At 42.2% G+C, this 139,179-nt stretch overlaps 3 protein-coding genes across 4 annotated transcripts; 2 read left to right on the top strand and 1 right to left on the bottom strand.

Moving 5' to 3' along the window:
- Positions 1-4,722: 4,722 nt before the first annotated feature.
- LOC306993136 (uncharacterized protein) lies at positions 4,723-9,806 on the bottom strand. The gene is made up of 2 exons (XM_079602705.1): positions 9,542-9,806; positions 4,723-6,504 (listed from the first exon to the last, which is right to left on the bottom strand). The coding sequence occupies exons 1-2, from the start codon at positions 9,550-9,552 to the stop codon at positions 4,911-4,913; spliced, it is 1,605 nt and encodes a 534-aa protein (XP_079458831.1). The 5' UTR covers positions 9,553-9,806; the 3' UTR covers positions 4,723-4,910.
- A 15,617-nt stretch (positions 9,807-25,423) lies between these two features.
- Positions 25,424-47,127, top strand: LOC306988095 (putative C-type lectin domain family 20 member A; the record flags this gene model as incomplete). Its single annotated transcript, XM_079592835.1, has 6 exons — positions 25,424-25,502; positions 27,871-27,930; positions 39,886-40,257; positions 43,619-43,957; positions 45,164-45,252; positions 46,775-47,127. The coding sequence occupies 6 exons, from the start codon at positions 25,424-25,426 to the stop codon at positions 46,883-46,885; spliced, it is 1,050 nt and encodes a 349-aa protein (XP_079448961.1). The 3' UTR covers positions 46,886-47,127.
- Positions 47,128-56,854: 9,727 nt separating this feature from the next.
- On the top strand, positions 56,855-121,483 carry LOC306993208 (putative C-type lectin domain family 20 member A). Of its 2 annotated transcripts, XM_079602830.1 has the most exons (7): positions 56,855-56,925; positions 70,384-70,442; positions 75,534-75,905; positions 76,589-76,948; positions 83,364-83,495; positions 96,552-96,640; positions 97,646-98,002. In XM_079602830.1, exons 2-7 carry the CDS (start codon positions 70,403-70,405, stop codon positions 97,754-97,756), a joined length of 1,104 nt encoding a protein of 367 aa, XP_079458956.1. In that variant the 5' UTR covers positions 56,855-56,925; positions 70,384-70,402; the 3' UTR covers positions 97,757-98,002. The 2 variants fall into 2 exon arrangements, with proteins under 2 accessions (XP_079458956.1, XP_079458957.1); XM_079602831.1 differs by lacking the exons at positions 83,364-83,495; positions 97,646-98,002 and adding an exon at positions 120,933-121,483.
- The last annotated feature ends 17,696 nt before the right edge of the window (positions 121,484-139,179 follow it).

Raw genomic sequence — 139,179 nt, forward strand, 5'->3', positions numbered from 1 at the left:
CGCCGCCTCAACGGACGCGGGACCCGAACCGCGGGGAACGCGAGCTGGTGAATTTAACTCACGCTCCTCCGGCCGCCTCGATGCTGAACACATCCACTCCCTCGGAAGCAGATAGTTCAAACATCGAGGTCTCGTCACGGGCAGAAGAAGCCGCAGCGCGGGCTTCTGCACCATGAACGAGAGCCTTAGAACCTTCAGATGAAGAATGAGAAAGTGCCGCAGCAGTCTCATCCTCATCTGCAAGATCCCTTTGCGAACCCCGCGATCTGAGTCACCGCGCCGCCTCAACGGACGCGGGACCTGAACCACGGGGAACGCGAGCGCAGTACTGATAGGGAGTGTTTCACAGAGATCACAGACAGCCCCCTCGAGAGCTGCCCGTGAGTGTGTTACACTCCAAAACAATTCACACACAACTGATGCGTGTCCCCACTCGTAATATATTTTGGGCAGGGGTGCACACATCTAATGAATTGCTCACTCGCCATAATACAGTGACTGGATCAGACAGACAACACCAAATAAGACAGACAAAAACAGAGAGCGCTTGCTGAAGAGCGAAAGCTAATGTGTGTGTGCGCCGGCGACACTTTTATGCATCCGGTTATGCCGTCACATGTTACGTCACGACGCAACACCAATCAGGATTGGATTAGTTTCATTCATACTTCAGAGGCGCACGCTTAGGGAGCGTCCCCAAAGAGTCGTTTTCAACGACGCAGTGCGAGTTCCCTACGAAAGGGAACTGAATTGTGGACTATATTCAACAATTATACTTTTCTTTTTACATGTGAAACCTACTGTACATGTAGTGAAGGGTTTGAAACTGTGTGTCTAAATTCTCCATGGCTTTTTATGACAGCTTTTATTCTTAAACAAGCCTATTTTCGTAGTTTCATCTTCCGCAGTGTGTTCTTGACGTCATTTGCGCTGTTAGCGTTATTGCCCATAGATCAGTCTATTTCAAGGTAATGAAATTCTAAGTATGTTTTCCTTGTTGCTTCTTCATTGTTTCAGACTGCACTGCTTATGCGTTTGGTTTAATCCATTTTGCTATGTGATTCTTATTGGAACTGGAATGAAAATATAAATTTTCCCGATTTTCTCAATGTTGATTCTTAAAGCACCTTCTTAAAATCACAAAATGATTCTTAAAATCAATGTTTTAACCATGAAACGGTGTCAATAAAACAACTTAAAAATGTGAACGCAATGGTATATTTACCACAGGGAAGTTATTCTGTTGATTATCTAGAATAAACATATTTCCCTTTTTTATAAACTTCATTTTTTGATGTGTGTTATTATACCCTAATTATAGAAATATATTGAAGATTTTTTCTCGTTTTGGGTGAAGAGCATTCAGTCCATCAGATGGCACCATAATACATATAGCAGCCAATGAAGTTATGCTCCTTCAGTTGATCAAGTTGTGTCTCGAGATAATGCACCTGATCAGGATCATTATGTGAGTGTTGGGTGGTTATAAAATCAGTTCAAATTTCAGTATCACTTGAGAAGATACACACCATTTTAGCAATGAACTGCAGTTTTATTTATTTTTAAAAATATATAAAAAGTGTAGGTTTATCCTCCTGTAGATCCATGGTGATCGTTGGACTAAATGTGCCCACCTCACTGTCACTCTTCAGTCTGATTACAGCGAAACAATTCAATACTTTCTTGAGAAATATGTTTTGTAAATTAACAGAAAAATATTATATTTAATTACATAATCATCAAAGCCTCTTTTTGCCATTAAAAGTATAAACAACATTTCCTAAACACATCTCTGCATCTGTCAGCTTTGACTGAAATACTGGTTTATTTAACATAGCTGAACTAGCGGAAGTCCGTCCCAACCTAATGTGCCTTCAGTGCAGTCTAGTGTATGCATGGATGTTATGAATATTCCCTGTGAATTATGAATATTGTGTGCATGTTCCCATCTGAAAGGGAATATGCACACAATGCCTTCGCCGAAGCTCACAGGTGCCATCTTGTGCACTTAGCCCATAGGGACACTATACTCTCAATAAGCACATTTAAAATCTCAGGATGTCCTTCGTAAAAGAGTAGGGGTGTAACCCGACATCCTGGCCAAATTTGCCCCTTGGCCTCTGTCAATCATCATGGCCTCCTAATCATCCCCACACTGTAAAATCGAATTATCTAGACTTACTTTTACAAAAGCATGCAAACCGATTGCCTTAAAAAAAAAAAAGTAACGTGAAATAGGAATAGTATTTTGTACTGACAAATGCTTTTTGTGAGTGCTAGGAACTAAATAAGAGCTGTATAGAGTACTTGATAATTCACTTAAGATTTACTCTTGACTTACTATAGCTACTATTGTTGTTACCATTGTTGTGTTTTGTATGCTATATTTTGAAGTCTGTGTGTGACTCAAGCATGGTCAATTACAATATGTCACAAATATAGAGGGATTATATCAACCCATTTAAAGTTTCACAAGGTGTTTAAGACATAAGTGTTAACAACAAAATTGTAAAAAGATAATTATTTGAGATGAAAAATAGGTTAGTTGGAATGATTTAGTTAGAAGTTAGGTCACATTTTAAGGCAACCTGTTTATTACTTCCCTTTCTTTGAAATCAAATAACAGTGATTTCTTGTTGCATCGCTGCATCAATAGCAAGAAAATTACAATAACAGAAATGAAGTTGCAAGTGCCTAACCAAAGATAACACAGATCACCATAATGGTGAGTTTTAGGAAAATCAACATCAGTTTATGAAGTCAGCTTATGTGATGATCTTTTCGATTATTTCAGTTGTATTGACAATTCAACATTTAAGATTACTGGGAAATGAGTGAATACAACTAGATAAAGATAACTGCAGAAATGGAGGGAATTGAGTGAAAAGTCTTTTAAGAATTGAAAAAAAAAATACTTGACAAAATGGCACTCAAACCAATCAATTAAGCTTAACTTAAGTAAACAATGCCTAGTATGTGAATCGTACAGATTACTAGATTTTTACAATTAGGTTAAGATATTAATTCAAGTTAACTAAAAAGTGTTAGTTAGATTCAATGTTGGATTTTACAGTGCATACGGATTGGCTTCATCTCTCCACCAGTAAGCTGGTGTGTGGTGGGCGTTCTGGCGCAGTATGGCTGCCGTCGCATCATCCAGGTGGAGCTGCACACTGGTGGTGGATGAGGAGATTCCCTCCTTTCATGTAAAGCACTTTGAGTGACGAGAAAAGTGCTGTATAAATGTAACGAAAACAACTCTGAGCATATTATTTATTTTTGTTTTACACAACAATGTGTGTCATCCTGATTATGTTTCCTGTCAGCATCTTTCACATTGTTGGTAAGTACTGGAAATATATAATGGTGTTGGCACAGTTGTTTCCTTGTGCATTCAGGTTCTTTGTGTTTCGGGTGTGGTGGAATTTTTCTTCACCAACTGGTTAGTTATAATGTGGAATGTTTGACTGGCATGACTACTATGCTGACTTTGCCCTCTCATATTTTGTTTAGTTTTTTGAGACAATCTTCTCTTATTTTCCTGCATGTTTTTATAAAATAATACAGCAGTACTGTTGGTCTATACCAGGGATAGGCAATGTCGGTCCTGGAGGGCCGCTATCCTGCAGAGTTTAGCTTCAGCCTGATAAAAACTCACCTGCCTGTATCTATAGTAATCCTGCAAACATTGATTGCCTTGTTCAGGTGTGTTTAATTAGGGTTGGAGCTAAACTCTGCAGGACAGTGGCCCTTCCAGGACCGAAGTTGCCTATCCCTGGTCTATACACTGAGAGACTATTCGCTGACTGGTGTTTATCTTCTCTGGAAATGGCAATGTAAGCTTGCTGTGTCGTAGGTTAGCCTACAGTTAAAAAATTTGCATGTAGCTTGTCAAAGAAAGAGAACAAATAGAACAAACGTGTTTTTATCATCAAACATTTTCAATCAAGACTGATATGCTTAATGTACATATATCCATTTTGAATTAATTTTGAACAATAATGTAATTTAGCTTAATGCGATTGTGCCTCACAAAACTTTGCAGTGTTTAAACTGCCATTAATCATCTTCGCAGCATGATGATCAAAACGTTCATCTAAGTTGTGATTGCGAGTTACGAGTTCTCGCTGAAACTGTCCCTCACTTCATCTCATCGAGAGGTCACAGCGTTCTGCATTCTTTTGAAGACTCCTGTTATAATCAATGAAGCTGACTACAGGGCATAATAAATCTCTTATTTACATCATTACATCATTAGAATCCCACTGCGTTATGGTTCTACGTCACTAGATAAGACATTTGCATAATGCCCGCCTATGTTCTACGTTGTCCGTCTGCGAACAATTTGACAATTGAGTTCAACACAGAATTGGCAAAACGCTTGCTCTTGAAAGATGCGTCCGTACCCAGTTAATTTGGACCAACTTGCATCTCAGAATCACAACCTGTAAGTCTGAATAATTATTGATGTGTATATTTTCTACCGGGTGTTCAGAATACATAGTTTTGTGTTTTATATTGTGTATGTATATTAAGAGAAAATGTAAGTGTTTTTTTACCTGTGATGCATGTAAACCTGCTATAGGAGACCTCCAAAACAAAATTAGGAACATTTCAAATAGCATAATAGGGGCACTTTAAGTTTGAATGTTTGGAAAAAGGGTAAAACAAATTATATACGTAAAAAGTAATATATAAACATGAGGAAGGCTAGAAAAAAATTTTCCAAGGCATCTTTAATGTGACTTTCATATTACAAAAACGACATAATTGAAAACTGTTAGTTGTAATAAAAGTCAACTCCTGGTATATACAAGTCCTGTAGAAACAACTGTGTACAGAAAGCATTGATTTCTCATTGTAAGCAGCAGTATTTTACATGTCCGTTGTTTCATTTGTACTAAATCCAATCATTGATGCTCACCAAGGAACAGTTTTGCCAGACCAGCTTTCAGATAACTCAGAGCGTCTTTATTCGCTTCTTCAGCTACAGCGATTCTCCTCATTTCCTCCAGCTCTCTGACCCAGTCTTCTTTCCCAGCCTCCCTCACTCTGGGGATGAAGAAGTCCAGATGCTGAAGAGTGAAGGCCGAGTCTGGCTTTAATGCGATCTGAGACAGATTCTTGATGGTCTGGTAAGCTTCATACAGAAGAATTGACTTTTGGGTTTCAATATCCTTCAGATCGTTGTCAAGATGGTCCATTAAAACCAAATATGTCTTTGTTTGTTCTAGAGCTTTTTCATATTTTTTTTTTATAGAGTCAAATTCCATAATGAAGCTTGAGGTGCTGACGATGTATTTCTTGTCTTCTTTGACGTGTTTGCTGTGGTGGCACTTCCCTGTGCACACGGTACAGTAGCCCTTTTTCATGACTTCACATTTGCTGGGATCAGAAACCCACCAGCAGTCAAACTCATGGCAGTTTTCCTCACAGACGGTGCAGGTCGTCGCCTTCCTGTGCTTCCACGAAGCGCTTTCAATGTGAACCTTCATTTTGACAGTCTTTTTTACTTTAATGTTGAAGTTTTTACGTTCCTCAATCTTTTTCTTGTTTTCCATCACTGCCCGCTGAATCTGAAGTTTTTCAGCCTTTTTCAGCTCTTTCTCTTGAATTCGCAGCTGTAAGTTGCACATGGACGCTTCTAATGTAATGCGCTCTATCAGGACATCTGAAGTCAACTCCAAACTTCTTCTGTTCTTTAGAGTCATAGACTGAAGGAAGTCCTTCATGCCGTCCATGCTGTCCTCCCAGGCGTCTCTCTGAGCACGAACATGACGCTGTCCAGTGTGACGGGCTTCAGCCTGCCGGTTGTTGAATAAGAAATGAACAGGCTGGTTATCGTGGTCTCGTCTGCAGGGGATTCTAGCTTTATTAATGGCACCGAGGACGTTTTTGGGTGGCAGACCATCAGAGTGTGTGATTAGAAACACAATGTTGTTCACAATGTCTTTTCCAAACAAAGACAGAATTGAACTGATAATGTAATGCTGTCTGTCCGAGAGACGGTTCTTAGACCCTTGAGTCACAAAACACACAGCGTCGACTTCACACACTCCATGATTGCTCTGAAAGAGCATAGATAAATTCTCAGCAACTTCCAGATCTTTTTCCAGTCCTCTAGTGTCTCCGTATCCTGGAGTATCAATGATGGTGAGAGATATGGGATTCTTTATAGGACAGACCTCATACATGGTGATTTCAGAGGTTTGTGATTCTGATTGGTCTCTGGCTTCTTCTTCTGTGATTTCATACCACATTTCTTCCTCAAACTTCACTCCCAGTAAGTAGTTGACCATGGTGTTGATGATGGTCGTCTTGCCAGCGCCTGTTTCTCCCACCAGCAGAACAATTTTATTTCGTTTACTGGGGTCTTTTTTCCCATAAGTCCATTTTCTGACTTTCCCATTATCATCAAGCACTTGTCTCTCTGTGTGAAGACGGTATCGTTTCGGAGGACCTCCATGAATAAGAGTTGGTCTGCGTGGTGGAAGTCTCGGCTTTCTGTAAAACAAGGAGGTAAATGTTTCTCAAAATATTTGCACAGCAAGAATCTATAACTAGAAAAGTCAAAAAAAAAAAAAAAAAAAAAGACATCCAAGATTAAGGCAAGTCCATTTATTTGTATAGCGGATATCATAGTTCACAGTTTCATGGTGTTACTAATTTCCTAATTGTCCAAATTTAACATTTTAGAACTTTGGCAACAGTATAGTTTATATTTGACAATGATATAAACAGTCAAGCAGTTTTTTGATTTGAGAGTAGGCTATATGTATGTGTAATGGACGTAGGCCAGTAAGAGCTTTGCGTGTAAACCTTACTCCCCTGGCCTCAAAAGGCGTGCTAGTGACTGATGCTAGCCACTACGGTCTTTAGCGTCCTTGTTAACGCACCCTCCAGAGACCCCGTTTCGAATCCCGATCGAACCGGTTGAATTTGGTGCCGTGACCCGGGTGGGTTTAGGGGGTGAGTGTAACGGATGTAGGCCAGTAAGAGCTGTGTGTGTAAAACCTCACTCCCCTGGCCTCAAGAGGCACCCTAGAGGCTGCGATATTCAGAGTCTTTGTTAGTGCGCATGCCTCCCACGGCAGATACCCCGGTTCAAATCCCGCTCTGAGTATGACCGGCTCCATATGTACACATTTAATTTATATTTTTTTTACCATAATAACCATAATATTAATAATAATGTTCCAATATACATTGTTGTAAACAGGGAAGCCCCTCTAAATACTTTTCAAATCATGCTGTGCAGAATTGAGAGTAGATGCTAGTATATTATTCTGAAATCAGCCTATTCTCATAGTTTACCCAGCCAAGGTGTGGTTTTGACTGTTGACGTCATATGCGGTTCTTGTGTCATTTGCAATAGTATTTCTTGGGTGGTTCTATAGTGGAATTCTGAGTATGTATTCCTTGTTGCTACTCCATTGCTTCAGAATGCACTGCTGATGTGTTTTGATTTATCCAATAGTATTTATTATGGCTTTGTCAAAAATATAGATTTTTCTTTAACAATCTCGATTCTCAAATCTCAAGATTGATCTTTTTATAGTTTAACTTCACTAAACGTTATTTGTAGCACCTCCCATCCAATAATCGCAAAACTCTGGTTATTTTAAATAAGAAACTTAAAGGGACACTTCACCTATTTGCATTAAGCTTTGTTAGTTAGAAATCCAGTCATATTTTTGAATGGTCGTGCATTATTCTCATATTGTCCCCTGAGAAGGGAGAAATAAGGATTTCAGTGTTGCAGTTCATGCTTATAATTATGTAAAAATCGTAATTTTGCATCATTCTAAGCAGGAAGTCCCATATCTTTGTAGAGTGGTTGAGACTACAAACACTCATTCCTCATTATTCAAGTGGGAGGGACCCACTCACGCTACAGACCTATTACAGATCAGTGGGTGGGAGTTCACTTGCAGAAACTAAAAAGCAATATCCGCCATCTTGTTTGGAAGCTAAACTAACAGGCGCTGTTGAGACAGATGTGAAATTATGACAATGGCGGAAGGTACTCAATATGATATGCAAGAAGAGGATTTTGAAAGTCTGGTGCTCGACTCAGATGTGCGTGGCGACTTTTACGAGCCGCAATATAGCGAAGAGCAGCTGAGGCTGATGGAGGAACAGGAGGCGCCGGATTCGGATTCTGTAGCCGATGGTCGAGGACGGGGAGCTCGCGGCTCGAGCTGGGGCAGGGCGACACAGAGATAGAGTCCGTCTGCAGCAAAGAATTTCATCGATGCCAATTTCTCCTGGACGAAATTTCGGATTCAGACGATGACAAGGACGGTTGTGTTGTGAATCATCCTAGTTTTGCACCGCATATGAACAGCGGCGAGTGGGAGTGGCTTGCGGGGCTGTGCAATGTGGTGCATTGTTGGAGTTGTTGTCTTTCATACAAATGCACACTAAAGTTACTTTCTGTGTTTCCTCGGCCCACAAGGCACCAAATTTGACCAACTTTCAATAAAGATTAATATTCCCACGGGTGAAATGCCCCTTTAAGCTTTCATATTCTGTCAGTTATCACGAAATTCAAACAATAAATGTGTTTTGACGCTCTTTAATATGTCGTGACAGATTGCTGTAGAAGCGCCTCAGTTCAAGCGGCACGTGAACCGATCATCTTCCTTTTACTCAGGAAATCCGCAGACATGGCAACACACAAACCAACTAACTGAAACTTATCAGCGTTCATGTAATCGTCCAATCAATGTTTTAACTGCGGAACGGTTGCAACAAAACAGCAAAAAAGTTGGAAGTGAATAAAATGGAGCATTTTTTATACATATTTGCCCTATATTGTAAATTCATTATATATTTACTTAACCTGTCAGTGATGTCTTAATTATTTAATATTGAATAAATCTGTCATAAAGACGTTTTATGAAAAGTACCTTGTGTGCAATTGAAATGTTTTTTCACATAAATTGTATACAATGTTACATATACAGTAAATGTATACCTTTTTTTTTTTTGTATAGCTAGTTTATAGCATTAGTTTGGAAAGTTTTAAATTCCCTTCAGGACCAAACTAATTTTAACAGCCTTTAGTTTCTAAAATAGCATCTTTGTTTTTTTAATAAACTAGATATGACCACTAGATTATTTTAAACACAAATAGTGTAATTTAAAAACATGAAAATACATTATTAATCACAGCCTCATAATTCATAGCATTGACATGTTCACTGCTTTTAATCAATGATCTAAGTTAATTAGTCATAAGAAACTATTTCAAAGCATTATTTTTTTTTTCTGTTTTGGGCAGAGACCATTCCATCCACCAGATGGCGCCATAAAACACATTACAGCCAATGAAATCCTTTAGTTGATCAAGTTCTTTCTTTGTAATGATAGAGCATCTTATCAGACAGGCTCAGTATATGAGTGTTGGGTTGTAATTAAATCAGTTAAAATTTCAGTATCACTAAAGGAGATACACACCATTTTAGCGATTAAGCAACTTAAATTTGATATTATAAAAAGTACATTTATCCTGTATAAAACATGAATTTCATCTCACCCGGGATCCATGGTGATCGCTGGACTAAACGTGTCGACCTCACAGAAGACTGTCGCTCTCCAGTCGGATTCCAGCAAAACTATTCAATCTATTCTTGAAGAATATGTTTTTAATTTTTGTATTATATATTTATTAATAACAATTACAAATCAGTTAAAGCAACTCTTTGAGGAATGTTATTCTCTGTCAAAATATTTTGAGACACAATTTTGTTAATAAGCATAAACAATGACTATCCCTTCACACCAGTCTCTGCTGAATTGTCAGCTTTGACGGAAATACTGGTTTATTTAAAAGCCTAACAAGCTAAAGTCCCTCCCAGCCTAAGGTGTCCTCTAGTGCCTGATTATGAATGAAATGCCAGGAACGACATGTGTATGTGTGCATATGCAGAAATGTTGTTTCACGCTCCAGTCATTTATTCAGTTAATGGACTAGTGTAATTTATTGACCTGTGTACATATTTGAAAAATACTGGTAATATTGTTATTCTCAATTTTCAATAGTTTTCAATATCTTCATGCAGAAATACTATTATTTTAGGCTTGTCTATAAGCTGTACAGATAAGTTGTGATCATTTTCTACTTTTCTCACAAACAAGCATTTGAACAGCAACAGTTAATGACATCTTTCTATGATAGTTACGATAGTTTTTCAATAAAAATTGTAATGCATAGCAACTTAAATTTTAGAATAAAATTAACAATAATTATATCATTAGAAAGCTACTTTAATTTTTGCTTTACTGCATAACACTCATGTGTGTGTGGGTTAAAGTGACTGTTTTAACTGAAAACATGTCAGTGCATTGTTTTGTCTCAAGATGCACACCAGTAATATTTTTGTCTATTGCACGTTTATATGTCTAAATTGAACTAAGGCCTAACCCTGGCTTAATCTAAGCCCTGTCTGTGAAACCAGGACTTATTTTCTTCCTCATTATATGATCAGAATCCAGATAAGATCAGAAAAACTGTGCATTTACTGGAGTTTTGAACAGGTTGAATGATGTTAATCTTGTAGATTATCGTGGTTTGAGCTTCATGCTCAGATAAAGTATTTTAAATGTAGGCTAGAAATGAATGCTGAATATGTGTGGCTGTAGATCTGCCTTTTGTTCATCTTTGTTATCAAATTAGTTTTTTTCCTGTTTTGAAATGGTTGGCATTTTCTATGAACATATTTATAATCGCCATTCATCTGTGATCGTCATGATCATGTAGTTTATTAGTACTGTACGTCATATCTGTGGTTGGATAATTTCCTGCTGGGTTTAGTTTCTGTTTCTCTACAGGAATGTCAAAAATCAGATCAAGGTTGAACGATTAGTTTCACAAAGATGTCAAGACCTTCAGAAAAAAATAAGCATCTTGAGAAACATGCACTGTTTTGGGCAGTTCATCTGTGACTTTCTGACTCTGGGATACAGAAACAACTCATGCAAATCTGTGGAACAACTTCCAGTGTTTTTTACGTGTTGGAACTTGAAAAATGCGACTTGACGAGTGACGTCAGAATATTACAGTAAACACTCAGTGTGCTTATAAGGAAACAAACATCTTCGATCCTAAAGGTGCACATGCATTGTTCCTCTATTTTAAAAAAGCTACAGTATGTGCATATCTTAAGAAATAAATATAATGTGGTTTACCAACTATGACTATGTGTATTTCATAGCATCAGTGTCTTTGTGGGTTAATTGGTGTAACCAATTTAGCTTGATTTACTTTATTTTTGTTCTAAAATCATCTGAATATAAAAAAACTAATAAAAGAGGTAACACTTTACTTGAAGGGGTGTGCATAAGACTGACATGACACCTTCATAATCATGACATAACGCATGTCATTAATATGAAGGAGGTTTTATGCATGTTTATGACAACTGTCATTAAGTGTCATTCGCTCAATTATGACATATTTAATGCAAATATGACATTGTTTGAGATGTCTTTTGTTATGACAACTTGACATAAACCAATACATCATAACCTGTCAGTGTCTTGGTAACACTGACAGGTTATGATGTATTGGTTTATGTCAAGTTGTCATGACAAAGACATCTCAAACAATGTCATATTTGATTTATAAATGTCATAATTGAGCGAATTATGACATTTATAATGTCATAATTATTATAATATCATACCATTATTATGGTAACCCCTTCAAGTAAAGTGTTACCATAAAATATTACAGAAAACAATTAACTTCAAATAATTCTGTGTGTAAATTAAAGCTGATATGGACAACTGATATCTGGCTCAAAATCCAGCTGTTCTTGCTTCATACAGGAGCTCCATCTGCTGAATATGAGTTTTCTTACAGAGATTATCACTGAGACTTTACTTTATAGTCTAAGTTATACTACTTACGATGTTTAATTCCGTTAAAATGCCTCTTAATGTGCAAGTCATTTTAGAAAATCAGTTCAGTTCTTAAAATAACCTTTTTTTTTTATGTGAACAACAATTTTTAAAACTTTTTCCACTATAAAGAAGCCTTTGTGAAATGGAATAATATTGCCTTTGTGAAATAAAGACGCCTTTGTGAAAATAACAGCCGTGTCTGAAAAGTATTGCAGTTTAAATTGTATAGCACTTAAGTGTAGCTGTCCAACAGGCAGTTTCGATTTCTCCCATTTTCGGATTATTTGCTTTTGCTGAGCTAATTGCTGGGCCGAGACAGCAACTGTAAAACAGATATACACAAGGAGAGTTAGGACAAGGCCAGGACGAGCGGTCAGTCTGTGGATACGACAAGAGTGCACAAGTGTTTTTTTTTCTTAATATCCAATTATCTTGTTGTTCATGTCACCATGTCTGGGTGATGTCCCCTGGGTAGCCACTAGAGGTCCTTTTCCCCCACAGGTGTCAGTCACTATTGGACTACAATCCCCATCACCCTTGTCGGACTCATTATTCATTATCACACTCAGCTGTTCCCACTCACCTTGTTAGTGCCTGTCTATTTATACCCTGTCTGTTTAATCACTTGTTCTGGAATCCTTGTATGTTGTCACCCGCTTCCCAGAGTCAGTCTTGGTTTGGTTTAGTGTTTAATGTTACCAGCACTTCGGAGATCTGTTCCTATCTGTTTGTTTCTTGATTTGGACTGCCCTTACATGGATTTTGACCTTTTGCCTGCCTGGATTTACGCTCACGGATTACCCAATAAAACTGCTCTTGGATCTTACCTGTTGGTGCGTGTCGTGACAGTTCAGTGTATTATTTTACAGAAAGTAGGGCTATTTTCGATTCTCTGGTTATTTAAAATTTTTACCTTCAAACAAATCTGTATTTTAATTAGACGCGTTCCTACTTTAAATAACAGCCCCGTCTGAAAAGTATTGCAGTTTAAATTTTATAGCACTTAAGTGTAACGCTGTCCAACAGCCAGTTTTGATTTCTCCCATTTTCGGATTATTTGCTTTGGCTGTGTTAATTCACCTTTGGCTAAGCCCCGCCCCCCTTAGTTACTGTTGCTACCTCCGACAACTTCATCTGGGCTCTGGTTTGGTATAAACATGGCTTATGCTGTGACGGCTCTTCCTGCTGAAATTTTATCAAACTTTTATAAAGCAGCAAATAAAGTGTCCGATAGAAGTAGGCAAAAGGGGCTCAGTGTGCGTTTGAAGGCTTTATTCAAGACAAACGGTGAAACGCAAGCAACAAGGCATCCAAATAGAGGCAAAAGCATAACGGTCACAGTCAAACAATGAACCACAGCATATCCTAATCGAGACGGAGGCTGGGACTCACAATATCAGGAGCAACACTGTCATGTAAAGCTGGGTAGGTCTCTATTCACTTCTATAATCGTTATTATTTACAAAGCAAACGGACTACACGAGTATAAAGTTGTATTTATTAGCAGCGTGTGCTAGCGCACTGGTTCCCAAACCTGTCCTGAAGGACCCACAACACTGCATGTTTTCTTTGTCTCCCTAATCAAACACACCTGATTCAACTCATCAGCTCATTAACCCATGTGATAATGACTTGATGAGTTGAATCGGGTGTGTTTGATTAGAGAGACAAAGAAAACGTGCAGTGTTGTGGGTCCTTCAGGACAGGTTTGGGAACCACTGTGCTAGCGTATCAACAATTAGGGCAGAGAACCGAAATCATAACCTAGACCAGCATAAAACTGTCTAACTAGTATAACTTCACAGTAAGGTTAAAAGCTAAATGTATCTTAGAGCACAAAAGTGTGCTTGTTGATCTTGAGGGGTTTCGCTGACGGTGAGGACGTCCACACAGTTTAATCCAAAGACGACACTTGTCAGTATTTAACTTCGGTTTTGGGAAGGGGAAAAAACGGACACCGCCTCCAACCTCTCTGGGAAACGCGTATCTGTGTTACAAATGCCCCAGGCACAACGTTTAACCATATTTTTTATAAAACGACGACGTAATAGCCTGCCGAGACCAAAAATATGAGCCTCCTGCGTTGAAGTCAATGGAGCATTGTGAAAAAGTGTTGTACCCTCTGTGGGAGCTCGTTCTTGGCTGCGCTGTGATTGGTCAATCTACATTCTAGGGCGTGGCTTAGCCAAAGCCGAATTGCTTGGAGAGACAGCTGTCCTCACTCAGGCGTTTGAAAGCACTATATTTCTGTAGTGTGCGCGCTGTCGCGGAAGCGTCAGCGGAAGCGTTCAGCTCTCCTCGTGTGAAGACCGACTCGGGTAAAGACCATCGACTCTACCTGCGCGACTCCACTGAGCAAGGACACCTGCAAGGCACTTAAGTATCCTCTTCTCCCTCTCCCTTTCACACTGGTATAGTATTTCCCTTACTCAATATGTGCTTTCAATACATTCCTCTCGACGACGCTCTCTCATCACGCACAGAAGGCAGCGCAATACTGCTAATCTGCGTCACATTCTCTCATCCTCACACACACCTCTCTCTCTTTCTGTGGGTCTATGGAATTGTCAGTCAGCAGTCAACAAAGCTGACTTCATTCCAGCCTTTGCATCTCATTCTACTCTTAATATTTTAGGCTTGACTGAGACCTGGATTCGTCCAGAAGACACAGCGACCCCTGCTGCTCTCTCTAACAACTTCTCCTTCTCTCACACTCCTCGCCAGTCTGGGAGGTGTCTCATTTCTCACAGGTCTTCTCATTTCTAACAATTGGAATTACTCAACTCTCTCCTCTCTCTGCAATAACTACTCGTTTGAATATCATGCTATTACACTTACAACTCCCATTAAGATCCATATTGTAGTCATATATCGCCCCCCAGGTCAACTGGAAAGCTTTGTAGAAGAGCTGGATGTGCTGCTGTCTTCTTTCCCTGAGGATGGCACCCCACTTGTAGTCTTTGGTGATTTCAACATTCATCTAGAGAAGCCGCATGCAACAGACTTCATCTCTTTCCTAGCCTCATTCGATCTCAAACGGCTCATCACCACAGGTACTCACAAATCAGGCAACCAACTGGACCTGGTTTACACACGCAACTGCATCACAGACAACATTTTGGTGAAACCTCTCCACGTTTCTGATCATTTCCTCATTACTTTCAATCTACAACTCTCCACCCATGCTCCACCAACCCCCCTACCAGTTACTTTCAGACGAAACCTGCGCTCACTCTCTCCCTCCCATCTCTCCACTGCTGTGTCATCTTCTCTTCCCTCACACTCACACTTCTCATCTCTGGATGTTAATACCGCAACAGATACTTTATGCTCCACTTTAACTTCTTCTTTAGACAATATCTGCCCTATCTCCTCCAGGCCAGCACGTACAACTCCCTCTAACCCCTGTTTATCTGAGGTTCTTCGTGAACACCAGACCAAACTCAGGGCAACAGAGAGGAAATGCGCAAATTAAAAGACACAACTGACCTTAGTATGTATCAATCTCTGCTCTCTTCCTTTTCTGTTGATATTCATGCTGCAAAATCTTCTTATTTCCACAACAAGATCAACAGCTCCGCTAACACACGAACACTTTTCAAGACATTCAACTCTCTCCTCTGTCCACCTCCACCACCACCCACCTCCTCTTTAACTGCTGATGATTTTGCTAACTTCTTCACCAACAAAACAACAACCATCAGCAGTCAGTTCTTAGCTCCACACACACATGAACCCAGTCCAACCCCTCCCACTCCCAAAAACCTTCTCTCCTCCTTCTCTCCACTAACCGAGGAAGAAGTATCTAAACTTCTCCTCTCCAGTCACCCTCCCCTCTAGATCCCATCCCCTCACACCTTCTACAAGCCATCTCTGCCACACTTCTACCAGCACTCACACACATCATCAACTCATCGCTCCACACTGGCACTTTCCCTACATCATTCAAGCAGGCTCGGGTAACTCCACTGCTTAAAAAACAACATTAAACACATCACTCTTTGAGAATTACAGAGCTGTCTCCCTCTTACCATTCATTGCAAAAACACTTGAACGAGTTGCCTTCAACCAAGTATCATCTTTCCTCTCTCTGACCAACCAGCTAGATGTAAACCAATCTGGCTTCAAGAAAGGGCATTCAACCGAAACTGCATTGCTGTCAGTCACAGAAGCCCTACGGATCGCAAAAGCTGCCTCCAAATCATCAGTTCTCATTCTCCTGGATCTGTCTGTGAATCATCAGATCCTCCTGTCCACCCTCTCATCACTGGGCATCACTGGAACCTCCCTCCACTGGTTTGAGTCCTATCTCACAGGTAGGTCCTTCAGGGTCGCATGGAGAGATATCCAAAACGCATCAACTGACCACAGGGGTTCCCCAGGGTTCAGTTCTTGGACCGCTCCTCTTCTCCATTTACACCACATCACTGGGACCCATCATACAGGCACATGGCTTCTCTTACCACTGCTATGCTGATGACACTCAGCTCTACCTCTCATTTCAACCTGATGATCCCACAGTAGCTGCACGTATCTCAGGCTTCCTGGCGGACATCTTGGCATGGATGAAGAAACATCACCTGCAGCTCAACCTGGCAAAGACTGAGCTTCTCGTCCTCCCTGCCAATCCATCTCTACAGCACGACTTCACTATCCAGCTAGATTCAACTTTAATCACCCCATCAAGGTCGGTCAGAAACCTTGGAGTAACATTTGATGAGCATCTGACCTTCACAGACCACATTACAAAGACAGCTCGATCATGCAGGTTTGCACTACACAACATCAGGAAGATCAGGCCTTTCCTAACTGAGCGTGCAACACAACTTCTCGCCCAGGCCTTGGTTATCTCTAGGCTTGATTACTGCAATGCTCTTCTGGCCGGTCTTCCATCATGTGCAACTAAACCTCTACAAATGATCCAGAATGCTGCAGCCCGTCTCGTCTTCAACGAGCCCAAAAGGGCCCACGTCACTCCTCTGTTCATCTCTCTGCACTGGCTACCACTCGCTGCTCGCATCAAGTTCAAGGCATTGACACTTACAGATCGACCACAGGCTCAGCTCTCTCCTACTTTCACTCGCTCCTACGAGTCTATATCCCTACCAGAAGCCTGCAATCGGTCAATGAGCGGTGGCTCGTGGTACCATCACAGAGAGCCACAAAATCACTTTCCAGAACATTCTCATTCACGGTTCCTTGCTGGTGGAATGATCTCCCTACCCTCGTCCGGAATGCAGATTCCCTGACAACATTCAAAAGACAACTGAAAACCAATCTCTTCCGTGAGCAATTAACATATATAAAAAATAAAAATAATTTTCCTTTAATCCTCCCTTGTCTGGCTTATGCTACTCTGAGCAATGCCTGAACTTTGTATTTTGAGCACTTTTTGTGTTGTTTGCCTCTTCATGATGACTCGCTTACTTTAGTCCTCAGTTGTAAGTCGCTTTGGATAAAAGCATCTGCTAAATGACTAAATGGAAATGGAAAGATTCCACTGATGTTAAAGGTTCTCAAGGAACCATCGATTCAAATAAAGAACCTTTATTTTTAACAGCGTAGAATAAACAGCTTGAAAATAAACAAACATATAATTTGTCAGAAAATCGAGGTAAGCGGTCGTTTAAATTGCATGATTGCATGAACTGATTACTCTTGAACTTTCATTTAAAAAGTTCATAAATATATAGCTGCCATTTTACTAATCATAAACCAATAAATAAATATCCATGATTCCTATCTGAACTGTTAAGATTAAAACAACGTTTAAAATAAACAAGAATCCAAAGGTTAATTATTGATAAAATTGACTTCTTATTGCATTTTAAGGTCATATGACGTGGATTACACTTTGCAGACTTTAAAATCATGTCTGCGTAGTTTTACACCTTTTCTGTTGTTTTATTGTTATAATGTAATCATATGTGTTCCAGTGCAGTTCGTTTGGTTGTAAACAATGTTTGTTAGAGGAAGTCATTTATGACATTTCATGCAAAACCTTGTGTTGTTTTAAAGATGCAAAATGTTTCCGTCTGGACACACAGACACTGATTTCCATTCCACTTTGGTTCTTTATTTAAATGGCATCGATGAGCATGAAAATAACCAGTAACTGAGCTCGTCCATTAACTATATTGCATTTCTCTATTGTAACATTTGCTCGGTGTTGCAGCTTTTTTATTAGCTGTTAATGGTTAATGTTTTCTACACTCTGAAGTGACACAATACTTACAAGTACAGAAACATAAAGCAATTCACCTTTATAGAAAGAATGTGACCCAAAAAATGCAACATTTAAAAAAAAGGTTTTGGTGGCATGTCAGCTTCCTTGATCACAGTAGCTTGAAAGTTTGTAGCTTTGAAGTTTGTAATTTCTTAAAAGTCGAGTTATATATATAAACAATACAGAGCATAAAGGACATCTCCAATTCCTCTTTACACTGCAAAAAAAAAAATGTTTCCAGAAAAAATATCTAAATATACTTAAATCAGATCAAAATTATTGGAGAAGTTAAATGACTTTAGATATTAAGTCTTGTTTTCTGAAAAATGTTGCTTGGAAAGGACAACAATTAGTTTTCCTTTTGAATTAAGTTTATCAGCAGATATTTTTTCTTGTTTTGAGCTGAAACTAAGATTCCCTTTTGAAAGGGAACTCGCACTGCGTCCTTAGACACTTTGGGGAACGCCTCAGCGTGACTGATGACTGAAGTACTGCACTTCTTCTCTGGCCATAACCAAACAGCTCTTCCATAGAGCCTTCCATTCCTTCCCGACCTCCACTTTGAGGAAAAACACGTATTCCGCTAGCAGTCACCGCTTTCAAACTACACGAATGTGGAGGGAATGTATGAGCGTGTGTGTCGATGCCCCCCATTGAAGAGACGTTTGCGAGCTATCTCTCATTGGGGGAGACATGGACACTGAGAGTTCCGGCCCTGTCATCTAAACCATTAAAGACCACGTCGGGTGGCAGGGCCGGAGCTGGTGGTCGATTGGTAGATCGATGGCAGCTATGGTGGCCACGGAGAGACATATATGGGTGAACTTGGCGACCATCGGGAAGAAAGAGAAGGCCTTTCTCCTCGATGCCCCAGTTTTGCCTTCTGAACTTTTCGGTACCTTTCAGCCGTAAAAGTTCAGGGAGGCGAAGGCGCACTCAGCCGCCTACAAATCTTGTGTACCGTGCCGGTTCGAGTCCACACACAGAACTTCTGGGTTCTGGTGTCCATGCCTTTGAGCTGACTCTGGGTCAAGTCCTTTGTGTGAATCACAAAGCTGTTTCCTCATTAACCCTCTGGGGTCGGCTATTGCGCCGGCGCGACAGGCTCGCTTTTTTTCTTATCAGTGCAAAAGAGACACAAAATACTCAATACTGCACCGCCTGCGACCAGGGCGGAGCATGCAGTGCAATGGACCAGGGCAAAGCAGGCAGTGCAGGCGACCAGGGCGGAGGTTTAAATAGACTGGTTAACAAGGGGCTGACGAGGGACAGTGTTGGTGATTGATATCATGGGAGCTAATGAGGGTAACTATGGTAACAGACAAGGTATAAGGCAAAACAGGAAGTGAACACAGAAACAATGAGGAACTAAGAATATATTTAAACACAAAAGTCCACAAGACAGTACATGGATCGTGACAGTCATAAGGAGAAATGTTACCTCCCCTTTCTCTGCTTTGCCCGCCCAGAGAATATTGCCCGTCCATGAGAAAATGAGCTAGGAAGTAAGAACGCGTGCGCGCGATTTTAGTTTGTCCACGAGAGATATCATGGCTTTTGAGCAAGCAAAGCATAATAATTGCTCAATAATTGGATGTACAAATGAACACCGAAGTCTTTTTTTAGTTCCTTCATCCAAGCCCCAGAAGAACCAGTGGATTAATAAAATTTTCTCTGGAAATGCGCCGACACACAACTACCCAAAGTTCACCGACGACTGTTTCCTCAACTTGGGCCAATACAGAGCTGGCCTCGATGAACGTCTGAAAATAAATCGATCGAGCTAACGTTACTAAGCAACACTTTCTGATGTGTAATTGTTCAAGTTCAGACAGGTAATCTTTCTCTCAAAATTGTTCAATACTGTTTATGCATCATTAAGTTAAGCCAGTGACTAAAAAAATCGTGAAAATAATCGTATTTAAATTGTGAATAAATTATATACAGAAAGTGATAAAAGAACAATCTTTACACACAGCGTGAGTTTATCTGGACACTTGCCAAACTCGTTATGAAATCAATGACGCACGTTACACAGCACAACGAAGCTCTTACTGTATTTACATCATGGTGTTTGCATTGGTGAAAGCAGAGAGAGTGCAGAAAATGCGTTGCAATGATAAGATCTTCATTCTCGCGATCAACAACAGACTGTCATCTGCTTGCTCAATGCTCATCACGGCAACAATAGTAAAAACGTATAATGGCTGTAGTAAAAGTATTCGAGAGAGTTTCAAATGTAATATAATGTAATTATGTAATAAGTAGTTATGTCATATGCAAGCATGTCAGCCAATCACAGCAGTGAATCTGAATCTCACACAGACACGCCCCTTCAAACAGTTCAAATCAGAGGCTAAAATCAGGCTAGGAAAAATGCCTTTTATTTCTAAATTAGGACTATTTTTTATCTAAAAAATATACTAACAGTATAAGGGCAACCCAGGAAACATTATAAAAAAATAAAATAACCCCATGTCATTGGACCTTTAAGTTTTATGTAAAGTCAGTTGACTTATACTATGTGTAGGTCCATATAGCTTATACAGTTATATGTAGGTTATGTCTATATATAGCCTGTGAAGTTTTTTTTAGGATTCTTTGATGAATACAAATATTTTTTTCATAAAACAAAAAAACAAGTTTGGGGTCATTTCTTCTTTTGAAATGATGTGTTAAGTGATAGTAATGACTTTAAGTCTTTCCATTATTCGGAAATATTTCTATTTTGAATAAATGATGTTCTTTTAAAAATTGTATTAATCAGTGAATCATTCTTTGTTCAGGCTGCCTCACAGCACCTTGATGGGGCATTAGCCAGTGGGGGAGTGTCTATGGTCTCCCCTTGTGTGAATCACATTAATATTCATGGCATCAACACCCCTACGCATACAGCAGTGCTGACACAAAACTGACTTACACAGTTTTAATCGTTATATTGTTGTTTGTGAAAGAGTGGTCAGAATGATTTTCACATCATTTTGTAGTAAAAATTCTAGCCTACAAGAATGGTAACTCAAAAGTCTTGTGGACAACTATTAAGTATGTGTTATATGGCCTTATTGTGGCAAGACAAATTTACCAAAACTTACTATCCCCGCATAAAAAAAAAATTCTATAAAATGCAAAAATGTAACTTCCATTTTGCTCACATATTATTGTAGCAGAGTTTGTGCCGAATACAGCAGAATTATGTGTTGGCCAAAGGTATCTTGTAAGTAGCTGAAAAAAGCACAAATGTCAGGGCATGTCAAAACATCTCAAGGGCCCCAAAAACCCCTCAGACCCCAGAGGGTTAAAGCATGAAGCTCCGGCAGTGGCTGTAGGGTGTAGTGCTACTGACAGCCTGATGCGCACCAGTAGGGGGATTTAACTCTGTGTTGTGCTTGTCACAGCCATTATTGGCAAACATCCCCTTAGCATGGCAGCGTGGGTATTTCATTCCCCAAATTGTTTTAGGACGTTTTGGGAGTTCCCTTTCGAAAGGGAACGCCTCAGGTTACGACTGTAACCTATGTTCCCCCGAGAACCGGGAACGAGACAAAGTAATACAAAAGTAATAACCAAAGTAATACAAAAACTAAAAAATAATGACTTGTTTCAAGGTCATGCAATAATCAGGTCTCTTAACATCACAGACCCTAATGGAAGAAAAGAGCATCGAGATGCTGTTTTTACAAGCATGTAAAAATGATCCATTTCCATAAGGATGATATCAGTTACTGCTTATTTTCATGCTCTGCGATGCCATTTAAATGAGGATCCTTGTGATGCAGCAAAGTCAGAACGGGAACGAGTCTCGGCGTCTCCACACTGAACTCCTGATCCGCAGGAGGTTTTCCATGAAAGGTAATGGATAAACATTTATATTAGGAATAAAGTGAGGATGCTGAACTTAAAAGCTTTGAAAGAGCAGAGAGTCTTAAGAAATCTTCATTCTGTCTGTTAATGCAGAAACATTGAAATCTTCTGGGATATGTATCATATTGTACTCGTTTGTCTCTTCTTAGTTTGTCATTATTCAAGTCAAGGGTTTTTTTTTCATTTAATCTGATCTTTAAGATTGAAATTATTTTTTGGGTTTTTTTTAAAAACAAATTTTTATGATATACTGCAAATTTTGTTACATTATTACATTATGCTATATTAATCTTATAATTGCTAATTGCACAACTTTTTTAACATGGCACTGCATTCCTGATGTCTCTTTTATTATTAGGGTCCAAGCACCAATGGTGTGAGGACCCTCTTGGAATTGCTCCGTTTATTATTATTATTATCATTTCTGTCAGGACCACTATCGTCAAATATGATTGACTATTAGCATACAGTTTGGATTGGCGGTATGCTTCCGTTCTGGACGAGAACTCCCTGCACATCCAGTCAGCCTAGCATGAATAAGACTTCATGTGATGCTGTGAGTGACATAGCATCATCCGCCGGAGACCCAAATGAAACACTGGGTCCCCGAGAGGAACCAGGTTCACGCGGAAGCTCCGCGGCTTGCGATGTGGAGGGGGGCGTGGCCCGAGAAAAACTCGTCGGGTTGTTCCACACCGTAACCCTTAGATTAATAATAATAATGTTTAATTTATATTGCACTTTACACGTGAGCAAACATATCTCAAAGTGCTACAGAGTTTGGACTTGGGGACCTGGAGTTTGTGGTTGTCAGAGGAACGAAGATGTCGGGTTGGGTTGTGTGTATTGATGAGTTCTTTGAGGTACAATGGTGCGCTGCCGTAGACACACTGAAAGGTCAGGAGACAGATCTTATACTCAATCCTGAACCTAACAGGAAGCCATTGAAGTTTATGGAGGATGGGTGTGATGTACTCAAATTTGCGCACCCCCATCAGGACCCTGGCAGCGCAATTCTGAATATACTGCAGTCTCAGATTACCCTGGCCACCAGCCAAAGTTTCCCCTGTCGAGGAGGAGATAGATTGGGGTGAGGCAGAGGGGACTCTACCCCCCACGGAGGTCATTGAGTCTTGAATCTACACACTGCGATGGCCATGTTCCCACAATGAGAACATGATTCATCCACGAGCGTGATAAAAGCCCAAACACGCGAGGCAGTGCTCGTGGCCGTTAGGTGGATAGACCATGCGCACACAACCAGAAACACACGGGCGAGACATCTTTAAAAAGACGTGCCTGTGCAGCTCTTTTAGAAGAAAAGCTCTTTAGTAGTGCTAAAGCCCCCAGGGGAGAAACACGAGCCGTGTGCAAGCCACTGCCCAGACCAGCAGCAGGATCGTGAATCCGCTGAAACGCGCCGTCACACACACACCGACTGAAAAGCACTCATAGCTTGAAGAAGGCGAATGTAGCACGACCGCCGTCCGACTGGCAGTGCTGCAGTAAGTTTTCTGTTTGGTAAAACAATGAGACAGACACAGTTGTGCTGTTATCAGTAACGAGTCGCTCTTGTAATGGCGGCTTCTTCTCCGCGACTCATAGTTACCCTCATAGTCTCCGATCAGCACATTGTCTCCCCCTACGGTCCACTGAGGGTGTTACACATCACAAGTCCATCATATAAACAGTAATTGAAACAATATCATAAACACAATAAAATAAATCAAATACATGAAGAAGAAAATAATAATCCCTGTGACTATGTATACAGGGTGTCACACGAAGGAGAAGCACATACCTTTTATACCCAGTTTGCGATGCAAATTCCACAGACCATTGGATAATTTTCTAATACTCGAAGGTGATAGGGCTCTCTAGCGAAACCCCCATTTCGTCACTCTCTGACGTAACTCGTAGTGACTGAATGAAAGAAATCTTGCTATCGCTACAGGACAGGTGGGCCAAACCTTCATCCGTCAAAACTTAATTCAAAGAGAACGGGTAATTACGCTGTACTTTTAAAAGATGCAAGTTTACACTTTCTCCTCTGATTAATAATGTTAAAAAGACAATTCCATTAACAGATTTGATGGATGTTTTGTTAATATAATTATAGTAAAATAACCCCATGTCATTGGACCTTTAAGTTTTATGTAAAGTCAGTTGACTTATACTATGTGTAGGTCCATATAGCTTATACAGTTATATGTAGGTTATGTCTATATATAGCCTGTGAAGTTTTTTTTAGGATTCTTTGATGAATACAAATATTTTTTTCATAAAACAAAAAAACAAGTTTGGGGTCATTTCTTCTTTTGAAATGATGTGTTAAGTGATAGTAATGACTTTAAGTCTTTCCATTATTCGGAAATATTTCTATTTTGAATAAATGATGTTCTTTTAAAAATTGTATTAATCAGTGAATCATTCTTTGTTCAGGCTGCCTCACAGCACCTTGATGGGGCATTAGCCAGTGGGGGAGTGTCTATGGTCTCCCCTTGTGTGAATCACATTAATATTCATGGCATCAACACCCCTACGCATACAGCAGTGCTGACACAAAACTGACTTACACAGTTTTAATCGTTATATTGTTGTTTGTGAAAGAGTGGTCAGAATGATTTTCACATCATTTTGTAGTAAAAATTCTAGCCTACAAGAATGGTAACTCAAAAGTCTTGTGGACAACTATTAAGTATGTGTTATATGGCCTTATTGTGGCAAGACAAATTTACCAAAACTTACTATCCCCGCATAAAAAAAAAATTCTATAAAATGCAAAAATGTAACTTCCATTTTGCTCACATATTATTGTAGCAGAGTTTGTGCCGAATACAGCAGAATTATGTGTTGGCCAAAGGTATCTTGTAAGTAGCTGAAAAAAGCACAAATGTCAGGGCATGTCAAAACATCTCAAGGGCCCCAAAAACCCCTCAGACCCCAGAGGGTTAAAGCATGAAGCTCCGGCAGTGGCTGTAGGGTGTAGTGCTACTGACAGCCTGATGCGCACCAGTAGGGGGATTTAACTCTGTGTTGTGCTTGTCACAGCCATTATTGGCAAACATCCCCTTAGCATGGCAGCGTGGGTATTTCATTCCCCAAATTGTTTTAGGACGTTTTGGGAGTTCCCTTTCGAAAGGGAACGCCTCAGGTTACGACTGTAACCTATGTTCCCCCGAGAACCGGGAACGAGACAAAGTAATACAAAAGTAATAACCAAAGTAATACAAAAACTAAAAAATAATGACTTGTTTCAAGGTCATGCAATAATCAGGTCTCTTAACATCACAGACCCTAATGGAAGAAAAGAGCATCGAGATGCTGTTTTTACAAGCATGTAAAAATGATCCATTTCCATAAGGATGATATCAGTTACTGCTTATTTTCATGCTCTGCGATGCCATTTAAATGAGGATCCTTGTGATGCAGCAAAGTCAGAACGGGAACGAGTCTCGGCGTCTCCACACTGAACTCCTGATCCGCAGGAGGTTTTCCATGAAAGGTAATGGATAAACATTTATATTAGGAATAAAGTGAGGATGCTGAACTTAAAAGCTTTGAAAGAGCAGAGAGTCTTAAGAAATCTTCATTCTGTCTGTTAATGCAGAAACATTGAAATCTTCTGGGATATGTATCATATTGTACTCGTTTGTCTCTTCTTAGTTTGTCATTATTCAAGTCAAGGGTTTTTTTTTCATTTAATCTGATCTTTAAGATTGAAATTATTTTTTGGGTTTTTTTTAAAAACAAATTTTTATGATATACTGCAAATTTTGTTACATTATTACATTATGCTATATTAATCTTATAATTGCTAATTGCACAACTTTTTTAACATGGCACTGCATTCCTGATGTCTCTTTTATTATTAGGGTCCAAGCACCAATGGTGTGAGGACCCTCTTGGAATTGCTCCGTTTATTATTATTATTATCATTTCTGTCAGGACCACTATCGTCAAATATGATTGACTATTAGCATACAGTTTGGATTGGCGGTATGCTTCCGTTCTGGACGAGAACTCCCTGCACATCCAGTCAGCCTAGCATGAATAAGACTTCATGTGATGCTGTGAGTGACATAGCATCATCCGCCGGAGACCCAAATGAAACACTGGGTCCCCGAGAGGAACCAGGTTCACGCGGAAGCTCCGCGGCTTGCGATGTGGAGGGGGGCGTGGCCCGAGAAAAACTCGTCGGGTTGTTCCACACCGTAACCCTTAGATTAATAATAATAATGTTTAATTTATATTGCACTTTACACGTGAGCAAACATATCTCAAAGTGCTACAGAGTTTGGACTTGGGGACCTGGAGTTTGTGGTTGTCAGAGGAACGAAGATGTCGGGTTGGGTTGTGTGTATTGATGAGTTCTTTGAGGTACAATGGTGCGCTGCCGTAGACACACTGAAAGGTCAGGAGACAGATCTTATACTCAATCCTGAACCTAACAGGAAGCCATTGAAGTTTATGGAGGATGGGTGTGATGTACTCAAATTTGCGCACCCCCATCAGGACCCTGGCAGCGCAATTCTGAATATACTGCAGTCTCAGATTACCCTGGCCACCAGCCAAAGTTTCCCCTGTCGAGGAGGAGATAGATTGGGGTGAGGCAGAGGGGACTCTACCCCCCACGGAGGTCATTGAGTCTTGAATCTACACACTGCGATGGCCATGTTCCCACAATGAGAACATGATTCATCCACGAGCGTGATAAAAGCCCAAACACGCGAGGCAGTGCTCGTGGCCGTTAGGTGGATAGACCATGCGCACACAACCAGAAACACACGGGCGAGACATCTTTAAAAAGACGTGCCTGTGCAGCTCTTTTAGAAGAAAAGCTCTTTAGTAGTGCTAAAGCCCCCAGGGGAGAAACACGAGCCGTGTGCAAGCCACTGCCCAGACCAGCAGCAGGATCGTGAATCCGCTGAAACGCGCCGTCACACACACACCGACTGAAAAGCACTCATAGCTTGAAGAAGGCGAATGTAGCACGACCGCCGTCCGACTGGCAGTGCTGCAGTAAGTTTTCTGTTTGGTAAAACAATGAGACAGACACAGTTGTGCTGTTATCAGTAACGAGTCGCTCTTGTAATGGCGGCTTCTTCTCCGCGACTCATAGTTACCCTCATAGTCTCCGATCAGCACATTGTCTCCCCCTACGGTCCACTGAGGGTGTTACACATCACAAGTCCAGCATATAAACAGTAATTGAAACAATATCATAAACACAATAAAATAAATCAAATACATGAAGAAGAAAATAATAATCCCTGTGACTATGTATACAGGGTGTCACACGAAGGAGAAGCACATACCTTTTATACCCAGTTTGCGATGCAAATTCCACAGACCATTGGATAATTTTCTAATACTCGAAGGTGATAGGGCTCTCTAGCGAAACCCCCATTTCGTCACTCTCTGACGTAACTCGTAGTGACTGAATGAAAGAAATCTTGCTATCGCTACAGGACAGGTGGGCCAAACCTTCATCCGTCAAAACTTAATTCAAAGACAACGGGTAATTACGCTGTACTTTTAAAAGATGCAAGTTTACACTTTCTCCTCTGATTAATAATGTTAAAAAGACAATTCCATTAACAGATTTGATGGATGTTTTGTTAATATTACTCTCTTTTCTGAGCATCACCTCTTCTTGTTGTAGATAGACATGTCATTGTACTATTTTATTTTATTATATTTTCATAATTTGGCAGCACAGCAAAGAACACGTCGATAAAACATGAAATTATGCACTTTCCTTCATTCAAATACATTTAACCTAAGAAAAATCAAGTCAATTTGTAAACTTAAATGCATGATATGTATATTAGAGAACTAATTACATTTTTTGTATTTGTACTTTTTTCCAGTTGACAAAACCTCTGGCAAGATGATGGACCAAATTTGTCTTAATCTGCTTTCTCTTTCAGGTAAAACATTAACATACCATACAAAAAAACAAATAAAAACTCAGAAATTACAACAAATGATTTGCATATTTGTTCCATTTACATGGTAGTGTATTTTACAAAAAACTGTTCTGTGTAATATCCTACAAATCGTTGTAGAGGAAAGTGAGTTATGTCCTGTAACATGGATAATTAATGTCAATGTAATCAAGCCAATAATAATTCAGGTTGTCTACTATCAACTGACAGTTAAAGAAAGCATCTACATAAGAGAGCCAAAGAAAAATTAATTCTCAAAAAAGCTGTCCAGACAAGATCCGTCACTAACGGCCGATTACAATTTGGAAATAATGACTGTATCCAAAAAAGGAACAAAATAAGATATCCATCCATCCATCCATCTTCTTCCGCTTATCCGGGGCCGGGTCGCGGGGGCAGCAGTCTAAGCAGAGATGCCCAGACTTCCCTTTCCCTAGCCACTTCCTCTAGCTCTTCCGGGGGGACACCGAGGCGTTCCCAGGCCAGCCGAGAGACATAGTCTCTCCAGCGTGTCCTAGGTCTTCCCCGGGGTCTCCTCCCGGTGGGACGTGCCTGGAACACCTTCCAGGGAAGGCGTCCAGGAGGCATCCGGAACAGATGCCCGAGCCACCTCAGCTGACCCCTCTCGATGTGGAGGAGCAGCGGCTCTACTCTGAGCTCCTCCCGAGTGACCGAGCTCCTCACCCTATCTCTAAGGGATCGCCCAGCCACTCTGCGGAGAAAGCTCATTTCGGCCGCCTGTATCCGGGATCTTGTCCTTTCGGTCATGACCCAAAGCTCATGACCATAGGTGAGAGTAGGAACGTAGATTGACCGGTAAATCGAGAGCTTCGCCTTGCGGCTCAGCTCCTTCTTCACCACGACAGACCGGTACATCGACCGCATTACTGCTGAAGCTGCACCGATCCGTCTGTCAATCTCCCGTTCCATCCTTCCCTCACTCGTGAACAAGACCCCAAGATACTTAAACTCCTCCACTTGAGGCAGGAACTCTCCACCAACCTGAAGTAGGCAAGCCACCTTTTTCCGACTGAGGACCATGGCCTCGGATTTGGAGGTGCTGATTCTCATCCCAGCCGCTTCACACTCGGCTGCAAACCGTCCCAGTGCATGCTGAAGGTCCTGGTCTGATGGGGCCAACACGACAACATCATCCGCAAAGAGCAGAGACGAAATCGTGTTGTTCCCAAACCAGACACCCTCCGGCCCCTGGCTGCGCCTAGAAATTCTGTCCATAAAAATTATGAACAGAACCGGCGACAAAGGGCAGCCCTGCCGGAGTCCAACATGCACCGGGAAGAAGTCTGACTTACTGCCGGCAATGCGAACCAAGCTCCTGCTTCGATCGTACAGGGACCGGACAGCCCTTAGCAAAGGACCCCGGACCCCATACTCCCGGAGCACCCTCCACAGGCCGCCACGAGGGACACAGTCGAATGCCTTCTCCAAATCCACAAAGCACATGTGGATTGGTTGGGCAAACTCCCATGAACCCTCCAGCACCCTGTAGAGGGTATAGAGCTGGTCCAGTGTTCCACGGCCCGGACGAAAACCGCACTGTTCCTCCTGAATCCGAGGTTCTACTATCGGCCGTATTCTCCTCTCCAGTACCCTGGCATAGACTTTCCCGGGGAGGCTGAGAAGTGTGATCCCCCTGTAGTTGGAACACACCCTCCGGTCCCCCTTCTTAAAAAGAGGGACCACCACCCCGGTCTGCCATCCCAGAGGCACTGTCCCCGACTGCCACGCGATGCTGCAGAGGCGTGTCAGCCAAGACAGCCCCGCAACATCCAGAGACTTGAGGTACTCAGGGCGGATCTCATCCACCCCCGGTGCCTTGCCACCGAGGAGTTTTTTGACTACCCCGGTGACTTCAGCTTGGGTGATGGGCGAGTCCACCTCTGAGACCTCAGCCTCTGCTTCCTCCATGGAAGACGTGACAGCAGGATTGAGGAGATCCTCGAAGTATTCCTTCCACCGTCCGACAACATCCCCAGTTGAGGTCAACAGCTGCCCACCTCCACTGTAAACAGCGTTGGTGGGGCACTGCTTCCCTCTCCTGAGTCGCCGGACGGTTTGCCAGAATCTCTTCGAGGCCAGCCGATAGTCCTTTTCCATGGCCTCACCGAACTCCTCCCAGGCCCGAGTTTTTGCCTCCACAACCACCCGTGCTGCAGTTCGCTTGGCCTGCCGGTACCCGTCAGCTGCCTCAGGAGTCCCACAAGCCAACCAGGCCAGATAGGACTCCTTCTTCAGCTTGACGGCATCCCTTACTTCCGGTGTCCACCACCGGGTTCGGGGATTGCCGCCTCGACAGGCACCGGAGACCTTACGGCCACAGCTCCGAGCGGCCGCTTCGACAATGGAGGTGGAGAACATGGTCCACTCGGACTCAATATCTCCAGCCTCCCTCGGGATCCGGTCGAAGCTCCGCCGGAGGTGGGAGTTGAAGATCTCTCTGACAGGAGACTCGGCCAAACGTTCCCAGCAGACCCTTACAGTACGCTTGGGTCTGCCGAGTCTGTCCAGCTTCCTCTTCCGCCATCGGATCCAACTCACCACCAGGTGGTGATCAGTTGACAGCTCCGCCCCTCTCTTTACCCGAGTGTCCAAGACATACGGCCGTAGGTCAGATGAAACGACCACAAAGTCGATCATCGACCTACGGCCTAGGGTGTCCTGGTGCCACGTGTACTGATGGACACCCTTATGCTTGAACATGGTGTTCGTTATGGACAAACTGTGACTAGCACAGAAGTCCAATAACTGAACACCGCTCGGGTTCAGATCAGGGGGGCCGTTCATCCCAATCACGCCCCTCCAGGTAACACTGTCGTTGCCCACGTGGGCGTTGAAGTCCCCCAGTAGAACGACGGAGTCCCCAGTCGGAGCACTTTCCAGCACCCCTCCCAGAGACTCCAAGAAGGCCGGGTACTCTGCACTGCCGTTTGGCCCGTAGGCACACACGACAGTGAGAGACCTATCCCCAACCCGTAGGCGCAGGGAAACGACCCTCTCGTTCACCGGGGTGAACTCCAACACATGGCGGCTGAGTCGGGGGGCTATGAGCAAACCCACACCAGCCCGCCGCCTCTCACCATGGGCAACTCCAGAGTGGTGAAGAGTCCATCCTCTCTCAAGGAGTGTGGTTCCAGAACCTAAGCCGTGCGTAGAGGTGATTCCAACTATCTCTAGTTGGAACCTCTCAACCTCACGCACGATCTCAGGCTCCTTCCCCACCAGCGAGGTGACGTTCCACGTCCCTAGAGCTAGTTTCCGTGTCCAGGGATCGGGTTGTCGAGGCCCCTGCCTTTGACTGCCGCCCGATCCTCTAAGCACCGGCCCCTTACGGCCCCTCCTGCAGGTGGTGAGCCCACGGGAAGGCGGCCCCACGTCGCTCCTTCGGGCTGAGCCCGGCCGGACCCCGTGGGGGGAGGCCCGGCCACCAGGCGCTCGCATACGAGCCCCAACCCCGGGCCTGGCTCCAGGGTGGGACCCCGGCTGCGCCATACCGGGCGACGTCACGGTCCTCGATGTATTTTTCTTCATAAAGGGTTTTGAACCGCTCTTAGTCTGACCCGTCGCCTAGGACCTGTTTGCCTTGGGAGACCCTACCAGGGGCATATAGCCCCGGACAACATAGCTCCTAGGGTCATTCGGGTACTCAAACCCCTCCACCACGTTAAGGTGGCAGTTCAAGGAGGGGTAATAAGATATAAGGAGATAAGGAGGTAATAAGGAGAAGAAAATAAGATATAATATTTGTTATTTTAAATAATTAATTGTTATGATTTATAATAATAATAATAATGTGGATGAACTTCTTAACCAGAGAACATTAACACACTGCAATTGTTGTTTTACACTTTAAAGTACAATATTAAGGCGAGACACTACAGGTGAATAGGGTAACTAGCTGATATCACCATCAAACTTTCCCAGTTGATTTCCTACATTAAGATGAGAAAAAAAATGATTACAAGTTTTCTGTAATTGAATGTTTAAATACGCAAATTAGGCAATATCTAATTAAATATTTGCTAATTCGCATATATTTAAAAGAACGAAATCTGAGTATTGGATAAAGCCAGGTTAAAAAACATTTTTTCATTGTGTTCCCATATTAGATGGGGGGGGGGGGGGGGGAATTACAGAGGGATATATGGATATCTACTTTTGTTATCCTGTAAATCTGAATATACTGTCAATAGCCTTAAAAATATATATTTTCGACATGTTTTTTGGAATAAAATGTTATATAAATCAGGCTAGGAATAATATATTTTCAAATCCCTCTGTAAATGTCTTCATAATATAACTAGGTACAAGACTGGAACGTTTGGTGTATATCCCTCTGGGGTCTGAGGCGTTGTTGGGGCCCTTGAGAGGTTTTGACATGCCCTGACATTTGTGCTTATCTCAGCTACTTACATCATACCTTTGGCCAACTCATAATTCTGCTGTATTCAGCACAAACTCTGCTACAATAATATGTGAGCAAAATGGAAGTTACATGTTTGCATTTTATAGAAAAAAAAAATTATGCGTGGTTAGTACGTTTTGGGGGAAAAATAGTCACTGCAATGAGCTCATATAACTCATACTGAATAGTTTGGCACAAGACTTTTGAGTTACCATTCTTGTAGGCTAGAATGTTTACTACAAAATGATGTGAAAATCATTCTGATCACTCTTTCACAAAACAACAATATAACGATTTAAACTTTGTAAGTCAGTTTTTGTGCCAGCGCTGCTTTATGCGTAGGGGTGTTGATGCCCATGAATATGAATGAGGGGAGACAATAGACACTCCCCCAATGGCTAATGCCCCATCAATGGCTAATGCCCCATCAATGGCTAATGCCCCATCACGGTGCTGTGAGGCAGAGAGGAGAATCTGAGAATGAGAAGAGATTCAAAGGTTTTGTTTTTCAATCTGTTTTTATTGTAATTCCTCTATGTGGAGGAACTAAATGTTGTGCCTCACAAGACCACAGTGCTACCGTACATATATAAACATATAGTACCAGTCAAACGTTTGGACATTACCATTTTTAATGTTTTTGGAAGAAGGCTGCATTTATTTGATCAAAAATACAGAAACAACAGTAATATTGTGAAATATTATTACAATTTAAAATAATGATTTTCTATTTGAATATACTTTAAAATATAATTTATTTCTTTGATCAAAGCTGAATTTTCAGCATCCTTACTCCAGTCTTCAGTGTCACATGATCCTTCAGAAATCATTCTAATATCATGATCTGATAATCAGGTATTATCAATGTTGGAAACCGTTGTGCTGCTTACTATTTTTTTATAACCTGTGATACTTTTTTCAGGATTCACTGATTAAAAAGAAAAGCTTTTATTCAAAATAGAAATCTTTCCTAACAATATAACTTAACACATTCTTTAAAAAAAAGAAAGAAAGGTAGTGTATACTGTTACAAACAGACTCATGGGCGAATGTGAGTTAACAGAGGTCACTTGCGGTCCAGTTTCCCGGGCAGGAATCACGCAGTCTGTGCAACCATGTCAACATCAGTCTCGGTTTTCCATGACAGGGTGGACTTGGACCTGTTGCTTGTTTGCATTGGCTCTCTTCGGGACCGGTGCTTGGACATGTTCATTGTCACATCTGTTGATAACACAATCAAAGAAACTGTATTATTATCATTATCAATCACTATGGCCATGGGTTAAAAAAAAGACAACAGTTTTTGTAATTTCACACAAGAATAGGTAGGCTCTACTTATATTATGACGATGTAAACACAATTACATTTCATCAGTAAAATATTACGTCTGTGCACTTACTATCATTCTCGATTGAGAACTGAACGACACCTGCGTGTCCCTCTGCTGGAGAAGGAGAGCGTGATGCAAACACATTCCTAAAAAAATAAAAACAACTGTGTTAGCATACATTATCCAAAGATGGGCGATTAATGGGTATGGACGCACAATGCATGTAGTCTATATATCTGTTGATGGGCCATAGGACGGAGAAATATCTATTTATGGGCCATAGATTGCGTCACCGCGAGCTGTTGATGGCCATATAGACCGCACGCATTTAGAGCATTTCAAACATTTACACCTGTATTTACAATCATCTGTGGCAATATTTTAGCAAGATAAGTGTCATAGGCTAACCAAAACCGAACATTTATATATAAAAATATGTGTAGTATTTATAGGTCTATCCAACGCTATCTCACGACCAATTCGGACGAATTTGTACGAGTGATTAAAAGGTGGTTAATTCGTACGAATTTGTACGACCTCACTCGTACGAATTTGTACGATTTGTCTAAACCCACGTGACGGTTGGGTTTAGGGGCGGGGTCAGGGGTAGGTCATTCGTATGAATTCATACGATTTTGGCAACTCGTAAAATATGTACGATTTAGCAAAAAACGTACAAATTCGTACGAGTGAGGTCGTATGAATTGGTACGAATTAGCCTCCTCGTAAAATTCGTACGAATTGCCGTGAGATCGGGCTGGTCTATCACATTTTACCGGAGGCTGAAATATATTTGCACAAAATCATATTTACACCTAAGCAGATATTCGCAAATAAGCTACATTACGCAAAAGTCAGTATTTTTAGCATGATAATCAGTGTCATAAGCTAATCAAAACGGAGTGAAATATAATACAAATATGTTTAGAGAGTAATATCACATTGAAACCGTTTACACGACCATTTAGGGATATTGTAAGGCAATCATTCCTGTAAGATGTCAAAAGCTAACCAAAACTAAGCCAAATATAGTCTGAAAATTCATGAGAGTTCTATATAATCAGAAAAATAATTATATAACACTTAACAACTTACTCGAACTTGTATCCTCTGGGGGATCAATTCGTTCTTGAAAATGCAGCCGTTCTCCGTCTGAGATGCAACCGTTTCTCTGAGGAAAAGGTGAATTCTTCCTCGCTGTCCATAATCATGTGGAGGACGACTTTACCGGAGAAGCGTGCCATCCTCAAAACGCGATGAACTATCTGTGAATCTGACGAAGAAACTGCGTGTTTTATGGCATTGATCGGAGGGCGTGTGCGAGGCATATAGATCACCTAAACTATTACCATGTGAATGTAGATCACCTCAACTATTACCATGTGAATATAGATCACCTCAACTATTACCATGTGAATATAGATCACCTCAACTATTAGCATGTGAATATAGATCACCTAAACTATTACCATGTGAATATAGATCACCTAAACTATTACCATGTGAATATAGATCACCTAAACTATTACCATGTGAATATAGATCACCTAAACTATTACCATGTGAATGTAGATCACCTCAACTATTACCATGTGAATATAGATCACCTAAACTATTACCATGTGAATATAGATCACCTCAACTATTAGCATGTGAATATAGATCACCTAAACTATTACCATGTGAATATAGATCACCTAAACTATTACCATGTGAATATAGATCACCTAAACTATTACCATGTGAATATAGATCACCTCAACTATTACCATGTGAATATAGATCACCTCAACTATTACCATGTGAATATAGATCACCTCAACTATTACCATGTGAATATAGATCACCTCAACTATTACCATGTGAATATAGAACACCTTAACTATTACCATGTGAATATAGATCACCTCAACTATTACCATGTGAATATAGATCACCTAAACTATTACCATGTGAATGTAGATCACCTAAACTATTACCATGTGAATATAGATCACCTCAACTATTACCATGTGAATGTAGATCACCTAAACTATTACCATGTGAATATAGATCACCTAAACTATTACCTATTACCATGTGAATATAGATCACCTCAACTATTACCTATTACCATGTGAATATAGATCACCTCAACTATTACCATGTGAATGTAGATCACCTAAACTATTACCATGTGAATATAGATCACCTAAACTATTACCATGTGAATATAGATCACCTAAACTATTACCATGTGAATATAGATCACCTAAACTATTACCATGTGAATATAGATCACCTCAACTATTACCATGTGAATATAGATCACCTCAACTATTACCATGTGAATATAGATCACCTAAACTATTACCATGTGAATATAGATCACCTCAACTATTACCATGTGAATATAGATCACCTCAACTATTACCATGTGAATATAGATCACCTCAACTATCACCATGTGAATATAGATCACCTCAACTATTACCATGTGAATATAGATCACCTCAACTATTAGCATGTGAATATAGATCACCTCAACTATTAGCATGTGAATATAGATCACCTCAACTATCACCATGTGAATATAGATCACCTCAACTATTAGCATGTGAATATAGATCACCTCAACTATTACCATGTGAATGTAGATCACCTCAACTATTACCATGTGAATATAGATCACCTCAACTATTACCATGTGAATATAGATCACCTCAACTATTACCATGTGAATATAGATCACCTAAACTATTACCATGTGAATATAGATCACCTAAACTATTACCATGTGAATATAGATCACCTAAACTATTACCATGTGAATATAGATCACCTCAACTATTACCATGTGAATATAGATCACCTCAACTATTACCATGTGAATATAGATCACCTCAACTATTACCATGTGAATATAGATCACCTCAACTATTACCTATTACCATGTGAATATAGATCACCTCAACTATTACCATGTGAATATAGATCACCTCAACTATTACCTATTACCATGTGAATATAGATCACCTCAACTATTACCATGTGAATATAGATCACCTCAACTATTACCATGTGAATATAGATCACCTCAACTATTACCATGTGAATATAGATCACCTCAACTATTACCATGTGAATATAGATCACCTCAACTATTACCTATTACCATGTGAATATAGATCACCTCAACTATTACCTATTACCATGTGAATATAGATCACCTAAACTATTACCATGTGAATATAGATCACCTAAACTATTACCATGTGAATATAGATCACCTCAACTATTACCATGTGAATATAGATCACCTAAACTATTACCATGTGAATATAGATCACCTCAACTATTACCATGTGAATATAGATCACCTCAACTATTACCATGTGAATATAGATCACCTCAACTATTACCATGTGAATATAGATCACCTCAACTATTACCATGTGAATATAGATCACCTCAACTATTACCTATTACCATGTGAATATAGATCACCTCAACTATTACCTATTACCATGTGAATATAGATCACCTCAACTATTACCTATTACCATGTGAATATAGATCACCTCAACTATTACCTATTACCATGTGAATATAGATCACCTAAACTATTACCATGTGAATATAGATCACCTAAACTATTACCATGTGAATATAGATCACCTCAACTATTACCATGTGAATATAGATCACCTAAACTATTACCATGTGAATATAGATCACCTAAACTATTACCATGTGAATATAGATCACCTTAACTATTACCATGTGAATATAGATCACCTAAACTATTACCATGTGAATATAGATCACCTAAACTATTACCATGTGAATATAGATCACCTAAACTATTACCATGTGAATATAGATCACCTAAACTATTACCATGTGAATATAGATCACCTCAACTATTACCATGTGAATATAGATCACCTAAACTATTACCATGTGAATGTAGATCACCTCAACTATTACCATGTGAATGTAGATCACCTAAACTATTACCATGTGAATATAGATCACCTCAACTATTACCATGTGAATATAGATCACCTCAACTATCACCATGTGAATGTAGATCACCTAAACTATTACCATGTGAATATAGATCACCTCAACTATTACCATGTGAATAGCGCCAGGGGGCGTGGCGGCATCAGCTCATTAAAAATAATGAGGGGAGAACGAAAAACTGCGCCTCTCCTTGGTTTCAAACGGATTACATAAACTAAGAATATGTGTTTTTTAATATAAATTACTTCATTGAAAAAAAGAGAATTCTAGCTTCATAAAGACAAATCTCTCGTTCCTGAGTGACAAGTATTCGCTGAGTTACAGTTCATTTTCTGACGCGTTTCAGAATGGACTTCCCTGACAGAGAGAAGGCAGAACTCGCATCATGTTTATTTTTCTTTATTTGGCGAAAGACACAACACATTGTTTTTATTGTGAGTATACACAAAAAAAATAGAAACTTAACTAGATCGAATTATGTAAAACACTCAAATGTAAGATCAAAACCAACAGAGTATTTTGAATCTCTTTTGCACTGATAAGAAAAAAAAGCGAGCAGATCACGCCGGCATGATTGCCGACCCCAGAGGGATATCGGTGCGACTGAAGTGGAGATTTCGGACTTGGAGAATGAGAGAAAAGTCATTTTGAGAAAACGGGCTTTAAAGATTTATCATCAGCCAATGAGATTGCGTATTCAGCCCTTTTACTTTCACGATTGGTTGCTGACAAAAAGGAAATGACCATATTTGGATCCGACAGCATTGTACAGGTGAGAGAGAGCTTTCCAGCGGTGTGTGTGATGAGCAGACAGAGATCGCGGAGCAGCGGGATGATTTATAACGGCAACTTTTTTTGAATTTATGAGAAATCTACAGACGCAAACAGACAACGTGTAGTAAAATTAAAGACCTAAATGTGTATTTCGGACTTTTTTTCACCACAAATCTGAAATAAGACATGTTATTGATTTTTATCTAAAAATTGACTAGTAAAAACAAAAAAAACGATGTTTTTGCCTGCTGTGTCTCACCTTAAAATATAGTTTGTTCAAGATTAAATAAGGATTTGAATTTAAGTACGCAACAATTTTCTCTCAATGAGAGCTGCTTTGCTCTGATTGGTCAGATGACCCATTGGTCAGAAACGAACTGCTCATTATCATATCTGAATCTCAGCTCTTGATACACAGTGATACGAACAGGAACGGTCGCTTGGGTTTGACCGTATGGGGGCTCGTCCGGGATAAGTGGACATGCTTTGGCAGTGGCTCCCAGTTAATTTCAGGGTCATGTTTAAGGTTTTACTGTTTGTTTTTAAGATGGCCTAGCTCTTGAATATATTTGAGATCTTCTCCAGGTTTATCAGACGACTAGGCTATTGAGGTCATCTCAAACATCACTTTTAAAGATCCCTAAATCTTGTATATTAGTTGTTGTACTACACTGGGTGTTTTTAAATCACGGTTGAGGGCGCATTTTAAATGTACTTTGGTTTGGTGTGGTGTTTAATGTTTTTTTTTGTATTTTTGGCTATCTATGCTGTTGGAATATTGTTTTAAAGGAAAGCACTTTGGGCAATAAATAAAATACAATAAAATAAACGCGTCTTCTCGACATGAACAACACGAACTAAACTCTTCCAGTCTCAGATAAACTACATTGTTTGAGGGCGGGGCTAAGAGACGCTGTTCAGCCAATCAAGACCAGAGGCGGGCATTATGCAAATTAGTTACAAACCTACACAGATACTACAGAAAGTGAAATTGGAATTACTGACGATTCGTTTCAGTTCAGAATCGACTAAATCGTTTAGTAGTAGACAAAAACTCAATTTATCTTTGATCTTTGCAGAGCTTTTACATTCACAAACAGCTCTATTACACACAGTATAAAGGGGAATATCTGAAAAAAACATAATAAGAAATCAAGATGTCCTATCAATCAATCTCCAATATTTTAGCAGTGCTTTACAACAGAAATACTACATATATACTAATACTGTAATTTCTTAAACGAACATCAAAATCGAAGACAACAAGATCTTGTTCAACAATGATACTAAAATATTTAAAAATCCAGCCAAATAGAAACAAATACATTGAGTGCATCATTTAAGGGGAAACTGGGGAAAATAATATATACACATATGCAAATGAGTGTATTCTGTCGACAGGACTCGTGTCACTAACTCTGTGTAAACCACACGGGTATGTTCTGATCCGAGAGGCAATGCCGTGGGGAAAAGCTCAGAATTACTGCAGGGAAAACCACATCGACCTGGCCACAGTTCAGAGCGTTGAAGACTGGACCACTCTGCAAGAAGTCGCGGATGAAGAAAAGTTTTATTCTTTTTCCTGGATTGGACTCTACAATGACATCAACAGCTGGCGTTGGTCTTATCAAGAGGAGAGTGTAGTGTTTCAGACCTGGTATTCTGGCCAGCCGGATAACTACGGTGCGGGAGAGGAGTGTGTCATGATATCTTACGCTGGATACTGGAATGATTACTACTGCAATGAAACAAGATATTTCGTGTGTAGCGATGGTGAGAAACACTCTTTATTGATGCGCATGATTTCAGTGTATGCATTTATTACATATACATCTCTTTATTAATTTAGCAGACGCTTTTATCCAAAGCAACTTTCAAATGAGGAATACTGTAAGCATGAAGACATTAATATAATGGCATTAGGGGGGTGGTGATAGAAGTAAAAATGTATATTACAATTAGGCAGATTCATTAATTTTTAGCAGATAAATAATAGTGATTAAAGATTTAATTATGTAAAAGTTAAAGCCAACATGTTATTTATTTACTCGGAATCGTATATACAAAATAATAATAAAATCGGCACATACAGGTGAATCTTAAAAAATTTGAATATCGTGCAAAACTTCATTTATTTCAGTAATTCAACTTCAATGGTGAAACTAATATATTATATAGCCTTTGAATGTGGGGTTTTCATAACCTGTAAGCAAAATTATAACAAACAAAGGCTTGAAATATCTCACTTTGCATGTAATGAGTCTATATTAGTTTCACCTTTTAAGTTGAATTACTGAAATAAATGAACTTTTGCACAATATTAAATTTTTCTGAGTTTCACCTTAATGACGTAATTCATTATAACATTATACAATATAATGCAACACAATGTAATATTTAATATAATGCAGTCTTATTAAACCAACAATCTTTGACTATCTTTGTGTGCTTTATAACAGTGTTTTTTTTTTATCATTTGGCCATGTCGGATAACCACGATTGGAATAAATAATAATCACAACAGGCCTAATCATAGAATGATAAAGTTTTTTTTTAAATATAATGATAAAGTTATAAAGTAAAGTTTAACACAATTGTTTTATTTGGAAAGGGTAACTTGCAGTTCTCAAATTAAGTGAACGATTTGTCAGACCGATTCAAATGAATCATTGAATCACTACACACAGCTGCTCAAATGAGTCGTTTGTTTGTGAATCGGACTACACTGCATTTGTGTGTTTGTGTTTATGTGAGCAACAACCCAATAGAAGGATGTGCGCAATCATATTTAGACTGCAATTACATTCACTAATCGAGTAAATATGATTTTTAGAGATTGGAGATTCAGCATTGCAGTTTTACATATTTGTATGGTTTATCGTTTTATCTGGTATTTCACCAACCCCTAAATTACATTGTCTTACGATTTAATTATAATAAATGTACATAATCAGTTAATAACACAATGACCTCAACTGGAACTCTAGTGGCTGCAATGGGATTTCATACCATTTAAGTTGATATCACACTTAAAAAATATTTTAATTGTATTAGGGATGCACGATATATATATCGGCCACCATATCGGTATCGGCTGATATATGTCATTTTTTAATGTTATCATTATTGACCTGATTATAAAATGTTGCCGATATATTAAAGCAGATAAATAATGGATTACTTCCTTCAGCTGAGACACTTCAGATGCGCACTGTTTGAATTGTGTGAAATATGACTGAAATCCCTTTAAAAAATTAAAATACAGTTAAGTGCCACATAGTCATGTCATATCGGTTACATAAAAAATTATCATGAGAACATTATAATTGTGTGTTTGGGACATAGTGAGACTTTTGTTTTTGTAATCAAACTACACTGAGCAAAATTATAAATGCTATTTATAAACTGTAAACTGTCGTATACGCCGATCCAGAGCATCCCAAGCATGCTCAATGGGTGACATGTCCGGTGAGTATGCTGGGCATGCAAGAACTGGGATGTTTTCAGCTTCCAGGAATTGTGTACAGATCCTTGCAACATGGGGCCGTGCATTATCATGTGCAACATGAGGTGATGGTCGTGGATGAACGGCACAACAATGGGCCTCAGGATCTCGTCACGGTATCTCTGTGTATTCAAATTGCCATCAATAAAATGCACCTGTGTTCGTTGTCCATAACATACGCCTGCCCATACCATAACCCCCCCGCCACCATGGGCCACTCGATCCACAGCGTGGCCATCAGCACACCGCTCGCTCACCCACACAACGCCACACATGCCGTCTGCTATCTGCCCTGTACAGTGAAAACCGGATTCATCCGTGAAGAGAACACCTCTCCAAAGTGCTGGACTCCATCGAATGTGAGCATTTGCCCACTCAAGTCGGTTACGGCGACGAACTGCAGTCAGGTCGAGACCCGATGAGGACGACGAGCATCAGATGAGCTTCCCTGAGACGGTTTCTGACAGTGTGTGCTGAGATTCTTTAGTTTGGCAAACCGACTGTTGCAGCCGCTGTCCGGATGGCGGGTCTCAGACGATCTTGGAGGTGAAGATGCTGGATGTGGAGGTCCTGGGCTGGTGTGGTCACACGTGGTCTGTGGTTGTGAGGCCGGTTGGATGTACTGCCAAATTCTCTGAAACGTCTTTGGAGACGGCTTATGGTAGAGAAATGAACATTCAAGTCACAGGCAACAGCTCTGGTGGACATTCCTGCAGTCAGAATGCCAACCGCACACTCCCTCAAAACTTGCGACATCTGTGGCATTGTGCTGTGTGATAAAACTGCACATTTCAGAGTGGCCTTTTATTGTGGACAGCTTAAGGCACACCTGTGCAATAATCCTGCTGTCTAATCCGCATCTTGATATGCCACACCTGTGAGGTGGACGGATTATCTCGGCAAAGGAGAATTGCTCACTAACACAGATTTAGACAGATTTGTGAACAATAATTGAGAGGAATAGGCCTTTTGTGTACATAGAAAAAGTCTTAGCTCTTTGAGTTCAGCTCATGAAAAATAGGGGCAAAAAAAAAGTGTTGCGTTTATAATTTTGTTCAGTATATGTATAAAAATGTGGATTTAGATTTATCAGCCAATATATCGGTTATCGTATCAGCCAAAATGTTCATATCGATGCATCCCTAAATGTTATACTTTAAATATTCTCAAAATAGACATATAGCACTCAAAATGGGAGATTAAAGGGATAGTTCACCCAAAAAAACTAGTGTTTGTCAATAACTGACCATCATGTATTTTCAATCTTGTATTAATGTCTTTCGTGGAACACAAAGGAAAAGATTATACAGGTTTTAACACTGAAAATATTTGGTGTAAGATTTACAACTTCACTCAGAAATTGGTAGTAAATTTCACAAATAATTACAAAGAAATGTCAAGTAAATTAAACCTGATATTTTGAAGTAGAATAACTGAAATGGAGTATAAAGGGATAAAAAAAAATAAAAAATTTATCCATGCTGGGTCCATAAACTATGGAAATATATATATAAAAAAAAGGTTTTTCAGGTTTAAGGTTTTTCAGGTTTAAGAGGCTCTCACTCATTAAAATAGAGAACATGATTTAGTCTTGTCATGCCTTTGATGTCTTGACTCTGTTTTTCACAGAAAGTACCAGCGCAACACAGAAAATGGTTGTAATAAGAATGCCAAAGACGTGGCTTGACGCTCAGACGTATTGCAGAGAGCATTACACAGACCTGGCCACTGTTAGGAGTCGAGACGACAACAACAAGATTGTCAGCTTGATTTATAGGGATGAGTGCTGGATCGGACTGTACAGGGACTCGTGGAAGTGGTCAGATCAGGCCAGCTTGACTTCCTCAACCCAACTCACTGCTCAGAGAATCAACACGAAGGGCAAAAACTGTGCCGGTGCAATTTATAATAGTACTTCTATTAACGCTGACGTTTGCTCTGGACTTCATTACTTCTACTGCAGCATTGGTGAGTCCTTTACTTCCGTTCTTTAGTTGTTTGTTGACAAAAACTGAATATGACTGTTCATTTAATAGGAGTTTCCCAAACTGGAGGTTCATGAGAGAACTGTGTAAAGTTAATAATTAATTAAATCATAAAAATGTCAAATTAAAATATTTATATTATATGTATATTTTTATAAAAATTCAAATGCTATATGAATAGGGATGCACTCGAAAACCATTTAGGTCCGAAACTCGGAAATAGCGGTTTCGGCCAAATGTTATCAGTAGGTGAAATTTCGGTGCATCACTATTTATAAGTATGTTATAATTTATACTAATAAAACAACATATTCACATGTTCACAGTTCTCTGCTGTTGGTTAATGTTCACATGGCATGCAGATAAACAACTAGAATATTTAATATTTTTATATAATCCTTCTGCTGTCTCTGATTATTTCTCAGTCTGTTGTTGTTTGATTAACATTAATGACACTCACTGACACAGTTTTGTGACCTTAATTTTAATGATTAATCTGTGTTTAATTTATTTAGGGAAGATCATCCGGTAATATTTTACATTTGATTCATTAGTAAATTTATTTAGTATTTCTTCCCTCAATACTACTGTTACATACATGAAAAAAAAAAAAAAAAAAAACTACCAGCACTGTTTATTTTATTTATTTGTGCTACTGCTTATAATTTGTTTATTTGTTCTTATTGTATTACTGACTGTTAACTTTTGAGTTTGAAATCAGGCTTGTTCTGTGTGTGTAAGCTATTGTGCAACTGCCCCATTTTAAATCCAAAAATGCACTGCATAATCAAACATTTAGTTAAAATAATTTTAAATATCAAAGAATTCTAAATATATGTTTTTGAATAAAAAAAATAAAAATGCCCCTCCCCCTCAAATAAAATAATCCCCCCACAAGAGTCACTAAAGGAGGGATTCTCCCGTCTTCAAAAAGGAGATTCCAGCCCTGAATGAATGTCTGTAAGATCACACTGAAGCATCCAATAATTCTACAGGATTAACAGAACTCTTCAAATAGATATTGGTTTAGAGAATAGATATCAGTGATCGTATCGACTCCTGATCAGAGCACCCTGATTTTGGTCAAAGGTGTTCGGCTGACAAGAAGTTTGGGAATCCCTAATCTACATATTCATAAAGTAAGATATAATAAAACCCAAAGTAAGATATGACGTGTGTTGTCCTGCAGTGAAGAGTAAGCAGCAGGTGATCCGAGTGCAGGTCAACGCCAGTGAGGACGCGGACGACGCTACATTGAGTGCACTCGTCTCACACAAGGTGGGTTTTATACTCAACAGACTAGAATTCACACTCCGCTGCTCTTGGGTCATTTTTGACAGAACACATTTTACATATGTTTTTGTTTTGTTTTCTTCATCGGAATAGTTTGAAACTTGGTAAAGGGTTTGGCACTTGCTGTGTGAAAAAAAAAATCATGAACATGATTCGAACAGGGTAAATGATCCTGATCAAAAGAGTCACTCATGCTCCTCGCTGTCAAAAATGAGCGCATTAGAGATGAATGGGAGACGAATTTCCTCTAGTGGAAGCGTTTGGTACTGCAGCCGAACAACAATCTTACTGAAAGTTGTTTAGATTTATAGCTTTGATTTTTTCACAGTTTTAGAGTAAAACGTGTACATACAAATTTGGTAACACTTTACAATAAGGTTCATTAGTCAATGTATTAACCAACATGAACTAACCATGAGCAATACATTTGTTACTGTATTTGTTCATCTTTGTTAACGTTAGTTAATAGAAATACAGCTGTTCATTGTTAGTTCATGTTAGTTCACAGTGCATGAACTAATGTGCACAAGATTTGAATAAAGTAGTAAATGTTGAAATTAACATTAACAAAGATTAATAAATGCTTTATACGTGCAATTCATTATTAGTTCATGTTAAAGGTTGTATCAGCGATTTCAGGCCCAAAAATTATCACATTCATCTAATCAAATAAATAAATAATTAAATGGTAAATTATCCTGAAAAAAAGAGTCACACTCATGCTCCTCGCTGTCAAAAATGAGCGCATTAGAGATGAATGGGAGACGAATTTCTTTTATTGGAAGCGTTTGGTACTGCAGCCGAACACAATCTTACTGACAGATCATTTACTGAGATATCAAACTTGTTTAGATTTATAGCTTAATTTTTTTTTCCGGTTTTAGAGTAAAACATGTACATACAAATTTAAAATAGTATTTTTGCTAATTTTTCATAACAATGAACGTAAAATTCTGCAACTTTTTTAGAAACTTTAAAAAGAGATTTACCACAGTTTAAGTTGGAAATTTAATTGTCAGGTCTATGCTCAAAAAGTGAATAAATGGATTATAAATACAGCATAAATATAATTTAGTACCATACCATAAAATCCCCTAAAAATATTAAATAAAAAAACATTATCGAACTAAAATATAGTTAATTTCGTTGAAAAATAATAATTCTGTAATTTTGACCGACATGCGAAGAGCTCCTGTAATGTATTTAAATTCTGTGCTGGCTGATGATTTCCATTCATGTATTACAGTGATGAGAGTCTAATGAGGATCATCACAGCAAGTCTTTATTAAGACCTTTTGCAAAATTTGTTTTTGGCGACGAATGTGTTCAGATTTGGAATCATTTGTTCAATGAGTTAGTCAGTCCTTCTTATAATGACAAAATATTATGTGTGTGTTTTGAGCTTCGCCAGTTTCTGCACTTTCTGTAAGATTTTTAAAGTATAAGATGATAATTTTGATGAGAAATGCATCACACTTGTTTAATGAAAGCCTGTTTTGTGGATTAGTTACAGCAGATGCTGAGCGGTCAGGACGTCACACTTACATGGAGGAAACAACCCAACGGAAAAATCTTCCAGAAGAAAAAGACCAGCAATGCCAGTACTCCAGTTTGCTGAAGTCATGTTCTTCATGGAGTGAAACTTCAATCTCAAACATGCTTCATTTCTTTCTTAGTTACATACATCTAAATTAAACTAGATGAATTACAACTTACAAGTAATTAGTCAAAAATAAATTTTGATCTATTTGTTTTGCATTTATTCATTTAGTAGACATATATGTACACCTGAATATGAGCTAACACATGTACACACTGTAAAATCATCATGAAGAATAAATAAAGGCTTTGGGATGATATAAAAAACTGCATCAGATCTTCTCACAATAAAAAGCACTACTGACTTAAACACTAGTTGACGTCACACAAATGCACTGTATAAACTGTACGCGCTAATAACCACAGTCGTTGCATTTGTTCTCTGATTCATGTAACCCCTCCACCTGGGTCCTACTCGCCCCGCTCTGTGCCGGCCTCGAACCCGGGTCTCCGGTGTGAGAGTCAGGCGCTCTGACGAGGAGGCTAAAGACTGAGATCAGAGGAGTGAGGTTTACTCGCACAGCGACTGCTAGCTGGCCTCCGTTACATTCACATACACACGTGAATGCACATAACAAGAGAGACTACGCCACAATGTTGATTCACAAATGTAAGCCGCTTGATGATTCTGACACAGTGATTGTTACCACAATTACTCCATAGCCTATACTTATTAGTTTATTAATTATCTATTAATTATCTAAGAATGAGAAATCTATATTTAGAACTCAAAGATTTTGTGAACCAACACAAAATTACTCAGGGTAACGCAAACATTTTGCGAGCGAACGCAAAAACAATATATAATATGTAAGACATATATTTTTCTTTCCATCTAATTTTTTATCATCATGTCCCATAGTTTACCTGTAAATATCTCAAATTCATCCATACAGAAAACTGGCTCTGAAGAAATACTCACATAATGACCAGAATAATGTTCCCACACGAGGAACTCGTCGTTTTTTGCTTCAACTGCTTAGAGGAAAAAAAACTAACATTACATTTTTATTTTATTTTAAATCTGCTGTGTATGGAAGCTTGTTTCCACCACACAATACATTTTTAAGTGTGTGTGTGTGTGTGTGTGTGTGCATAACGTGCGCACTGTTGACGTTGACAGTAGCGCGGATTGATAGAAATGGAAAGAAAATAGTGCCGATTAAAACTGAGGTATGAGTTTTGTCTGGCGTGTTTTTTGTGATGTAAATTAATCAAGCTTTGAAACTCAAATAATTTTTTCACGTAAAAACGCACAGTTTTGTGGCCCCGGAAACTACTAACATACATTTAACAGTACACTTTATGTACCTGTTACACATGCTTCATCTGAAAGCTGAATAAATAATCTTTCCATTGATGTATGGTTTGTTAGGACAGGACAATATTTGGACGATACAACTATTCAAAAATCTGGAATCTGAAGATGCAAAAAAATCGCCTATAAAGTTATCCATTTATGTTCATGATTTTGCTGCATTCACTCACAAAAATAAAGGTTTTATGTATTTACGGTAGGAAATTTACAAAATGTCTTCATGGAACATTGATTTTTGGCACAAAAGAAGAATCGATCATTTTGACCCATAATGTGTTGTTGGCTAGTGCCATAGATATACCCGTGCGACTCGTGACTGGTTTTGTGGTCCAGGGTCACATATGAGATTGATGCTTAAGCCGTTTTATCAGCAGTGCATGAAGCAACACGTGTGTTTGTGTGTCCCGTCGAAGGTTCTAATGAACGTCGGGAGTCATTTCGATCTGGCACGGAGTGTTTTCCTGGCTCCAAGAAAAGGAGTGTGGGTAGACTGTGTACAGTTGAGACACTTTTTGGGTTTTGATTTTTCACACAAAAATAGATACTGAAAAGAAGTGATTTACCACATGAAATGCCACATGACATTAAATTAGCTTGTAGACGAATATATTATCAATCAATAATACCCATAAGTAGTTTATATTTTCCACAATTATCGAATAAAAATAAGGTGCTTTTTGTGTCAACTCAGTCTCAACTGTACCTATATGTGGTACAGTTGAGATACTACCAAGGTACAGTTGAGACACCCATTTTTAATGATGGAAAGGTAACTAACCATTTATTGAAAGTATAATAAATAAAGACAAATTAAGAAAATAACAATTGGGCAACATGTTTGTTTATTCATCCATTTAAATTCATTAATTTTATGCAAATTAGCACTGGTTAAAATGTATAAAACATGAACAAGATATTTAACAAACAGATATTGCAACAGTACAAATGGAAACATTCCAGTCACAACACTAACAATAACAATGTCAAAAGTAATAGTAAGAAACAAATGAAAGAAACTGATTGGCTGATGGCTCAGGTGGTGTGAGGGCAGCGGATGGTGTGGCGGTGGACGGTGGACGGGCCAGTTGGTATTAGGGTGGTAGCGGACGGACCAGGTGGTGTGAGGGCGACGGTGGATGGCCCAAGGCAAGGCAAGTTTATTTATATAGCACATTTCATACACAATGGTAATTCAAAGTGCTTTACATAGAATAAATTAAAATAATCAAAAGAAATAAGAATAATTAAAACAGTTTAGAATAAAAAAATAAATACAATAAAATACAGTGCAAACAGTCGGACGAACAGTGGCACAGTGCTCATTCAGTAAATGCAAAGTTAAACAAAGTGTTTTGAGTCTGGATGTGAATGTGGCTACAGTAGGAGCACACCTGATCTCTTCTGGAAGCTGGTTCAGCTGCGGCTGGCATAATGGCTAAAAGCGGACTCTCCTTGCTTTGAGTGAACCCTTGGTATTTCTAGTTGATGTGATCCTAATGATCTGAGTGATCTGTTGGGTTTATATTCAGTGAGCATATCTGCAATGTATTGAGGTCCTAGGCCATTAAATGATTTATATACCAGTAATAATACTTTAAAATCAATCCTAAATGTGACTGGAAGCCAGTGTAAAGACCTGAGGACTGGGTGTTCATGTGTTCTGGTTCTGCTCAGGATCCTGGCGGCAGCGTTCTGTACGAGCTGCAACTGTCTTATGGTCTTTTTGGGAAGGCCAGTGAGGAGTCCATTACAATAATCCACCCTGCTGGTGATGAAAGCATGCACAATTTTCTCTAAGTCTTGACTGGAAACAAAGCATCTAATTATTGCAATATTTTTCAGATGATAGTATGCCGATTTGGTTATTGCTTTGACATGACTACTGAAGCTAAGGTCTGACTCTAGAGACACACCAAGATTCCTGACTTGATTTTTAGTTGTTTGACCTCTAGAGTGAAGGTATGCATTCACCTTAAGAACTTCATCTTTGTTTCCAAACACAATGACTTCAGTTTTGTCTTTGTTTAACTGAAGAAAGTTTTGGCACATCCAACTGTTTACTTCATCAATGCATTGGAACAGGGAGTCAATGGGGCTGTAATCGTTAGGCGATAGGGCTAAGTAGATCTGTGTGTCGTCTGCATAGCTGTGGTAAGAGATTTGGTTCTTTCTCATTATTTGGCTCATTGGAAGCATGTACAGGTTGAATAGGAGTGGCGCAAGAATTGAGCCTTGAGCAACTCCGCATGTCATGGATGTCCACTCAGACTTATGGTCTCCTATACTCACATAATAACCTCTCGCTTCTAAGTATGACCTGAACCATTTTAGGACTATCCCAGAAAGCCCCACCCAGTTTTCCAGCCTGTCAAGAAGTATGTTGTGATCCACAGTGTCAAATGCAGCACTGAGGTCCAGTAGTACCAGCACTGATATTTTGCCTGTATCAGTATTTAAGCAAGTTTTATAGTCTGCACCTCCCTAGTACGCCTGGCGCACATGTGCTCTCGTCCTAGCTGAGTGCCTGTGATCAGTTTCACTCTAGGGCAGGCCTTTTTTCGGTGCTTGGCCTAGTGGGTATTCGTTCCCCAAAGAGTCGTTTTCAACACGAAAGGGAACGTCTCGGGTTACGACTGTAACCCTTGTTCCCTGAGGAGGGAACGATACTCTGCGTCGTCTTGCCACGCCCCTTAAACGCCTGGGAGCGGCTTGCTTCATCGCGAGGCTAATGTGTGTGTGTGCCGGTGTGACTTTATACATCCGGATATCCGGTTACGTCATGACACAACACCAATCAGGATTGGTTTAATTCATACTTCAGAGATGCACGCTAAGGGAGCATCCCCAAAGAGTCGTTTTCAACGACGCAGTGTCTCGTTCCCTCCTCAGGGAACAAGGGTTACAGTCGTAACCTGAGACGTTTTTGCTTCTGAAGGAAGATGGTAGCTCGGTTACGGAAGCTAACCGAGTTCTTGAAAAATCTTGAAAAAAGACTTGAAAAATCCAATCAGGGAGTATAGTGCAATAGTGCGACAGGAGCTAGTAGAATCTTACAGTCAATGTTTCTCAATGATTGCAACGAAACGGAAATCTTAGATATTGTGAGAAAGTGCAAAACTAAGACTTCTTGTGATGGTGATGGAATTGATATGAGTATTGTAAAACAAACTGTGGATTGCATACTACAACCTCTAACTTATATTTTCAATCTTTCTTTTAGTTCAGGTGTTTTCCCTCAAAGATGAAGGTCGCGAAGATAATACCTATTTTTAAAAAAGGAGATAAACATGAGTTTAATAATTATTGACCTGTTTCAATTCTTTCACAGTTTTCTAAAATAATAGAAAAATTCTTTACTCATAAATTTGATCTATTTTTGGGAATTTTTTTTTACTTTTTTATTATCAATACGGATTCCGATCCAATAGATCAACCGCCGTTGCACTAATTCATTTAACTGAAGAAATTATTGCCGCAATGGACAAAAAACAGTATCTTGTAAGTATATTCCTGGACTTACAGAAAGCGTTTGATACTGTCAACCATAAACTATTGCTGACAAAATTACAACACTGCGGATTAAGGGGTCAGACATATAAATGGCTTAAAAGCTACTTAAGTAATAGAAGTCAATGGGCCCTATCTTGCACCCAGCGCAATTGACTTTGAACACCGACGCATGTATCATTCCTATTTTGCACCCGCGCACAGTGGACTTTTCCCTCCACAGACGCACGTCGGTAAATTAGTGAATGAACTTGTGCTCGCGGGGGCGGTTCAGCGCAAAGAGGAGCGTGTTCCGGCGCAAACGTTCCCTGGTGCTATTTTCCAGTTTTAGAAAGCAATTGCGCCACTGACCAGGAGAAACCCAGTCTAAAGACAGTGGCGCGTTGCACGTTAGTGATATGGTATTATTTGTGGATACGCATCCACTTTGATTCTCTAATAATTATAAACAGACGCAGCAGTTTTAATTTTTGCAAATCATACATTATTACAAGGAAAAATATTAACACACGAGGGAGGTTGTGTCCGTGAAGATGTGAAAAAGATCTAGGCTATCTAGATTGAAAAAAAAAAATAATCTAGATTAGGCTACACATTTACCCAAATTATACGCCTGTTTAACCGAAGCTAATTTGGGTGTGTTTCTCCATCATCCCCAATGTCACTTCTCTGTGTTTTACGGCCCTGACGAGAACGTCGGTTTCCTCGGCTGTGAACCGCTCCTGGCGTGCGCCGGCAAATCCGCCGTTATAATATCAATCCGCCGTGGAACAAGCGTGCCGGCTCTTAAAGGGAATGTGAGAGGACGCTCTGATTGGTTTATTTCACATTACGCCCAAACCACACCTATGAATAATGAAGCGACTTCAGACCAACACAGTTTAGATTTGCGCCAAGCGCAAGAGTCATTTATCCCGCCGGGAAAATAGCAACAGCGCCGGGATCTGCCCACAAAGTTACTTGCGCTTTGACACTTGCGTTTCAGATCGTTAAAATAGGGCCTATTATGTTCAATTTAAAAAACAAAAATCGGACTGTAGAACAGTAATTGGCCCTAAACTTTTTATATTATTTATTAATGATATATTTGAGGCTTCCAAAGCTATGAATTTTTTGTTGTTTGCTGATGACACAACTGTGTTCAAGACTGGGACAGATTTAAATGAATGGCCATTATTGAAAGGGAAATGACAGAATTAAAGAAATGGTTTGATTGTAACAAATTGTCTTTAAATTGGGATAAGACAAATTGTATGGTCTTTGGAAATAAGGGGAAAAAAAAGTATAAAATTAGTTATTGAGGATGTAAATATTGAATGTGTTTCAGAAATTTTGGGAGTTATCATACACAGCAAACTTAGCTGGAAGCCTCATATTGATCATATCAAAGGTAGAGTTAGTAAAAATATTGGTATTCTTTATAAAGTTAAACACACATTGGATGAAGCATCATTACAGCTTCTATACTTAACCTTAATTGTTCCATATTTAACATACTGTACCGAAGTGTGGGGTAATGCATGCAACAGTTATACAGAAAGGCTGTTTTTACTTCAGAAGAAAGCAATAAGAATTGTGACTTACAAAGGTTTACGAGACCACACAAACAAACTGTTTATAAAACTGCAGACTTTGAAATTTAAAGAGTTGGTCAAATTCAAAATATTACAAATTATGTGGAGAGTGAAAAATAATTTGGTGTCAATACATATAAAAAACAAATTCATGCTAATCACAGACAGTAACAACAGAAGAAAAGGCAATTTTTGTGTACCATATTCACGTACCTCACACAAACAAAAGGGGTTTCTTGTAATAGGGATCAGTTTATGGAACTCTTTGGACATTGTTCATAAATCATGTAACACGATTGTTCAATTCAATAAAATGCATGTCTTCCTCATGCTCCTGTTCAGTTTTGAATGTTATTATTTTGTTGCTGTTGATGTGATTATTATTGTGTCTGTAATAACATCATGACTGAATAAAAAGAACTTGACTTGACTTGAGTTCATTCAAGAATATTTTTAGAGAAAACTGTTACACAAGATTATTTTTAGAAGATTTAAAATGTGTGTCATCAATGTTCTAGAGGTGTGTGTGTGTGTGTGTGTGTGTGTGTGTGTGTGTGTGTGTGTGTGTGTGTGTGTGTGTGTGTTGAAATAAGTATATAACCAATTTAGCTTGGCCGATTTACTTTTTTATATATACAAAACAATTACAAAAAATAATTACCTTTAAATAATTCTGTTTAAAATAAAGCTGACATGCACAACTGATATCTGGCTCAAATTCCAGCTGTTCTTGCTTTAAACAGGAGCTCCATCTGCTGAATATGAGATAGAAATGTTTTCTTAACAGAGATTGTCAATGAGACTTTAAGATATACTACTTACAGTGTTTAATTCCTTTAAAATGCCTCCCATTGGAGATATATCCAGTTCCAGAACCCCAGCGCCAGAACCGGAAGTGAGGGGCAGAGTTATTGACAATGAGACAAGCAATACAAGTCTACAATAACTACAAATTAATTTAACATATTCCTTCTGGAGATGCCCAAATGTTTTGTTCAAATATTTGACTTGCTGTATCCACATTATAATATATATGATCTACAGATGTACACTACTCTGCATTGTGAAAAGCCAGTGTCAAGGTCCAGCACACTTCTGAATGACTGGTGCCAGTTTTCATAATTAATTTAACAATGGTATGTGTCACTTTACAATAGTTTGTGGCATTTTCTCTCATGCTAGTTTACAATTATTTGAAATACCTGATTGGTAAGTGTCAATTTGTGGTGCACAAACAACATACTCCTGCTTAGTAACACTTTAATAAGAACATTTTACTAAAATAGCTAAATAGTTTATATATTCTTGTATAGTTACAAATGACAGCTTAACTGTCCTATAAATAGAAATAAATGTGTTATCATAACAACTGTATTTACAATATGTAGGTAAATACATTGTCAAAATTATTATAAAAAAAGAACCATAGTAAATATAAATGCTTACAACAGACCACAATGTTTCTGTACCTTAATGTATCATTATAACGTATAAAGTATGACGTTTAGTGTGTAATAAAAGCATACTGTTTCGTGTCTAAGCAAATTACGCTTCAAACCGTTAGGTGGCGTTACTCGGTTTAGAACGTAAGCTCCGCCCCTCACTTCCGGTTCTGGCGCTGGTGTTAGAACATAAGCTCCGCCCCTTACTTCCGGTTCTGGCGCTGGTGTTAGAACGTAAGCTCCGCCCCTCACTTCCGGTTCTGGCGCTGGTGTTAGAACGTAAGCTCCGCCCCTTACTTCCGGTTCTGGCGCTGGGGTTCTGAAACTGGTGGTGCTGCGGGTCTGCAGCAGGATATATTCCCATTGTGCAAGTCATTTTAGAAAATACTAATTATAAAGTGAATTATTGTCTAAACATTTAGCCAAATGCATGTTGCAGGTCACTTTACAAACTTCTCTTGCTTAAACTGTATTAAGAGACATTTTCCATATTTTAAAACACACACTTACAGAAATAAAGGTTCAATGAATAACCTTTCAGCGATCCGTTCTTAAAATAACCTTTTTGTATGTGAAGAATTATTTTTTTAACTTTTTCCACTATAAAGAAGCCTTTGTGAAATGGAAAGATCCCACTGATGCTAAAGGTTCTTTATGAAAACATCGATTCAAATAAAGAACCCTTTTTTAAACCTTTATAAAAAAAAGAAAAATGCATGTAATTTGTCAGGGAATCGAGGTAAGCGGTCGCTTTAAGGATTTAAGGATCGCTTTTTCAGGATTACTAAAGTGACTGACAGGATTGCATTAACAGATTCCTCATGAACTTACATTTAAAAAGTTCATATAAATATGTTTATTTTTATAGCTGCCATTTTACTATTCATAAGCAAATAAATAAATATGCATGATTCCTATCTGAACTGTTGATAGAAGTGACTTATGATTGTATTTTTAAGTTCATATGACGTGGATCACACTTTACAGGCTTTAAAACCCAATGTCTGTGTAGTTTTACACATTTGCTGTTGTTTTATTGTTATAATGTAATTATATGTGTTCCAGTGCAGTTCGTTTGGTTGTAAACAATGTTTGTTAGAGGAAGTCATTTATGACAATTCATGCAAAACCTTGTGTTGTTTTAAAGATGCAAAATGTTTCCATCTGGACACACAGACACTGATTTCCATTCAACTTTGGTTTTTTATTTAAATGGCATCGCTGAGCATGAAAATAACCGGTAACTAAGCTCGTCCAGGTGGCGATATTGATATTGCATATGTTTATTGTAACATTTGCTCTGTGCTGCAGCTTTTTTATTAGCTGTTAATGGTTAATGTTTGCTACACCCTGAAGTGACACAATACTTACAAGTACAGAAACATAAAGCAATTCAACTTTATAGAAAGGACGTGACCAAAAAAAGCAACATACATTTTAAAAAAAGTTCCTTCCTTGATCACAGTAGCTTGTAACAGTTTGAAGTTTGTAGTTTCTTAAAAGTTGAGTTATATATATAAACAATACAGAGCATAAAGGACATCTGCAATTCCTCTTTACACTGCAAAAAAAATAGTTTGTGTTTTCCAGTACAAATATCTAAAATACACTTAAATCAGAAAAAAATTACTGGAGAAGTGAAATTACTTTAGATATTAAGTCTTGTTATTAAAGTATAGATATTATGTCTTGTTATTAAAGTATAGATATTATAACACGTATTCCTCTCGCATTCACCACTTCCAACATTCAAACTACACGAATGTGGAGGGAATGCATGAGCGTCTGTGTCGATGCCCCCCATTGAAGAGACGTTTGCGAGCTATCTCTCGTTGGGGGAGACATGGACACTGAGAGCTCCGGCCCTGCCATCTAAACCATTAAAGACCACGTCGGGGTAAATGACAGGGCCGGAGCGGTTTTAAATTGAAGTAACCAAAGTAATCCAAAAACTAATAATGACTTGTTTCAAGGTCCCTGACATAATCAGGTCTCTTAACATCACAGACCCCAATGGAAGAAAAGAGCATCGAGATGCCGTTTTTACAAGCATGTAGAAATGATCCATTTCCATAAGGATGATATCAGTTACTGGTTATTTTCATGCTCTGCGATGCCATTTAAATGAGGATCCTTGTGATGCAGCAAAGTCAGAACGGGAACGAGTCTCGGCGTCTCCACACTGAACTCCTGATCCGCAGGAGGTTTTCCATGAAAGGTAATGGATAAACATTTATATTAGGAATAAAGTTAGAATAAAGTGCCTTAAAATAAAAGCTTTGAAAGAGCAGAGAGTCTTAAGAAATCTTCATTCTGTCTGTTAATGCAGAAAAATTGAAATCTTCTGGGATGTTTATCATATTGTACTCGTTTGTCTCTTTTTTTATTTGTCATTATTCAAGTCAAGATGTTTTTCTTTTTCCATTTAATCTGAACTTTAAGATTGAAATGTTTGCACAATGTGGCTACAGATGCATTTTTTTTTTACATAAATTGTCATGATATACTGGAAATGTTGTTACATTATTACATTATTTAATCTTATAATTGCACAACTTTTTTTACATGGCACTGCATTCCTGATGTCTCTTTTGTTATTAGGGTTCGAGCACCGATGGTGTGAGAACCTTTTTGGAATTACTCCATTTATTATTATTATTATTATTATCATTTCTGTCAGAACCACTATCGTCAAATACGATTGACAGCATACAGTTTGGATTGGCGGTATGGTTCCGTTCTGGGCGAGAACTTCCTGCGCATCCAGTCAGCCTAGCATAAATAAACAAACATGAATGTATGCAGATATCATTAATTAAATATTTTAAAGTACAACATAATTTGATAATTCAAGGGGAATCAGAATGCCAAATCCTGACTGACAGGACAACATGACATCATGACTTTGCATAAAAAACTTGGCAGTGGCGTGTTATCTGTAGGCATTTTGAGCTTTCTGCGTATATGTCTACGCCGCGTGTATGTCTACGCCCTAGAATGGGTAGGTTTAGGATTAGTTGTGGGTGAGGGGTTAGGATTAGAAGTGCGGTTAGGATTAGGGAATCAGGACTTCAACGAGGGGGGTAATAATTTGGCAGGGAGTCAAAATTCGGCACAACATCTGTAAAATGTTCTGAGCGAAACGAAACCATCATCCCCGGATGTGATTCCGCGTATATGTCTACGCCGAAACGAAACATTATCCCCGCATGTGATTCCGCGTGTATGTCTACGCCGTGATTGAAAAACAGGAGGAGCTGGGGATGGAGGAGGGTAATGAGCTCCTGAGAAACGCGACAGCTGCTGATAATACTGAAGACTATGTGTACGGTGATAGGTGTCGTCTTCCTATTGGTAGATGTGGATCAGCTGACAGTCACTGATGCGAGCTTGACTAGCGTGACCTGCCAGAACTGACACTCCAAAGTGAATCGCATTTTTGAGCGCCTAAACATGCTTGAAAACTCACAAAACTCAGCATACGTGTTAGAACTAGCGAAAGTTTTAAATTTAACTTAATTTTTGAGTTTCAGAATTGGGTGGGGCGAAATGGCTTGATAGCGCCACTTATAAAGTTCAACGGAGCACGCTTCCCGCTACCATTCACGTACGTGTACGAAATTCGGTACATGCATGTAATGACCAAATACCTACAAAAAAAGTATCTTGGGGCGTACCCTAAACCCAACAGGAAGTCAGCCATTTTGAACTTCCTCTCAGATTTTTGTGCAGTTTTTGCCATTTTCGAGCATCGTACTTTAACAAACTCCTCCTACAGTTTTGATCTGATCATCTTCAAAATTGGTGAGTGTAATCTTAAGGCCTTTCGACGTAAAATTACGAAGATTGTGAGTTTTCGTCGAAGGGCGTGTCCTCGGCGGACTGACAAATTTCGATGTTTCGCCATGAAACAGGAAATTGCTGTAACTCAGGGAATCAATGTCCAATCTACCCCAAACTTCACATGTTTGATAAGAGTTCTGTCCTGAACACATTTCCATGCTCATATTCAGTTACAGTCATAGCGCCACCTGCTGGCAACAGGAAGTGACCTGTTTGACACTGCTGTTGACTCCTAATAACAGTGCCACCAAGTGCTAAACATGCTAGCAACATACTAGAAACATGATACAATATGCTAGAAAACACTTAGCTAAGTGCTAAAGCATGATATTACTGCAATTAAATAGGACTTTCCTGTAACTCAGGCATGCATGGAAGTTACATGGAAGTAATTGTGGAAATGCCATGGTCTTGTGTTCAGAAACTAAGAGAAAAGAGTTGAAATTTTTTTTTGAATGAAAATAATAAAAAGCAACTAACCAGATAACAGGTATATCATCATCATTTTGCCTGCTACACCTCCTGGGGCATAGGCCGCAAACAAGAGCTCTCCAGGCATCCCTGTCTTGGGCTTTTCTCTCCAGCTGGCTCCAGGTGTATCCAAGTTTTTTGGTATCAGCTGCCAGATCTCGTCGCCACGTATTTCTTGGCCTTCCTCTTTTCCTTTTGCCTTGGGGATTCCAGGTGAGCGCTTGCCTGGTGATGTTGGGAGCTGGCTTGCGGAGCGTGTGGCCAATCCATCTCCATCGTCGTTTCAGGATCTCGTCTTCTACAGGAAGCTGGTTGTTTCTCTGCCAAAGGTCCTGGTTGCTGATGGTGTTTGGCCAGCGGATCTGGAGGATTCTTCGCAGACAGAAGTTGACGAAGGTCTGAGCTTTCTTCATCGTCGCCACTGTTTTCCTCCATGTCTCTGCACCATAGAGAAGGACCGCCTTGACATTTGTATTCAACAGCCTGACCTTTGTCCTTAGGCCCAGTTCCTTCGAGCTCCAGATGTTCCTCAGCTGTAGGAAGGCTGCTCTTGCTTTGAATATTCGTGCCTTGACGTCAGCGTCTGTTCCACCCTGCTTGTCGATGACACTGCCCAGGTAGGTGAAGGCCTCCACTTCTTCTAACGCCTCTCGGTCCAACTGGACTGGGTCGTTGTTGATGTTATTTATCTTAAAGATCTTTGTCTTCTGTTTGTTAATGTTCAGACCTAGTTGAGCGGAGGTGTCAGCTGTGCTATTTATCTTTTCCTGCATCTGCTGTCGGGTGTGAGATAATAAGGCCAAATCGTCCGCAAAGTCCAGGTCGTCGAGTTGTGTGAAAGGTGTCCATTGGATTCCTGTTCCTATACGTGCCGTTGTAGTCTTTATTATCCAATCGATGGCTAGCAAGAAGAGAAAGGGCGAGAGCAGGCATTCCTGACGAACCCCGGTTCTCACTTCGAAGGTCTCCGTAAGCTTCCCTCCATGGACCACTCTGCTGGTCATACCATCGTATGAGTTTCTGATGATGTTGACGATCTTGGCTGGCACACCATAATGCCGTAGAAGGTTCCAAAGGGCACTTATATCCAGGCTGTCAAAAGCCTTCTCGTAGTCTACAAAGGTAATGTAGAGAGAAGAGTTCCATTCCAGTGACTGTTCAACAATGATACGCAGGGTGGCGATCTGATCCGTACAGGATCTGTCTTTCCGGAAGCCTGCCTGCTGCTCACGGAGTTGGGTGTCCACCTGGTCCTTCATTCTATTCAGGATGATCCTATTGAACACTTTCCCTGGAATGGACAGTAGCGTAATCCCTCGGTAGTTGTCACACTTGCTGAGGTCGCCTTTCTTAGGTAACTTTGTAATATATCCCTCCTTCCTGTGGGCACCTGTTTCTCCTCCCAGATTTTCTTAAACAACGGGAATAGTATCTCTACCGTTGTTTCCAGGTCCGCCTTCAATGCTTCTGCTGGTATAAGGTCTGGACCTGCTGCCTTGCCATTCCTCTGCTGGCCTACTGCCTTGCGGATCTCTTCTCTGGTGGGCGCACTGCAGTCTATTGGTAGATCCTCTACTGCTGGATTGATTGTTGGCAGGTTTGCTGGTATTTGCCTGTTTAACAGTTCTTCAAAGTGTTCCCTCCATCTTTCCATTTGTTGTTCCTCTCCTTTCAATATCTTTCCCTCCTTGTCTTTCACCGGCCTACCTGGTTTGCAGAACTTTCCTGACAGCGTCTTTGTGATGGAGTACAGATCTTTCATATTGCCATTTCTTGCTGCTTCTTCTGCTTCGGCTGCCAAAGCATCAACATTGTTCCGCTTATCAGTTCTAATACACTTCTTTACCTCTTTATTTGTGGCTGTGAAATCTTCTTTTGCCTTGGCCTTCTCCGCTCTTGTTCTGCTGTTGTTGAGGGCTGCTTTCTTCTCCTTTCTTTCCTGAATCTTCCTCAATGTCTCTGTCGACAACCACTCCTTGTGCTGGTATTTCAGGGGTCCAAGGACCTCCCTGCATGTTGTTGTTATGGTTTCTTTCACTCTCTTCCAACTGCCATCCACTGTATCTTCCTCCTCCTCTTCTAATTCTTGCAGTATTTGGAACCTGTTGCTCAAAGCCACTCTAAATTCCTCCAGCTTATGTGTGTCCCTCAGAAAGCAGGTGTTGTACTTGTGCCTCTGTGATGTAGTTGCCATCCACCTCCTCTTTAACTGCAGATTCAGTTTTGCCACTACGAGATGGTGGTCTGAGGCGACGTCCGCTCATCGCTTCGCTCTCACATCCTGTAGGGATCTTCTGAATTTCCTGATGATGCAGATGTGGTCTATCTGGTTTTCGGTGAAGCCGTCCGGTGACACCCAAGTTGCCTTGTGTATCCTCCTATGTGCGAAGACGCTGCCGCCAATCACCAGGTTATTAAGAGCGCACAAATCTGCAAACCTCTCACCATTTTCGTTCATATCACCAAGTCCATGTCTTCCCATCACTTCCTGATACCCGGTGTTATCCTTCCCCACCTTGGCATTAAAATCCCCCATCAGGATAGTGACATCCTTCTCTGAGTAACTCTCCAGGATGGACTGCAATCTATTATAAAACTGCTCCTTGTCTCCCTCCTCGCTATCATTGGTGGGTGCATAGCACTGCACAACATTCATGGTGAACTTTTTCTTCTTCGTTCGGAAAGATGCTGTGATGATCCTTGGGCCGTGGGCTTCCCATCCAGTGAGTGCTCGCTGTGCTGTTCTTGACAACATCAGCGTTACTCCTTGTGTGTGGGGGGCGTTTTCCTCCTCATTTCCCGAGTACAGCAGCATCTCGCCAGTGATCAGCCTCTTCTGACCGGACTGCGTCCATCGAGTTTCGCTGATTCCAAGCAGGGTGAGGTTGTAGCTCCGCATCTCTGCTGCCACTTGCGCTGTCTTCCCCGCTTCGTACATGGTCCTCACGTTCCATGTACCGATGTCGATTGCCCTGGCTGAGAGAAGGGAGATCGGCCCTGCAGCTTCCAATTTCTGTTGGTTTTCACTGCACAGCGTCATGTTTCTTCTTAACGAAGACCCATCTCTCCCCAAGGCGAAATTACCTGTTTCTCTTGTTTGCGTTTCTGTAGCAAAGGGTTTTTTTACAGGGTGGGGTTGCTAACCCCACGCCTATCCCTCCTCCTTTCTCAGACCGGGCTTGGGACCGTCCATGGCGGAGGTATATACTCCATCTAAAACTATTACAAACAGCATTTTGCTTCTGTATTTGTCTTATAAGTATATAGGCATTTAGCAGATGCCTTTACTATGACTAACAAAAGAGAAACTAAAGTAATTTGTCAAAGAGCTCAGGATGCGCATCACACACCACAGGGCCAAAAATACACCAATAGCTCAAACACACACACACACACACACACACACACACACACTTGTACATCTTTATGAGGACACAACGCAATCTCTAGCAGTTTACCCTAACCTTACCCATCACAACTAAGTCCCTAACCCGAACCCTTACCCTAAACCGACCCTTAACCTAATTATAACCTTATCCCTAAAACCAAGTCTTGACCCTCAAACAGGCCTTTAAAGGGGTCTCAGAAAGTGAGGACCAGCAAAAATGTCCTCACTTTACTCTCTTTGTCCTCACTCCAATAGTCTAAAATTCAAACTGGTCCTCACAAAGATAGTTGTACAAGTACACACACACACACACATACACACACGCACGCACACTCTCACTTTCTCTCTCTCTCTCACACACACACTCTCTCTCTCATTCTCTCTCACACACTCTCTGCGGGGAACCATGCACATGGAGGACATAGCCAATTACAAGGGCTGCACTCTGGTGACGGTATCAACAGTGCAGGAGGAACTCAGGGTCTATGAATAACTTATCTGAGTAAAATAGCGCACATATCCAGTCCGTGGAGTGGAATGGCGCAGCGAGCGATGACACCGAGCAGGTCCTACTTACTGGCTACTGGGAGCGAGTACACGAGAGGACACTGGCTCTACACGGAGATTGTAGAATAGGTGTCGCCCAGCCTGCAGCTCTACAGATGTCTGTTAGCAAGGCGCCATGCACTAGCGCCCAGAAGCAAGCAACGCTCCAAGTGGAGTGTGCCCTCACCCCTAGGGGCAATGGCAGGCCCTGCACTTGGTAAGCCAAGACAATGGCGTCCACTATTCAGTGAGACAACGTCTGCATGGAGAGAGCCTTTCCGTTCAGCTTCCCACACGAAACAGACAAAAAGCTGCTCTGAGGTCCTGAAACACCATGTTCTGTCTACGTAAGCACGAAGGGCACGTACTGGACAGAGAAGTGCCAAGGCTGGATCTGCCTCCTCCAAGGGCAGCGCTTCCAGGTTCACCACCTGATCCCTGAAAGGTTTGGTGGGAACCTTGGGCACATATCCAGGCCGGTGTGTTAAGATCACATGAGAGTCAGCCGGCCCGAATTCCAGGCATGCTTCGTCAACCGAAAATGCCTGCAGGTCCCCTACTACGGACCGCCATATGCCCCAGGAGCCTCTGAAACAGTTTCAGTGGAACTGCATTCTTGCCCTTGAATTGACAAGCGTTGTACATTGCGACCGAGTCTATTTCTATACCGAGAAAAGAGATCCTCTGCACGTGGGAGAGTTTGCTCTTTTAACAGTTGACCCGAAGGCCCAGACGGGAGATATGTCTGAGCACCAAGTCCCTGTTTTCGCACAACTTAACTCGAGACAGAGGGAGCTAGAATCAGCCAGTCGTCGAGATAATTGTGATAAATGTGAACCCCGTGTTGCCTGAGTGGCACATGGGCTGCCTCGACGACCTTCGTGAAGAAAATCAAGCCCACCTTGTGATGCTGTGAGCGACATAGCATCATCTGCCAGAGCCCCAAATTAAACACTGGGTCCCCGAGAGGAACCAGGTTCACGCGGCTTGCGATGTGGAGGGGGGCGTGGCCCGAGAAAAACTTGTCAGGTTGTTCCACACCGTAACCCTCAGATTACCCTGGCCACCAGCCAAAGTTTCCCCTCTCGAGGAGGAGATAGATTGGGGTGTGGCAGAGGGGACTCTCACGGAGGTCATTGAGTCTTGATCTAAACACCGCGATGGCTATGTCCCCGCAATGAGAACATGATTCATCCACGAGCGTGATAAAAGCCCAAACACGCGAGGCAGTGCTCGTGGCCGTTAGGCGGATAGACCATGCGCCCACAACCAGAAACACACGGGCGAGACATCTTTAAAAAGACGTGCCCGTGCAGCTCTTTTAGAAGAAAAGCTCTTTAGTAGTGCTAAAGCCCCCAGGGGAGAAACACGAGCCGTGTGCAAGCCACTGCACAGACCAGCAGCAGGATCGTGAATCCGCTGAAACGCGCCGTCACACCAACACCGACTGAAAACGTACTCGGTTACTAACGTAACCTCAGTTCTCTCTAGAGAGAGGAACGAGTACTGCGTAGCAAGCTACGCTTTGGGGAAAATCCATTTCCACGAGAATACTGAAGCCAAAAATTATCCTTAATTTTGTATAAATGTAAAACGCGTTGCCGCAGCATACAGACACAGGCAAGGCAGCTCGCGCGCCGATTGGCTGCTATGCGGGCAACTGCTTGAGCCTATCGAGCGAGACCTAGAGTGACGTCACACCCAATGAGGGCGCATCGCGCCCTTCTGCGTCACATCCCGCCTAAACGGGCGTGGCTTAGGGCTATAAATTGCGCTCGCAGGCTCATTCTCTCTGATTTTTAACAGTGAAGCAACCAGAGCGCATACACGGCAGGATACGCAGTACTCGTTCCTCTCTCTAGAGAGAACCGAGGTTACGTTAGTAACCGAGTACATTCTCTTACGAGAGATACTCTCGTACTGCGTAGCAAGCTACGCTTTGGGGAACGCAATGTAAAACGCCGTGTATGCTGGGATCCGACACCATGGACCCAGAGCAATCAGCTGGGGTTCATACAGTGCATAATCACCCAGAGGACTCACAGGGAATCCTGAAAGAAGTGGGTCTTAGCCACTATCTTACAAAAATAGGCAGCTCAGAGCAGCCCAGCTATTTACCATAGCCATATATCAGAGACTGAGACTTCAGTCTAACAACTTTTGGCCATACTAGACCGATAGTAACCTGGCTTGTAAAACAGGAATCTCTAGGTTATAAAACCTGATAAATGTAGACGGGGAGGCCCAGCCTGCCGCCATACAAGGCAATCCCACTTGACCAGGCCCACGAGGAAGCCATGCTCCTCGTGGAGTGCGCTTTGACACCCAAAGGACATTGACTGCCTTTGGATGCGTAAGCCAGAGCTATAGCGTCCACTATCCATCTGGATAGGCTCTGTTTCGAAGCGGCTAGTCCCTTAGAACGCCCGCTGAACGAAACAAAGAGCTGCTCCGTCTGTCTGAAGTCAGACGAGCGAGACACATAAGCTTTTAATGCCTTAACTGGGCAGAGAAAACTCTCGTCCTCATTTTCCCCAGTGACCGGAAGGGCAGACAGGGAAATTACCTGCGCCCTAAACGGAGTATTTAGGGATTTCGGGACATACCCATGCTTAGGTTTGAGTATGACCCTAGAGTCATTAGGCCCAAACTCCATGCACGTAGCACTCACTGAGAGCGCGTGTAGGTCCCCAATGCGCTTCACTGAAGCGAGAGCCAGGAGAAACACTGACTTGAATGACAGGTGCTTAATATCAATCTCCTGAAGAGGCTCAAAAGGATGACCCTTCATGGCGTCCAGCACCGTGGAAAGGTCCCATATGGGAACTGTGGGAGGTCTGGGGGGATTCAATCTATTAGCTCCTTTAAGGAACCGAATGACTAAATCGTTCCTTCCTATAGACTGGCCAAGCGCTGTCTCAGAGAACGCTGCTATGGCCGCCACATATACTTTGACCGTGGAAGGGGACCTCCCCTTATCCAACAGCTCTTGTAGGAAGGATAGAACCTCTGCCACTCCGCAATCCGGGGGTGACACGTCACGAGTCGTGCACCAACCTGAAAATACTGACCACTTAGAGGCATAGAGACGTCGCGTAGACGGAGCTCTGGCCTGCGTGATCTTCTTTAACACTCCTTGTGGGAGGTCAGCGGATACCCGTTGATGGCCCACACATAAAGGCACCATAGTTCCGGGTGAGGATGCCAGATCGAGCCGTTGGCTTGAGAAAGGAGATCCCTCCTCAGAGGCACTAGCCATGGGGCGTTGCTTGCTAGCTGCATCACAGCTGGGAACCAAGGCTGATTCAACCAGAGCGGCGCTACCAGCAGCACTGAGCATCCTTCCTCCCTGATCCACTCCACCACCTGGGCCAGGAGGGAGACAGGGGGAAAAGCATAGAGAGGACGACGAGGCCACGAGTGGGCTAGAGCGTCCCTGCTGTTTGAGAAAAATTCTGGACAGTGAGCGTTCTCCTGAGACGCAAACAGGTCTACATCCGCTCTGCCGAACTTCCTCCACAGCAGCCGTACTGTTTGTGGGTGTAAAGACCATTCTCCTGTCGGAACGTGGTTCCTGGACAGTCTGTCTGGTCCTACATTCAGGCGCCCCGGCACGTGCGCTGCTTTCAGTGAGAGCAGGATGCTGCGTGCCCATATCAGGAGGCGTCTGGTACGCCTGTATAACAGCAGGGACCTGAGGCCACCCTGGCGATTTATGTAGGATACCACTGATGTGCTGTCTGAACGTATCAGAACGTGGCAACCCGTAATCAGGGGACGAAAACGCGTGAGCGCTTTGCTCACTGCTAACATCTCGAGACAGTTTATATGAAAGAGCTTCTCCCGCTCTGACCATAGGCCAAACAGCGGTCTGCCCTCGAGCAGCGCTCCCCATCCTGCGTTGGATGCGTCCGTAGACGCCACCCTCAGTCTCGAGGAAGTCCCCAGGCTTACACCTGAACGGTACCAGTCTTTCGACCTCCAAGGGTTCAAAGCTGTAACGCATGCTTGATTGACCTTGAGGCGAAGCCGACCGGTGGCCCACGTATTGTGAGGCACCCTCCCTTTGAGCCAGAGCTGCAGTGGCCGCATGTGTAGCAGGCCCAGCTGGAGGACTGCTGATGCTGAGGCCATCAGACCTAGCATCCTTTGAAAACTCTTTAGAGGGAGTACAGCGCCGCAGCGGAAAGAGCTGACTGTGCACTGAATATGCAGTACGCGCTGTGGCGACAGCTGCGCTGTCATTGACAGCGAGTTCAGTTCTATTCCCAGAAAAGAAATAATCTATCTGGGGAATAGCGAACTCTTTTCCCAGTTCACTGTGAGACCGAGGTTCTTGAGGTGATCCAGTAACATGGCTCTGTGCGCCATGATCTCCGAGTGAGATTGGGCTAGAATAAGCCAGTCGTCCAAATAGTTCAGCACTCGAACGCCCCGGAGTTTAGCACTCCTCGCTGCCCGTTCGGTTTCCCTGCCGGTTCGCCTTTTCAGGGCGCCGAGGTGCCTGCTTTTTCCAACGATCCTCCAAGGAGGGTCGTAGGAACTAAGATAGTTAGAGGTAGGCAAGATCTGAGGACTGTCGTTAACTCTAATAAAACTTAGACAAGAAATCCTGACGCTGAGGCTGTGAGGTTTCTGAAGGTTCCTCCGGGGCAGAGACGGTTTTGAGAAATCATTTCTCCTCGGCGACCTCTGGGGTGCGACTCTTTGAGAAGGGTCGCAGCGCTGCCAGTTCGGTTTTCCTGCCGGTTCGCCTTTCAGGACACCGAGGTGTCAGCGTCCCCAAACGATCCTACGAGGAGGGTCGTAGAGCAGTCAGTTCGGTTTCCCTGCCAGTTCGCCGTTTCAGGGCACCAAAGTGACTGTTCAACCAAATCCAGAGGCCAGTCTCGAGAGACTGGTGCCCTTAGTAGAATTTCTGGCAGCGTGGAAACTACTGCCACATATTTCTCAGGGTGTGCTGCACACTATAGAAAAGGGTTTCAGAATTCAGTTCGGTTCTCGTCCGACCAGATTTCTAGGGGTCCTCCCCACAGTGGTGGGGCCTTTACTTCATTGTTCCGAAAGAGGATGAAGGGTTGCATCCTATTCTAGATCTGCATCATTTAAACAGCAGGTTTTAGAATCTCAAGTTCAAAGTATGCTTACGCTAATATGATTGTGTCACAGATTCGGAAACTAGGCCAGTCACTCACTGGGGAACAGTTTCAGACTGTTGGGTCTCATGGCAGCTGCGTCCAACGTAATTACTTTTGGCCTTCTGTACATGCGACCCCTGCAGTGGTGACTCAGGACCAAGGGGTTTTCTCAGAGGGGAAACCCATTTTCGCATGATCAAGGTCACGCGGCCTCGGTCATGTGGAAGAACCTTGGTTCCTCACCCAGTGTTGGGGGCTTCTTGTCGATGCATAATGCTATCGACGGATGCTTCCCTCATAAGTGGGGGGTGATCATGAGTGGTCATTCGGCGAAGGGTCTTTGGCAGGACCATCTTCCTTTTTGCACATAATTGGCTAGAAGTGATGGCGGTATTCCGAGAATCTCAATACTTCCTGTCAGACCCGAGAGGTCACCATGTGCCTGTCCTTCCAGACAACACACTGATGGTCTCGTATATCAGAGCAGATATCCTGTTGAGGCGGGGCGGAGGCCCCGGGAATGGAGACTTCACCCCAAAGTGGTGGAGCTTCTTTGGGAAAACTTCGGTTAAAACTCAAGTCTACCTTTCGCATCATTTATACAACGCATTGCCCTATGTGGTTCTCCCTGACGCATCCAGCTCCGCTTGGACTGGATGCGATGTATTAGGTGTGGTTGAGGCTACACCTTTACGCATTTCTTGATATCTTTGCTCCCGGGAGTTCTGGAGAGGGTTTGCCAGGTAAGGGCTCGTCTATTATTAGTAGCCCCATTCTTGCCGGCCCGAGTGTTTCTCAGACCTACTGTCCCTTCTAGTTGGCTCTCCCTTGGAGATTCCGATCAGGAAGGACTTAGCGTCCCAATCAGGGATACAATATTTCACCCTCTTCCGGAGTCATGGATACTGTGGGCTCGGCCTCTGAGGGGGCCCAGCTCATAGATTCAGGTCTCTCGAGGTACTCTCGACCATACTCCAGTCTAGAGCTCCCTCCACGAGAATACTGAATATGGATTGAAATAGAAACTGTTCCCTGCCTGGTGCGGAGAACGCCTTCTGAATCTTGTTATCTGCCCTGATGGTACAGTACATGATTTTTGCAATGAATGTTTCTTTGCTGGGTTATTTCTGAGGAGAGATCCTTAATTCCGTTTTCGCCGTGGTACATGAGGCTGAGGCCTGCACGTACTTGGATTTGCACCTGGTTTGGTGATAGTCTTTCTTCACCCCAGGCCGGGTTGTATTCCTAGGTCCCTACTAAATTTGCGGGTCATTTGTGCTGCAGGCCTTCTGTGCTCAACCTAATACCCCAGATCAGGAAAAACTTAATATTTTAAGCCCTGTCCGGGCTTTGGATACTTATGTCCACAGAGCTGCCCTGTGGCGTATATAAGAGCAATTATTTGTCTGCTTTGGGTTACCTAAGATAGGTTGCCCTGCATCTAAACAGATAATGGGCAAGTGAGTAGTTGAGGCTATCCCACTTGCTTATGAAGCTGCCGGACAGCCTTCACCTTTGGCTATCCGGGCCCATTCTACAAGGAGTATGGCTGCCTCTATGGCTCTAATTTCTGGAGTTTCCCTTCACGACGTTTGTGAAGCAGCAGGCTGGTCCTCGCCGCATACATTTGTCAAATTTTATGACTTAGACCTCTCCACGCCTGGGGCTAGGTTGCTTGCTTCTTAGTGTGCGCAAGGACTTCACACAGAACGGGCACTTGTCATTATGGCGTAGTGGGTATGGGGTTCCCCACAGCGTAAACACAGTGGGAGTTCCCTTGATAGGGAACATCTCTGGTTACGTATGTAACCTTAGTTCCCTGAGAGGGAACGAAGCGCTGCGTTCGCTTGCCATACTTCCTGCATGCCCTGATCGACTTGCTTCAGGCTTATCAGAAGCTGTAACGCACTGCTTTCAGGGGTATAGTTTCCTGGTCTATGACGTCACCCGCCTATGACGTCTAGTTCTTTCATTGTACTAATTATACACGTGCTTCATGACGCAACACTCGGAGGTGTTCCCCACAGCGTAAACGCATGCGTTTCATTCCCTCTCAGGGAACTAAGGTTACATACGTAACCAGAGACGTTCTTGTTGTAGATAGACATGTCATTTTACTATTTTATTTTCTTATACTTTCATAATTTGGCAGCACAGCAAAGAACACGTTGATAAAACGTGAAATTCTGCACTTTTTCTCATTCAAATACATTTAACCTAAGAAAAATCAAGTCAATTTGTAAACTTAAATGCAACTAATAAAAAATGTTGTATTTGTACTTTTTTCCAGTGACAAAACCTTTGGCAAGATGATGGACCGAATTTGTCTTCATCTGCTTTCTCTTTCAGGTAAAACATTAAAATAACATTACAAAAAACAAATAAAAACAGAGAAATTACACCAAATGATTTGCAAATTTGTTCCATTTACATACAGCGATGTTATGACAAACTGTTCTGTGTAATATCCTACAAATCTTTGTAGAGGAAAGTGATATTTGTCCTTTAGACATGGAGAATTCTTGCCAATGTAATCAAGCCAATAATAATTCAGGTTGTCTATGTAAGGGTGGATTTCCTGCCGGGTTTCAGGCTGCAAGACTGCCAAATGACTAAAGAAACGTTATCAGCAAGATGGTAGAAAACTGTAAATTTCCCATCTATTCCACCCACTGCTACTTATACCAACGACGGAAATAAGCGCAGTTACAAAAGCTTAATATGTGGGAGTGCATTGCTATAGAGAGTGACAATATTGTATTGCAATAGGTAGCACTTCAAATTCAATACAAAAATCAACACTAGTTAGCACATCATTTGTAATTGGAAAGGTTTAATGACAAAATATGGTTATGGTTACACTTAAAATAGTTACAAAATAGAAGTATGAGATGATAAAAACTTATACCACTGATTGTACCCAGCATTTATGAAAAATGTTACCAGAGAGAGAGAGAGAGAGAGAGAGAGAGAGAGAGAGAGAGAGAGAGAGAGAGAGAGAGAGACCCAAGAGGACAGCATAAAAAGCGACAGAGCAGCAGTTTCAATCTTCTTTTTTCCCTTCAGTGACCATGTGACTAGAACCCGAATGTGAGACATTCTAACTGACCAATCAGATAATTATAACTTCTCCCATTGTACTAAAGGTGTGACAGTTTCAGACACAAAATGCAATTAAAATGTCTGTCCAACATGAACAGGGTCCTTACATGACAACAAGATGCGTTTAGCAACTTAGCCATTGTTTAAATTCATCTAAATAGTGTTTTAGAGACGGCTAGCTGTAGTCTTGCACTGAGTGCCTAGAACACCTGGTTGCGCAATTAGGAAATTCCACGAAGGCCACATAGGCTGGATAATTTGAAGTCCGCGGCCTTCGGAGGCTGCAGCCTTCACATTGGGACACAGCTTCTACAGGGTCACTTCTCCACCAATGATGACTCTCGGAGCATGTGGAAGGGCATCAAGATCATAACTGCCTATAGTAAGAGAGACGCTGTTTGCCCTCAGGATCCATCACTTCCTGATGCCCTAAATTCATTCTATGCCCGCTTTGAGACAGCAAACACTGAGATGTAAGACAAAGGATGTAAGAACAACACTGCTGAGAATCAACAAACGCAAAGCAGCGGGTCCTGATAATATCCCAGCCAGGGTTCTGAAGGACTGTTCTTATGAATTGACTGGAGTGCTAAATGACATTTTTAATGAATCACTTTCCCAGGCTGTGGTGCCAGTGTGTTTCAAAACATCAACTATTATCCCTGTTCCCAAGAGCTCGGCCGTGACATGCATGAATGATTATCGACCAGTGGCGCTGACACCAATAATCATGAAATGCTTTGAAAGACTGGTTATGGCACACATGAAGGATGTGGACCCCCATCAATACGCTTATAAGGGAGAACAGGTCTGCATCGGATGTAGTTTCATCAGTCATCCATTCTGCTCTCACCCATCTGGAGAATAGGGATTCTTATGTCAGGCTGCTCTTCCTGGACTTCAGTTCAGCGTTTAATACTATTGTTCCACAAACTTTAGTAAATAAACTGCTGTTACTCGGACTCAAGCCATCTCTTTGTAACTGGGTTCATGATTTTTTAACAAATAGGCCACAGACAGTTAAAATCCAGGGCATTTCATCTTCCTCCATCACCCTTAACATCGGCTCCCCCCAGGGATGTGTCCTGAGCCCCCTGCTGTACACGCTTCTATGACTGCTCTGCTAAATATCCGGGCAGTCATCTTGTGAAGTTTGCTGATGACACTGCTGTGGTGGGATTGATATCCCATGACAATGAGTCTTTTTACAGACCGGAAGTGGAAGAACTTGAGGTTTGGTGCAGAGCAAACAATCTCTGTATAAATGTGGGGAAGACGAAGGAAATGGTCGTGGACTACAGACGGAAAAGTCACACCCCCTCCCTTCTGTTCATCGGAGGATCAGCTGTGGAAATGGTCTCAAACATCAAATATCTTGGAACATACATTTCAAACGATTTAACGTGGGACATCAATACAGCCAGCATTATTAAAAAGGCCCAACAACGCCTGTACTTTCAAAGGAGATTGAAGCGAGCTGGTCTTGGGACTCCAGTTCTGCTTCCTTTCTACCGGTGTGTGGTGGAGAGTTCACTCACCTTCTCCATCACTGCCTGGTATGGAAATTATTCGGCTGCTGACAAAAAGAAATTGGGGAGGGTGGTCAAATCCGCCCAAAAAATAACTTTGAGTAGTCTACCGTCTCTTGAGGACATTTACACCAGCAGGTGCAGAAGTAGAGCATCCTGTATTATGAAGGATTCCACCCACCCGGCAAACAAATTCTTCGCTCCACTCCCCTCGGGCAGGAGACTAAGAAGCATCAAAACCAGAACGGAAAGACTGAAATGCAGTTTCTTCCCAGAGGCTGTAAGAAGCATGAATGCACTGCCCAAAGGGATTGTTTAAAAAAAAAAAAAAATTGATGGTTTAATTATTTATTATAGAAGGTTTTATTATTTTTAAATAGGTCATATTATAAAAACATTTTGATTAATAAGTTATGTTTTAACTATTTCTTCTGTATATTGTATGCTAATTATTATTTAATGCTGCTGGTTTCTGAGTACGTATTTCGTTCTCATGTGTCAACATGTACAGAATGACAATAAAAATACCTTGAACCTTGAGCTTATGCATAAACCATTAACCCTTCCTACTATATGCAAAGTGGAATTTAGTCCTGTATGTCCTAAGCCCTATTTGCACGGGATTAGTATTATCTAGGGACCTCTAGTCATTTGTAATAATTGCGGAGGTTGTCTGTGATCTTAATCCCGTGCGAATCGGCCATGTCTGTAAATTGTAAAGTAATAATTCCCCCGCAAATGACCTTCCATATTTCGCCGAACACCGACGTTCTGTGATAATATTAGTCCCGTGCGAATCGACATCTCTGATTTTGTCCAGGATTTGGCGCGGCTGTATCTTTTTTTCAAGGTATTTCCTTTTTATTAATCTTTCGCGAAGAATGGAAGCTGCGTTGGAGTGTTTTGACTTTTGACAGTGTTTTGGGCACTGGGTCAAATCGCACACCGACACCATATACAATTTGCAGAAAAAAGAGAAAGCTGAAAACCACCAGAAGAGCGAAGACAAAAAGAATGATTAGATGGATGACATAACAGCATGCGTGAAGTAGCTAACATTCTTCTGTTTATGATATAATCATGTGTACATCTAGAGACCTATAACGACAAGATATTTCCAAACAATAGCCTATCAAAAATAATGCACAATCAAGCAAGGGGGTTTCACATCATAATTCGAGTTTAATGTTACAAATAAATCAAACGTAAACCTTGAGCTATTAGATTTTAACCTGGTGAATTATTTTTTTATTTTTTTTATTTTTTTTATCCATCTAACCAGACTCTCAACCATACGCAAAAAGCCATTTAGTCGCCCACTGAAGACGGATTTCCACTGGGCTAAAATAAATATAATATGGGTATAAACTACAATTTTTATATCCGGGTTCCGGGAGAAAAGTCAGTAAATTCGAGTAGAATCACAGGCTTCGCTTATCCAGTGCGAATGCGCCACACGAAATTCAGATGTCGGGGGATAATTTCTAAATCACATGAGGTCCCCAGATAATACTAATCCCATGCGAATAGGGCTCAAGTCTAAGGGTGCTTTCACACCTGCCTTGTTTAGTTCGGTTGAATCGCACTAGAGTTCGTTTTCCGAATTGGTGCGGTTCGTTTGGGCAGGTGAGAATGCAGCAATCGCACTCGGGTGCGCACCAAAAGCGGACCAAACAAGCGTACCGAGACCTCCTCGGAGATGTGGTCTCGGTACGCTTTCAAACGAACTCTGGAGCGGTTCGTTTGTGGTGAGAACGTGATCCGACCTCGAACAGACCCAACTGCCAAATAACTGCGCATTTTTGGACTAAACCAGCTGCCGTAGTCAGCCGCGCTGTGCATTATGTCAATGTTTAGCAACATTAATGCACGCGTTGCCTCCTCCTGAAGTGACTCGCTGCGTGCATTATTTATTTAAATTATTTTCAAGCCGCATTCTCGCTTCATTCTCAAATGTTATTGTTTGCCTAAAGTGGTGTAGACAAACTAATATAATAAACTATGACCAGGGATACAATCAGCCCACAAAGTAATTTCTCCACAGTAAAAAGCGGCGTGTTGTCTGCCGGATTTTCCTCCTCTTTGTTTACTTCCGTCAGTTCTGTTTTTTTTTTTTTCGCACGTTAATTCTGACAATCAAAGTGCAGTTATGAAAATACGTTCAAGACCCAGCTGGCCAACGAGTGATGTGGATGTTGTCACGTGACTGCATTTTGGTTCGTTTCATAAACTGATTCAAACCAGAGCAATCAGTGTGGTGTGAAAAAGAACCAAAACGCCTGAAAAATGCTACAAAGTATAATTTTTCTCCCTTGGTCCGGACCAAATGATCCGAACTACAGATGTGAAAGCACCCTAAGTCTGGTATAGACTACTTCTTCCCTTCTGTTTAGACTCAGTGAAGTAACCCTTTTCCCTGTCACATTCTTCTGAGATTTATGGTAGTGTCTTGCATTAAAGGAAAGCACTTTGGCCAACTCGCATTGTTTTTAAATGTGCTATACAAATAAACTAAACTAAACTTGGCAGCAGAAAACAGCGTCTTCTCGACATGAAGAACACAAACCAAACTCCAGTCTCAGATAAACTACAGTGTTTGAGGGCGGGGCTAAGAGACGCTGTTCAGCCAATCAAGACCAGAGGTGGCATTATGCAAATTGATAAAGTGAGACTGTAATTACTGACGACTCGTTTCAGTTCAGAATCGACTCTTTTGTTTAGTAGACATCAACTCCATTTATCTTTGATCTTTACAGAGCTTTTAAAATAATCTATACAAAACTTGAAATGAGTGTTTTTATGTCGACAGGATTCCTGTCACTAACTCTGTGTAAACCACACGAGTATGTTCTGATCCGAGAGGCAATGTCGTGGGGAGAAGCTCAGAATTACTGCAGGGAAAACCACATCGACCTGGCCACAGTTCAGAGCGTTGAAGACTGGACCACTCTGCAAGAAGTCGCGGATGAAGAAAAGTATTATTCTTTTGCATGGATTGGACTCTACAATGACTTCAACAGCTGGCGTTGGTCTTATCAAGAGGAGAGTGTAGTGTTTCAGTCCTGGTATTCTGGCCAGCCGGATAACTACGGTGCGGGAGAGGAGTGTGCCGGAATATATTACACTGGATCCTGGTTTGATTTGTACTGCAGTCACACAAGACCTTTCGTGTGTAGCGACGGTGAGAAACTCTTTATTGATGCGCATGATTTTAGTGTATGCATTTATTACATATAAATCTCTTTATTTATTTAGCAGATGCTTTTATCCAAAGCAACTTTCAAATGAGGAATACGGTATGCATGAAGACATTAATATAATGGCATTAGGGAGGGAGGGAGGGAGGGAGGGAGGGGGGGGGGTGATAGAAGTTTAAACGTATATTACAATTAGGCAGATTCATGAATTTTTTGCAGATAAATAATTGTGATTAAAGAATTAATTCTGTCAAAGTTAAAGCCAAAAAAAGTGTTTGTCAATTACTGACCATAATGTATTTTCAATCTTGTATTAATGTCTTTCGTGGAACATAAAGGAAAAAATTATACAGATTTTAACACTGAAAATATTTGGTGTAAGATTTACAACTTTCACTCAGAAATTGGTAGTAAATTTCACAAATAATTACAAAGAAATGGCAAGTAAATCAAACATGATATTTTGAAGTAGAATAACTGAAATGGAGTATAAGGGATAAAAAAATCTAATTTTATCCATGCTGGGTCCATAAACTATGGAAATATAATTTTAAAAAAAGACTTCTGGAAACAAATTTTGTCAGGTTTAAGAGGCTCACACTCATTAAACTAGAGAAAATGTTTTAGTCTTGTCATGCCTTTGATGTCTTGACTCTGTTTTTCACAGAAAGTACCAACGCAACAGAGAAAATGGTTGTAATAAAAACTTTAAAGACGTGGCTTGACGCTCAGAAGTATTGCAGAGAGAATTACACAGACCTGGCCACTGTTAGGAGTCTAGACGACAAAAACCAGATTGTCAGCTTGATAAAAAATTTGAATGGTCCCAATCCCTGGATCAATCCCTGGATCGGACTGTACAGGGACTCGTGGAAGTGGTCAGATCAGGCCAACTTTACTTCCTCAACCCAACTCACTGCTCAGAGAATCAACGAGAAGGGCAAAAACTGTGCCGGTGCAACTTATGATAGTACTTCTATTAACGCTGACGTTTGCTCTGGACTTTATTACTTCTACTGCAGCACTGGTGAGTCCTTTACTTTCGTTATTTTTGTTGTTTGTTGACAAAAACTGAATATGACTGTTCAATTAATAGGAGTTTCCCAAACTGGAGGTTCATGAGAGAACTGTGAAAAGCTATTAATTAATTAAATCATAAAAATGTAAAATTAAAATATTAATATTATACATATATTTTTATAAAAACGCAAATGATAAAATGTATGAATAGGGATGCACTCCAAAACCATTTAGGTCCGAAAAACCCAAAAATAGCCGTTTCAGTCGAAATTTCGGTACATCACTTTTTATATATATTATATAATTTATACCAATAAAACAACACATTCACATATTCACAGTTCCCTTTCAAGGGAACTCGAGCTGCGTTGAGACGCGGTGGGAACGCCTTGCGTGATTGCGTCGTGAAGCACATCTAAAATCAGTCCAATAGAAACGGGAGACGTCATGGGCGGGTGACGTCACCGACCAGGAAGCTATAAAGCACTCCCGCGATCAGAGAACACTAGCTTTGTTGCCTTCAGCAAGCGCTCTCTGTCTGTCCATGTCTATTTATTGTTGTCTGTCTCAGTATCTAGATATATATTATGAAGAAACAAGAATTCAAAACGTTGTGTTGTTCCCTACCCTCGTGTTATCTCGGTTGGGGACGCGCATCAGCTTTGCGTTGCTTGTTTGGGAGTAGAGCATACCCAGTCAGTTCTCGAGGGGGCTGACTGAGTTGCGAGAGGTTGTCTGTTAATCACCTCGCTCCCGCCGGGCGTTCTTCGAGGAGGACGATTCGGTGCGCGCTTCCCGAGGCGCGAGTCCCGCTGCTGCCGAGGCACAACGGCGACGCGCATCTTGGGGAGCGCAAATGGATCTAACAGCGAGGTTTGAGACGGGCGCTCCCTATCTCTGCCTTCACGTGTTAAATCCAGTGGCTTATCTCGGGGAGAAGCACGCGGTGCGTTTTCTTTTCCCCGCGATGAGACTCTCGTGCTGCGATCTCCAGTTCCGAGGAATTGGTGATCGTTAGTGTTTAAAAACAATATATGTGTAGGCTATAGCCTATCTATATATATATATGAATAAAGCAGATGTGTGTGAGTTTTCAATGAATAAATAAATAAGTCAGCTCATAACTCTGTTGTATAAAGAGGAGCTTATAAAAGGAGGTTTTATTTTGTGCTGATTGCCAAGTTAAATGTTTTCTGGCCAACTGAACATTATGAGTGTGAAAATATAATTAAATCTCTATATCTCAGCCTCCTCGTCGGGGATTGCCGTTTTTTCCTATCTCTACACTGAGGAGTTGAGATCGTGGAATAAACCGGTTTCTATTTTATGTGTTTATCCCCAAAACTTCTACTAAAGTAATGTTTTGAGTATTAAATGTCATAGTATGACAGTGCCTCGGGTTAAAGAGACGCTTACTAGCTATCTCTCTCCCGAGTCGGCGTGATCATTTCCCCGACGTTATCCACCAGCCATCATAAATAATAGATAAATATTATTAGGCAGCATTGGTGGGTAAACTATATAAGGACATGGATGTATGTGAGGGGCGACTCTCTGAGGAGGGTCGCAGCGCTGCCAGTTCGGTTGTTTTCCTGCTGGTGGCCACGGAGTGATATATATATATATATAAGTTTTTCTGATGTTAAGAAAAATAAAGGAAAAAATAAAATAATAATAATATATATATGTCTGTTCTCTGAACGCTTCGCTTTCAACAAAATGAAGATATATTCTATCCAGCGGCGTTCCAGAGGTGTCTTCCTCACCGATCTAATGTTCCTGAGACTGCTGGGCGGGAGCAGTTTCAGCTTACTAAAGCTCCTCGCAGCTTAAAGTGCTGCAAATTAGAGCGTCGCCATTCGGGCTCATCCACAATCGAGAGGGACCTGGGTGGCGGTCGCTGTCTAGCCAGTTCGAGATATGCAAGATCTGAGAACTGTTTTATCTCTAATATAGCTTGGAAGAAGAAGCCCTGACGCTGAGGCTGCAGGCTTCTGAGGGTGGTCCCCTCCGGGGTAGGGACGGTTTTGAGAAATCGTTTCTCCTCGGCGCCCTCTGGGGTGCGACTCTCTGAGGAGGGTCGCAACGCTGCCAGTTCGGTTCTCCTGCCGGTTCACCGTTTCAGGACACCGAGGTGTCAGCGTCCCCAAACGATCCTCCGAGGAGGGTAGTAGAGCAGTCAGTTCGGTTTCCCGGCCGGTTCGCCGTTTCAGGGCACCGAGGTGCCTGCTCTTTCCAACGATCCTCCGAGGAGGGTCGTTGGAGCTAAGATAGTTAGAGGTAGGCAAGATCTGAGGACTGTCGTTATCTCTAATGAAACTTAGAAGAGAAGTCCTGACGCTGAGGCTATCAGGCTTCTGAGGGTTCCTCCGGGGCAGGAACGGTTTTGAGAAATCGTTTCTCCCCGGCGCCCTCTGGGGTGCGACTCTCTGAGGAGGGTCGCAGCGCTGCCAGTTCGGTTGTTCCCTGCCGGTCCTCCGTTCAGGGCACCGAGGTGTCAGCGTCCCCAAACGATCCTCCGAGGAGGGTCGTAGAGCAGTCAGTTCGGTTTCCCTGCCGGTTCGCCGTTTCAGGGCACCGAGGTGCCTGCTCTTTCCAACGATCCTCCGAGGAGGGTCGTTGGAGCTAAGATAGTTAGAGGTAGGCAAGATCTGAGGACTGTCGTTATCTCTAATAAAACTTAGACAAGAAGTCCTGACGCTGAGGCTATCAGGCTTCTGAAGGTTCCTCCGGGGCAGGGACGGTTTTGAGAAATCGCTTCTCCTCGGCGACCTCTGGGGTGCGACTCTTTGAGGAGGGTCGCAGCGCTGCCAGTTCGGTTGTTCCCTGCCGGTTCGCCGCTTCAGGGCACTGAAGTGACTGTTCAACCAAATCCAGAGGCCAGTCTCGAGAGACTGGTGCCCTTAGCAGAATTTCTGGCAGCGTGGAAACTACTGCCACATATTTCTCAGTGGGTCCTGCACACTATAGAAAAGGGTTCAGAATTCAGTTCGGTTCTCGTCCGCCCAGATTTCTAGGGGTCCTCCCCACAGTGGTGGACCTCGAGCAGGCTCTGGTTATGGAGCAGGAAGTGCTGACACTTTTGCAAAAAGGAGCTATAGAAGGGGTTCCTCCTCCCAGCAGACAGTCACGGTTTTACAGCCGCTTCTTCATTGTTCCGAATGAGGATGAGGGGTTGCGTCCTATTCTAGACCTGCGTCAATTAAACGGCAGGTTTCAGAATCTCATGTTCATAGTATGCTTACGCTAATATGATTGTGTCACAGATTCAGCCCGAGGACTGGTCTGTCACAATAGACGTGAAGGACGCTTATCTATCCATCCTCATCACAGGAGGTTCCTGAGGTTTGCTTTCGGGGGCGAAGCATACCAATATCGGGTTCTTCCGTTCGGCCTAGGTTTATCACCCCACACCTTTACAATATGCGTGGATGCAGCTCTGGCTCCTCTGAGACTCCAGCGCATTTCCGTATTATACTATCGACGATTGGTTGATCCTAGCTCAATTTGAGCAGATAGCAGTTCGGCATCGAGATGTCGTTCTGTCTCATTTAAGATGTTGGGGTTGCGACTCAACGCCAAGAAGAGTGTTCCTGCTCCCAGCTCAGAGGACCACTTTTCCAGGTGTTATAAATGATTCGCCGTAAATGGGGTAAAACTAGGCCAGTCACTCACTGTGGAACAGTTTCAGACTGTTGGGTCTTGTGGCAGCTGCGTCCAACGTAATTACTTTTGGCCTTCTGTACATGAGACCCCTGCAGTGGTGGCTCAGGACCAAGGGGTTTTCTCCGAGGGGAAATCCGTTTTCGCATGATCAAGGTCACGCGGCTATGCCTACGTGCCTCGGTCATGTGAAAGAACCTTGGTTTCTCGCCCAGGCCCAGTGTTGGGGGCTTCTTGTTGACGCTTATGCTATCGACGGATGCTTCCCTCACAAGTGGGGGGTGATCATGAGTGGTCACTCGGCGAAGGGTCTTTGGCAGGACCATCTCCTTTTGGCACATAATTGGCTAGAAGTGATGGCGGTATTTCGAGAATCTCAATACTTCCTGTCAGAACCGAGAGGTCACCATGTGCCTGTCCTTCCGGACAACACACTGATGGTCTCGTATATCAGAGCAGATATCCTGTTGAGGCAGGGGCTGAGGAATGGAGACTTCACCCCGAGGTGGTGGAGCTTCTTTGGGAGAACTTCGGTTAAAACTTTGCCTTTGTGGTTATCCCTGACGCATCCAGCTCCGCTTGGACTGGATGCGATGTATTAGGTGTGGTCGAGGCTACACCTGTACGCATTTCCCGATATCTCTGCTTCCGGGAGTTACCCTCATCTGGAGTCATGGATACTGTGGGCTCGGCCTCTGAGGGGGCTCAGCTCATAGATTCAGGTCTCTCGACTGAGGTCGTGGAGACCATACTCCAGTCTAGAGCTCCCTCCACGAGAAGACTGAAAATTGAAATGTAAACTGTTCTCTGCCTGGTGAGCAGAACACCTTCTGAATCTTGCTATCTGCCCTATGGTACAGTACTTGATTTCTGCAATGTATGTTTCTTTGCTGGGTTATCTCTGAGGAGAGATCCTTATTTCATCTTCTCCGTGGTACATGAGGCTGAGGCCTGCACGTACTTGGATTTGCACCTGGTATGGTGGTAGTCTTTCTTCACCCTAGGCCGGGTTGTATTCCTAGGTCCCTACTCAATTTGCGGGTCATTTGTGCTGCAGGCCTTCTGTCCTCCACCTTAATCAGGAAAAGCTAAAGACAGATATTGAGCAAGCGAGTAGTTGAGGCTATCTCACTTGCTTATGTAGCGGCTGGACAGCCTTCACCTTTGGCTGTCCGGGCCCACTCTACTAGAAGTATGGCTTTAAATTCAGGAGTTTCTCTCCACGACATCTGTAATGCGGCAGGATGTCCTTACCGCATACAGTTGTCTATTTTTTATGACTTGGACCTAGACTCCACTCCAGGGTCTAGGGGGCTTGTTTCTAGTGTGCGCATGGTCTTCATACAGTACAGGCATTTGTCATATGGCGTCGTGGGTATAGGGTTCCCACCGCGTCTCAACGCAGCTCGAGTTCCCTTGAAAGGGAACGTCTCAGGTTACGTATGTAACCCTGGTTCCCTGAGAGGGAACGAGACGCTGCGTTGCTTTGCCATACTCCCTGCATACCTGTGATCATCTTGCTTCAGGCTTTTTCAAAGCTAGTGTTCTCTGATCGCGGGAGTGCTTTATAGCTTCCTGGTCGGTGACGTCACCCGCCCATGACGTCTCCCGTTTCCATTGGACTGATTTTAGATGTGCTTCACGACGCAATCACGCAAGGCGTTCCCACCGCGTCTCAACGCAGCATCTCGTTCCCTCTCAGGGAACCAGGGTTACATACGTAACCTGAGACGTTCTCTGATGTTGGTTAATGGTCACATGACATGCAGATAAACAACTAAAATATTTAATATTTTTCTTAGTAAGTGTCAAGACTTAACTTTTTTCAGTTCAGAGTTTGAAATCAGGCTTGTTCTGTGTGTGTAAGCTATTGTGCAATTGCCACATTTTAAAAACAAAAATGCACTGCATAATCAAACAATGGTAACACTTTACTTGAAGGGGTGTGCATACGACTGACATGACACGATGAATAAAATCTACATAGACATATAAAAATGAATAAGAATGACAAAAATGCACAACAAAATTATTAAAACTTTAACTTATATTAAAATGAAAATGGAAAATAGAAAAATAAAAACTAATTTACTGCAACTTTTCTCATTTTCATTTACCGGTATTTTAACTTTTCATTAACTAATGAAAAATTCATAAAATCCATATAGACAAAAAAGCCAAAAATGACTAAAACTTAACTGAAATGAAAATTAAAATAAATATGAATAAAAACTTAAACTGAAATAAAAAATTATAAAATCTATATAGACAAAAAAACATGCACAAAATTTCTAAAACTTTATCTGAAATTAAAATGTAAAATATAAAAATAAAAACAAATTCAAAATGTAAAAAAAAAACTAAAACTGAAATAAAATTAATAAAATCTATATATACATTTAAAAAAACAGAACAATATAATAATAAAAATGACAAAAAAATGCACAGCAAAATTACTAAAACTAACTGAAATAATAATGTAAAATAGAAAAATTAAAACTAATTCAAAATAATACTAAAAGCTATAATAATGTCTCAATGACATTAACATAATTATTTATAATTTAATTTTCGTTTATTTGATCTTGATGTACTGAAACTAACCTAAAACTGAAATAAAATATTTATAAAATCTGCATGAACATTAAAAAATATGACTAATAAAAATGACAAAACTGCACCACAAAATTACTAAAATGAATTTGAATGAAAATGTATCCCTGAAAGCAATAAGAGCGTGTGAGTGATGCTGTGCACAGGTGGAGCAGATGAAGGTGCTGAAGCTCTACACCTGGGAAATCTCCTTCAAGGAGAAGATCCTGGAGATCCGACAGAAGGAGCTGAACGTGCTGAAGAAAACAGCCTACCTGAAGACCAGCGCGCCTTTCATGGTAACACTCTCTATCCCTGAACCTGTGCTTTCATGTGTGTACGTCTGACCCAGGATCTGGGTTACACAAAAACTACCCAAACACTGGGTTGTTACGTCTGACCCATGATGTTGTCTTGGAAATGTCAAGTTGTCATGACAAAGACACTAACAGGTTATGATGTATTGGTTTATGTCAAGTTGTCATAACAAAGACATCTCAAACAATGTCATATTTGATTTATAAATGTCATAATTGAGCGAATGACACTTAATGGCAGTTGTCATAAACATGCATAAAACCTCCTTCATAATTACGACATGTGTTATGTCATGATTATGAAGGTGTCATGTCAGTCTTATGCACACCCCTTCAAGTAAAGTGTTACCATCATTTTAAATATAAAAAAAAAAATGTAAATATATATTTGAGAAAAATGTCAACAAAAAAAAAATCCCCCCACAAGAGTCACTTAAAGGGCACCTATTATGACATTTAAAATGTTCCTAATGTTGTTGTGGGAGTCCCCAACAACAGTTTTATGTGCATGCAATGTCAAAAAACACTTTTGTTGTCGTATAATATGCATTTATTTTTACCTGATTTGCTCACCGACTCCCAAATGAATCGTTCAACGACTCGTTTTTCCAAACCCCTCCTTTGCGCGACGCTAATCTGCGTTGATTGGTCAGATGACCCAGCAGTGTTTACAGAGATAATACTTATTGTTTAACACGGAGTACAATGATGCTTTTATCAATTAAATCGTGTTATAATAATGATTATAGTCCACTGCTTTATAGTTTGTAGTAAAAAAATAAAAATAAGATAAAGAATTTAATGTTACGTTAGCGAGCCCAGAGTTCATATTGTAAAAGCACAATCAGTCTTTGTTTGCGTTAGCCCGATGCATAAACATAACGTTTTTACAAAAAAAAAAAAATGCAGTTACGTTACTACGAGGTATTATTCTATTCTTTAAGACAACTCTGAAAACAACGACAAACACTTCACATATCTCAATACAATTGCCATTGAAGACCTAGAAGCTAAACGGTGCTTACACAACAAACAAAATAATTATTAAGCATGCTACATAAAACATAAAAGCAACAATTATTAATAACACTTACAGGTTGTGATACGGAGGAGGAAGCTGATGCAAATACACTTGGAACTGAACCTTCAATATCAGCCGGCTCGCGAATCCAAGTTTGAGTGCATTTAAAAAGCAATCCTCTTCAAAATGGCACGAACAAAGCACAAGGCTCGGACTATACTTCTGTGGTATAGTTGTATATATGAATTGTTGCCACTCAGTCTTCAAATGCTCCTCCTTGGGCAGATGGAAAAAGTTGGCTTTTGAGTCGCACTTCAGAACACAGCGTCTCGTCGCCATGATGTTTTCCCTGCTGGCCTTGGAGCGCAATAAGTGGGCGTATCGTATTCAAATAACTTGACAAGTTGACGCCATCTAATCAGAGAAAAAGCTTCTGTCTTCTAACGATTCATAAAAATGACTCCGAGTCGACTCTTACTTTGGAAAGACAATAACTTTATATACGGTGCACTTTCATATTTCAAACTTTGCAGGATGTTTTTGTTCATTTAGATCTATGTTACACACTACATGAAAGGTAAATTTCAAAATTCCATAATAGGCCATAAATGGCCTTTAAGGCCATTGCACACTGAGTCCGAAAATTTCGTATGCGTTTTTTCGTATTCGTGATTCGGTGGCTCTGAATTGTCAAAGCACCATTCGAACACCATTCAAACTGCTTGTTACGGATGCGAAAAACGAAAGAAAATCGAACCCGTTTCAATTTTTTTTATGACGGACGAAAGTTTCGGAGGCAGTGTGCAAGCGTGATTGACATAACGTGAGGTCGTATTTATTTTTTAACATGCGAAAATTTTGGATGCGAATTTCGGACTCAGTGTGCAATGGCCTTTAAGCAGGAATTCCCCCGTCTTCAGAAAGGAGATTCCGGCCCTGAATGGATGTCTGTAATATCAGACTGAATCCTCCCTATAAATAATTCTACAGGATTTAAAATATCTTCAAATAGATATCGATTTAGAGCAGTGGTTCACAAACTTTTTACACCAAGTACCACCTCAGAAAATATTTGGCACTCCAAGTACCACCATAATGACCAATATGAAAATACAGTAGCGTAGTAGGCCTAACTATTCAGCAACAGTTATGCAAAGCTCAAAAATTAGGCAGTTTTATTTTAAACATTGTAAATGCACAGTTTGAACTGCACTGTGCTGCTTACATACAGGTAAATAAAAAACTTAAATAATGATTAAATTCAAATGTATTGCACTTAAAAGTTAAATTAAAACAGTACTGTACTTAAAATATTAAGTTAAAAAAAGTACTGTACTTGTGTGAAAAAATTAACACAGGCTATTTAACCGTTTTACACGTGCATTTAACATATTCTGGTTGACCCCCGTGAGTTCCCTTTCGTCCTGGGAACTCCGACGTGTCGTCGGGGGAGTTCCCTGACGAATTGGGATCACGCTAGGGATCACGCTACCAATTGCCTACGAGTGAATTAAAACGAACCAATGGACATTGGCATGCAAGATTTGCTGTTTCGGGAGGGGATCTCTCTGTGTTGGTGAGACGGCGTTTCAGCGACTGCGCAATCTCCTGTCTGCCGGCTGCGTCTACACGCTGTTATTTCAAAAGCTGTTCTCACAGCTGGTAAACGGTTGAGTGCGCACAGCGGGCTTGCAGTTTCCCTGCCGTGTTGCCGCGTTGAGTCCCTGTGTGCTTCAGCACAATAGAGAGAGTATTTTTTGCCTGAAAGAGCAACACGAGTGAAGATTGCGTCCTTTTCAGGAAGACGTTTCACTCGTGTGTTTCTGGATGCAATCGTTTCCTGTCCTCATTTGACGGCCACGTTCGTTGTTTCACATGCCTAATCAGTGTGTGAGACTACGTTCGTGGGTGGTTCATGTTCTCTCAGGAGTGCATGACCACGTCGCCACGTTGTTCATCTCCCCTTTTTAAAGGCTCGAGCTGCTCAGCGTGCCGTCGAGTGCCGGTTGACAGCGCGGGTTGTCACGGCAACCTAGCGCGCGTCATTCGGCGCTCTAGATGCTCTACGAGGTTGAGTCCCTTTTCTTATTTCCCAATCTAGTTCCTTTTCTAAAAAAGGGGAGGACTACTTTGGCTACTGAGCATTGGTGATCTGGGGGTTACAGTGCGGAACGTCTCGCCAGGTGAAAGACCCTCACGAGCTTCCCACTCCTCTAGCGCCCAGCGTGCCGTGTGTCATCGAGGCGATGGCCACGTTCACTGTCTTGCATGCCTGGTTGACGGCCACGATCACTGTTTCACATGCCTAATCAGTGTGGTGAGACTGCGTTCGTGGGTGGTTCATGTTCTCTCAGGAGTGCAAGACCACGTCGGCACGTTGTTCGTCTCCCCTTTCTCGTAAAGGCTTGAGCCGCTCAGCGTGCCTGTGCCGTCGAGGCTTCGGGTGGGATTCTGGTCCTTCTCATGGGGGACCAAGTATTTTATTCGGGGCTCCAGGGGAGGACAGATGTCGGCCGCTACATCGGAGAGAGGGCTGTTATACTCTGTAAATGATGCTGAGTTCTTACTATAATAGTGTGTTCTCTTGCTGAAGATTCAGTTGTGATAGCCCATACTTTCCTGGGCTATTCTAAAGTGCCTGGATGGGTGTGAAAATTTTTGGCAGTACGGAAGCATTTTGGTGCCAATATGGCAAGCCAAACATGCCTAAGTCTGCAGAAGTTTTTCCTTTCTCACTACCCCTGCACATTCAGTGCACTTGGGTAGTTCTGACTCGAGGTGGAGCTGCACTTGTGACTGACCGTGATTAGTCACAGTGCTGGCCCTCGGGCAGACGATGTCCACACTGGTGGTCCAGAAGCGCGTTAAATCCAGCCCGCTCGGGGTTCGTTTCCCCTCAGCAAAAGGAGGGGAAACGAACCTGAGAGGAGCGACCCAGAGTAGGTGATATCTGCTCTTTGGGAGTGCGTGTCATCACCACTCCTTCCCCCGGGGCAGGGCCGGGTGGAGAATTTCATTTCTGATCCGCCGCTGGTCATCCAGTCAGCGGTACCCAAAGTTTGAGCAGTCCACTTCCTCTGAGTCACTCACGGGCCCCAGCGCTTAGATGACAGTGAGGGCTACGGCCTTGTCACTCTCGTCTCTCGCTGGGCGACGAGGCGGAAACCAGGACTCGAGGCCCCCGGGCCTCGCTCCTCGTTTCCCCTCACGGTCGAGACTGGCAGTAAAATAAGACCAGTCTCATCCGTCCGAGAGGGTCAGAATGGCAGTGTGCGCCGCCCCGAACGGCGACAATCCCGCTCCCCTCTCCCCAGCTCACGGATAACAGTGGTGCAGCCTCGGCTGCGTCGCTCCAGTCTGCAGCTGGGCCTGGAGGCGCAGAGACCAGGACACGAGGAGTCAGGGCCTCGTTCCTCGTCTCACTCTATGGCACCCGCGTCCAGACCTCTGGAAACTCCATGTCTGGTCCCTGGACGGGACGTGGAGGTTCTAGGTGGTCTACCACAGGCAGTGGTAGACACCATCACTTCCGCTAGAGCCCCCTCTATGGGGAGCCCCCTCTAGAGCTCAATATGCTGTCCATTGAGACAGCACTCCTGTTAGCATTGGCCACTTTCAAGAGGGTCGGGGATCTGCAAGCATTTTCGGTCGACGAATCATGCCTAGGGTTCGGGCCGGGCCTTTCTCACGTTGTATTGAGACCCCGGCTTGGATATGTGCCCAAGGTTCCTACCACTCCCTTCGTGGATCAGGTAGTGAACCTGCAAGCGCTGCCCCAGGAGGAGACAGACCCAGCCCTAGCTTTTCTCTGTCCCGTCCTCGCCCTGCGGATTTATATTGACAGCACGCAAAGCTTCAGGACCTCAGATCAGCTCTTTGTCTGTTATGGAGGCCAGCAGAAGGGGAAAGCTGTCTCCAAGCAGAGGTTGGCTCAATGGTTAGTGGATGCTATCACCCGAGCGTATGAGTCTCTGGGTGAGCCTTGTCCTCCCAGGTTGCCTGCTCACTCCACTAGAGGTGTTGCCTCTTTGGCTCAAGGCGCCTCGCTGACAGACATCTGTAGAGCTGCGGGCTGGGCGACACCGAACACATTCGCTAGGTTTTATAGCCTGCGTGTGGAACCTGTTTCCTCCCGAGTGCTTGCTACGGCCAGTGGTGCGAGGGAATAGGTTGTGTCGGCTTGCTACGCCACCCCCGCGCTTCGGCCGGGTACGTGCGTTTTTTGCTCCGTTGGCGCCCAACGTCGGTGAGCCTCGTTAGTTCCTCCATCACCCCTCCGGTGCCAGATGTGGCGGACCGCCAAGTCTGCTACCTCTAGTAGGAGTTGCTAGTAGACTGGGTGTTCTCTAGTGGTCTCTACTGTGACCCATGATGCCACATGCAGTTCAGCTGTGTCTTCCCCTTGACAGACTCATTCTTTCGTCCCTGTTGAGTTCGATCCCACTTCCTCGGATGGGACCACCTCAGGGACTGCCATATGACACCATCACTTCCGCTAGAGCCCCCTCTATGAGGTGCCTCTATGCGTTGAAGTGGAACCTGTTCGTCGCTTGGTGTTCCTCCCGTCAGGAGGACCCCCGAACATGCTCGATCAGAGTCGTGCTTTCCTTCCTGCAAGATGGGTTAGAGCGAAGGCTGTCTCCCTCCACCCTCAAAGTGTATGTCGCTGCAATAGCCGCACATCACGACGCAGTAGAAGGTAAGTCTTTGGGGAAGCATGACCTGATCATCAGATTCCTTAAGGGTGCTAGGAGGTTAAATCCACCTCGTGTTTTGCACTCTGTACCCTCTTGGGACCTAGCTCTGGTACTTAGAGCTCTTCAAAGTCCCCCCTTTGAGCCTTTGTCGACAGTAGCCACTGCCATATCCCACTGGGCTAGTACATATGTGTATTCCAGGCCTTACTCAGGCAGGCTGGGGCTTCCGCAGCGTTCCCTTCCCCTTTTTATGGGTTAGGGCACGCTTTCCCACTGTTATCCAATATCCACTGAGCGGGTCTTGCGGAACAGCAGTGTGATTCCCTCGCTAGCTCCCGCAACTTATTCAGGAAACTGCTGCAGGGTAGCTTAGCTGGGCGCTGGAAGGGGCCAGCAACGTGGCGTTTTATTAGGGATCCCAATTCGTCAGGGAACTCCCCCGACGACACGTCGGAGTTCCCAGGACGAAAGGGAACGTCTCGGTTACGTATGTAACCCTCGTTCCCTGAGTACAGGGAACGGAGACGCGTACATTGCTGGTCACATGACACCGCAGCCACAATAGCGCTGAATGACTGATGTGGTGATCTGCTTTTATTTCCTTTTTTATTCAAAATATTCACAAATTTGTTAGCTACACTGTAAAAAAATTCTGTAAAAAAACGTACTATTACTGTACTATTTTACAGTAACATACTGTTTTTCATTAAAACAGTAATATACCGTAAAAAATGCATTCTGGGAGATATTTGTCGTTTTCGAGAAACTAGCCTACAGGAATATACTGTGAATTAACAGCGCTCAAAGTCGACACTCAGAGGCTGTGTTCCAAATCACCACCCTATACCCTCATTCACTATTGCCTAGTTCACTAATACAGTCCACTTGACTGAGTGAATAATTTCATAGTTAATTCAGTTAATTTTCGAAGTTAATTGAGATACTGAGGAACACCTGCTGTTAACAATCAGAATCATTGAAGGGAAGAGGAACAAGAGGAACAGAAAAAATATGAAATCAAGATAAAATTAATGAAATCTTAGCAAACGATCTTAGCAGAGGAGGATTAAACAACTCCACAAAAAGCATTACCAGATTCACTTATTATTAACCAGACTTTATGTATGTTTACAGAAGAACTTATTGAAAGGTGGCAGAGGTTTAGATGTCATTTTATTTTCATTTGATGTTACCATGATGGTGATTAGTGTTTGCTTTAGTTGGACTCTTGACCTTTGAACATTAGTTTTTCTTTGGCTGTGGTAGCTGTGTCTTTAAAATACATTTGCTATGGCAAAAAAGCTGAAAGAATACAGGATCAGATGATTATGGCTGTTAGTTAACGGTCTCAAACATCACATAGTGGCCTAATTCAGTGATCTCATTTGTTGTCTAATGTTATTTTTAATGGTTTATATTTTTGATTTTGGTGATACTGTAAATTTACAGAATTACATTTTTCAGATATTTGCATTTAGAAAATATGACTGATTTTAAAAGACTTTATTCCAAGAATATTTTGAATTTCCAGATCAGCCAGACACACACAGACATCAAGAATCAGAGTATGAATCTCAACAATGGTGACAATCATACGTTTTATGCTGCAATGCATGTTGGGTACCAGCATAGTACAAAAAAAAATCAGCCATGACTCCCAGCATGCATTGCAGCATGAATAAATTATCCATCTGAATTGTCTGGTTATTTTCTTAAATTTGAACTTTTTGCTTTTATTTTTGCTGTTGATTTTGTGTTGACTTTTAGAAGCGTATAATGTTCAGATTTTAGGTTTTTCTTTTTTGTTGATTGTCACCATTGTTGAGATTCATTGGCTGATTCTTGATGTCTGTGTGTGTCTAACTGAAACCATAGTTCAACATTTTTTAATGAATGATGAGTTTAAAAATCCTTCACAACCGATTGCGTAGCAGTGCTTGGTCTTTTGCTGTAGTTTCACAGTGTAGTAATACTAAATTAAGTTGTATTGATAAAGACATTTTTGATAAGTGATTAGAAACTAATTGAGATCAGTGAGACAAACATTATGTGATGACATAATATTAAAAACATAACCAGCAACATTTGATCTCGTTTTTGTTTGCTTTGTTTCTGCCATAACAAATGTGTCTTATACATACACAGTTAAAGCAGCCAAATAAAAACTAATGTTAAAGTCAAGGGTCAGGAGCCCAACTAAAGCATACACTGATCCCCATAATGGTAATGTCAAATGAAACAAAACAACATCTAAACCTCTGTTAATTCTCAATAGGAATTTCAGTAGACGTATGAAAAAATTAATTAAGTCAATCTGGTTAATAATAAGTGTAGCTGGTAGCCTAATGCTATTTTTTTTAGAGTTGTTTAATCCTTCTCTGCTGAGATCTTCAGAGATTTCATGTCTTCTGTGGCTGAAGTAAGTTGTAGTTCTTGTGTTGTATCTTCTTGTTGTTCCTCTGTCCTTGTCAGGTGTTCATCACTAATGCTCAATCATCAGTTAATTAATCACTGAATTATATAATTAACTTCAACACTGCTTCAGTGTTACTCCAACACCCTGTAGTGTGGACATACAAGTGTTCATTTAAAACTGAAGATTTTGCAGTGGGGTTTACAGGGTTAAATGTGTCAATTAAAAAAAAACAGAGTGAAGTGTAATTTAACGGTAATCAACTGTAAATTGTAGAAAAACAGCATTTTACTGGCACCCCAGCTGCCAGTATATTACCGTAAAATCAAGGAAAAACAGCAATATTCTGTAAAATTTAACAGTCAGATTTACTAAACAAAATAAGTTAATTTCACTGAAATATTAGTAAAAGTTCATAGAAAAAAGTTATGCGAAGTCAATAACTGATAAAGAGAGTAAATATTCAACTGAAGTGTTTTATGTGTTTTGCACAAGATAATACAGGAGAGATCTTTTAGTTGAATTCATTAGTTTTGTGGGTCACCATTGTGCTGGAGAGTAGAGCCTGTGCTTCAGTCAAAGATGAGCAGAGTAACACTGATGTTATGCTGCCCGTTGCTTTATTTAAAAGCAGTAACTGTAGTTGCTGATGCAGTGACAATCTCGTTGCTAAATACTTTAGCACATACATGTGTGCTACTGTTCGCTAAATGCGAATTGCAAAGATTCTAGTTAATGTCATGTTTGTAATTCATTCACGATTACACATTAGATGTTTGCAGTATTATATTAAGAGATATTCATTTTCAGTGGACTCTAAGTTCACAATACTATCAGTATAAATACTCGTTTTTAAACTTGAACTGTTTGAAGCAATCGGTTTCCCAAATGTTACGAGTTACCTTCCATTGTATTTTTACAGTAACATACTGTAAAAAAGGAGAGCTGTATAATAACTGTAAAGGGCTGTAAATTAACAGTACTTTGCTGGCACCCCAGCTGCCAGTAAATTACTGTTATTTTACTGCTCATTTTTTTACAGTGTATGGCATGACATATCTGATATTCTGATAGTCAAATATGTGCAAGTGGAAGTGTTTTGTTGTTTAAACGATCACGTTAGTTGAGCTCTATGCGCCACCGTTAGTTTGTGCCACTGTTCAGAGAATCAGATCTATTGGATCTATTGGACAACACGTGAATTCATCCACTTCTCCCGAAATAACTTACATGAAAGTAAGTGACCGCCGATGAACTGGGAGAAAGTTACTTGTCTATAATGGAAATTATTATTATTGACGCTTCCATAGACATCAGTGTGTATTTTAAAAATTCTAAATGTATTGTTTTTTTAGTACTTATTTATTTATTTATTGTAATTATAATTTTTTTAAACAGGAAAAGATTAAGGACAATCGGGCCTGGCTCAGTATAAAACTGATTTTCAGCAGGTTCCTGCTCTGCAGAACATAAAAACCACATACACAACAAAGCTCACACACTAGACAGCTAAAGACAACAACAGACACACATAACCAAGATATTGGGCAACAAGAGGGGCTATAGAGCCATCTCAATGCTCACAGATATACCTGTCCATTAAATGGCGAGCAAATGTTATTTTAAATAGTCTTCTTGATGTGATAGTCCTGATGTGCTGTGGGATCTCATTCCAAGTTTTAGTGAGCACATCAAAAAAAGATCTCTGTCCATAACAGTTTCTAAAAGCCGGTAAAGGCAAAAGTCCATTTGTAAAAATCTTGTAGTGCGCTCAGACCTTGAGCTAAGTTTCGGAACCAATTCGGTTAAAGCAGTTACAGCGTGTCCATTTGAGATTTGATGAAACAGGTTTATCCCATGGCTTATTTTATAGTTCTGAAATGTCAAGGCATTACACAAAGATAGTGCAGTACAGTGGTGAGTCCAGCCTGGAAGCCTGACATGGATCTTATGAGCTCTATTATAAAGTCTTATTACTGGTTCAATAATCTCATTTGTTGTTAGTGACCAAACGGGTAAACAATACCACAAAGTGGACAGAATGATGGCATGAAGATAGGTTTTTGAAAGAGAAAGCAACAAATATGGTCTAATTTTGCTATAAACATATAACTTTTGATTTAACTTTCTGGTTAGGGTTTGTACATGTTCTTGATAAGTAAGATGTGAGTCAAGATAGACTCCCAAATACTTATATGCTGATACAATTAAAAGCGTTGGGAGTGATAGGAAAAGTGATAGGATTGGATATGGATAGTTGTCTCCTAGATAAATAAAAATACATGCATTGTGTTTTCTTGACATTAAGTGTTAAATGATTATTGTGCAACCAGTTCTGTGAATGCTGCAGATCCCTGTTAAGTTTGTAATTGATTGAGTCGATATTAGAACCAGAAAGAAAAATAACAGTGTCATCAGCATATAGCAAAGAATTTGAAAAATTCAAAACACAAGGAAGATCATTAATATACATAAGGAAAAGTAAAGGACCTAAAATACTGCCCTGTGGAACTCCCATAGAACACACTCGTGGCTGTGATGTTACTGTGCCGATTCTTACAGTCTGAGATCTGTCACTTAAACATGATGTAAACATATCTATTGCGGAAGATGACAAATGAAAAGAAAGAAGTTTGTTTAACAGAATTTGATGATAGACTGTATCGAAAGCTTTCTGAAAATATATGTATATAACTCCAGTAATCTGACCCTTGTTTAAAGACGTACATATTTGCTCAGTGAGAAGCAGCAAAGCCGACATAGTTGACCGCATGGGTCGAAAGCCATGCTGGCAATCACTGAGCAGGTTATTATTTTCAAGGTGGTTAATTAGTTGATTATATAATACTTTTTCAAGCAACTTGGAAATGGTTGGTAGAATTGCAATTGGACGGTAATTGGAAATATTAGTTGGATCATCAGATTTAAACATTGGGGTGATCTGGGCCGTTTTCCACATGGCAGGAAATACTGATTGTCTAATACACAAATTAACTAAATGATGAAGGAGTGGTACAAGTACGGAAGCGTATTGCATTCACTTGAGGAAAAAAAAAATCTACTCTGTTTTTCTGAATTAACGAGTTAATTACCTCAGAATTACGAGATAATATTTCATGGGAAAAAAGTTTTTGCTCTGTTTTTCTGAATTAATGACTTAATTATCTCAAAATTATTGTGAATTTTTTCTTGAAATAAAATGTATTAATTCAGAAAAAAATGATTAAATAATTAAGTCATTAATTCAGAAAAACAGAGCAAAAACTTTTTTCCCATGAAATATTATCTCGTAATTCTGAGATAATTAACTCGTTAATTCAGAAAAACAGAGTAGATTTTTTTTCCTCAAGTGAATGCAATACGCTTCCGTATATAAGAGTACTGGCATGAGTTTTAAAGGGTTAGTTCGCCCATTTAAAGACATGAAGTTGTATGCAATCCTCACCAGCACTATAGTGCATACACACTGACCCACTCTGTGTTCACCTCCCTGGTTAGAGTTCTGGCCGCTGGAAGTTTTTCAAGGAAGTAGTCCTGGTTAGTTTCCGGGGCCACAAAACTGTGCGTTTTTACGTGAAAAAATTATTTGCGTTTCAAAGCTTGATTAATTAACATCACAAAAAACACGCCCGACAAAATTCATACCTCAGTTTTAATCGGCACTATTTTCTTTCCATTTCTATCAATCCGCGCTGCTGTCGACGTCAACAGTGTGCACGTTCCGATTAATGAGGACTTTTGGCGCTTATCTACAGTAGCATCTCTCGTGCCCATGGGTTTAAACTTAAAGTCATTTACCCACCGGTGGAAGATGATAGCGCAGGTCGAAATGATTGTCTGTTCGAACTGGGGAACGATGTTAAAGGAGAACTCCGGTGCAAAATGAGCCTTTGGTCTAATTACACATGGTTACCTAGTCAACCGTTATCTGAGATTTGTTTTCATGATTATCGAATGTAAATAGTTGTATCTCTAAAAACAGTTTAGCCTATAACGCTAGTATAACGCTAGTATATAGGGCATTGAGTAATGACAAATAAAAATCGCTTGTTAATACCACTAACAAGGCTCAAAATTGCCCCACACTAACACGGCAGCATAATGAGGGTCCCTACATGCAAACCGAAGCATTGAGAACTTTGACAGTGTCCAGACAGTTTAATAAGAAGATATTTTATACATACAGTCAACTTCACGTATACAAGCAGAATCCATCTTTGAAAAACAGACTCTATCAGTCGATCTACGAACCGCCGATCCAAATGCGCTGAACTGTGTAGAATCTCATATGGTCCAGCGCATTTGGATCGGTGGTCCAAACAAAGTGGTTTACCCGCACTTTACGGTACTGGAGCAAGTGAAACAACGATAGTACTTGTGTACTTATGTTTATAAAATAAACATTATGTGGTTGAAAACACTGAATAATTGTGATATATGACAGCGCTGAGCGGCGCGCGTCCGTCTCATGGTCCGTCTCTGGCTCAGCGCCAGTCAACAACATTTTAATTTAGCAGTTGATCATGTGATGCACTGACCGTTCTCACACCAGTGTAATCGTACGCTCCAGGGACCAGCCAAGACTATGGAGTCAATTTAATGCCACATAGTTTTGCAAAATAATAATACTTTATACAAGACTGATCACACCGGTTTGATCGTACGCGTGAAATTCAGTGATTCCTCTGCGTACCACTAGAGGGAGCCTGCGTACCACACTTTGAGGACCACTGGTTTAGAGAATATATCAGTGATCGTATATCGACTCCAAATATCCTGATCGGAGCACCCTTGTTTTTGGTCAGAGGGGTTCGGCTAACAAGAAGTTTGGGAATCCCTAATCTACATATTCATAAAGTAAGATATAGTAAAACATAAAGTAAGATATGACGTGTGTTGTCCTGCAGTGAAGAGTAAGCAGCAGGTGATCCGAGTGCAGGTCAAAGCCAGTGAGGACGCGGACGACGCTACATTGAGTGCACTCGTCTCAGACAAGGTGGGTTTTATAATACTCAACAGACTAACATTCACCCTCTGCTGCTCTTGGGTCATTTTTGACAGAAATATGTTACATTTGTTTTTGTTTTCTTTTCTTTATCGGAATGGTACGAAACTTGGTAAAGGGTTTGGCACTTGCTGTGTGAAAAAAAAAAATCATGAACATGATTCGAGCAGGTTAAATGGTCCTGATAAAAAGTCACACTTGTGCTTCTCGCGGTCAAATATGAGCGCATTGGAAATGAATGGGACACGATTTTCCTCTAGTGGAAGCGTTTGGTACTGCAGCCAAACAACATCTCACTGAAAGCTTTTTGAGTTTAGATTTATTGCTAAACATGATTTTTTTCACAGTTTTAGAGTAAAACATGTACATAAACAATTTCAATAGTATTTTTTGCTAATTTCTCATGACAATAAACGTAAAATTCTGTAACTTTCTTAAAAACTTTTACATTTTCTTAAAAGAGATCAAACTGAAGTCTGTGCTTTAAAGCATTCAAGATTTACCACAGTTTAAGTTGGAAATTGAATTGTAAGGTCTGTGCTCAAAAAGTGTACATATAATTTAGTAGCCTTCCATAAAATACAAAATATTAAATAAAAAACATTATTGAACTAAAATATAGTACATTCATTTAATTGAAAATAAAAAAAACATTTCTGTAGTTTTGACCGACATGTAATGCATTTCAATTCTGTGCTGGCTGATGATTTCCATTCATGTATTACAGTGATGAGAGTCTAATGAGGATCATCACACATGTGCAACAAGTCTTTATTAAGACCTTTTGTGACATTTGTTTTTGGCGACGAATGTGTTTAGATTTGGAAGCATTTGTTCAATGAGTTAGTCAGTCCTTCGCATAATGACCAAATATTATGTGTGTGTTTTGAGCTTCGCCAGTTTCTGCACTTTCGGCAAGATTTGTAAAATATAAGATGATAATTTTGAGGAGAAATGCATCACACTTGTTTAATGAAAGCCTGTTTTGTGGATTAGTTACAGCAGATGCTGAGCGGTCAGGACGTCACACTTACGTGGAGGAAACAACCCAACGGAAAAATCTTCCAGAAGAAAAAGACCAGCAATGCCAGTACTCCAGTTTGCTGAAGTCATGTTCTTCATGGAGTGAAACTTCAATCTCAAATCAATGCTTCATTTATTTCTTAGTTACAGATATCTGAATTAAACTAGATTAATTACAACTTACAAGTAATTAGTCAAAAATATATTTAGATCTATTTGTTTTGCATTTATTCATTTAGTAGACACATATGTACACCTGAATATGAGATAACACATGTACACACTGTAAAATCACCATGAAGAATAAATAAAGGCCTTTGGGGCGATTATAAAAAACTGCATCAGATCTTCTCACAATAAAAAGCACTACTGACTTAAACACTAGTTGACGTCACACAAATGCACTGTATAAACTGTACCGCCCCGCTCTGTGCCGGCCTCGAACCGGGTCTCCGGTGTGAGAGTCAGGCGCTCTGACAAAGAGGCTAAAGACTGAGCGCCTATTGAGATCAGAGGAGTGAGGTTTACTCGTACAGTGGCTACTAGCTGGCCTCCGTTACATTCACATACACACGTGAATGCACATTTGCATAACAAGAGAGATTACGCTGCAATGTTGATTCACAAACATAAGCGGCTCGATGGTTCTGACACAGTGACTGTTACCACAATTACTCAACAGCCTACTCATTAGTTTATTAATTATCTAAGAATGAGAAAAATATATATTTAGAAACCAAATAGAACTCAAAGGTTTTGTGAACGAACGCAAAAGCAATATAATATACTGTGTATAAGACATATAATATAATAATAACTTTATTTTTATATAGCGCCTTTAAAGCAGCTTCTCAAGGCGCTTTACATAACAGAACAGACAAATTAAAATACAACACACACAAGAAAAAAAAGAAAAAAGAAAAAAAAATCAATTTAAAAAATGCGTTTTTAAATTAGTTTTAAAATTACTTAGAGTCTGTGCATCTCTGATATTTGGAGGGAGTGCATTCCAAAGCCTAGGAGCATAGGATGAGAAAGCCCTGTCCCCTACAGTGCGCAACTGAGTCTGTGGGACTGCCAATAGACCAGCTTGTGGGCGTAAGTGACGCTCAGGTGTGTATAGGGTTAACAGTGCAGACAGATACTGAGGGGCCAGGCCATGCAGTGCCTTATATGTGAGCATAAGGATTTTAAAATCGACTCGAAACCTGACCGGGAGCCAGTGCAGAGACTTTAAAATCGGTGTAATATGCTCATTTCTCCCGATTCCAGTCAAGATCCTAGCAGCAGAATTTTGAACACATTGAAGTTTGTGTTCAAAAAACGGTTGTGAAACGGTTGTAAAACGGTTGTGTGGTTTTAGGAACCCCAGCCTTTCAGTCACCGAGAGGGATAACATAGAGCGGAGTCTAGCAATATTTCTCAGATGAAAAAAGGAGTTCTTAACAGTGTACCGCACATGAGAGTCAAAGGTCAAACTAGAATCAAATATCACTCCTAAATTTTTTTATTTAGTTTGTGCCTCCAAATCAGACCCATCAATGTTTAAAATTAGTGAGCCAGCTTTACGAAGCTGACAAGAGGTGCCAATAAGCAAAATCTCAGTCTTATCACTATTGAGACACAACATTTTTTGGGACATCCATGTTTTTATCTCAGAAATAATAAGAGTCAAAATAGGAACATCCAATTTTTGACCAGGCTTGGAGTGAATATATATCTGAGTGTCATCTGCATAAAAGTGATAATTAAGCCCTAGTGATCTTAGGAGCAATCCGAGTGGAAATATGTAAATGCTAAAAAGTAAGGGGCCTAAAATTGAACCTTGAGGAACACCCGTACGGACTGTGCCGATCTCAGACCTGTGACCACTCATGCAGACAAACTGTTTACGATCAGAGAGATAAGATTTAACCAGGTTAAAACAGTCTCAGAAACACCAAAGACAGTTTCCAGACGGTTGAGTAAAAGATTGTGATTAACAGTATCAAAAGCGGCACTAAGATCAAGAAGGATAAGAATAGAAAGAGAACCCGAATCTGAGGCTATTAACAGATCATTGGTGACCTTGACCAAGGCTGTCTCAGTACTATGACATTTTCTAAAACCAGACTGAAGGGGCTCAAAAAGATTATTTACTGTGAGATGACTGTGTAGCTGCAAAGCCACAACACGTTCTAGAATTTTTGCAAGAAACGGAAGATTTGATATAGGGCGATAATTATTTAAGTTATCCAAATCTGCATCATGCTTCTTAGGAACAGGCGTTACAGCAGCAGTTTTCAATGCTGCTGGAACAACTCCAGTACGCAAAGATTCATTAACAATGCCAAGAACAGCTGGGCACAGTGAGTCAAAACAGGATTTAAACAAGCTTGTAGGGAGGGGATCAAGTATACAAGTCGTAACTTTCATACGTGATACCTCCCTAGTGAGCAGCTCAGAGTCAATTTCAGAAAAGGTAGAAAAGGATGTGCCAGAGAAATTAGACAAGCATAGTGCAGAAGAGGAAACAGGTATTGCATGAATAATTGTATAAACATTGTCAATTTTAGAGCTAAAGAAATGAAGAAAATCATTACACAACTGACTTGAGACAGGCAGAGAGTTATCAACATTAACTTTGAGAAGACTGTTTATAGTACGAAAGAGATGCCTAGGATTATTTTGATTATTATCTATTATCTGAGAAAAATAAAAAGATCTGGCAGACTCAATTGCAGCTCTATATTCCCCCAGATGGACTTTCCAAGCTTGATAAAATACATTCAAGCCTGAATCACGCCACTTGCGCTCCAATTTACGGCAAGCTGCTTTCCTAAACCGCAGGTCATCATTATACCAAGGGGCAGAACGAGTAAAAGATACTCTGCGTGACTTTAAGGGAGCAAAAGAATCCAAATTAGAGGCAAGAACAGTATTCAAGTGTAAGATCTTCTCTTCAAGAGGTGCTGACGGAAGACCACTGAGAGAGGAAACAACAGAGTCTCCAAAATCTGACGGATTAACTGATTTCCATTTACGGAAATGAACAGAGTGTGAGGAAGAAATGCAAGGAAGAGGCAGTTCCAGATTAAAAAAGATTGCCAGATGATCAGAGAGACCAATGTCAACTGCAGACGGCTGTGATACAATTGCTTCATTTGCAATCACAAGGTCTAATGTATGACCTTTGTTATGTGTTGGGCCGCTAATAAACTGTTTAAGATTAAAACAGTCCAATAAAAAAAGGAAATCCTTTGTCATCACACAGTCATTATGGTCAATGTGTATGTTGAAGTCCCCTAGAATGAGGATTCTCTTAAATTTATAGCACAACATTGACAACAAGTCTGAAAACTCAGACATAAAAGCTTCATTTGCCTTTGGTGGCCGATAGACAGTAGCAATGGTAAGTGCCTTTGGAGCAGAAATATTCAAAACAAGGCATTCAAATGATGAGAAATGTGGTACACACACAGTACTGATGTTAGATTGCAGATTATGAACCACAATAATTCCTCCACCTCAACCAGTAAGTCGCGGGAGATCAAACAGTCCATACCCCAAGTGATCTGGTTGAAGAGGAGACTGTCATTTTGTTTATGCCATGTTTCAGTTAAAAACAATAAGTCCTGTTTTCGCTCTGCGATGATGTCCGATAAAAGCAGGGCTTTATTGTTTACTGAGCGTGCATTGAACAACGCAACATTTACAGGGCTCTGGCACACCGCAGAGGGCAACTCCGATCGAGCGAGCGGAGATAAATTACTCAGGATTGCACCAGTATGAGACGCGCTTTTAGCCTGTCGCCGACTCATAGGCACGCAGATGTTGTTAGAGGAAGAAAGGCCATAACTGCGACCAAAACTACGATGTATGTACCGTCTTTGTCTCAGCAGGCCAGCGTTACGACAGAATTCGTAGGCATCTTTTTGTAAATGGTAGTTCTGTTTTAAGTTCAGCAACTGGTGTGCAGTGTACCTTAAAGCCATGCTTCGTGAGTCCAGGATCGCAACAGTCCCAAAGCAGCGAAAGTTCAAAGTAAGGCCACAGGGTAAACTCCTCCGATAAGGCTCCAGAGTCCTCCACAGAACGCAGGCAGATACAAGCAATAATCCAACGAATGTGAAATAGTCCCGCGACATTGCAATGAGTCAGGAAAAGAAAACAGCAGGTTGAAAACCCCGCGTCAGCAAAGAAACAAACAAACAGTGAAAGGAGCGGCAGCCAACGCGCGCCAGCGCACCCTTAGATCCCTTAGATTGATTTGATCAACATATAATTTTTCTTTCCATCAATTTTTTTTTACCATCATCATGTCCCATAGTTTACCTGTAAATAGCTTAGATGTATAGCCTCAAATTCATCCGTACAGAAAACTGGCACTGAAGAACGTCTCGGTTACGTATGTAACCCTCGTTCCCTGAGTACAGGGAACGGAGACGTGTCGTCGGGGGAGTTCCCTGACGAATTGGGATCACGCTAGGGAGACCATTTGCCTACGAGAGAATTAAAACGAGCCAATGAAAATTGGCATGCAGGAATGCATTCCGCAGCCCGCCTACCAGCGCGGGTATGAAAGGCGGAAGCAACGCATGCATAGTGCTTTTCGCTGAGGAGCCGAACGGTGTCCAGTCCTCCGCGAAGGTACAACAACATGGCGAAGGGACGACACGTCTCCGTTCCCTGTACTCAGGGAACGAGGGTTACATACGTAACCGAGACGTTCCCTTTCGTCCTGGGAACTCCGACGTGTCGTCGGGGGAGTTCCCTGACGAATTGGGATCCCTAATAAAACGCCATGGTGCTGGCCCCTTCCAGCGCCCAGCTAAGCTACCCTGCAGCAGTTTCTTGAATAAGTTGCGGGAGCTAGCTAGGAATCACACTGCTGTTCCACAAGACCCGCTCAGTGGATATTGGATAACACTGGGAAAACGTGCCCTAACCCCCAAAAAAAGGGGAAGGGAACGCTGCGGAAGCCCCAGCCTGCCTGAGGAAGGCCTGGAATACACATATGTACTAGCCCAGTGGGATAGTGAAACATATGGCAGTCCCTGAGGAGGTCCCATCCGAGGAAGTGGGAGCGAACTCAACAGGGACGACAGAAAGAGTCTGTCAAGGGGAAGACACGGCTGAACTGCACGTGGCATCATGGGTCACAGTAGAGACCACTAGAGAACACCCAGTCTACTAGCAACTCCCCTAGAGGTAGCAGACCTGGCGCTGGCGGTCCGCTACGCCAGGCACCGGAGGGGTGATGGAGGAACTCACGAGGCTCATCGACGTTGGGCGCCAACGGAGCAAAAAACGCACGTACCTGGCCGAAGCGCAGGGTGGCGTAGCAAGCCGACACAACCTATTCCCTCGCACCACTGGCCGTAGCGAGCACTCGGGAGGAAAACAGGTTCCACACGCAGACTATAAAACCTAGCGAACGTGTTAGGTGTCGCCCAGCCCGCAGCTCTACAGATGTCTGTCAGCGAGGCGCCTTGAGCCAAAGCCCAGGAAGCGGCAACACCTCTAGTGGAGTGAGCACGCAACCTGGGAGGACAAGGCTCACCCAGAGACTCATACGCTCGGGTGATAGCATCCACTAACCAGTGAGCCAACCTCTGCTTGGAGACAGCCTTCCCCTTCTGCTGGCCTCCATAACAAACAAAGAGCTGATCTGAGGTCCTAAGCTTTGCGTTCTGTCAACATAAACCCGCAGGGCGCGGACGGGACAAGAAAAGCTAGGGCTGGGTCTGCCTCCTCCTGGGGCAGCGCTTGCAGGTTCACTACCCGATCCGCGAAGGGGGTGGTAGGAACCTTGGGCACATATCCAAGCCGGGGTCTCAATACCACGTGAGAAGGCCCGGCCCGAACTCTAGGCACGATTCGTCGTCCGAAAAAGCTTGCAGATCCCCGACCCTCTTGAAAGAGGCCAATGCCAACAGGAGCACTGTCTTATTGGACAGGATATTAAACTCAACTGTTGACAAAGGCTCAAAGGAGGACTTTGAGGCTCTGTACTTAGCACCAGAGCTAGGTCCCAAGAGGGTACAGGGTGCAAAACGCGAGGTGGATTTAACCTCCTAGCACCCTTAAGGAATCTGAAGATCAGGTCGTGCTTCCCAAAGATCTACCCTCTACTGCATCGTGATCTGCGGCTACTGCAGCAACATACACTTTGAGGGTGGAGGGAGACAGCCTTCGCTCCAACCCATCTTGCAGGAAGGAAAGCACGACTCCGATCGGGCAAGTTCGGGGGTCCTCCTGACGGGAGGAACACCAAGCGACGAACAGGTTCCACTTCAACGCCTCGTAGAGGGGGCTCTAGCGGAAGTGATGGTGTCTACCACTGCCTGTGGCAGACCACCTAAAACCTCCGCGTCCCGTCCAGGGACCAGACATGGAGTTTCCAGAGGTCTGGACGCGGGTGCCATAGAGTGCCCCGTCTCTGAGAGAGGAGGTCCTTCCTCAGAGGAATCGGCTAAGGGAGGGCTGTCGCGAGGAGCATGAGTTCCGTGAACCAGTCCTGGTGGGCCAATACGGCACCACTAGAAGGACCTGCTCCTCGTCCTCCCTGACCTTGCACAGAGTCTGTGCAAGGCGGCTCACTGGGGGAAACGCATACTTGCGCCGGACCCGGGGCCAGCTGAGTGCCAGGGCGTCCATGCCGAGGGTCCCCTCGGTCAGGGAGTAAAACCACTGGCAATGGGTCGTGTCTGGAGAGGCAACAGGTCTACCTGTGCGGCTCCGAAGACACTCCAAATCAGCTGGACCGCCTGGGGATGGAGTCGCCATTCTCCTGGCAGGGGAGGCTGCCGTGAAGCTCGTCTGCCACACGGTTGAGCGCCCCTGGAACATGAACGGCACGAAGCGACCTCAGATGCTTCTGACTCCATAGGAGGAGGTGGGAGGCGAGTCGCAACATACGACGGGAGCGTAGACCACCGGGATGGTTGATGTACGCAACGGTCGCAGTGCTGTCCGTACGGACCAGTACGTGCTTGTGTCTGAGAAACCCCTTGAGGCGACACAAGGCTAGGCGTACTGCTTGCAACTCTAGGCAGTTGATGTGCCAATGCAGCTGGGGTCCCGTCCACAGACCCGAGACTGCATGCCCTTGTACGTGGCGCCCCACCCCATGGCTGAAGCATCTGTGAAAACCACAGTATGCCTTGACACCTGGACTAAGGGCACTCCGGCCCGAAGAAACGCAGGATCTAACCATGGGGAGAAGGTTTGGCGGCAGTGCGGGGTCACTTTGACCCGGAACGTGCCGCTCTGCCACGCCCACCTCGGGACTCGATCGTGACGTCAGCGCTGAAGCGGTCTCATATGTAACAGGCCGAGCGGCGTTACTGCGGCTGCCATATGCCCCAGGAGCCTCTGAAATTGTTTCAGTGAAACCGCTGTCCTGCCTCGAAAGGACCTGAGGCAGGTGAGCACTGACTGGACGCGTTCCTCCGTGAGGCGCGCAGTCCGAGTGACCGAGTCCAGCTCCATACCGAGACAAGAGATCCTCTGCACGGGGCAGAGTTTGCTCTTGTCCCAGTTGACCTGAAGCCCCAACCGGCTGAAGTGCCGAAGCACTATGTCCCTGTGATCGCATAGCGAACGCCTAGTTCTCTCATGGGAACCATGGCCACCTCCGTGACTTTCGTGAAGACGCGGGGCGACAGGGCCAGCCCGAAGGGTAGGACCTTGTACTGACACGCTCGGCCCTCGAAAGCAAACCGTAGAACCGGTCTGTGTCGAGGAAGAATCGAGACATGAAAGTACGCATCCTTCAGGTCGATCGCTGCAAACCAATCCTGGGGACGGATGCATTCGAAAATGCGCTTTTGCGAGAGTATTTTGAACGGGAGTTTGTGCAGGGCCCGATTCAAAACTCGCAGGTCCAGGATTGGCCATAACCCACCGCTTTTCTTGGGTACAATGAAGTAGGGGCCGCAAACCCAGACCTCATCTCGGCAGGAGGGACCGGCTCGACCTCGTCCTTCGCCAGCAGGACGTCGATCTCTTTCCGCAAGACAGGGGCATCCACTGACTGCACACGGGTGAGTGGATGCCGCTGAACTTGGGAGGCCGGCGTGCAAACTGAATTGCATAGCCGAACCGGATGGTGCGGATGAGCCATTGGGACTGACACAGAAGCGCTAGCCAGGCTTCTAGAGACCGCCCCAACGTGCCCAACCGAACCACCGGCGTACCCACGGAGGGGCAGCGAGGTGGAAGACAGGGACCCGGCTCTGGTGGCGTTGTAGCGACCAAGAGCGGGGTCTGGGCGTCAAACTCGACACCAACCCGCTTCCACCGGGGGGCAGACGGCAGAGAAGGCCCGTGGGCGTTCTGCTGCGGGCTGCCCGGTGGCGAAGGGAGGGGGAGAGACGAGGAACGAGACCCTGACTCCTCGTGTCCTGGTCTCTGCGCCTCCAGGCACAGCTGCAGACCGGAGCGACGCAGCCGAGGCTGCGTCACTGCTATCCGCGAGCTGGGGAGAGGGGAGCGGGAGTGTCGCCGTTCGGGGCGGCGCACACTGCCATTCTGACCCTCTCGGACGGAGGAGACAGGTCTTATTTTACTGCCAGTCTCGACCGTGAGGGGAAACGAGGAGCGAGGCCCGGGGGCCTCGAGTCCTGGTTTCCGCCTCGTCGCCCAGCGAGAGACGAGAGTGACAAGGCCGTAGCCCTCACTGTCATCTAAGCGCTGGGGCCCGTGAGTGACTCAGAGGAAGTGAACTGCTCAAAATTTGGGTACCGCTGACTGGATGACCAGCGGCGGAACAGAAACGAAATTCTACACCCGGCCCTCCCCCGGGGGAAGGAGTGGTTATAACACACACTCCCGAAGAGCAGATATCACATACTCTGGGTCGCTCCTCTCAGGGTCGTTTCCCATCCTCTTGCTGAGAGGAAACAAACCCCGAGCGGGCTGGTTTAAAGGCGCTTCTGGACCACCAGTGTGGACATCGTCTGCCCGAGGGCCAGCACTGTGACTAATCACGGTCAGTCACAAGCGCAGCTCCACCCTGAGTCAGAACTACCCACGTGCACTGAATGTGCAGGGGTAGTGAGAGAGGAAAAACTTCTGCAGATTTAGGCATGTTTGGCTTGCCATATTGGCACCAAAATGCTTCCATACTGCCAAAATTTTTCACACTCACCCAGACACTTTAGAATAGCCCAGGAAAGTGTAGCTGTCAAGTCTGAATCTTCAGCATGAGAACATACTTTTATAGTAGGAACGCAGCATCATTTTCAGAGTATAACAGCCCTCTCTCCGATGTAGCGATCGACATCTGTCCTCCCCTGGAGCCCCGAATGAAATGCTTGGTCCCCCATGAGAAGGACCAGAATCCCATCCGAAAGCCTCGACGGCACACGGCACGCTGAGCGGCTCAAGCCTTTACGTGAAAGGGGAGACGAACAACGTGCCGACGTGGTCATGCACTCATGAGAGAACATGAACCACCCACGAACGCAGTCTCAACACACTGATTAGGCATGTGAAACAGTGATCGTGGCCGTCCCAGGCATGCAAGACAGTGAACGTGGCCATCACTTCGATGACACACGGCACGCTGGGCGCTCAAGCCTTCAGGCAAGGCGAACAACGTGCCGACGTGGTCATGCTCTCATAAGAAAGCATAAACCACCCACGAACACAGTCTCAGCATGTTTGCGATGCGCTAGAGGAGTGGGAAGCTCGTGAGGGTCTTTCACCTGACGAGACATACCGCACTGTAACCCCCTGTAATCACCAAATGCTCACAAGCCAAAGTAGTCCTCCCCTTTTTAGAAAAGGAACTAGATTGGGAAATAAGCAAAAGGGACTCAACCTCGTAGAGGCACACGAGTCTCGACCGCGCATCTAGAGCGCCGAATGACGCGCGCTGGGTTGCCGTGACAACCCGCGCTGTCAGCCGGCGCTCGACGGCACACGGCACGCTGAGCGGCTCAAGCCTTTACGTGAAAGGGGAGACGAACAACGTGCCGACGTGGTCATGCACTCATGAGAGAACATGAACCACCCACGAACGCAGTTTCAACACACTGATTAGGCATGTGAAACAGTGAACGTGGCCGTCAAATGAGGACAGGAAACAATCGCATCCAGAAACACACGAGTGAAACGTCATCCTGAAAAGGACGCGATCTCCACTCGTGTTGCTCTTTCAGGAAGAAAGTACTCTCTCAATTGTGCTGAAGCACACAGGGACCCAACGCGGCCACACAGCGGGGAAAACTGCAAGCCCGCTGTGCGCACTCAACCGTTTACCAGCTGTGAGAACAGCTTTTGAATTAACAGCGTGTAGACGCAGCCGGCAGACAGGAACCGCGCGGTCGCTGAAACGCCGTCTCACCAACACAGAGAGATCCCGTCCCGAAACAGCAGACTCGTTGAGCGCAAGATACAATCTTAAAACTCATTCACTCAGAGAGGACACAACCGGTCGGCTCCGAAGCTAAAAGCACTATGCATGCGTTGCTTCCGCCTTTCATACCCGCGCTGGTAGGCGGGCTGCGGAATGCATTCCTGCATGCCAATTTTCATTGGCTCGTTTTAATTCTCTCGTAGGCAAATGGTCTCCCTAGCGTGATCCCAATTCGTCAGGGAACTCCCCCGACGACACGTCGGAGTTCCCAGGACGAAAGGGAACTACTCGCATAATGACCAGAACAATGTTCCCACACGAGGAACTCGTAGTTTTTTGCTTCAACTGCTTAGAGGGAAAAAATTTTATTTTATTTGATTTTATTTTAAATCTGCTGTGTATGGAAGCTTGTTTCCACCACAAAATAATAATACAAAATAATAATAAAATAATATATATTAAAGGTTGCCAAGGCAACATTTTTTTTTTATTTAGTTTAACTATGTACTAAAATAAACTAAAATAGAAAATTATCTAGACATTTTTAAATGACAAACAAAATAAAAACTAAATTAAAGTGTGTGTGTGTGTGTGTGTGTGTGTGTGTGTGTGTGTGTGTGTGTGTGTGTGTGTGTGTGTGTGTGTGTGTGTGTGTGTGTGTGTGTGTGTGTGTGTGTGTGTGTGTGTGTGGACCCTGGACCACAAAACCAGTCACATGGGTAAGTTTTTTGAAATTGAGATTTATGCATCATCTAAAAGCTGAATAAATAAGCATTCCATTGATGTTATGGTTTGTTATGATAGGACAATATTTGGCCGATACAACTATTAAAAAATCTGGAATCTGAGGATGCAAAAAAAATCAAAACATTGAAAAATCGCCTTTAAAGTTATCAATGTTCGTGATTTTGCTGCAATCACTCACAAAAATAAATGTTTTATGTATTTACGGTAGGAAGCGTACAAAATGTCTTCATGGAACATAATAGATTGATGCTTAAAGGAACACTCCACCGTTTTTCCATATTAAACTGTGTTAATTCCCTTAACTAAGATGAGTTGATACATGCCTCTCTTGTCTGAGTGCGTGCGGCGACACTTTGATAGCACATAGCTCAGCCCAGTTCATTCATAAGCCTTTTTCACACTTCCGGGTTTTGTGTTTCCGATGCTCACCAACGCCGGGTAAACTTACTTCCGGTGACAACAACAATGGCCGAGACCAAGAATAAGTGTTGCTGTAGCGTCTCTCAGTGCAACAATTCTAAGCAAAAACAACCTTATTTAAGTTTTCACGGGTATCCTTTGAACGAAGACCAAAACAAAGAAATGGGTCATCGCTATTAGACGGGATGAATGGTCTACGTTCGTCATATGGAGAGGCAGTCATCATTTTAAAATGCACGTATGTCTGCAGTCAGCATTTTACCGCTGACGACTACATTCCAGGAAGTTTGCGGCTGAAGGTTGGTGCCATTCCCAGTCGTTTCCCTTGGAACAATTTCTATGTACTCCCTCAAAGACTATCAGCTTTTGAGAGATCTGCCGTTCGACTTGGCGTGGATGTACGTGTTCAGGAGCAGGCGGTGGTCACAGAAGATGCACCCAATGAATCCAGTCATATTGAGGAACTTGACTACGTGGCACGCCCACCTGCCGGTAAGCACTTATGTTGACTTTTGCTTGTGTATTTCGGTGATAACAGTCTAGAGTGTATATATATATATATATATATATATATATATATATATATATATATATATATATATATGCAGATCATTCCACCAGCAGGGAACAGTCATGGTATAGGTCCGATAAAGAGATTTTGTGCCTCTTTGTGATGGCACCACAAGACACCGTTCGTTTGCAGAGCGCAAGTTTCTGGATGGCACATAACTTTGAAGTAATGAGTTTAGGTACAAGGGAGCAGTGCCAGTGGTTGTTCTGTAGGCAAACGTCAATGACTTGAATTTGATGCGAGTGGCAACTGGCAACCAGTGCAATTCTTTGAGGAGAGGAGTGACTTGTGCTCTCTTCGGCTCGTTGAAGACCACTCTAGCTGCAGCATTCTGGATCAGTTGCAGAGGTTTGACAGTGCAAGCTGGGAGACCAGCCAGGAGAGCATTACAATAATCTAGTCTGGAAAGAACAAGCGCCTGAACAAGGAGTTGTGTAGCATGCTCTGATAGGAAGGGCCTGATCCTTCGGATGTTGTACAAGGCAAATCTGCATGACCGGGCAGTGCTAGCGATGTGGTCTGTGAAATTCAATTGGTCATCAATTACAACTCCAAGGTTCCTGGCTGATCTTGATGGAGTTATGGATGACGAGCCTAGCTGGATGGTGAAGTTGTGATGAAATGCTGGGTTAGCCGGGATTACAAGTAGCTCTGTCTTCGCAAGGTTTAGTTAAAGGGTAATTCGAAAGGTCAAGGAAAACCACATTTGGGATTATGTTGTGCCACTCACCTTGTCAGGAAGTATCAATCAGATCTGGCATAATTGCTGTTTTATGATTAATTACCAGGGACCAATGTTTCTTGAGGAGTAAATATATACAAGTATATATGTATAATATAATAAATATTAGATATTTACACTGAGATTGATTTTTACAATAGTAGTGATAGACTTTAAATATTTACTGTTAACATCATTAAATAACTTGTTTTTACTTTTTTTTTTACTTTGTACTGTAACATTTGATCAAATGTATATTGTCATGTCATGTGTATACTAAGTTTCTTGAAAATAATTTGACAGACACAATGAAATAGTTGACAACAAAATGCTTTTTTTTAATAAGAATTCATTAAAAACAAATGTCAACTCAGATCTGCTGTTCATTGTTATTTCACACAATATAAATACATATAGAATTAGTAAATGTGTATGCATACATATAATCACATATATTACATATTTGGCGCAATTGATAAGACACATGCCTTTGGTGTGAGAGACCCGGGTTCGAATCCACTGTGAGACACCAATGTGTCCCTGAGCAAGACACTTAACCCCTACTTGCTCCAGAGGCGTGCGACCTCTGATATATAGCAATTGTAAGTCGCTTTGGATAAAAGCGTCAGCTAAATGAATAAATGTAAATAAATGTAAATGTAAATGTAAAAATGTAAATCTGGGTATATATACAATTATAATCCAAAGGTCAGAAAATGAACAGAAACTGTCCATTTATACCACTGAAAGATACGCATTCATCTAAACACTATAATAGTACATGTCTGGCTTGTCTTTCATTGATGCTATGAAGGCATCATCTCGCCAGATCCTCTGTATTGTGAAATCTGATTTTATGTCAGTCACAAAGTCACACCACTGTAGACCAGTCACTGCAAGCTAGCATTGAACCTGCCAGTAGTACTTGTGGGTCTCTTTGAGTTTGGCTTGTCCTCTTTGTAGTTTCATAAATGGAACCTGGGCAATGTTATCAGCAGATGTGCTTTTTACCTCCACTAGGCCAAATTGGAATGTTTCAGATGGATCATGCACTCATCCATCTGGACTGGCTCCTAGATGTGGTGCTTCTGGATTGATAATAAAACCACATGGTAGGACACTAACACTGGCTGTCTCAGAATATTTTCTCAAAATATCTGGCTTAAGTTCGAGGCCACGTTTCATAGCACTTGTCTGCCTCGTGCCCTTGATGATTCTTAGCGCTAATGACTGACCAGCTGAATCCCCAACTACATGACAAACCTCCCTGAACCGGCTTGCAGTAACCCTTGATTGCCGCATTTGTCCCCAAGCAGTACATTTTGACTGTAGTCTTGTGGCCTCTTCAATCTGACAAGCGTAACAATGGGTAACCTTTATAGACTCCAGATGAAGTGATTGATGGTGTGCGGGCACATATTTAAAATTACAGCCAAACTGATAGCCAAGCACAGGTAGTGGGGGGAAATTAACAACAGGGACATCTGCAGCTATAAGGGGACATTGGTATGAAAGTGGACTACCATGAAGTACAGGACCGAATTGTGAGGGAACCAACTCTATTCTTGACATGCCCTCTAGTACGTGTGCCAGCAAAGGCCGGGGATGGATCGGACTCAGTTTTGTATCAGAAGCCAAGACATCAGGATCTGGAAGGGGACCTAAAGAAATTAACACAAACTATTAGTCTTGAACACATTAAGTTGTAGCTGAGTACACGTGTACTCATACAGTGTTGTGTATTACCTGTGTAAGCCCTGTATAGGGTAGACTTGATTCCAGTCTTCCCAACTGACTTAGGCTTCAGAACAACAAGTTCACTCACTGCTTCTGGATGGACTCCCTTAGTATAAAACAAACAAATGCAGTGTTAAAGTATTCTGGAAACACTTTATAATAAGGTTATATACATTGACATTAGTTTATGCATTTAGTCAATATGAAATAATAATGAGTAATAACAGTTGACAGATTGTATTAATCTTGATGTTTATTTATACTTAATTTGCACTCTTGTGCATTATTAGTCCATAATGCTTTGATGTTAACATGTACTTACTTGTTTGTTTGAGTTGATACTATAGTATTCTTACCAATTGCAGAAAAGGAAAAATACATGCCTGTGTTCTTGGACGATGCCATCTCTGTGGCTCACTCGTGCAGGCCAGTGGTGGTGGGACAGACTGCAAATTCAGCTGCACATAGTAGGCCGTCTGATACAAAAGTGCTGTCAGATGGTTGCACAACCCTTTACCAGCTGCACATATAGGCAGAAATACAAACAACCTCTTCTGTCTCCAATGAAACATGTTTGAGAAGACAATAGTTTAGCTAATTAATTGTAATTTTATGCTGTGAGCTACATTAAAGGGATAATTCACTTCAAAATGTAAATTAATACCGAAAAAGTTTCTGTTGTCCTCATAGTATTTGTTGCCATATTTGTCAACTCCTTGACAACTAAGGCTCCTGTCTTGATATAATTTACCCTGAGAAAGACATTTCAATGTTGTCTTAAATCCCATTGACTTCCATAGGAAAGGAAAAATACTATGGAAGTCAATGGGACCAGTAAACTGTTTGGTTACTGACACTCTTCAAAATATCTTCCTTTGTGTTCAGCAGAAGAAAGATATTCATACAGGTTTGAAACAACTTGAGGGTGAGTATATGATGACAGAATTTTCATTTTCAAGTGAACTATCCCTTTAAGTACCAGCACTGTTTATTTTACTAATCTTTATTCTGTTTTATTTATTTGTGCTACTGCTTGTAATTTGTTTATTTGTTCTTATTGTATTGTAGCGTTTCAGGCAAGGACGAGACAGTTTTACATAACCAAGGGTGTTTATTAAAGGCTGTTGTCGGCCACAGCCCACGCCGTACACACCCGACTTAACAGAGAACCGCACTTGAACCAGCGAGGCACTCTTCTCCTCTCTAACTTCCCAGTTTTCCCCTGACTTCCCCCAAGGGGCGGAGCCTTGTTCCCTATTGAACTTGAGCAACAAATTACATTGACTCACATAACATGAATAAAGTAAAACACTAACATTACATGCATCCTTATTTCTAACAGAACAGCATTTTGAACACGTTACACTACCCCCCTCTAACTGAAGTCCTCGACCCCGAGGACAAAGTCTCTAAATCTGACTGGGGTTCTCCTCTCCCTCCTAGGACGCCCCCTGAGGACAACGTGATTTTGGATTTCAGGTGACGCTTCCACTGAGTCCTGCGAATGCACACCCTGAGGGATGTCGGGCAGCGGTGTCACCTGCTGGCCACTACTGGCCATATCAGCTGGTCCAATTACCCCCTCTGTCCCCCTGTGAGTCTCACTGCTGTGTGCAGGAAGTACTGTAACACCCACTGGTGTCGCGGAGCCCCGGTAAGGGGCCAGCCTATCACGATGCAGTACCACTTTGCGCCCCCGTGGAGGTAACTGCACTCGATACACCACCTCTCCCAGCTTGTCTAATATCAGGCATGGTCCCACCCAGTGGCTGTCCAGTTTAGGACATCTTCCCCTCTTCCTGACTGGGCTGTAAACCCAAACTAGCTCCCCTACCCCAAAGTTGCAGCCCCGAGCATGCAGGTCATATGCTCTTTTTTGCCGCACCCCTGAGGTCACCAGGTGCCTCCTGGCATACGCATGGGCGGAGTCCAAGCGGTCCTGGAGCTGTCTAGCATATTCGGGTCCAGGAGGAACAGGAGGGGCATCGGGGGGCCGCCCAAAGGCCAATTCTGCAGGGGTTCTAATCTCCCTACCCAACATGAGCAGGGCCGGAGTGCATGAGGTCGAGTCCTGAATAGCAGAGCGACATGCCATTAAGACCAGAGGCAGATGGGTGTCCCAATCGTGCTGATGACTCGATGTTAAAATGGACAACTGTTCAGCTAGTGTCCTGTTGAATCTCTCGACGAGCCCGTCGCTTTGAGGATGGAGTGGAGTGGTGCGGGTCTTGTTGATTCCCAAACGCTCACACATGAAAGAGAATACCCTGGACTCAAAGTTTCTGCCTTGGTCACTATGGATACACTGGGGCACCCCAAACCTACTAAACATGCCCTCGACCAACACATTGGCAACAGTCTCAGCCTCCTGGTTAGGCAGTGCAAAGGCCTCAGGCCACTTCGTGAAGTAATCCATAGCGGCCAAAACAAAGCGATTTCCCTGCGTGGTGCGAGGAAATGGCCCCATGATGTCCACCCCCACCCGCTGCATCGGCTCCCCCACCAGAAACTGCTGCAGTTGGGCCCTAGACCTCCCCTGTGGCCCTTTACGTGCTGTACAAAGATCACAACGCCTGCAGAAGTCCTCCACATCCCGCCTCAGCCGTCCCCAGTAGAAGGCCTGACGCAGACGCCGAAGTGTCTTTGTCACCCCAAAATGGCCAGACCCAGCAAGGCCATGCATGGCCTTCAACACTGTCTCTTGCATGTCAACAGGCACCACGATTTGCCATCTCTTTTCTCCTGTCGCTGGTACCACCCATGCCCGCTGGAGGACCCCTTCCACCAGCCGTAGACACTTGAACTTGGCCCACAATCCTTTGGTGAGGGGGGAGAGGGCTGCTACCTCCTCCCATGGTGGTCGTTGCTCTGCCTCTACCCACAGGATCACAGGCTGTAGGTCTGGGTCCCCCCTCTGGTTCTCTGCCCATTGAGTGACATCCACCTCCTGTAGCTCCCTACAGACCAGCTCGGGCCCCTCGCTACCATCCACTTTCCGGCTGAGCTCCAACTCCCTGGCTTCTCTGCGCTCACAATGCCTGCATTCCTGCATACTACATGGCCGTCTTGACAGGGCGTCTGCATTACCATGCCGCTCCCCGGCACGATGTGTAACGGTGAACTCATAACTCTGCAACTCCTCGAGCCAACGAGCCACCTGGCCCTCTGGTTCCTTGAAAGTCATCAACCACTGCAAGGAAGCATGGTCAGAGCGTATGGTGAAGTGCCGACCACACAAGTAGTACTTGAAGTGCCGGATGGCAGAGATTGCGGCCAACAGTTCTCGTCGTGTGACACAATACCTCTTTTCAGATTTGCTTAGCCCTTTACTGAAATACGCTACTACTTTCTCTCCGTCTGGGCACACTTGGGACAGAACCGCCCCTATTCCATCCCCACTTGCATCTGTGTCAAGAACGAAGGGCAGTTGGAGATCGGGAGGTGCCAGAACGGGCGCGCACACCAGAGCTTGCTTCAGAGTATCAAAAGCCTTTTGACAGCACCCCGCCCAGACAAAGCACTGATCCTTCTGCAGGAGCTTGTATAAGGGAGCAGCAATACAAGAAAAGCCCCGTACAAACTTCCTGTAATAGGATGCCAGACCCAAGAAGCTTTTTAACTCCTTCTGACTCACCGGAATAGGCCACTCCCGCACGGTTCTGACCTTGTCTTCCGTTGTGCTAATCCCCTCACTGTCAATGCGATGACCCAAGAAGGTCACTTCTCTGCTTAACAGCCGGCATTTATTGGGATGTAACTTCAGACCCGCTGCCCTGATTTTTTCCAGCACTAACCTCAGGGCTGTGATAGCTGAATGGAATGAGCTCCCATGTGCCAGTATGTCGTCCAGAAACACCAGACACTGCTGCCGCGGAATGCCTTCCAGTACCCTCTCCATTAGGCGCTCAAATGTGGCAGGGGCATTGCACAGACCAAAACATAGGACTTTAAATTGCCACAGACCTCTTCCTGTGCAAAAAGCTGTCTTGGGTCGAGCTTCTGGCTTCAGGGGCACTTGCCAGTACCCACTCCTCAAGTCCAATGACGAAAACCAGCAAGAGCCAGCCACAAGATCCAAGCATTCATCCACACGTGGGAGAGGGTACGAGTCTTTCCGTGTCACTGCATTGAGCCTCCGGTAATCGACACAAAAGCGCCACTCCCCTCCTTTCTTTGGGACCATGACCACCGGGGATGCCCAGGGGCTCTCAGAAGGCTCTATTATACCAGCACGCTGCATCTTTACTAGCGCCTGCTCTGCCGCCTCCTGCCGACCTAAGGGCATACGTCTTGGCCGCTGACGTATGGGCGTTGCATCCCCGGTGTTGATGTCGTGTTGCACCAGGGAAGTCTGACCCAGGTCCTCTTCCACACAGGAAAAACAGTCCTGGAATTCCACTAACAGCTGCCACAACTGTCCTTGTTGCTGCGTGTCCAGGTCGTTGGAGCTCCTTTGTGCTATCTCCTGCAGAGCCCTCATTATTTCTCCCTCTCCCCTGGATGCAGACTCAGGCAAAGTGTGCAGTAACGGAGGCTCTTGATGGGACGCACTGGAGGGCACCATGCCGTGTGCCCCATCGCCATCATTTAAGTCACATGCCCAGGAACTTATAGTCAGCCCATCTGTGTGACGAGCTCCTGGTGGCCTCATTCTCACCACCTGACCATTGCAGAAACTCAATGTGGCCCTGGACAGGTCTAACTGACAGCCATGTTCCCTCAAAAAGTCCAAACCCAAGATGCAGCTGTCTTGTACATTAGCTATCCATACCAGATGTTGCATATTCACGCCCCCCACAGTTAGTGTCAATAGCCTCCTTCCTATCATCGGTGCCAGCTCACCAGTCACTGTGCGGAGTTGAACTGCTGTGTCCTCTAGCCGTGTCCCCTCCGGCACCACCTCTGGACGAACCACAGTAACTGTAGACCCTGTGTCTACTAGGGCGGTGCACTCCACACCCTCAATGAAAACCGGAATATGGCAAAAATCTGATATGGATGTTCTTCCCACCACTACCACCACCTGCTCTTTAGTCCCGTTGTTCATGCTGGGCCTGTCTGCATGTTCCAATGACGAGCGGGACATGTGCTTGGGGGTCTGCAGCGTCCCGCCTACTGCTCCCCCCTCCTGTTTCCCGAATTCCTAGCCAGCATAGGGCATTCTTTAACCAGATGTCCCGGCTGACCACACCCCCAGCAAAGGCGGGCCTGTGTCTGCTGCATCTGCCTCCTAGCCGGAGGCAACGCCAATCCACGAATCATTTCTGTAATCTCCTCTAGCCACTCAGGTTTTGGTGAAGCCATGTCACGCCCTCCAGCTGCCCTGATTGTGGGGAAGGGGTCCATTGCTGAGCCCCGCGTTGCTGTCTCAACCGCCATTTCCCTCTCCAGTGCCAACTCCAAGGCCTCTGCCAAATCACGTGGGCGTGCCAGCTGTGTATGTATGCGCAGCTCCGCTGGGGAAAGAGCTCTAATGAATTGATCACGGGCCAGCTCGCTCTGAACTGATGGAGGAATATGTGCATAAGCTCGCCTTGCTAGGGATTCAATATCATTGGCCAGAGCCCGCAGCGGTTCTCCTGTAATTCTTTGACGGCTGTGTAATTCAGACCGGAGGAGCTCAGATCGGAAACACTGTCCAAAACGGCGTCTCAATGCACCAACCAATGCGCCATAATCAGCCCTCTCACTAGTATCAAGCAACAACAGACATGAAAGTGCATCATCTGTCAGGCAAAGAGCAAGTTGAAGTGCTTTCTGTTCCTCTGACCAAGCACATGCATGAGCTAATAGTTCAAATTGGGCATGAAAAGCCTCCCAATCCGATTTCCCAGCATATTTTGGTGTTTTTATTCCAGCCGGCATATTCCCTTCATGGGCGCCGCCATTATTGTTTACCTTTTGTCCCCTCGCATCACGCGAGATCGGCGCGCCGCCGTCTGACGTCATGGCGTTTTGTCGCGGCTGGTAATGGCGGCTCGTGACGCTCGGCAGCGCTGGCGGGTAATGGCGGCTCACTTTCTCGCCCGAAGCCGCGCCTTCACACGGCTCTGTTTTCACCGAATCTACTTTGCTTTGACTGTAGACTGGCGCGTTGTGCACACCAAGCATATTCGCCGACCCAGCTCCCGCATGGTCATCATCATCCTCCATCTTAATACGAACTGAATGATTATCCATTCTCACCAGCAGCTGCTTGGCCAATGCACGCTCAATCAGGGCTTCTTAAATCAGCGTTTTCTTTTCACTTCTGACACCAGTTGTAGCGTTTCAGGCAAGGACGAGACAGTTTTACATAACCAAGGGTGTTTATTAAAGGCTGTTGTCGGCCACAGCCCACGCCGTACACACCCGACTTAACAGAGAACCGCACTTGAACCAGCGAGGCACTCTTCTCCTCTCTAACTTCCCAGTTTTCCCCTGACTTTCCCCAAGGGGCGGAGCCTTGTTCCCTATTGAACTTGAGCAACAAATTACATTGACTCACATAACATGAATAAAGTAAAACACTAACATTACATGCATCCTTATTTCTAACAGAACAGCATTTTGAACACGTTACAGTATTACTGACTGTTAACTTTTGAGTTTGAAATCAGGCTTGTTCTGTGTGTGTTAGCTATTGTGCAATTGCTCCATTTTAAATCCAAAAATGCACTGCATAACTGCAAAACTTTTAGTTAAAATAATTTTAAATATCAAAGAATTCTAAATATATGTTTTTGTTTTTGAAAATTAAAAAAAAAAAGCCCCTCCCCCTCAAATAAAAAAATCCCCCCACTAGAGTCACTTGGGATTCCCCCCGTCTTCAAAAAGGAGATTCCGCCCCTGAATGAATGTCTGTAAAATCAGACTGAAGCATCCCTATAAATAATTCTACAGGATTAAAAGAACTCTTCAAATAGATATCGGTTTAGAGAATAGATATCAGTGATCGTATCGAATCCTGATCGGAGCACCCTTGTTTTTGGTCAAAGGGGTTCGGCTGACAAGACATTTGGGAATCGCTAATCTACATATTCATAAAGTAAGATATAGTAAAACATAAAGTAAGATATGACGTGTGTTGTCCTGCAGTGAAGAGTAAGCAGCAGGTGATCCGAGTGCAGGTCAAAGCCAGTGAGGACGCGGACGACGCTACATTGAGTGCACTCGTCTCAGACAAGGTGGGTTTTATAATACTCAACAGACTAAAATTAACACTCCGCTGCTCTTGGGTCATTTTTGACTGAAGAAATTTACATTTGTTTTTGTTTTGTTTTCTTCATCGGAAAATAAAAAAATGGAAATGAATGGGAGACGAATTTCCTCTAGAGAAAGCGTTTGGAACTGCAGCCAAACACAATCTTACTGAAAGCTTTTTGAGATATCAAACTTGTTTAGATTTATAGCTTTGATTTTCTCACAGTTTTAGAGTAAAATATGTACATACAAATTTTAAAAAGGATTTTTTGCAAAATTTTCATAACAATAAATGTAGAATTCTGTAACTTTAAAAAAAAGAAAAGAAAAAGAGATCAAACTGAATTCAAGATATTTTCCACAGTTTAAGTTGGAAATGTAATGGTCAGGTCTATGCCCAAAAAGCCTAAATATAATTTAGCAGCCTACCATAAAATCCCCTAAAAATACAAAATATTAAATAAAAAACATTATCGAACTAAAATATAGTACATTTAATTTAATAATAAATTACCTATTAAGTTCCATATCAATTACAAAGTATTGTTACTGACCTATAAAGCCCTAAATGGTTTAGCTCCTGTGTATTTAAGAGATCTTCTATCGCCATATAATCCATCGAGCTCTTTAAGATCGCTAAATTCGAGGCTTCTGGTCGTACCTAGGATAACTAAGTCCACTAAAGGAGGGAGGGCGTTTTCACATCTTGCTCCTAAACTCTGGAATAGCCTTCCTGATATTGTCCGAGGTTCAGACTCGCTCTCCCAGTTTAAAACTAGATTAAAGACGCATCTCTTTAGACAAGACTTCACATGATGCATCTCATAACTTTTATACTACAGTTAAATCAGATCAAATGCATTCATATTATGAACAGCAGCTACGCTAATTATTGCCCATCTGCCTTTTTTGTTGTTATCTCGGGACGCCTGTCCCTATAACTCAAATAGAGTTCGTCAGCTCCAGTTATGTATCCAGCCTCTCATGGAGACTTCAGATGCCCCAACGCCTGTGATGAGACGACTCGACGCCTGTGAAGAGACGACCCAACGCCGGCGATATGTTATGCCCTAAATTTTATGATTAACTAACTGTATTTTTGTATGTATATTTTTAAAATGCATTTTCTGTAAAGCTGCTTTGAAACAATATGTATTGTGAAAAGCGCTATACAAATAAACTTGAATTGAATTGAATTGAATTAATAATAAAAAATTAAAAAATAATTCTGTAATTTTGACCGACATGCGAAGAGCTCCTGTAATGTATTTAAATTCTGTGCTGGCTGATGATTTCCATTCATGTATTACAGTGATGAGAGTCTAATGAGGATCATCACACATGTATTATTTATTAAGACCTTTTTGATTATTTGTTCAATAAGTTAGTCAGTCCTTCGCATAATGACAAAATATTATGTGTGTGTTTTGAGCTTCGCCAGTTTCTGCACTTTTGGCAAGATTTTTAAAGTATAAGATGATCATTTTGATGAGAAATGCATCACACTTGTTTAATGAAAGCCTGTTTTGTGGATTAGTTACAGCAGATGCTGAGCGGTCAGGACGTCACACTTACGTGGAGGAAACAACCCAACGGAAAAATCTTCCAGAAGAAAAATACCAGTAATGCCAGTACTCCAGTTTACTGAAGTCATGTTCTTCATGTGAAACTTCAATCTCAAATCAATGCTTCATTTCTTTCTAAGTTACAGATATCTAAATTAAACTAGATGAATTACAACTTACAAGTAATTAGTCAAAAAGAAATTTAGATCTATTCGTCTATAGATCTATATCGAATATATGTGGGTTTTTTGTTTTGCTCTGCGAAGCTGCCTATTGAAAACCCTACATAAAAGGTTTGGTTAAAAGCTAGTAATTTCAGATATCTTGAATATAGAAATGAGAGCTTATTTTATTATTATTATTATTATCTGTGTCTGACAAAGATTTTCATCTGTAATTTGCAATTCATTCTGAACACCATGATTTAGCTCTTTCAAGTGTGTGTGTTTGGTTAGGGTTAGAGCACTTTTAGATACACTTGCACTTTAGAACTTGTTGATGCCCTGACATACATAAAATAAATGTTGTATGTACAGTTGCTTTTGAATAGCTGCCTATGAGGGTCAAATTGACCCGCGAACATCACGGAAGTAATAGTAATTTTGTTTGTATATGTCAAAACACATCAGCATGTTGAAACTTTGCATGCATGTTCATGATGATAAATGGTTAATCTCCAGATAAATGGATAAATGTTTTTCTCCACTTCAGTAAAACTTATATAAACCAAAACTTACAGTTTTATTTCTATCTATATTCTAAAGGTTTTTACTGAAGGGTTTGTTTATATATCACTCAACCTGATTTATACAAAAAAAAAAAAGGATTAGTTTCACAAATATGTCAAGACCTTCAGACAAAAAGAAGCTTCTTGAGAAACATGAACTGTTTTTGGTGGTTCATCTGTGACTTTCTGACTCTGGGATACAGAAACAACTCATACAAATCTGTGTAACAACTTCCAGTGTTTTTTACTTGTTGGAACTTGAAAAATGCGACTTGACGAGTGACGTCAGAATAACCTCGAGTTACAACGCTATCTCACGACCAATTCGTACGAATTTGTACGAGTGATTAAAAGGTGGCTAATTCGTACGAATTTGTACGACCTCACTCGTACGAATTTGTACGATTTGTCTAAACCCACGTGACGGTTGGGTTTAGGGGCGGGGTCAGGAGTAGGTCATTCGTATGAATTCATACGATTTTGGCAAATCGTAAAATATGTACGATTTAGCAAAAAACGTACAAATTCGTACGAGTGAGGTCGTATGAATTGGTACGAATTAGCCACCTCGTAAAATTCGTACGAATTGCCGTGAGATCGGGTTGCGAGTTACAGTAAACAGGATACAGGATATTTTATGTTCTCTGGGGAGCCAACCCTTCTTCATCCGGTGGGTAGTATTACTTTTGGTTTGCGCAGTGTGTATTTCTCTCATATTAAATATAAAACGCATGTGTGTAGACTGATATTTTTCTAATGTCTGGACTTCTTTATTAAGGGAGTATGGATATTTAAACAGACGTTTCAATATATTGTATTAAATGCATTTTCTGATCATTTATACTTCATTATATTATATTCAAAGTTTTTTTTACTGCAAATGTTACGTCCATAACGCTGGAATTGCCTGATTTTAAAGAATTTATCCTAAACTAGTTTTGTGGTGTAGGTCTACGTATTTTATAATGTTGACTTTAAATAATACTAATAGTAATTTAAAGATGTGGTAGCATTGGATCTGGACGGGAAGGATAACTCTGGGAGTTGGAAGGGGTGTTTCGCGATTCTGCCTTCTCACACCGCGACACAGGTTCGTGGATCTGAGTGTTGCGATTTCGGTTTCATTAAAGCCCTAATTTTTACTAAGGAAAATGGCAAAAATAGTAACGCATAGTGACTTGGATAAGTAACTTTAATCTGATTACTGGATTGGAAATAGTAACGCGTTAGATTACTCGTTACTGAAAAAAGTGGTCAGATTAGAGTAACGCGTTACTAAGGCCCCGTTTACACGATGGGAAAACGCAGATATTTCTCTTCGTTTTGGCCTGTCATTTACACGAAAACGCCGTTTTTATCCCAGAAAACGATCATTTCTAAAAACTCCGGCCAAAGTGGAGATTTCTGAAAACGCCGGTTATATGTTGTTGTGTCAACTGGGAGAAACGGGGTTTTAGGTTCTCTCTTGTCGATTCTGAGGATTCTGATTGGCTTGCATGGCTTTATCCTTCTCCCTACACTGCCGCCCATAGGTTTAGCATAGTTATAAAGGCGCTCGACGGCGTATTTATGCGGGTTGTGTGCACGATGTTATTATTGAAAACGGAGGGGGAGAAATATTCGTTTCTCTAAATACCCGGCTATGTGTAAATGTGGCCTGAGTAACGCGTTACCGGCATCACTGTTCATTAGAGAGTCACAGCTGGACATTCGGACCGTTTACATTAGTTTTGGACCTGCAGACATATTTCATATTCAAACACTCGAGCGGATCAGAAGAACGTGAAACACACCTCGGTTCCCGGTTCTCCTCGCTGGGCTCCTGTGTGTGACAGGCTTCAGGGTTCGGGGCCAGAACGGGAAAGTGTTCAGTGGTGTGTGACTCCACCTCGGAGCCGGCCGGGAACGCTCTGGGAATGTCGGTGCGTTCGGGAAGCGGACGGGTCGAATTCTCAGCCGTCAGGAATAACAACCACGAGCCCTCGGAGATGAGCAACCGCACCATGACCATATACTTCCCCCAGCTAGAGGGAATATGTGACCCTGGACCACAAAACCAGTCACATGGGTCAATTTTTTTAAATTGAGATTCATGTGTAACTGGTCTGTTGACTGCGTTGTGTTTTTGGTTGCGTATGAGAAGAACAGAACAGCATTCGGCAGTTTCACTGATCTTTAATTCCTGATATACAAACAAATGTAATCAGCCTCTTAGTGTGAGAGTCACTCTTGTTAACTCTATAGAACAAATGTGATGTACACTGGTCACATGTGCTCTCATTTCACATTTAGGCCCAGATGCAAAAATACAACTTAAACTGGATGAAATTACAAAGTAACCACACAATAATAAACATAAATTAGAGTGAAAATATAGACATAAAAGCAACAATTAAAATTAGGATTAAAAAAGATTATCAGTAGCCCAAAATAACTGCATTAGAGGATGGATACCCGACCCGAGCCCGCCGGGACCCGACGGGCCTGGCCGGGTTCGAACAGATATTTAGAAATGATGTTCGGGTTCGGGTCGGGCTCGGTCACATTAGCGCGATAAGGCATTGAATATTTTAAATTTAAAACAGTTTATTATGTAGGTAGCCGATGTGCCTGATGCTTTCACTTGATGCAAACGTTAGTTTTTGAGATTAAAATACATGTAAAATATTACCATAACATCTGTCTTCCTGTGTGCGGAAATTTGTTTATGTAGCCGTGACAACGAAACACGTGCACAATGTGCGCGCGCCAGGTGTTAAGAGCGCTTGTTGCTCCGCGCACTGATGCGCTTGTCCTGTTGACATTTCCGATTGCCTTCCTACAGTTGTTTAATAAAAGCGGGCTTTCCACACAAACAAACGTACAATTGTCATTAATATGAGAAAAAAATGGGATTTTAACTGCCGGTCTCGGGTCGGGCTCGAACATAAATATCTTTATGCCTGTCGGGCTCGGGTCGGGTTCGGTTACTGCTCTGTCAGACGCGGGCCGGGCTCGGACTGAAAAATTCGGCCCGATCCGCACTCTACACTGCATCACCAATGCAAAGAGGAAGAGGAGGGGACAGAACAGGAAATTGTATTGACTCATGACATCACATCAATTAAAGGGAAAGGTACTCACTTCACTTCGGCAGTCATATCAGGTGCATGTAAACGATACAATTCCATGAGAATTCTAATAAACTATACATACATTTAACAGTACACTTTATGTACCTGTTACACATGCTTCATCTGAAAGCTGAATAAATAATCTTTCCATTGATGTATGGTTTGTTAGGATAGGACAATATTTGGACGATACAACTATTCCAAAATCTGGAATCTGAAGATGCAAAAAAAACGCCTATAAAGTTATCCATTTATGTTCGTGATTTTGCTGCATTCACTCACAAAAATAAATGTTTTATGTATTTACGGTAGGAAATTTACAAAATGTCTTCATGGAACATTGATTTTTGGCACAAAAGAAGAATCGATCATTTTGACCCATAATGTGTTGTTGGCTAGTGCCATAGATATACCCGTGCGACTCGTGACTGGTTTTGTGGTCCAGGGTCACATATGAGATTGATGCTTAACTGAAGAAATTCTTGCCGCAATGGACAAAAAACAGTATCTTGTAAGTATATTCCTGGACTTACAGAAAGCGTTTGATACTGTCAACCATAAACTATTGCTGACAAAATTACAACACTACGGATTAAGGGGTCAGACATATAAATGGCTTAAAAGCTACTTAAGTAATAGAAGTCAATATGTTCAATTTAAAAACCAAAAATCGGACTGTAGAACTGTTGTATGCGGAATTCCCCAGGGTTCTGTAATTGGCCCTAAACTTTTTATATTATTTATTAATGATATATTTGAGGCTTCCAAAGCAATTTTTTGTTGTTTGCTGATGACACAACTGTGTTCAAGACTGGGACAGATTTAAATGAATTAATGGCCATTATTGAAAGGGAAATGACAGAATTAAAGATATGGTTTGATTGTAACAAATTGTCTTTAAATTGGGATAAGACTAATTGTATGGTCTTTGGAAATAAGGGGAAAAAAGAATGTATAAAATTAGTTATTGAGGATGTAAATATTGAATGTGTTTCAGAAATAATTTTTTTGGGAGTTATCATACACAGCAAACTTAGCTAGCTGGAAGCCTCATATTGATCATATCAAAGGTAGAGTTAGTAAAAAATATTGGTATTCTTTATAAAGTTAAACACACATTGGATGAAGCATCATTACAGCTTCTATACTTAACCTTAATTGTTCCATATTTAACATACTGTACCGAAGTGTGGGGTAATGCATGCAACAGTTATACAGAAAGGCTGTTTTTACTTCAGAAGAAAGCAATAAGAATTGTGACTTACAAAGGTTTACGAGACCACACAAACAAACTGTTTATAAAACTGCAGACTTTGAAATTTAAAGAGTTGGTCAAATTCAAAATATTACAAATTATGTGGAGAGTGAAAAATAATTTGGTGCCAATACATATAAAAAATAAATTCATGCTAATCACAGACAGTAACAACAGAAGAAAAGGCTATTTTTGTGTACCATATTCACGTACCTCACACAAACAAAAGGGGTTTATTGTAATAGGGATCAGTTTATGGAACTCTTTGGACATTGTTCATAAATCATGTAACACGATTGTTCAATTCAATAAAATTTATAAAAAAAAATTTACTTGGAAAATACGAAGGCAGTGAAGCATAAGAAGTATTTAGATGTGAAGTAATATTATACCTTGACATAGAAAAAAAACAAAAAAAACAAAAAAACGGCGAGCCTTCTGTTCTGTGCCAGCTCAGATAATTGAAAAAAGGGGCATTGTAGAAGAGTTTTCACTAATGTGCTGATTAGGTGATTGTGCTCGCCCCAGGGTGTCAATCAAAACACTTCACAGGATTCAGAATCTTCTCGTCTTTACTTGCTATTAGTATGTATACATGTGTGGTCTGAAATAAACAAATAAATAACATTACAATAAGTATTGTATTCATACATACAAATAATATACATGTCGTTTTACATCCAATACAATTATCAAAGGTTTGGACTGCACTACCGAACTTGTCCGCTAGATGTCACAGTAAGCACATATAATGAGGATCGCGAATTCTCCGTGTCTCTGAATAAATGCTGAGTAATCATTATATATCGGCAGGGTTACGGAAATACGACACATAGTGTTAACTTGACGATCGTTAAAGGGGTTAATATTACACAAAGTAACCACAAGCAAGGGATAAAGCAAGTAAATAACTTAAATAACATTACTTTCTATATCTGTTATATTTGTGGCGATCAGTATAATGCAGTGGACACGGAAGAGATAAACAACTCGGTAATTCACATCAATCAAACTGTAACACGACAGATAACTATACTAAAGAACACAAATATGTAAATAGACTTACATTTTATCATTAACGCACACACTGAAGTAAACTCTGAAGGAGGTACAGGAAAATACAAAACATGTTCTTCTCCTTAGCTTGCTAACTGTTTCTAACTCGCGTCCTTTCCCGACGTCACCAATAAGCTCGTCGCTGATTGGTTAGATCTCCTTAACATCGCCGCCCCCAAATATGCAGATGCATGTTTGTTCCTGCATCTAAGTTACTTAGTGTCAGTAATCTCTGGTAAAGATATGAGACGGGCAACAGGCCGCGTATATAACCTGCCTTTAACGTTGATTTCTACAGACCTTACATGTCCATCCGCCCCAGGGAATGTCCTGACTACTTTCCCGATTAACCAGAGAGCACGGGGTAGCTGAGGGTCAACCAACATTGCAACAGATCCGACGGTAATAGGTTTAGTTTCTGCATGCCATTTCTGTCGTAATTGGAGGTTAGGCAAGTAGTGTCTCACAAAGCTTGACCAGAAATGATCAGTGAGGACTTGGCTCTGTCTCCATCTACGTCGTCCTATGAGCTCAGTAGCGGGGTACATCACTTGAGGTAGAGAGCTGTCTGGCCGCCCCATAAGCAGGAGATTTGGGGTGACTGGATCCAGGTCAGCTACATTGGAGGATACATATCCTAGGGGCTTGCTATTGAGAATTCCCTCTATCTCAATAAGCACAGTTTGAAGCACTTCCTCTGTCACCGTTTGTGAGCCTACTACTGTACGGAGGGCGGTTTTGATGGATCGGATTTCTCTCTCCCAGACGCCACCAAAGTGGGGAGCACTAGGAGGGTTGAAAAGGAAGGTGATTTTTTGTTTGGCGAGATGTTGTTGAAGATCTGGGCTACAGTTTGTTAAAGCTTCTCTTAATTCTCTCTCTCCACCATGAAAATTGGTGCCCTGGTCAGAAAGCAGTTCAGATGGGGTGCCTCGACGTGCAATAAATCTCCTCAGAGACATAAGGAAGGAGTCTGTGTCTATAGATGTGAGGAGCTCAATGTGTACACATCGAGTGGTCAAACACTTGAATATTATACCCCATCTTTTTTCACAGCGTCGTCCTACCTTTATTTGGAAAGGACCAAAACAATTCATCCCAGTGCTATAGAAAGGAGGTTTGTGAAGTCTCAGCCGGGCTGGGGGTAGATCAGCCATTTTAGGGACCTCAGCTTTAGCCTTCCACTTGCGACATTCTATGCAGTTGTGCTGGAATTTGCGAATTGCCTCACGACCTCTTAGTATCCATACATTTCTCCTCATTTCAGCAAATACCCGTTCTGTTCCTGGGTGGCAGAGCTTACTGTCATAGTTCTGTATGAGCAGTTTAGTTGCTGAATGGTGAGGATCCAGAACTATTGGGTGAATTGTCTGGAGTTCTAGACCTTCAGCACGACGTAGACGACCTCCAACCCGTATAAGCTGACTGGCATCGTCAAACTCTGGTGATAAAGTGAGTAAGCGGCTTGTAGAGGATACAGGCTTACCAGCTTTCAATCGTTCATATTCCTCTGAGAAACTGTCACGTTGGATATTCTGGAAGATGAGGCATTCTGCCTTCACGTAGTCTTTAGCCGTAGCTGGACTGGATCGGTTTGGGTCAATTTCACTGTGCTGGACTGTGGCTTCAACCAGGTCCTTCCATGTACTGTACTCACTGGGGTTCAAGGGGTTTGATACTCTGGTGAAACCGCAGAATGCACTCTTTCTCTTCTCCATTTCATCCTCAGGAGGTTTAAGGACTGGCAAAGCTGGCCACTCTGACTCAGCCTGTAGTAAGAATGGTGGGCCTTGACTCCATCTGTTTGGTGATGCGAGTTCCTTTAGGCTGCGACCCCTTGTGAGGTCATCTGCAGGGTTTCGGAGAGAATCCACGTATCGCCATTCATGCTGATCAGCAAGGTCTTGGATTTCTGAGATCCTAGTCCCTACGAAGACTTTAAAGCTACAAGACTCCGATTTCAACCAGGAAAGGACTGTGGTGGAATCAGACCACAAGACCACTTGGCTTATTCTCAGTGTAAGTTCGGTTTCTAGCAGCTTTGCCATTTGGGCACCAATAAGCGCTGCACACAACTCTAGTCTAGGGATAGTTTGTTTCCGTTTGGGGGCAACTTTGGATCTGGCCATCAAGAATGCAAGCTGAATTCGGCCTTCTTTGTCCTCAGTTCTCAGGTATGACACAGAGCCGTATGCCTGTTCTGAGGCATCACAGAAGATATGAAGTTGTCGTGTGACATTGGGTTGGTCCATATCTGCTGAGACATAGCACCGTGGAATGGTAACGTCAGAAAGGCAGGGCAGCTCATTCTCCCACCCATTCCAGGCTTTCAATAGGTCTGTTGGCAACATGGGATCATCCCAATCTCTTTGTTTGTTCCACAGCTGTTGGATCAGGATTTTTGCACGAGTGGTGAAAGGGAGAATGAATCCCAGAGGATCATACTGGCTCGCTGTCACCTTATAAATGTGGCGCATAGTGGGTGTGGTTTCTGGAACTGGGCGGTGTTTATATCCAAGGATGTCTAATTCAAAGTTCCATCTTAATCCAAGAGTGGATTCTTGTGGTTCAACTTTGTCATGTGACAGCCAAAGCTCAGTGCTGTCTGAACGAGCTTCTTTAGGTAGGTGATCAATGACATTTGGCATGTTGGCAGCCCATTGACGGATCTCAAAGCCACCAGTGGCAAGAAGTTCTCGTAACCCATCCACTAATTGCTTGGCCTCATCTGGGAACATTACGCTCTTTAGGCAGTTGTCTACGTAAAAGTTCCTTTCGACTGCTGAGCTGAGGGTGTCATTTGGCTTGGTATTATCGAGAGCATGACGCTGTAAGGCATAGATGGCACAGCAAGGACTGCAAGTTGTGCCGAACGGAAGCACTTGCCACTCATAAATGCTGGGGGGGTTATCTGGTTCAAGATCACGCCAGACAAAGCGGAGTAGGTTTCTGTCTTCAGGCAGTAGGCGGACCTGATGAAACATACCCTTTATGTCTCCACTCACCGCGACAGTATGCTCCCTGAAACGCAACAGAACTCCCAACAGGGAAGGGCCTAGTGCAGGTCCGGCAAGGAGGTAGTTGTTGAGGTTATGCCCCTTGTATTCAAAGGAGCAGTTGAACACCACTCGGTTTTTACCGTTATGATGAACCATGTGATGGGGAATAAACCATGATTCTTCGTCAGTAGTCACAGAGTCTGCTTTAAGTTTAACCACGTAGTTGCTTTCCTCTAGCCTTTTGATCTCTTCTTTGTATGCAGATGCCTTTATGGTGGCTTTAGCTAGCCTTCGCTCTGTATTTCTCAGGTTGGGCATGACAGAGTCTTTGGAGGCATTGAGGTGAGGCATGTCAGCCTTGCGCAATAGGGGTGTGGCATAACGCATCACTCCATCAACCATCACCCTGGTGGTTTTAACTTGTAGCAAGTCCATTGCTTTCTGATCTTGTTTGGATCGTGCGACCAGTCTTTCATTTTTGTGGGGAATGGTATCTCCTTGCCAAAGTCTCTCAACATTCCGGAAAAGTTCTTCCATTTGAGTAGTGACGGAGAGGTGTAGGCATTGCTGAGGCTGGAACTGTTGCTGTAGAAGGCGAGTTGGTCCTTGTAACACCCAACCCAGTCTAGTTCTAATTGCCGCTGGACCTCCAGGTGGGCCAAGGCGAACCGGCTCAATAGGGGTAATCAGATGGGGATGATCTGCACCTATTAGAAGGAGGGGATATGCTTTGAGAATGGGCTGCAACGGGATGCCTTTCAAGTGCCAGTATTTCTGCTGGAGCATTTCAGTGGGGTAAGAGTGCTCGGCCAAACTTAAGTGCTCAGAGGTAAATGCGTTCTGGATTTGGTAACTCTTTTCTGGTTGTGACGTTGAGCGTACACTAAAGGAAACGGAGGCCCCATGAAGCTTCTTGACATCTTGTCGAATGGTTCTCAATGCAAGGTCCTCAGTCTGTCCCTTAAGCCCTAGTTTCTGAGCTGCAGCTGGAAGTAGCATAGTTCTTTCTGATCCATCATCAAGAACTGCATAGGTGTTTAGGGTTTGATTCTTGTGTTTTAAGACAACTGGAACCACTTTCAACAGAACATGTTTGGAACTTTCAGGCCTGTCCAGGTACACGGACTCATTTGTGGAACTCACTAGACAGGTACCTTCTGTCTGAGACCGGTCGTTAACTTTGTGAAGGATTTGAAGGTGTTTCCCATTACACAGGCGGCAGGGCTTTCTCAGAGTGCAATTTTTTGCTAAATGTGACCGTCCACATTTCCAGCAGCGGTTGTTATCTTTAATCCATTTGATCATCTCCTCTTTACCAAATTTCTGGAAGGTGGGACACTGGCTTAGGAAATGCTCTGTACTGTCACAATATGGGCACAACACTCTGCTTTGTTCAGGTTTCTGTGTTGTCTTGGTTGGCTTGAAGGATGATAGTACCTGTGTAGCTGTGTCAGAGGTTTGATTAGCTCCATGAAGAACAGTGGCAAATCTGGACTTAACTGCAGGGCCTGATCTTGGCTTCACTGTTTTAGGTCTTTGCTCCTTTCTTGAATTTAAATCCTCACAGTCTTGGCACCAGGATTCAAACTTGAGCCACTCAGCCAGGTCCAGTAAAGTGTAAACTACACCAGATTGATAAGGCATGTGTCGTCTGAATGATGCACGTAAATCTGGTGGAAGTTTAGTGAGCAAACGGACTACATGTGACCCACACTGTAACTCCACATTACCTTCAGGACCCAATGTCCTCAGGAGACCCACAAGAGCTTGGATTTGAAGGGCGAACCTATCGAAACTGGCCAAATCTCCAGGCTGAACATCAGGAGCATCCATTACTGCTGCTATTTTATTCAGAGCCAACAGGTGAGGTCTTCCGAATCTGTCAGTAAGTGCATTCATAGTGTCTGTGTATGGCCAAGGGGAATTGAGGAATGAGTCAGCAATTAGGCGTGCTTCTTCAAACTTCAGGTGATCAAGAAGGACTTGATACTTGAAAAGCTCAGTTGCATCATTAGGAAGTAAGTTATCAAGGGCTAACTTTAAGCGAGCGAATTCGCTAGGGTCACGACGTGTGAAACATGGAATTGTTGGTTGTGGGCCCCTGTAGGATGTCTCTGGACGTATAGTGCTATGAGGCCACCCCGTAGGAGAAGAATATGGCTGATTATGAACAGTGGCAGGATGTGGGCTTGATTTGTAGGTGTAAATGTCAGCACCTGGCTTAACGGAACTCTCTCTGGGTTGTACTTGAACTCTGCGTGGAGTAGGTTGTGGAGTGCGAGGCTCCGGACTCGGTGCTGCTATCTGAGGTGGTCTATATATGGTTCTGGGTAATGGCACTGGAGTCTGGTTTGTATGCTGTGGTTGTGGAGTTGGTGAAGCTGGATACTGCTGTATAATTAAATATTGCATACCTTTGTGAAGATTTTGTAACTGCAGAATTTCCTCTTTAAGGACCAGATGAGCTTCACGCAGTTGCCTGTTCTCTTGTTTTAAGTCTTGAACCTCCAACCTGTGTCTAACAGCTGTGATTGAAGCCTCATCCTCCTGCTCCTCCTCTTCATCACTTTCATAGTGAGGTGCAGTTGGCCACCGTCTGTCAGGTTGTCTACCAGCAGTCATTCTGGGATAGGGAGTAATCGTGGCTCCAGCTACTGCTCCAGTACTGTAATCAAGTGAACTTGAAAGTGGAGAGTCAGGAGGTAATATATCAGACTGGGATGTCCTTGCACTTCGCTGTGGTACCCCTTCTGGCACAGGTGAATGTTGGATTGGATATTGGACGTCATAATCTCTGAGATAAACTGGAGGCTGGGTTGTGCGTCGTGGGCGCACACTCTGGTGGAAAGGCTGCTCTGACATCCTGTCTCTGTGGTAAGCACACATCCGGCTCGAAGGACCACAATGTAGAAGAGTTTTCACTAATGTGCTGATTAGGTGATTGTGCTCGCCCCAGGGTGTCAATCAAAACACTTCACAGGATTCAGAATCTTCTCGTCTTTACTTGCTATTAGTATGTATACATGTGTGGTCTGAAATAAACAAATAAATAACATTACAATAAGTATTGTATTCATACATACAAATAATATACATGTCGTTTTACATCCAATACAATTATCAAAGGTTTGGACTGCACTACCGAACTTGTCCGCTAGATGTCACAGTAAGCACATATAATGAGGATCGCGAATTCTCCGTGTCTCTGAATAAATGCTGAGTAATCATTATATATCGGCAGGGTTACGGAAATACGACACATAGTGTTAACTTGACGATCGTTAAAGGGGTTAATATTACACAAAGTAACCACAAGCAAGGGATAAAGCAAGTAAATAACTTAAATAACATTACTTTCTATATCTGTTATATTTGTGGCGATCAGTATAATGCAGTGGACACGGAAGAGATAAACAACTCGGTAATTCACATCAATCAAACTGTAACACGACAGATAACTATACTAAAGAACACAAATATGTAAATAGACTTACATTTTATCATTAACGCACACACTGAAGTAAACTCTGAAGGAGGTACAGGAAAATACAAAACATGTTCTTCTCCTTAGCTTGCTAACTGTTTCTAACTCGCGTCCTTTCCCGACGTCACCAATAAGCTCGTCGCTGATTGGTTAGATCTCCTTAACAGGCATGAAATTATAAGACTAGGTCTTCTCATGCTCCTGTTCAGTCTTGAATGTTATTATTTTGTTGCTGTTGATGTGATTATTATTGTGTCTGTAATAACATCATGACTGAATAAAAAGAACTTGACTTGAGTTCATTCAAGAATATTTTTAGAGAAAACTGGTTACACAAGATTATTTTTAGAAGATTTCAAATGTGTGTCATCAGTGTTCTAGAGGTGTGTGTGTGTGTGTGTGTGTGTGTGTGTGTGTGTGTGTGTGTGTGTGTGTGTGTGTGTGTGTGTTGAAATACGTATATAACCAATTTAGCTTGGCCGATTAACTTTTTTATATGTACGAAACAATTACAAAAAATGATTACCTTTCAATAGTTCTGTTTAAAATAAAGCTGACATGCACAACTGATATCTGGCTCAAAATCCAGCTGTTCTGGCTTTAAACAGAAGCTCCATCTGCTGAATATGAGATAGAAATGTTTTCTTAACAGAGATTGTCAATGAGACTTTAAGTTATACTACTTACAGTTTTTAATTCCTTTAAAATGCCTCCCATTGTGCAAGTCATTCGAACATCATTTTTATTCATATCTTTCACATCTTTCACATGGGACGTGATGGCGCCAGAATGGTTGGCAAGCCGTCTGTCTCTGTCACATCTTCTAAGTTTGGTGTTTGCTATCGTATTTTTTATCAGCACATATTGTCAAGATGTCTCTGCTTTGCTCGTTTATGATCGCCTTACACTTTTCAACATTCGAATAACTGTGGATATATTGTCTGAAAGACATGATTTGGGAGACCACTGGACTTCGAAACCTCCTCCTTTGCTGTCGGATATACCGGACTACCTGCGCCGTTCACCTGCTGCTGTTCTCCCCCGCAAGAAACGTTACAGGAGACGGGGGAAACGTGGAGGTGCGCTGGTTCGACTCAAGGCTTACCTGACGTCCACCTGTGTGACGTGTCCTGATGGTTGCTATGTTCCTGCTGTTACTGGGCGTCGGCTGACGATGAGAGATCGCTGGCTGCGTCCGGTTTTCCCTGCCCCACGGATTATCTCCGAGGCCCATCTGCTGACGGTACCATCTTCTCCCAGACGGGCTTGGAACTACCGAGGTGGTGGTGTGGTTTTTTCGAATCTGCGCCCATTAGACCGTGTGGCGCCCGCGCCCGCGCCCGCGCCCGCACCCGCACCCACAGCCAGCGAGGATCAAACTCTTTGTTTGGCTTTGTTTAATGCTAGATCGCTTGCCAACAAGACATTTCTCATCAATAACTTCTTCACTTCTCGGGACTTGGATCTTATGTTCTTAACGGAAACTTGGCTCCATGATGGCGATCTCACATCTTTTTCCGAACTTCTTCCTCCCCGATGTGGCTTCTTCAGCTCCCCTCGGATCACAGGTAGAGGTGGAGGACTAGCCTCTGTGTTTAAGTGTTCTCTTCAATGTCGAGAGATTCCGTTTGATAGCTGCTCCAGCTTTGAACTGCAGATGTTTGAGTTAAATTGCCGAGTGACTGTTCTATGTGCTGTGGTATATCGACCTCCAAAGTTTAACAAGAATTTTATTCAGGATTTTGCAGATTTTGTGGCTGGGATTGTGTTAAAATACGATCGCTTCTTAATTGTTGGTGATTTTAATATACATGTATGCTGCAAATCCAGTCCGATGTCCAAGGATTTTATTAATCTTATTGATTCTTTTAATCTTATGCAGTCTGTTACTGGTCCGACTCACGAAAAAGGTCATACTTTGGACCTTATACTGTCATATGGTTTAGATGTTGCTGTTACTGAAATATGTGACTCCGGTTTGTCGGATCATCTGCCCATTGTTTTTACTATAGTTGTCCACTGCTCTGACACTTCGATTGTTGCTCCTGCACGCAGTGTGCGTTCCATTAACCCTCAAACTGCCTTGCAGTTTTCTGTTGCTTTTAAAGACTCAGTGCTATACAATCTGAAAGATTTTATTTTTGATGTGGATGAAATCACAAACCTCTTTGATTCTACCTGTACTAAAATACTTGATTTCGTTGCCCCACTAAGGGAACAACGCACTAAAACGCTATCTGAACCTTGGTTAAATGACCATACCCGCTCTCTCAGACGTGCCTGTAGAACAGCTGAGAGAAAGTGGAAAAAGGACAAACTTCAAGTGTCATTTCAAATTTTAAAGGAAACATTACATAAATACCAGGGAGCGGTTAAATCCTCAAAAACGAAATTCTTATCTCAACTGGTTGCTAATAATAACCAGAGGCCTCAGGTCCTCTTTAAAGTGTTTAACTCTCTTGTTAACCCCTGTGAAACTGACTGTGTTGTGCCATCCACTTCGTTGTGTGAAAAATTCTTGAATTATTTCATAGATAAGATTGCTGGCCTGAGTTTTTCATCATCTGCATTTAATAGTGACCCCTCGGTTCCACCTTTACACCAAGCTGTCTTCCATCAGTTTGAGCCAGTCACATTACATGTTCTCACTGACATAATCAAGCAGCTCCGTCCTACAAACTGCCTGCTGGATAGTATCCCTGCTCAGTTACTCAAAGATGTTTTCAATACTGTTGGTTCCTGTATTTTATGTTTGGTTAATGGATCTCTCAACTCAGGGTGTGTTCCAGCAGCTTTTAAACATGCAATCGTGCAACCTCTCTTAAAAAAGAAAAATCTGGATCATTCAGTTCTTTCTAATTTTAGACCCATTTCTAAACTTCCTTTTTTATCTAAAGTCCTGGAGAAGGTAGTTTTTAATCAACTGCAATCATTTCTGGATGAATTTTGTATTTACGAAAAGTTCCAGTCTGGTTTTAAACCCCGCCACAGCACCGAAACCGCTCTTCTAAGAGTATATAATGACCTCCTCTTAGCAGTTGATTTAGGAAAATCAGCTGTTTTAGTCCTTTTAGATTTGACTTCTGCCTTCGATACTGTAAATCACTCTATCCTCTTATCCAGACTCGAACAAAGTGTTGGCATTACGGGTACAGCCCTGAAATGGTTTAAATCATATTTGACAGATAGGAGTTTTTCTGTCCACCTTGGAAATTGCTCTTCATCTGCTGCCCCTCTTTCTTGCGGGGTTCCCCAGGGTTCCATTCTGGGACCCATGCTCTTTTCCCTGTACATGCTGCCCTTAGGGTCTATTTTTAAAAAACATAATATTTCTTTCCACTGTTTTGCAGATGATGTACAAATCTATTTGCCAGTAAAAACCAATGACAAGAACAATATCCAACCTCTGTTAGACTGCTTGAGTGATCTCAAAATTTGGTTGGATCAGAATTTTCTATGTCTTAATGATAATAAGACTGAAATTGTTGTGTTTGGCCGGGCGGGTCATTTTAGTGAATGTGCAGATGCTCTTGGAACTCTAGGTTCCCATATTCGTCCTTTTACCAAAAATTTGGGTGTAATTTTTGACAGTGCTTTTAAATTCGATAAACAAATTAGTTCAGTTGTTAAAACTAGCTTCTTCCACTTGAGACTTCTGGCTAAAGTTAAGCAATATATGCTACGCAAAGACTTTGAAAGAGTCATACATGCTTTTATCACGTCGCGATTAGATTATTGTAACTCGTTGTATGTCGGATTGGAGCAGTCATCACTTCGTCGGCTACAGCTAGTGCAGAACGCAGCAGCTCGACTTTTAACCAAGACTAAAAAACGTGACCACATTACACCGGTATTGGCCTCACTTCACTGGCTTCCTGTTTGTTTTAGAATTAAATTTAAAATAGCATTAATTGTTTTTAAAATCTTAAATGGGTTATCACCTCCATATTTAACGGAGCTTATACATGTCCACACACCTGCCAAAGTACTCAGGTCTTCCGATCAGATGTTCCTCGATGTGCCCAGATCTAGGCTAAAAAATAAAGGTGACCGAGCGTTTTCAGTGGCTGCTCCGAACATCTGGAATAGTCTACCCATTTACATAAGGAAAGCTCAGACTATCGAAACATTCAAGTCTTTGCTTAAGACGCATTATTATGTTTTGGCTTTCAATTCTAGTTGAGCTTTGACATCTTAAACTGTGGGTTATTTTATTTGTACTTTGTGTGTTATTGTCTGTATGATAATTTGTTCTAAAGTCTTTGATGGATCTTGTTAAGCACTTTGGTCAATTACGATTGTTTTTAAATGTGCTATATAAATAAAATTGAACTGAACTGAACTGAACTGAAGTCATTTTAGAAAATACTAATTATAAAGTGAATTATTGTCTAAACATTTAGCAGTCGCCAAATGCATGTTGCAGGTCACTTTACAAACTTCTCTTGCTTAAATTGTATTAAGAGACATTTTCCATATTTTAAAACACACACTCTTAGAAATAAAGGTTCCATGAATAACCTTTCAGCGCTCAGATCTTAAAATAACCTTTTTGTATGTGAAGAATTATTTTTATAAAGAAGCCTTTGTGAAATGGAAAGATCCCACTGATGGTAAAGCTTCTTAATGAAACCATCGATTCAAATACAGAACCATTTTTTTTAACCTTTATAAAAATGAAAAATAAAATGCATGCAATTTGTCAGGGAATCGAGGTGAGGTCGCTTTAAGGATTTAAGGATCGCTTTTTCAGGATTACTAATGTTAACAAATGATAAGGTTAAAGGCAGCTGAATGTTTTTTTTTCAGGGTTGGAGCAAAACTCTGCAGGAGAGGCCCTCCAGGATCAACGTTCCTCACCCCTGCTATAAAGTGACTGACAGGATTGCATTAACAGATTCCTCATGAACTAACAAGTTCATATAAATATGTTTATTTTTATAGCTGCCATTTCACTATTCATAAGCAAATAAATAAATATGCATGATTCCTATCTGAACTGCTGATAGAAGTGAGTTATGATTGTATTTTTAAGTTCATATGACGTGGATCACACTTTACAGGCTTTAAAACCCAATGTCTGTGTAGTTTTACACATTTGCTGTTGTTTTATTGTTATAATGTAATTATATGTGTTCCAGTGCAGTTTGTTTGGTTGTAAACAGTGTTTGTTAGAGGAAGTAATTCATGACAATTCATGCAAAACCTTGTGTTGTTTTAAAGATGCAAAATGTTTCCATCTGGACACACAGACACTGATTTCCATTCAACTTTGGTTCTTTATTTAAATGGCATCGCTGAGCATGAAAATAACCGGTAACTGAGCTCGTCCAGGTGGCGATATTGATATTGCATATGTTTATTGTAACATTTGCTCTGTGCTGCAGCTTTTTTATTAAGTGTTAATAGTTAATGTTTGCTACACCCTGAAGTGACACAATACTTACAAGTACAGAAACATAATGCAATTCAACTTTATAGAAAGAACGTGCCCAAAAAAAAAGCAACATACATTTAAAAAAAAGTTTTGGTGGCACGTCAGCTTCCTTGATCACAGTAGCTTGTAAAAGTTTGAAGTTTGTAGT

The sequence above is a fragment of the Phoxinus phoxinus genome (assembly GCF_949152265.1).
Source record: "Phoxinus phoxinus genome assembly, chromosome: 2".
NCBI classification, from domain to species: Eukaryota; Metazoa; Chordata; class Actinopteri; order Cypriniformes; family Leuciscidae; genus Phoxinus; species Phoxinus phoxinus.

Excerpts from the sequence above, each read along its gene's own strand:
- LOC306993208 (XM_079602830.1), top strand. The coding sequence starts at position 70,403 with ATGATGGACCGAATTTGTCTTCATCTGCTTTCTCTTTCAG. Across the intron at positions 83,496-96,551 it reads AGACCAGCGCGCCTTTCATG|TGAAGAGTAAGCAGCAGGTG; the intron begins GTAACACTCTCT and ends GTTGTCCTGCAG. Across the intron at positions 96,641-97,645 it reads GTGCACTCGTCTCAGACAAG|TTACAGCAGATGCTGAGCGG; the intron begins GTGGGTTTTATA and ends TTTGTGGATTAG.